The sequence below is a fragment of the Vulpes vulpes genome, chromosome 10, assembly GCF_048418805.1.
Source record: "Vulpes vulpes isolate BD-2025 chromosome 10, VulVul3, whole genome shotgun sequence".
Taxonomy (NCBI): Eukaryota; Metazoa; Chordata; class Mammalia; order Carnivora; family Canidae; genus Vulpes; species Vulpes vulpes.
Window position 1 is genome coordinate 55961350 of NC_132789.1, and position 110209 is coordinate 56071558.

The following is a 110209-nucleotide window of genomic DNA, read 5'->3' on the forward strand; positions in this document are numbered from 1 at the left end:
TCACAACCCTGAGATCGAGACTTGAGTTGAAACCATGAGTCGGACACCTAACCAAACCACCCAGGCGCCACAAAGTATGCAGTATTTTTAAAGAACAGATATTCCTATTTTATTTAAACAATTCCACACTACAGGCAAAGAAGAAAGAACTTCGATACATTTTACAAGCCGAGTTTACACTTAATACTAAGACATAATAAAGACAATATAAAAAGACAAAGACCAACTTTATCTTTGAATCCCAAGAGTCTAAATAAAACCCTTGCAAATCAAACTCAACCATCTATTAAAAGAAAATCATTTCACCACCAGGTGGAATTTTAGGAAAATAAAACAGTTTCACGCCAGGAGATATGTGTCTCCGGTTCAGCACAGGAAGGAAACGAAGGAGGAAGATCACACGGTTTCATCCAGAGTCACCGAAAAGCATTTGCAGAACCCAGACGTCACGGCCACTTTCAGTAGCAGGAGCCCGTGTGTGAGCGCTCGCCCGGTGTGGGCGCTGGGCTAGGTGCTTGCCGTTAACCCACTGAATTCTAGCAACAGTTGAATCGCTTCAATTATTATGTTTCCTCCTTCACAAAAGAGAAAACGGAAACTCAGAGAGGTGACGTGATGTCACACATCCCGGAAATGCTGACGCTGGGGTGTGAGCCCATGTGAGCACGTCCTCGGCTGTGCTGCGCCACTCCCGACACCCCTATGGGTGCCACTGAAAGGAAGTCACTGGACTCCAGTGTGATCCACGATGATTATCATGAAAGACCAACAGTAAGCTTCGCAGATCCAAGGCAAAGCTGCCCCTGAAATTTGGGACCAAGTTCAGCATCAGGATCTTTGTGAGGATGTGTCTAACAGGGCACCACCCTCCCCCCTAATTCTGAACCATTTAGATGATGTAGGAAAAGGATGAAGTGTAAGCTAGGCGACTGCCCAGGCTGGATCAGGGCTGGGGGCTGCAGCCGTGGGAAATGACCTTCGAGAAGCTCAGCGCCGGAGTCGGGCGGACTTCAGGGCCCAGTCGGCACTAGACGGATGCGCGGGGTCCAGGATGCACCAGGCCGGGCAGGTGTCCCAGGTGAGGGGACTAGCCGAGCATGCCTGTTGTGTTTTTTTCAAATTTATCAATGAGTACAGACAGCCCAGGAACGTCGTGCTCCATTGAGCTCCCGCCAAGTGGTTCTTCTTATTTTAAAAGGTTTAATTTGGGGGCGCCTGGGTGGCCAGGTCAGTTCAGTGGCTGACTCCCTTTCGGCTCAGGTCATGACCTCAGGGTCTGGGGGTCGGGCCCAGGGTCAGGCTCTGCACTCCGCTAGGTGCCTGCTTTTCCCTCCACCATCCCCACCCCCCACCCCCCACTCCTGCCCCTGGTCCCCTCTCCCCTCTCTTTCAAGTAACTAATGAAAAAGAAAGAAAGCAAGCAGCTTAGTTTAATTCAGTCACGACTTACAAGTCACCATGAGTGGAAAGCCAGCGGAGAGGCAGAGGCAAGCCTGTGAGAACTGCGGCCCGCGCCCCTTAGTCGGCTAGGGCCTGGGGCCTGCTGGGGGGGGGAAGGGCAGGAAGCATCCAGATGCCCCCTCTCCCCCCGGGGGCTGACCAGCCACCTGCAATAGCTCACTGAATCCTTAATTCAAAGCTCGCACCAGGTAAAGGGGAAAGGCCTGTGACTCAGGAAAGTTAAGTAAGTGGCCCAAGTTTATCCCGCCTGGAAGTGACTGGAGTGGCAGTTTGGGGGGGGGGGGTGGACAGAAACAATAAGGCATCATGTGAACTTCTGAAGCAGTCTGGGTCTCACTCCCATGGTCAGACGGGGGGCGGGGGGGGGGCGGTTTCTACAAGAGAAGACTGTATAGAGGAGTGGGGGGAGGGTTCCCACAGCAAAGTCCTCGACCCATAACCAGAGAACCTCCAAGGAGGGTTAAATGCGGCCTCCCCGCGAGTGAAGTGCGCACAAGGCGGAGGCGGGGTGGGGGGGCCACTGACACAGGTCACCCTGCCCCCCAATGGTCGGCCCACAGGGCCTCGGGGCAGGTGGGGGCGGCAGCAGGTGAGAAAAACATTTGGCTCTCCCCCGCCCAGGCCCTTCCCACAGCTTCCTTCACACCCTTACTGCTGAAGGAGGGACGGGGCGTGACACCGGGTGACCGGTGACCGCTCACGGCAGGTGGGCGCAGGGCGGGAGAAGCCTGGTGCCCAGGAAGGGGACACGCGGGGGGGGGGGGGGGGGGGGGGGGCGGTGCAGCGATGGAGCAGGATGCTCAGCCAGGGGTTCCCGCAGGCCGGTGGGCGCCACGGGACTGAGGGGGAGTGTGAGCTCCACAGGCCCTCAGGCCGGACTCAGCAGGGTTGAGGCGACAGGGACATCCCGCACCGCAGGGCCTGGGGACCAGACACGGGGACATCCCACACCACAGGATCCACAGGGACCAGACACGGGGACATCCCACACCTCAGGGCCTGGGGACCAGACATGGGGACATCCCACACTGCAGGGCCTGGGGGACCAGACACGGGGAGACCCCACACGCAGGGCCTGCGGCCCCAGGAAGACACATCCTCTGCCGGGGATGGAGATGTACCGTGTGGGTAGTGCAGGGGCTTGGGGGAGAGCGAGGGGAGAAGAGAGAGAAGAGAGAGAGGGGGAGAAGGGAGGGAGAGCGAGGAGAGAGCGAGGGGAGAGTGCGCGTGGCAGTCCCAGGCCTGGGCGCTCTCTGCGGGCACTGACGGAGCTCTCTGCGGGCAAACCTGCCTAGGAGGACATCTGGGCCACTCAGCCCAAGTAGGCGGTCACCTGCTCTCGGCCCAGAAGGTCGCCACGGTGTGCGGGGCAACTGCGGAGCGGACGCCGAGGTCCAGGCAGGACAGGCTCCTCGGGAGGGAGGCCGGGCTGTGCGCAGAGCGGCGCCCCCGCTGGGTCAGGTGAGTGTGACCTGGTTCCACGGACTGAGGATGCGCGTGCCTGTGCCCGGCAGCACAGGGAGCCCCAAGAACACCAAGAGCACTGCGAGCACCGGGGCATGTGGAGTATCAGGAGCATCGGGAGCACCAGGAGCACCAGGAAGCGCAGCTCAAGACCTGGGGCTCAAGCCGCTGGTTTGGTTGGTGTAGGCATCGCAGCGCTGCAGTGAACACTGGGGAAGGAGGTCGATGTGGTGTGTCCGCAACTTAGGAAGCCAGCGGGATGGAAGAGCCACGGGGAAACACCTGTTGCGCCTCCGAGGGCTGAGCTCCCCTGCGGCGATGCCCGGGGCAGCCTTAGGGCGCGGGCTCCCCGGGGTCCTAGTCGGTGTGAAGCCGCAGGCTGGCGGGCTGCCCAGCTCCCAGCGGGGACCTGGCCCTGACTCGCCCTGCGCCCTCGGGCGCTGCCTCCCCTCCCAGTTCAGCGGTGTCAGAAGCCTGCCCTGCCTGCCGACGTGCTCAGCAGGTTCAGAGCGCCGCTGAGGACCCTCGCCGGGGATAGAGACCTAGAGCAGAACCGAGTATGACAAAGTGAAACCATGACAGACGTTGGCAGGCAACCCCGACAACACAGACAGAGGCCTGGATCCTGAGCCGGGGCGTGTGAACAGCGCTGGGGGATCCTGGTGTTCCAGGGGTGCAGGCTGCTCCACGGGCTCCACGGCAAAGCTCCCCGTGGGCCAGGCCGCGGCTAAGAGCTTGGGTGCTCAGGTCCGGGCTGTGGCCAGATGGCCACCTGTAGGGCCGAGAGGAGCCGGGGAGCCCCTGTTCTTGGGAGCATCCCTCACGAAGCCTCGAGGCCTCCCCAGGGAGCAGGACCACCCCGGACTCGAGGTCCACAGGGCCAGGGCCAGGCAGGGCTCCGCTGCGGGGCCCGGCGTGTCCCCAGCGGGAGGGAACGAGGCTGGGGGCCGCCGCCGAGCAGCACCCTCCTTTCCACTCCGCTGGCTGCTCTGCGCCGGGGCTCCCGGGTCACCCCGGGCTCTGGGGTCATGGAACCCCCAGGCCTCCTCCCCGGGGTGGGGGCCGCCGAGGGAGACGGCAGCCGAAGGAAGCAGCCGGCACGTCTCTTTGAGTAACTGTGACCCCAGCGATGGTCCTCAAGCATGAAGGTGCCCCCCCAAGGTGGGCCCCAGAGCTTCTCATCTGCGCCGCCCCAGGTCCCAACCTCAGGGAGTCCAGCCCAGCGGGCCTGGCCTCGGGCCCCCACATCGGTGACTCTGGAACAAGGGGGCCGCCCTTGGAGAACCAGCGAGCCGGGCTCCCTGCAGCGGCACCCGGGCCTCCCCCGCCACATACCAATACCGGTTTCTAACCTGGTACAACTCCCCGCTCCCTGGAGAGCAGCCAGGGAGCAGGCGGTGCTCCCAGCCCGGCTCTTCTTCCCCGAGTGTCTACCCGAGTGTCTCCCGCGAGCCGACGATTTCCAGAGATCTGGACCCTATGTGATGGCAGTCGAACCGGAGAGCCTCCTCCTTCAAAGGCTGCCAGGCCTGCGCTTGGGCACGTCATCAGGCCCCAGGGTCGCCTGCGACTGGCGGCAAAGCTCCTGCTCCAGGCGCCGGCCGGGCCCCCAGCAGGACAACACTAGTGACCAAGCCGCCGCGTGGGGCCCAAGGACCAGAGACCGCACTGACCTTGACCTCTGTGTGGGTCACGGTGTGTCCTGGGGCGGAGGGAGCACCCCTGCACGGCCGCGGCCCGAGGGCCACATGTTCACCGCTCAGGGCTGAGCGGCCGAGGAAGGAGAATAATCGGCCCCAGGGAGACCCCTTAACGTGCTGCGAGCCGAGCATCTCCAAGGGCCTCTATCCCAAGGACCAATAAGGTGACCGGCAACCTGGGAATGGGGAGAACGGGTCCACATGAGGTCCCAGTCAACATGCTCATCATTGGCCCCAAAGAACTGCCCCCCTTCACCCGAAACTTAACTCTTACATAATGACTATCTGTATTTCTGCTCCGCTGAAAAGCCAGGTTCTCCTAGCTCTTCTTCCCTGTGTGCGTTAGCCCACGTGCACCTAGGACCTCCTGCCCCAGACCAGAGCAAGATTAAAGCCATATACTTGGTTTCCAAATACTTGGGGATTTTCTAGGAATCTTTCTGTTGTTGATTTCTAATTTAATAGCTTGTGGTCTAAGAACATACTTCATATGACTTGAATGCTTGTGAATTTATCGAGACTTGTTTTATGACCCAGATATGTTCCATCTTGGTGAACGCTCCATGTTCACTTAAAAAGAATATTTTTTTTATATTCTGCTCTGGGGTATATTCTGCTCTGGAGTATATTCTGCTCTCCTTGGGTAGAGTGTTCCAGAATCACCAGTTAGGTCACGTTGCTTGAGAGTGTTGTTCCCGTCTACTGTATCTTTTCTGATTTTCCACCTACTTGTCCCATCAAGCATTGAAGGGGGAGTATAGCGAGTCTCTAACTGTAATTGTGAGTTTGTTTGTTTCTCCTTACAGACGTTTACTTTTTGCTTCAGGTATTTTGAACCTTGATTAGGCAAATAAACTTGGGAGATTATGTTCTCTTGATAAATGTACCTACTTCTCATTATAAAATTACTTTCTTTTTAAAAAAAATTTTTACTTATTTATTTGACAGAGAGAGCGGGTGCACAAGTAGAGGGAAAGGCAGTGGAAGAGGGAGAAGCAGGCTCCATGTGGGGATCCCGATGGGGTCTTGATCCCAAGACCCTGGGATCATGACCCGAGCAGAAGGCAGAAGCTTAACCAACTGAGCCAGCCAGGTGCGCCTAGAATTATTTTCCTTATGCCTGCTGATACCTTTTGCTCTGAAATCTACTTTTTCTGATAGCAATACTGTCGCCCTGGTTTTATTGATTACCACTAGCATGCTAGAGCCTTTTCCACTCCTTTACTCTTAACCTTTTATTTTCAACTTTTCTGTGCCATTATGTGTACAGAATTTCCCCAAAGAGACATGAAACCTGGGTTTTTCTAGGATGATGATATGGCCGGAAAACTGATTTCAGATGTACCTTGTCACACACACTGTAACACAATGTAAGCATTCAGGGATGCTCTGAGGCTTTATTAGAAAGACTGGTTTGGACTAGGCAAAAATCAAACAAACCCCATGAAAGGCAACTTTGTGAAGAGTGGGACAAGAGCCTCACCCCCATCAGATGCTATCAGAGGCAGCCAAATACCTTAGTGGAGACCTGAAGGCCGGGGATAATTGTCCCATTGATAGCGTGCTGCTGTGTCTTCTCTATGCAGGTTTCATTATTCAGGTAATTTCTCATCTCCTTTATTGATGGTGAAGGAATCTGCGTCCTTATTTGTGTCTGTTAGCTTGTAACTCACTAAAATCTCAAACACTTTTGAGGACAAACACTACAATTGTTAGGTGTGGCTTTTTGTAAACATCATATATTTGGAATTTTCTCTTTTAGCCAATCAGAGTATCTCCATTTTTATGTTGGAGAGATTTTGGTTTTGGGGTGGCTTGGGTGGCTCAGCAGTTGGGCGTCTGCCTTCAGCTCAGGTCGTGATCCTGGAGGTCCAGGATCAAGCCCCACATCAGGCTTCCTGCGTGGAGCCTGCTTCTCCCTCTGCCTATGTCTCTGCTTCTCTCTGTGTCTCTCATGAATAAATAAATAAAACTTTTAAAAAAAATATTTTGGCTTTTGGTGTTTTTTTTTTCAATTTGGGGAGCTTTTTTGATACATACTGAATTTATTTTTACATCTCACTTTCATTTTTTCCATTTATCATACTTTTCCCGATTATTTTTACATCTCACTTTCATTTTTTCCATTTATCATACTTTTCCCGATTTGCTTCCATCTCCCATTCTCTGACCTTATTTCTATTTCCCTTTGGATCATATTTCCTTTGTTTTTCAATGTGCATTTTTTCCCCTTCTACTGATTCTTGCATTTCTATTAGTAGCTATCTTTAAATATTTAACAATGATATTTAAGTCTTTCAGATGTGCTTAAACCCATGAGTTCATAATGATATATATATATTTTTAAGATTTTATTTATTTATTCATGAGAGACACAGAGAGAGAGAGAGGCAAAGACCCATGCAGAGGGAGAAGCACGCTCCACCCAGGGAGCCTGATGTGGGATTTGATCCCGGGACCCCAGAATCACACCCTGGGCTGAAGGCAGGTGCTTAAATGTTGAGCCACCCAGGGATCCTCGTAATGATGTATTTTTTTAAAAGACTTGTTAATTATTTGAGAGAGAGAGAGAGAGAGAGAGTGTGTGTGTGTGAGAGAGCACAAGCAGGGGGCAGAGGGAGAAGGAGAGAGAGAGTCTCAAGCAGACTCCAAGCTCAGTGTGGAATCCGACACAGGGCTCGATTTCATAGCCCTGAGATCATGACCTGAGTGGAAACCAAGAGTCAGACGCTTAACCTACTGAGCCACCCAGGGGCCCCACGTTCATAAGGATATTTAAGTAATTAATTAGTCACTGGATTAGTTCTCTATTGCCATACAATAAATCCTCCTACAAGTTAGTAGTTTTGGTTTTTTTTTTTAAGATTTTATTTATTTTTTTCATGAGAGATACAGAGAGAGAGGCAGAGACACAGGCAGAGGAAGAAATAGGCTCCCTGCAAGGAGCCTGATGTGGGACTCGATCCTAGATCCTGGGATCACACCCTGAGCTAAAGGCAGACACTCAACCACTGAACCACCCAGGCATCCCCAATTTAGTAATTTAAATCAATAAACATTTATTATCTTATACTCTTTTGAAGTGACATACTATAATTTCCACAATATCCTATTGGTTACACAAGTCGGCCCTATTCACTGTGGGAGTGGACTACAATAATTGTATAAATACCAGGAGGCGAAAATCTTGGGCGCCATCTTGAAGACTGGCTATCACAGCCTGCCCTCTGGCCCTCAGTGATTCATGTCTACCTTACATGCAAAATATGCTCACAGCCTGCCAACGCCCTCCACAGTCACATCCTGTTAGTATCAGCTCAAGTCCATGATCACATCACCTAAATCAGGTACAGGTATGGATGAAATTCATTAGGGATAGTTACATAGCATTTCTCCAGTACAATTCCACTCAATTATTAGACTGATGAGCTAAACACACAAGTTGCATCTGGCTTCTGTGCTCACAACATACAATGGCAGGATAGGTATGGGATAACCACTATAGAATAAAAATGGGTGGATGGGGAAGGTAGGCACACAAAAGTCATGGAGCCATAGAAATTCTGAAACTAGTCAGGCACTTGTTGGCAATTCCTTGATTAGGATTCAAGTCCTGGAAATAATTCTCTGCGGCTCTTGGCCCCACCTCTGCGATCATGGTCCTGCCCACTGATCTCTTTATTTTATATGAAAGCTATGTTGTGTTTGTAGCTGAGTAGTTTTCCCAGTTTGCTTCCTGTCTAGAGAAGTCTGGGGATCAAAACTCTTCCTTTTATTTCCTACTGGCTAATCGTTAAAGCTGGTAGTGGTTCTGCCACTATAATTCTCTTAGAAACTTGAGAGTCTTCTCTGAATTTTCTAGGATTTGTCTGCTAGAAAAAAAATCACATTAATACATGTCTTTGAGATAACTCTGTATCTTGAGCCTCTGTTGGGCCTGCTGAGGAACAACAATACCCTTAAGCTTTCTAGAAGCCCTGTTGTTTGGCTGGACCACTCTCTGAGGTAGCACCTTGGATCTTTCTTTCTTTTTTTTTTTTTCACCTTGGATCTTTCTAAAGTCTTAACAAAATTTGCTGTCATCCTCAACTTCATCTTGAGATAATATTTTCCTGAGAATGCCTTAAGTTTTTTTTTTTCCCATTTGCCATTTGTAGTGTTAGCTCTAAGTTCTAAGTATGTATGCACCAAACAATAGAGGTTCAAATACATAAAGCAAAAACTGATAGAACTGAAAGAAGTAGGGATCCCTGGGTGGCTCAGCTGTTTAGCGCCTGCCTTTGGCCCAGGGCGTGATCCTGGAGTCCCGGGATCAAGTCCCACGTCAGGCTCCCTGTGTGGAGCCTGCTTCTCCCTCTGCCTGTGTCTCTGCCCCTCTCTCTCCCTGTGTCTCTCATGAATAAATAAATTTAAAAATCTTTAAAAAAAAAAACAAAGAACTGAAAGAAGTAGATAAATCCACGATCATAGTTGGAAACTTCAATATGCCTCTCTAAACAATGTATGTAACTACTAGATTATAAACAAAGATATTGAGGGGCACCTGGCTGGCTCAGCTGGTAGAGCATGTGACTCTTGATCTCAAGGTCATGAGTTTATTTTATTTTTTTTTAATTTATTTATTTATTCACTCAGAGAGAGCGAGAGAGAGGCAGAGAGAGAAGCAGGCTCCATGCAGAAAGCCCGATGTGGGACTTGACCCCGGGTCTCCAGGATCACATCCCAGGCTGCAGGCGGCGCTAAACCGCTGCACCACCGGGGCTGCCCAGGGTCATGAGTTTAAGACCCAAGTTGGGCTTGAGGCTACTTAAAAAAAAAGATATGGAATATCTGTACAACACTGTCAACTAACAGGATCTTTTGAAATTTATACAGGACTCCAGTAAACAACACAGCAGAATACAGATACTTTTTAAGCATCCAAGGAACACTCACCAAAATAGACCATATCCTATGTCATAAAACAACTTCAGCAACTTTAAAATAATCGAGGGGCACCTGGGTGGCTCACTCAGTTAAATGGCTGCCTTCGGCTCAGGTCATGATCTCAGGGTCCTGTGATTGAGCCTTGAGTTGGGCTCCCTGTTCAGTGAGTAGCCTAATTCTCCCTCTGCCCCTCCCTTCTGCTTGTATTCTCTTTCTCTCAAAAAATAAATAAAATTTTAAAAATATATATAATTGAGGGTGCCTGGGTGGCTCAGTGGTTGAGCGTCTGCCTTTGGCTCAGGGTGTGGTCCCAGGATCCAGGATCGAGTCCCACATCGGGCTCCCCGCAGAGAGCCTGCTTCTCCCTCTGCCTGTGTCTCTCTCTCTCTTTCGGTGTCTCTCATGAATAAATAAATACAAATCTTAAAAAAAAAAAAAAAAATATATATATATATATATATATATATATATATATATATATAATCGAAATAATACAGATTATGTCCTCTGATCATAATGGCAACAAACTAGAAATCAAAAACAGAATAGGAAGTAGGAAAATATGCAAACACTTGAATATTAAGCAATACAAATCTAAATAACTTATGGGAGAACAAGCAAGTTCCAAGGGGAATCTAAATTACATTGAACTGAATAAAAAATAAATAAAATTACAACATATCAAAATTTGTGAAATACAGCTGAAGCAGAGCAGAAAAATAAATTTATAGCTCTAAATGCTTATATATCAAGAAACCACAAGAGGAAAAAAAGAAAAAGAAAACTACAAAAAGAGCAAAGCAAACCCAAAGCAAGCAGAGAGAGAATAAAAAAGATAAGAGCAGGAAAAAAATGAAATTGAAATTATAAAAATAGAAAAAAACTGAACAAAATGTGGCTCTTTGAATGGATCAACAATCTTGATAAACCTCCAGCAAAACTGACAAAGAAAAAATAGAGAAGACAAGTTACTAATATCAGTGATATCAGTAGATATCACTACAGAGCCCACAGGCATTAAAAGGATAATAAGAACATAGAAAAAAGAAGGATAATAAGAGCATAGGTCAAACAATTCTACCCACATAAATTCAACAACTTTGATAAGATGGATTAATTCCTAAAAAATAAAAACTACTAAAATCATTCAATACAAAATAGATAATAGGAACCGAGGTCTTAGTCTTTTTTTTTTTTTTTTAAGATTTTATTTATTTATTCATAGAGATGCAGGGAGAGAAAGAGAGAGAGGCAGAGACACAAGCAGGCTCCATGCAGAGAGCCTGACATGGGACTCAATCCAGGGTCTCCAGATCATGCCCTGGGCTGCAGGCGGCGCTAAACCACTGCGCCACCAGGGCTGCCCTGAGGTTTTAGTCTTAAAAATAATCTCTAGGTATAGATGGTTTCAGTGGATAGTTGCACCAAATGTTTAAAAAAGAATTACACCACCAGTGGTTTAGCGCCGCCTTCGGCCCAGGGTGTGATCCTGGGGCCCCGGGGTCGAGTCCCACATCGGGCTCCCTGCATGGCGCCTGCTTCTCCCTCCGCCTGTGTCTCTGCCTCTCTCTCTCTCTCTGTGACTATCATAAATAAATAAAAAATTAAAAAAAAAAAAAAAACTACAAAAAAAAAAAAAAAAAAAAAAAAAAAAACAACCAGACCCTCACTTTCATCCCTATTAAAAAAGTGAAAATAAAAACTCGTCGCAATCCGGGTGCACGTGGCTGGCTCAGTCAGTGGAGCAGGACTCGAACTCAGGGCTACGGGTCTGAGCTCCGCATCGGGTGTAGAGATCACATTTAAGAAAACACACAACTAGGGACGATAGCAAAGCTTGCCAAGTACACAGAGAAGCTGGACCACTTGTTCGTGCTGATGGGAATGTACAGTAACACGGCATCTGGGAAATAGTGTGACAATTCCTCATAAAATCAAGCGTCTTCGCAGGCCCGTCCCTCGTGGCCGCACCTTCCCGGGCCCTTACCCCAGGGAAGCGACAGCGTCTGTCCTGCGGGTGCCCACGGTTCAGCTTTACAGTAACGGCCCCAAGGGAGAGACCTCCCTGGTGTCCTTCGACGAGCCACTGGGGACACCCACGGCGGGGGAAGGAGCACAGCACGGTCACCGTGACGGCCTGGCGGGCTCAGGGCGCCGGCTTCTCCCCCTGCAGAGGCCACGCACTGCGTGATGCCACTTGCAGGACCTCCTGACAGGGCCAGACCACGTGCCGACGAGGCCATCGGCGGTTTCCGCGCGTGGGCCCGGTGGCAGGCACGGGGGCGGGGACCGTGGCGGCCGAGGCCCTGGTGTGGGGCCGGTGCAGGGCTTCGCACGCGTGGCAAGATGGTGCAGAAACGCACGTGCACAGGCGTGAACGTGGAAAGTGACGAGGTCCCGGGAAGGCCTGCAGTTTTTTGTTTTTGATTTTTTCCCATTTTTCTTTCTCTCTTTGTCAGAGAGAGAGCGAGAGCGGGGCGGCGGGGGCGCGGGCGGCCGAGCGGGGCCACGACCCGGGCCACGACCTGGTCACGACCTGGGCGGGAGCAGCTGCCCAGGCGCCCTCTGGCCTTCGTGTCTGAGCGGGAGGGAGCCCGTGCCAGGGCGGCAGGCGGCAGGCGGCGAGGGGCGCAGGCCGGGCGGAAGGCCAAGCGGGGCGCTACTGTCAGGACCCGGGGGCGGGGCTCAGGGCCGGGGGCGGGGCTAAGGACCCCTGGAGGTCTGGACCGGAGGCGGGGCTCAGGACCCCCGGCGGGGGCCGCAGTCTCCAACCACGGCAGCCTCCTTAATCTCAACTAATGGGCCGCGGAAGCACGCAGAATGCAAGGACAAGCAGCTGTCCTTACGGTTTCTTTTTTTTTTTTTTAATGATGGGCTTTGTATTTTTATGTATTCATTTACCTAAATTCTAGTTAGTTCAGTGAAACATTGGTTTCAGGAGTAGAACTCGGTGATTCATCACTTACATACTTTCTGTGCTGTCTTTGCAGCTTTGTGAAAATCTCATGTTACTCCAACATTACAAGCTTACTTTTTAAAAAAGTTTTATTTATTTAGGTAATCTCTACATCCAACATGGGGATCGAACTCACAATCCTGAGATCAAGAGTCGCATGCTCTTCTGACTGAGCCAGCCAGGCTCCCCTAGAGGCTGATTTTTTAAAAAGGAAAGAAAAAACATTTTTAAAAAATTTATTTTATTTATTTGAGAGGCGGGGAGTGGAGAGAGAGAGCCTGAGCTGAGGAGGGGCAGACTCCGCGCTGGGCAGACAGCCCGATGCAGGGCTCCATCCTGGGACTCGGAGATCATGACCTGAGCCAAAGGCAGACGCGTTATTGACTGAGCCCCCCAGGCACTCGGGGGGGGGGGGGGAACTTTTTTAAGAAAAAAAAATTTCTTTTAAAGATTTATTCATGTCATGCAAGACACAGAGGGGGAGAGCAGTATAGACACAGGCAGAGGGAGAAGCAGGCTCCATCTAGGGAGCCCAATGCAGGGACTCAATCCTGGATCTCCAGGATCACACCCTGAGCCAAAGGCAGATGTTCAACCTCTGAGCCACCCAGACGTCCCATTAAGAAAATAATTCTCTAAAAAATTTTTTAAAAAGATCTATTGCTTTTAGGGGGTAGAGAAAGCACAAGTCGGGGGTGGTAGAGGGAGAGAATCTCAAGTAGATACCGCACTGAGCATGTTGCCCGTCATGGGGCGTGATCCCATGACCCTGAAATCATCACCTGAGCCAAAATCCAGAGTTGGACTCAACCAACTGAGCCACCCAGAGGCCGCCCCTTAAGAAATGTTTATATGATACCACTAAGATACCTACCAAAATGGCTAAAATTGGAAAATAGTACGTACACAAGGGCATGAGATAATATTCTTTATTCCAGTGATTTCATTCTTAGATTTATACCCAGGAGTGGACACATTTGCTAAAAAAAAAAAAAAGACATGCTCTAGAATGTTCATAGCAGCTTTATTCATAATAGCCAAAACTGAAAACAATCTAAATGCCTATTCACAGAATGAATAAATTGCAGTATATCTGTATAATGTAATACTCTACAACCATATGAATGACCAAACTACAACATGCAACAGTATCGATGAGCTGGAAAAGACATAATGTTGAATCAAAGAAGCTAGACATAAAAAACTACATATTATTTCACTTATTTGAAGTTCAAAACCAGGCAAAAAGAATTTATGGTGTCAGGATAATAGATGTCCTTGGGATGGTGGTGTAAGTGGCTGGAAAAGGGCATGCATGCATGGAACTGCTGCAGTGCTGGTGATTTTCCAATTCTTGATTTCTTGCTAATTTTTGTGAGCATGTTCAGTGTGCGAAAAGTAACAGCTGTACACTTGACTCATGCACTTTTCTGTATGCAAATCATACAATAAAAATTTAAGGAAGAGCAAAAAAAATGAGACACACTCAAACACTCAATAAAAAAAACTCAAATTATAAGAACTGACAATAACAAGGACAAGGATGTGGAGCAACTAAAAAGTTCATTTACAGCTACTGAAAATACAAATCAGTACAATCACTATGGAGAGGTGTTTGGCAATATCAAAGCCTAATATACACATATCCTATGCCCCAACAATTCCACTCGATTATATACACACTCAACAGAAATGTGCACATTTGTTGTCAGAAGACACGTACAAGACTGTTCATGGCAATATTATCTTAAATCAGAAACAATCCAGTGTCCTTCAGTGCTGCCAGAGCTGATTAAGATCAGTTAAAGCCCGAGGTTGCAGGGAAGTGGACCTCTCTGTGGCATCCCTCCACCAGTGGGGAGCAGGAGCCAGTGGGTAAATATTCCAGCCTCCTGTTCCCCTATCCTTCACAATCTCAATAGCACACCTTTATATCGGCTTTTTCTTAACTGCCTCACTCTTCCACTTCCTCAGGAGTATTGAATCCTGGAATCATTGCCCCAGTAAGCTACGTCCAAGTGTTCCTCCCAAGGGGAGCCCGAACACCAATAGTACTTACTATTCCATCTACGTACAGTTCACAAGCAGAGGACACCTATCTGTGATAGAAGTCAGAGTAGTGGTTACTCGGAGCCCATGTGGGGCTCGATCCCAGGACCCGAAGATCATGACCCGAGCTGAAGGCAGATGCTTAACCGACTGAGCCCCCCAAAGAGGTGAATTTCAATGAGCACATCCATCTTTTTTGGTTAATGCACCATCTCTGTCATCCCTGGCAGTCAGAAACGGATTATTAGGGATTTGTTGGAGGCACTGGGAATGGATCATGAAACATTACAGTGAAAGCAGGGGCACCGAAATTCCGGTGCACGAGTGCATCCGCTTGGGACAGGCTGAGGCATATCAGCCTGGCGTCAGTTGTGCTGTGCAGCGGTTCCGGCAGTTTCCAAGACTGCGTCCCCGGGGGCCAACCCTGCCCTACTCCTTCCTTTCCCTTCCGGCCAGTTCCTTTGACGCTTGGGATGTATGGGTGAACAGTAGCAGATGGGGCTGCTGCTCTCAGTTCACTCTGCTAAGGGACCTGGTGTCCTCAAGTGACCCTGCGAGCTGCTGAGTGTGGCTGCAAGCAGGGCTGCCAAGGAGCCCGCCGACCCCAGGAAGCGGGGAGCCTCGAGGAAGCCACAAGTGGGCTGAACTCTTACCGGTGGACCGAGGGTCCACGAGGGCACCGAGGGGGCCAGGGTGGAGGGGCGGCCGAGGGGAGAGAGAGGCACCAGAGAAAAGTGGGGAAAGGCCAGGGACGGGCCTCGTGGTAGCCACTGGACGGAGGGCAAGGACATGCGGGAGGCCCATGTGCTGCGGGGAGAGGTTTTCTTGGCCTTAAGGCGTTGCAGCCACAAGGGCTTCCAGGCGGGAAGGGCCAGCGTCTGTGTTCGGGAGGTGGCGAAGCTCCGCCCTGGAGAGGGGGCTGCGCGGGGTAGGCTGGCGCCCAGGAAAGCTGGCGGAGGGGGGAGTGAGAAAGATGGGGCGCCCAGGAGGCCTTGGGCCCCCACGGGCCGCTCTGGGTCCTGTGGAGCCACAGAACCGCGCAGTCGCAGCGCTAGGTGCGGGGGGCAAGGGCCGGCCTAGGCCTGGCTGCTTCAGGGCGCTGTGAGGAAACCTGCGCGGGGCCGGGCGCGGCTGAAGCACGCCCAGGACCCCCGGGAGAGGGTGCGGGACAGGCTGGTGGGCGGCGGCACGGACCCGGGGCCGCGGACCCCCAGGGCACCACCAGACGGGCATCCCCCGCGGCGGCCAAGCTCCAGCCAAGCTCCAGCTCCTCGGACAACCCCAGCCGGAGACCCCGCCCACCAGGGTCCGACAGGAGGGAAGGGCGGGCTGCACCCGCGTGAAGGCCGCGGACTCCTAGGCCAGGGCCGCGCCACAGGCCAGCGCACGGCCAGAGGAGCCCCGAGGGCGGGGCGATGCGGGCAGGAGAAGCCACCTGGGCGTGCCCGGGTGGGACGGGGCAAGTCGAGGTGCCGGAGCACTCCCGGGGGTGGGAGATGCCCGAAAGGCCGCTCCTCCTCGTGCGCTGGATAGGACACCTAGCGGGATGCCCGGGCGGTGGGTCCGGGTGAGGGGGCTCCGTGCACCCGGGAGCGTCCGGCAGCTGCTGCCGGGCAGCTTCGGTGAAGCCCACACACCGCCTGGGAAGGACAGGTTTTGGAGGACAAACCGGAGCACCAGGGGCTCCCATCAGGGGCTCCCCGGGAGGCTGGACAGGCACCTGGCAGCCCGAGAGGCCTTCCAGATCCCATTCACACCTCCCCCAAGTATCCTTTAGGGCAGGGACATAACAGGCAAAAAACAGATCAGCCCTCGACTTCATGGCCCATAGATTTCTAAGTCTGGATGGGAACTAGTAAAGCTGTTAACCAAGGAGGAAACAGTTCTCGTCACTGAACTTAACACAACTAGATTCTCAGGCTCAAACTTTTTTGGTCACTTCTGTCCCACATTCACACCAGAAACTCATTATTGCGGTTTGTGTAAGCCTACCAAGGTGACCTGTCACTGAACCCCTTTCCCATCAGGTGCTTCTAACAGACCATTATCCTGACAAATGATCTTTGTGAGGAATCTGGAAAGCTGATGTTGTCCGAGACAGAAGCAGTTTGTATAGTGGCCCTGGATTCCTCGAAAATAGGGAGAGGTTAGGTTCTGTATCCTTGCTTCACTTCCCAAGCCCAACTATGCATTTCTGGGGTTAGCCAGACGTTTTACAAGATGAGGTTTACAGCCATTAGGTTAATGAACCACTGTAATATGCAGTGTACAGAATCAAGAGAAAAATGGTAAAAAATAATTTCGTTCTTCTGTTAAAGACAGAAGATGCTGGGATCCCAGTCTTTTTGTGTGCTTTGGAAACAGTTGTGTCATTTTCTGGGATTTAGGATGTAAGCTCAAAGATACCATTTCCTCTCCTGAGGTCCAAAATCCAGGATGAATCCAGGCTGCAATGTTGGCTCTACCATTGAATAACTATAGGGCTTTCAACAAGGTACTCCGCCTGACTCTAAGACTTAGAATTCCTTCCATACGCATGTAATAGGACTGTGTGAAAATTAACTAGGAGTGCCTTAGTTACATGCTTGCCCAGCATCACTCCTGAATGCATATGTAAAGTCCTAGATAGGTAAAGACTCAGGTATGCCTATAGTTGTAGATGTCCTCCTCCTACTAAAGTCTTCAATGTTAGGGTCTATATTCTAAGGACCGTCCATGTCCTAAGAGTCTTCTATGCTGGAATCTAGGGCCCAGAATACATATTTTCAATGAACTCAGGACATGCAACACCTAGGGAAGTCACACTTGTTCATCTAAGTTACAGCTAATAGATCAGTATCTGTACTTTAGTAACTGCTCGGTATTTTGTAGCACTACACTAATCAGTAAGACAGCCACACTATCTGGTTCGGCAACCACAGGGCCAGCACAATTAGTCAACGCTTCCATCACAAAGTCCAACAGTTTAGTAAGAGTGGTGGGTGGATGGGGTGGGGCTTACTTTTAACAGGTCTTTAACCCTCAGAGAACAAACTTTGTTTCTCCTGCAACAGTAGCTTTTCTCCCCTTTTCTCTCTATCCGGGCACCTCCCCTTCAACAGATCTGTTCTTTGGCCAGATTTCAAGGCAGGTATTCTCGCCCTTTCAGTAGATGCTTTCATTTTAAATAAAGTGTCGCCACCATGCTTTTTCTCACTGTAAGGACAGGTCTTAACGCACTTAACATATGACACGAGCATTCTTTGACTAACTAACTTGCTTACTAGCCAGTCCTAGCCACAGACACGGCCTCTGAAAGCCTTAATACCCCCTTCCAAGGGTACTTTTTGCCTCTTGGTGCAGGGGCTCCTTGTGCTGCTAGCAAACTAAAAAACTATTGTGGCTTGAAAATTATGGATGCTAAAGTCCAAACAACAGAGATTTAATTGGTATAAAATGCACACACCTGGGTGTAAGGATTTTAAAAGCTTCCTCAGTAATTCTAATGCACAAAGTTGAGATCCACTGGACAACTAATTTAACATACGAATAATTATTTTTCATCATTACCTTAGGTTTTAAGAGTCATTTTGCAAAAGCCCGTTTTTGTCAAATCTGTAGAACATTTTATTTCTCTCAACTTCTCCTTTGTGTGACACCTAAAAATCTTGAGTTTCTACCCCTAGTTAGCTTTGTCTTTTTGGCATTCACCCCATTACACTACCCCTCTTCTATCGTACTCTGACAACTGGTGGAGGGAAGACCCCGGACCCAGCTCACACTAGGGACTGAATGAACTCCAACTCTCTACATAGGTTCTACTATTCGTAATTGGGAAACAAGATTTTGGATTTGAAAGTTACTAATGCAACTCCATAGTGTTTGGAGGCCTCATTTACTATATTAGGATTAATTTGATGAAAATCAAAACGTGGAATTTTCCAACATTCCTAATAGTCTCCCCTTTAACCTTCCGGAATTGTCATCCCAGTCAGGTATGTAACTAAATTCCAGCTTTTTCTGTACAGTTTAGCTGGTCCAATTACTACTTTATCCCACCATCTTTCCAAATGCTAAAAACTCTCCAATAGAGTGCTCCTTTTTCATCAAATAAACACCATAGGGTGTTTGAGTAGCTCAGTGGTTGAGCGTTTGCCTTCGGCTCAGGTCATGATCCTGGGGTCCTGGGATGAGTCCCATATTAGGCTCCCCACAGGGAGGAGTCTGCTTCTCTCTCTGCCTATGCCTCTGCCTCTCATAAACAAATAAAACCTTAAAAAAAAAAAAAAAAACACACACACACACAAACACCACAGTATAAATACGTGCTCTCTAGGAGCTGTAACACTGATAAAGCAAGTGAGGTTCTTTACAGTTACTTACCAGTCCGTTACATACATATATGTTGCTCATTTACTGGGCCCTCTCCTGTCATATCTTACTATTATTAACTGGCTTCAAGTTATCACAGTACTTTTTGTCTTTAATCCATGTAAAACTCAACTGAAATGCATCTCCTTGGTCAATCTGACCTGAACTAGGGACCAGAAGCTCAAACACCATTTGACAGTGGTGCAGGTGAATTTCCCTCACATTAAATAAAAAAGTCAACTTCTATGGCTAAATCCTTCATTTTCCCAGGCCACAATCAATGATGATGCCTTGTGGTTCTCCTAAAAATAAAACAGTCCATGAATGGTCAGTCAGTGCTGTCACAGGTCAGCCACATTCTCTCAGAACAGAATAGGGCTTTCAATTGATCTCATTAAATACATAGCTATTTCCTATGTCCCAATTACCTTCACAACACATCCTACCATTTCACATCTAGGTTACCTAAAACCACCACTATTTGTGAAATGCGCAGTCCCTATCAGTTCTGTTTCTTTACTTTGCGTATTTTATGTGAGCTTTGCTTCTCCTAGCTTATTCTTCTGAATCAACATACTGCTAAGTCATCAGTAGATGCCTTTACTGATATTTTAGTTACAGTATAGCTGGAATGAAGCTTATTTTTGTTTAGCCCTTCCTTCCATTACATACTCAATACTCAGGGCTTCCATTTATTCCCTTCCAATTTACCATAATCCTGTTGTTCTTTGTTTGCATTTTCCCATTCTGTTACAACTAGTTCCCTCTGCAAGAGGCTTTAAAAAATATGTACTATCACTACTCATCTTGCAGATTTTAGATGTTGGGAGTGACATCTGAACTGAAATCTATTGAGAACCTCTCTACACATTCTAAATTTGTCATCCATTCCAATCCAATAGCTTTAAGTTAGCTCCTTTCACTGGTGAAATAGCAAATTAGAAAAGTACTTTTGCCAGGGAACTCCATATACTTTTCCCCATTACAAATCATGTAGCATCAGAAATGCTCCAAAGGCCTTAAGCCATCTACTTTCTTCATCCAATCCTGGCTGGAAACTATATTCTTGAAAACTTCCAGGCTATTTTCTTACATTTCTTGGTGTATGGATAAACCATCATTCTAAATTTTAAAGTACCCAACAAAATACATCACTGTATTTTACGGTTTTAAGTCTTAGTTCCACTGAATAGCTTAAGACCTGGTCTTTGAGCTTGTTTAGAGGGAATTCTGGGTAACTTGACAATTAGCTGACTCAAACCATCAAGCTTTTCAACCTCACCCTTCACTGCCAACCAAACCCACTGCTTACTCTTCTCTATTTCTCTTGAACCTACTTCAATCTCCTTTCCTGGGGCTAATAATCTAAGAGTCACAAAAGGCCTTCATTAGATCAATGTTAAGACAATGGCTTTAAAAAAAAAAAAAGCTGGTAGTATCTGCATTTGATCAGATTGCAAAATACAGAACTATATGCTATTTCAATGCATGTTTACTTTTCTATAGTTTTGGCCTAGCAGCCTGAATTTCTAGGACTATACAAATCTATAGTATTCTTCTTAGTTTCATGAGGAAATTTAATTCCTAATAACTTGAGAGCTAGAGTGTGAAAGGACTCATCCCCATCAAGACAAACTACGATCTCTTGGCATTTTACCAATAACCTTATGTATATGTGTATGTACATGTTCTAAGACTATAGGACTATTTTTCTAAGCTTTCTAGTTTCTTTCAATACTTGGTTTCATAAGAAATCATAAAGGACACCTTCATACCTGGCCCACCTGGTCTAGTAGCTTTAAAGTACTAATGACTAACATAATAACCTTAAATGGCCTTCATTAACATCTCAGAACCTCAGACTCTTTCTAGGCATTCTTTTCTTTTTGGGATTAATGCTGAAAGTGAGTTTGTGTAACATGAAATCATGTAAGATCAGAAAATAAGGTGGATAGAAAAGTATTTTTGACCAAATTAACCCACAAAACCCACTTTCTATGGGAGGTCCAATGGGTAGGGTAGTCTATAGTTCAGCCTCTTCCTTCTATTCTGTTTTGTCACTTCTTACATAAAAATGATTTATGAGATCCTAATAAATAGGACAGTATTTCTGCTCATAATAGTTTGGGTATATATGCCTTTGCTGCATGTTATGAAACAGCAACTTTCTGGGGAATCCAAGCTTTGTGTGAATGATGATAGTCTATAAACTAACCAAGTTCCTGTGTTGCTCTGCTGGAAACAAATATAAAACAAACGAGACCTTTCAAAACTAGGCAAACATAACAATCTAGAAGCTTTTTAAATAAATCTATCCTTAGAAGTCTGGGTGCTGATTAGTATCATGGTTAAAAATCACTGCAATTTAAAAAAAAAAAATCACTGCAATTAATCACATGGAGAAAGGGAACAAAGATCATTTATATGGATTAAAGTAATTTAAAATAAGTGTTCTCAAGTCACATGGGAAAGGTAAAAACTATAGAAGAACAGGGAAGACAGGGCTTTCCCATTTTTAGAACATGGAGGTATACTCAGACTGCAGAAAGTAAATGAGACACTAAATTGTACTTAAAATGATAAAAGGAAGAAAACAGGTTTCATTCTCCGGTGGTTTCAATTTTCCTAAAATAGTGACATGTTTGAACATCTTCTATTTAAGGACAAAACAATTTAGCACACAACAAAAAAGTGTCAAGAAGAGTGCCAAATGGACCACAAAACATTTATGAAAAAGCTTAATGTAGTTGCCAAACCTTTTCATTAGGACAGAAAAGCCATTCTGCACAAGAATCTCCACTCTATATCCAAGTTACGATCTCCTCAATGCAACACCCACCCCAATGACACATCATTTGAGTAGTGTATGTTGGTATGAGTAATGACTATGATTCAAAGAAAAATACATCTAGTACATTCTAGGTTTTTGTGGAGGCCGCTGCGAAACAAAGAATTTGAAGTAAACAATTATAAAATACAAAAATAAAAAACCAGGGTTTTTTTTTTCTCCAAATTCCTGGTTTAATAAGGACTTGTTTATTTGAGAAAAAAGGGTCCCAAACATCAGGCTGTTCACAAAAATAACCCACAGTATCAACTTTAGAAAACAAATCTTAAGACTATTACACTAATTATTTTTCTAGAGGATGCATTTGACATGCCAACTCTCATTCACAAAAATACATTGTTACATTTGTGTTGAACAGCCCCACATAGCATTCTTATGTGGGGTATAACACACATACCTCTAACTCAAAGCTGCTCTCAGGTGCTACTCAACTAATGCGATTGCCTTTGCAGTTAGGGAAGCAACTACTGAGCTCATGTATGAATGGAAAGAACTGTACTCCCTGCATAACAAGAGATTATTTTGGAGACAGTTGGTAAAAACCACACATCCTTTTTATTGTTAAGTCATAAAGAGGTATCAAAATTAAAAGCAAAAATTACAGGGTAAGACTTAACATAACTACTAGGAGCGTCAAAGGAAGTGAAAATGGGACTAGGCGCAGGGCAATATGAATTAATGAACATGGGAAGGATAAGGATGGGGAGAACAGTGAGCATGTGCTGAAGAAGATACTAGGGGAGAGGATCTGGTGAAAATTTTGATCTTAGACAAGCGCCTAGGTAAAGAAATAATGGGACAAGATTTCTAAACCCCACTATGTGCTTAAGAGTCATCCTCGCCATTGGCGCTGTCTCTGTCATCCTCTCCTTCCTCAGCCTCTTTTTCATCATCCTTGATCAACTCCAGCTGTGAGAAACAGACACAAATAGGATGGAGTTAGAGGCACTCCATGTGTCCCTGTTCCCCCCTCCACCACCTCTTTCTTTCCTTTCCCGTGGTTTTCACCTGGTCATCCCCCCGATCTTCATTATCATCATCATCCAGTAGGTCCCCCTCCTCAGCAGAGTCATCTGCACCCCCCTCAGACTCCATCTTCACATTAGTCTCATCTTTCTTCAGGGAGCTGCTGCTCTGCTCCTCTTCTGACTTATCATTCTTCATCTCTACTGGGGATGAGAAGGACAAGTCTGTCTAGGGGCAAGTAATGTCCACAGGATGTAGACAATCCCCACTAATCACAGAACTGCAGCACAAATCTAAATCCTCCCGCACAAATGCCCTTCCCAATTCAAATTCCGCAAGTTTCTTTCATATTCAGTTGCTTTATATCCCACTATTCCAACATATACCTTCAACTGTCTTAGTAACTAACCCAACTTTACACCCAACAAGTGGCAAGACCATTTACCTCCTTGTTTGCTCTGTTCTTTCTCAATTTTTTCCAGGCTTTCCAGTAGAGAATCCACTTTTTGTTTTATCTGGGTCAATTCCTTCTTAATGGTTTGAAGGTCATCTCCTTTCACTTTAATACAAACAAACCTCTAGATTAGAATCAACTCTAGCAGAATCTACCAGAAGCCAAACACATTTCCAACTAAACCATATGTCAATAGCCAGTAGGAGACTGCTGGGGAGAAACGGAGCCAGGACCGTATTGTGCCAGTCATGGGGCTCCTCATTTTCTCACAGTTGGTAGCTAGAAATAAATCTAATGTGGCTACTCCCTTAGCAGCAGTATTCTTACTTTTTTCTGTAGGCCCACCACAGACCTCAATTATATTTGAAAGCATTTTTTGTACTGTTTCACTGACTTGTACATTTTATAAATCTACAAGTGCCTAGCTCCCTAAAGTCTAATACTATAACTGGCCCCTTAATCACTATCTTCTCCTCTTCCATTATTTGGATTACACTAGGCCATTTGTACAAAACCTGAAAGTTATTAACTAACTGCATTAATTTCCCTATTTCAACAAATAGCAGAATCACAAAGCTGCGATAATACATACACTTTCCAGACTTGGAAGAAGATCCTCGCTGTCCACTCTTAGAATTGAAGCCACTTTTGCCCCTTCGTGAGGTGTTTCCTGATACACGCTGACGTTTTGAGGGAACCACAGCGCGAGCAATTGGAGGAGGAGGGGGTACACGTGCTGGGTAACTGTACATCCTATTGGATAAAAGAAAAACAGAATTCCTTCACAACTAAAATTAAGTCAGCAAGATCCAAAAATGACCTTATAAAATAATAAATGTTCATTATCTCTCAATTTGTTATCTTTTTGCTAATGTCACTCAAAAGGCCAGGATAAATCTTACTTCTTTGCAGTTTTAAATACATCAGCTAGTTCAAGAAAATATCGCGTGCATGCACGCGCGCACACACACACACCCAATGATGGTTGGTTGGCCTTAAGGGATGGACATAAAAGGTTTCTCAGTACTTTGGCAGTACTAATAAAGTATTATACTTTTTACAATAAATAGCACACACACACACATTTTATCTTACTCTTTTAATATACATGCTACATTAATTCATAAATAAAAGAGAAAATATCCCAAATAAAGTACTCACAAAAAGGGATTGCAATTCAGAGTCTGCCAACAGTGGTATTTATTGTGAGCTAAGTTCCTGATCATCTCATCCACAGAAAAATACAATAAATCATTACTACCAGTGATGTTCAATGCCACGTAAAACTGCCAATATTAACCAGTTTTGGCCAATAAAACAAAGAGCCAGTGATGCCTGGGTGGCTCAGCGGCTGAGTGTCTGCCCTCAGCTCAAGGAGTGATCCCGGAGTCTTGGGATTGAGTCCCGTGTAAGGCTCCATGTGTGTAGCCTGCTTCTCCCTACACCGGTCTGCCCCGCCCCCGTCATGAATAAATAAAATCTTTTAAAAAAATAATAAAATAAAACAAAGAGCCATTCACACGTGTTAGCTGTACATAAAAAGCCATGATCAATTCTAAGTATATTCAAGCAGAGGATACACTTATAGTTCCAATTCTAACAAGATGGAGAATATTGTCTGTTAAGTTTGCTATTCACTAGTGCCTAAATCCACTGCCCAGCACACATTCAGCTCTCTGTCAAAACAAACAAAAAAACAAACAAACAAACAAACAAACAAACAAAACCACTGGTTACTCAATGCTGCTTCCACTGGAGAAGTATCCTAGTGAGTATCTTTAGTAAAACATACACTGGGTATCTTCACTGTGTGAAGACTTGGAGTTTACTCTCATGTTTGTAAAGAGAAAATTCAAAGAACAGAAACACTTCGACATACTACTAGGAAAAAAAGAACCTCATAATTCTGTTCTGTACTTTTTTTAGTAACTAATTTAATTCCAAGCCCCAGGTTATTGTTCTATAAAAACTACCCGTAAACTACTGCTCTGCATAGTAAGTTTTAAGGAGCAAAAGTAATGCATGAAAAAGCCTTAAAATTTTGTAAATCATATATATGACTAGTCTCCCTATAATACATCTCGTCAATGGCTAATCTATGAATTTCTAAGTCTCCAATCCTCCAGGTAGTTGTAATTATCTTCTTCTCAACCCCACTTTACTACTACTTTAACACAGTAGTATTTATTTTTAATACTATACCTAGGAGTAGCTATGACAGGAACATTTTCCTAGATTAAGAAAGAGCACACTTACACAGGCCAAACAAGAGGGAGGGTGAAGTCTTCACTTAAGCACTTTTTAGCCAAGATCATGCAGTATGTTTTCTCTTAAAGCACAGTCTTTGTCAAGTGCTAAAGAATCAACGATGTGGTAAAATTACTAAAACACTTGTGATTCTTGTTTTAAGCTCTATTAAGGAAAAAGGAACACTTAAATTTGAGCCCCAGGAAGTAGGAGACTGTAGGACTCAAAGTAGGAAGGTATTAGTATTAGTGCTTGTATAAAGGTTCCTTCACAGTAGACAAATTTTAAATAAACGAGTAATTAAATTATCAGTTTTGGTTGATTACGGAATTAATACAAACAAAAAAGATACGGAGTATAGTAACATTTTATTATCATCACCCCTTTAATACATAAAGCTTTTCTTCTTCTGGCCCAATAATTACCCACAGTATAATTCAACAACTGTAAAATAGAAAAACTCAGAAACCACTATCCTTTGTGCAAGATGATATTTGAAAAGCAATTTCTGGAGGTAAACGAAGGTGAATTATCTTTATCTCTGGACAAGAAACATCTCATTCCCCAATCTTGGCAGATTTAAAGATCTAAACTACCCCTTCCCAACCAAGCCACTCCCTGGCACCTCTCTGGAAACCAATGATCTTGTCATTCCAGATTTCATATACTTGATGGCACTAGAATTTCCTTTTGAACCATACAATTTTCACCGGAGGTAGGTAAAATTGCCACAATGAAAATGAGGCAAGAGATGCAGTTTGTTTTGAATATATGTAATGGTCTCACAAGTACAAATCAAATGCTCTAGTTTTCAGAAAAAAATTTTTCGAAGATTAACTGGTAATGCTCAAGGACTGTTAGTGCCATGAACTTAATTCCTGCTCAAGCAAAAAATGGACTCTTGAAAAACTCACAAAGATTCCTCTAAGGAAGTTTAAGTAGACATTCCTTGTAAAATGTCAAAGTGCATGATTATGGAAACATGAAGGGAAAACCATACCTACACTTCAATAACCCTCAAGGTCAAGGAGATAGAAAATACAAAGCTCAGTACCACAATTTCAGGCAGTAGCTACAAATTAACCATTTTCCACCACAAGAAAATCCTGCTAATCAAGACTAATACAATCCAAGTCATTAAAAAATCTTCATGAAAGTTTCACTATTATCAAAGGAATAAGAACGTAACTCTAATTTTAACTGCACTCTAATCAGAAATCTGGACATTATGTGTTGCCCAAATAAATAAGACCATTTTAAAGAAATTAAAGCACTTTTGGACACACATTAGCTAGCTAATTATCTGAACAGATAAGACAAACTCTCTTAATCTCTAAAGAAAACCATAAGCATTTCAGGTCATTTATTAAAAATTAAAGTTTACAGAGGTGTCAGGCTAGCTCACTTAGTAGAGCATGACTCGATCTTGGGATTTTAAGTTCAAGCCCTATGTTGGATGTAGAGATGAGAAAGGGAGGTTTAGAAAGGAAGCTTAAGTGACTAGCTTTGAATCTCAAAAACCCTGATTCATACTATTAAATTTTGATCGTTACCAAAATAGAAACAACTAGAAACAACTAGAAAACATTTTCAAAAATTTGTATTCTCCTGAATTTATTTAATGTACCATACCCTACTCTGGTCTTAAAAAATTTAGATTAAAAACTATAGGATTTGTCCTGATGTCTTCATTTGAGAAGCTATTTTAACACAAAATCAGGTTTCCAGGAAAGACAACCTGAAAATCCACCTGAAAATTTTCTGAACAAAAAATAATCTGGGCAGCCCCAGTGGCCCAGCAGTTTAGGGCCACCTTCAGCCCATGGTGTGATCCTGGAAACCAGGGATGGAGTCCTGAGTCGGGCTCCCTGCATGGAGCCTGCTTCTCCCTCTGCCTGTGTGTATCTGCCTCTCTGTGTCTCTCACGAATAAATAATTAAAAAAAAAAAAACTTTGAGATTTAAAAAAATACGGACTTAAAATTACGTAGAATGAACTTACAAAAATGTTGGGTTTTATTTAAGTATTTTCCGCATGTTAAAAGGAAGTTTATACCATAATCTTTAATTATACATTTAAGGTAGTATCATGCTACTTTTACCACATGAAAACAAATGACAGGAGTTTAAGGTCTTGAGAGGTTTGTACTATCTATAGTCTAGTAAAGAAAGTTTTAGTAGTTTTAAAAGATAGTGGAAAATAACCCAATGTGTGGCATAGAATTTACTTAAAATGAAAAAAATGGGGTGGAGGGGGTGCCTGACTGGCTCAATCTATTAAATTCATGATCCTGAGGTCCTGGGATTGAGCACCACCATTGGGCTCCCGGCTGATCATGGAGTTCGCATCTCCCTTTCTTTCCCTCTGCCTGCCACTCCCCTGCTTGCTCTCTCAAATAAAATCTTAAAAAAAAAATTTTTTTAAATCACAAGTAAGCACTCTGTCTAGATTTGGTTTTGTTCTTACATCAGTGATTTTTAACTTTATTGTGAATAGGTAGATTTATAGAATTTTAGCAGTTTCAAAGATTATCACTCACCGCTCACCCTAAAGTCCAAACATGGTATTCTATAAAATCAATCCTTATAGGAAAATCAGATAAGCAGGGAGAAACATCATCTTGAAATTCCATTATAGAATTTTAAATAATAAAAGATACTTCCTGATCCTTGAATAAAATTAGAATGGGGTTGGCATGTTTTATTTACTTATTAGAGAGAGAGAGAGAGAGAGAGAGAGAGAGAGATGAAATGAGATAGAACATAGGCAGAGAGGAGAGGGAGAAGCAGGCTCCTGATGAGCAGGGAACTGACCTGGGGGCTCCAACCCAGGACCCTGGGATCATCACCTGGGCCAAAGGCAGATGTTTAACTGAGCCACCTCTCAGCACCCTTGGGATTGCATTAAACTCAATTTGAAAAGTCAGTATTGTACAAGGAGGAGAAAGTAATCTTACTAGATTGCTCATACCTATAAATTGCGTCATGTAGCTTTTTTCATTTTATGATTTATTTTAGAGAATTAGGCCAGGAGCAGAGGGAGAGAAAAGTGCATTCTCCTTGCTTACTAGCACGGAGCTCACAAGCTGAGATCCGGACCTGAGTTGAAATGACGAGTCAGATGTTTAACTGACCAAGCCACTCACGTGGCCCTCGTGGCCTTTAAGATTTTGGGGGGCCTAGAATATCTGACAGTAGGCTTTCAGAATGATCTATTTGATAATTATTATACCTAAAATTAGCTCCATGGAGAAAGCCTGACGCGGGACTCGATCCCCAGTGCCAGGATCACACGATGGGCTGAAGGCAGGTGCTAAACTGCTAAGCCAACTGAGCTGCCCTAAATCTCAAAGACTTATGAGTAGGATACAGATACTGCTTTCTTTATAGAAGAATGGGGGGGGGGGGGGGGGGGCGGGCACGCTTTAAAACATCTATGTAATGTTTAACTCAGGTTTATATTTAAACGTAAATATGAAACTATGTCATTTAAAAAAGGAATCCCAAAAAAATCTACTTTCATGTTGCCAGAATGCTCGCTGTTGTGCTTAAAAATAAACTACCTAAATTTTTACAATTTCTGTGCTTATTTCTAAAATAAGAGACAATTTCTAAACCTTATTTGCAGGTATTTTTCGACAAACATGAGGCCTTGGTGAGCCTTCTTGGGAGAAGCCAAACTGAATATAACTGCAAACTTAAACTTGTTTTGCTAATGCAATTTATGGATACAGTGCCAATCACCAATGAAGTTTGCATAGTTCACTTTATGTTCCTTAAGTCCACATTTTTATCCAACGGTCCAAAGTATCTGTAGGACAATGAAAAACAGCAAGCCCTGTTCATCTTAAGGATAAAGGTACTAAAGAACAAACAACTATGCTGCACAGGATCATTCAAAACATAGTGGGATGCAAACTACTAAATTTTAAAGAAAAAAAATTTTGTAAGTAAAGACAAAAATTACCTAACCAACATTGTGGGTTTAAGAAAACCAGCCAAAGAACAATGATCAAAGCTAGGAACACCACATGCATCTCTGCTTACAAAAAGGAATTAACAACCCTTATACATGTAGAACCAATGCTGTCAATGAATAAATGGTTCTACAATCTTTTCTTTTTTTTTTTAATTTTTTATGATAGGCACACAGTGAGAGAGAGAGGCAGAGACACAGGCAGAGGGAGAAGCAGGCTCCATGCACCGGGAGCCCGACGTGGGATTCCATCCCAGTCTCCAGGATCACACCCTGGGCCAAAGGCAGGTGTTAAACCGCTGCGCCACCCAGGGATCCCTACAATCTTCTTTCAAAAGGAAACAACGGTTTATAGAATTTAGGGGTTATTTTTGCAAATTCAAAGATACATTTGAAATTTTAATACATACAATTGAAAACTGCCTCACTGATTTATTTACAACTCTGCAAGAGAGGGGATAAAAATGAACTGTACCTACTCATTTTAAAGTGCATCCAATTTTATGTATTTTTTTAAAGTTGCATCTAAAATTAAGAAAAAACAGGGTTTGACCTGATGTATTCATTTGGGAAGCTATTTGAACACAAAAATCAGATGTTTCCAAGAAAGACAACCTGAAAATTCATCTGAAATTTTTCTAACCAAAAATAATCTGAGTGATAATATGTGGGTTGCTTTTATCAATTCTTTCAGAAATAGTACGGGTTCCAAGACTATGTTTAGAAAAAAAACTTTTTTGAATCCCTCTCTTCACTTCTGCTTACCAAGCTTCACATTCAGGTGACAATCTAATACACAGAATTTCCTAAGAATTACAACTTTTCTCATTTGTCATAATGTTAAACCACATATACTCCCCAACGTCACTATGAATCTTTTCCAACGATAGTGTCTTAAAAACTGTCAAGTGTGGTCTAATCTTTCTTATAAAGCCAAAACTAGAAAACAGTATTTATTGTGAATATTGTTTACAGACCATATGTTACCACCATGTAAGCCCACTCATTCCTATATTCTCATTTTACCAAGCCAGGCCAGAAGAGTAAACTAATTCCTTACAATAAAATTTCTTTTGATTTGTCTGAGAACACACTTTTGTGGTTGCCAGGGGATAGGGTAGAGAAGATTAGAAAATCACATCATAGTGAATTTTTTGAGAAGTATGGAACTATCTCTATCTTGGTTACACTGTCAGATACACCTTGTTTTTATGATGTATGTTAAAACTGTACAAAAAGTAAATTCTGCTATATATAGGAAAGGATCCTATCTTCTATCTTTCCATTGTTTAATTTCCTTGTTAATTTCTGCCCCTACCATCATCAAAACCTACACTGTTCCGTCAAAGTTACAAATGATCCTCACTTCTAAATCTATTTTTTTTTTAAGATTTTTATTTACTTATTCTTGAGAGAGAGAAAGAGAGAGAGACGCAGAAGGAGAAGCAGACTCCATGCAGGGACTAGATCCCGGGTCTCCAGAACCACATCCTGGGCTGATGGCAGCGCTAAACTGCTGAGCCACCTGGGCTGCCCCCAAATCTTTCTTACTTAACATTTATAGTTTATCCCTCTACTCTTTTATTTTTTAAATATTTATTCATTAAATACAGAGAGAGAAGCAGAGACAGAGGCAGAGAGGCTCCTCGCAGAGAGCCTGATATGGGACTTGATCCCAGGACCCCGGGATCACGCTCTAAACCAAAGGCAGACACTCAACCTCCTGAGCCACCCAGGCATCCCTCTCCCTCTTTTTTTTTTTTTTTTTTTAAAGATTTTATTTACTTATTCATGAGAGACACAGAGAGAGGCAGACACAGGCAGAGGGAGAAGCAGGCTGCATGCAGGGACCCTGACATGGGACTTGATACCCGGCCTCCAGGATCAGGCCCTGGGCTGAAGGGGGCGCTAAACCACTGAGCCACCCAGGCTGCACCCCTCTACTCTTTTAACACATTCACACACCTGGGATATTTCATGCTTCTGGTTTTTCTCCAGCTTTTATCCTTTATGGCCTTCTCAATTACCCAAACTGATTCCCATCTCCTCAAGTCTTTCAAAGTTGCAGTGTACCAGTGATCTCTACTTTCTATCTCTATTCATCTAGTATTTTGGTTTTAAGACCTACAAGCAGACATTACTGTGTCTCCATATAAGCAATCGCATATTTAACATCTCTCAAAGGGTATGTATAATAAATGTGTCCAAAGGGCAATCTGTGACTATTCATTCCCCAAGCTAGTTCCCAAGTTGTTCTCCTCAAACAGATTTTGCAAATTCCAAGTTTCTAGTTGTCCAGGCCAAAATTTTGGTGACATTTGATTTTTCACTCTCAGCCTTCACAGTGATCTGTAAGCAAATGTGTCTGGATAAACTTTAAAATTCAACTACTCATCATTCCCACTACCACATCTCTGGATCCTTCCCCAAATGACTGCTAGTCAAGGTAATTTTATCAGCCACTAATTATCTGTTTTCAGAATAATTCTGTTAAAACACAAGTAAAATTCTCTCATGCCTCAGCTCAAAAGTCTCTAACAGCTTCCCATTATCATTTAGTAAAAGCTAAAGATACCTTAACTTCCTTTTATGTATTCAATCAAGACATCTTTTCTAAGATCGTTTATTTTCCACTAGTGTAGAACCCCTGGTGCCTTTCCTAAGGGCCTTTAGCAAAGAACTTGTCACAAGTCAAACTATCAACAAACCAAACCTATCTTTATAATTGGAAAGCTAGAGTACTGACTGGCTCTTTTCCCTAGCTTCATAAAGACTATGGGGGTTTCCCCCTAAGGAAACCAAACAAAAGTGAGTTGAATAACCTACCACAAACTTGCATCATTTTTGAAGCTATTACAAAATAAAAATCAGATCTTATTCCTATAGACGATGTGTCAAGACTATCATGTCATACTTACTTTAAAGAAATCACGGAAATTTCCACTGATTTCTCCTGCTATTATTTATTTTGTACCCTATTAATCTGCTTTCCTTGCTAAACTCCACTAATCTCACAGTGGTAACACATTTATTATTGTAAAGTAACAAAGGTTCTGGGAAAAAAGGTTATCTGCCTGAATTAGACTCTATTTAGTGGATTTTTTTAAAAAAGATTTTATTTATTTATTCATGAGAGAAGCAGAGACACAGGCAGAGCAGAAAGGAGGCAGCCCATAGGGAGCCTGATGTAGGACTCCATCCCAGGAGTCCTGCGTCCAGGACGCAGGACGCAGGACCACACCCTGAGCCAAGGGCAGATGCTCAACCACTTGGCCATGCAGACTTCCCTTGGTGGACTTTTTTATTTAGATTACAACTCTTACTCTTAAGAGGGTATAATCAAAGTATCACCTTACCAATTTATTAGAGTACCTTCTCAGGACACCTGGGTGGCTCAGCATGAAGGCTCAGGGCGAGACCCTGGGGACGGGGACCCGCATCAGGCTCCCTGCATGGAACCTGCTTCTCCGCCTGCCTGTGTCTCTGCCTCTCTCTTGGTCTCTCATGAATAAACAAAATCTTTAAAAAACCCCAAAACAAAGAATACATTATCTCTTTTTTCTTAAAGACGTTATTTATTTCAAAGAGAGGAGGAGCACAAGCTAAGGAAGCAGCAGGTAGAGGGAGAGAAGCAGGCTCCCCCACAGAGCAGGGAGTTTCACGTGGGGGCTTAACCTCAGCACCCTGAGATTATGACCTGATCTGAAGGCAGATGCTTAATTGGCTAAGCCACAGAGGTGCCTCCCTTCTCTTTCTTTCTAAATTATTTCCTTTTTTTAAAAAAAAGATTTATTTATTCATTCATTCATTCATTCATTCATTCATTCATTGAGACAGAGAGAGAGAGAGAGAGAGAGAGAGATGCAGAGACACAGGGAGAAGCAGGCTCCACACACGGAGCCGGACGTGGGACTCGATCCAGAATCTCCAGGATCACACCCTGGGCTGCAGGCAGCGCCAAACCACTGCACCACCGCCACTGGGGCTGCCCCCTTCTCTTTATTTCCCTGAAAAAGTAGTTTCTTTCATACTCCATCAATACTCTTTGTCAGCTTTGTGCTGAAACTGCAGTTTAAGTTCTCCAACGTCCTGCCTGGAGAGGACTCCAGTCATTACAAACCTCATACTAAAGGATACTCAAAGTTCATTTGACCCAGTGAGACTTAACAACTTTGTAGCATTATAGACCTGCACTGTCCAAATCAATAATAATTAGCCATATGTGGCTATTTAAATTAAAATCTCAGGACAGGGATCCCGGGGTGGCTCAACGGTTTAGCGCTTGCTTTCGGCCCAGGGCGTGATCCTGGAGTCCTGCGTCGGGCTCCCTGCATGAACCCTGCTTCTCTCTCTGCCTGTGTCTCTCTCTCGTGAATAAATAAATATATAAAAAAAAAAAATCTCGGGACGCCTGGATGGCTCAGTGGTTGAGCATCTGCCTTCAGCTCAGGGTGTGGATCCTGGGATCCAGGACAGAGTCTGGCATTGGGCTCCCTGCATGGAGCCTGCTTCTCCCTGTCTGTCTGTCTCTCTCTCTCTGTCTCTCTCATGAATAAATGAATCTTAAAAAAATATTGAAATCTCAGTTCCTCAGTCACATTAACCACATTTCAAGTGCAGAACAACCATATATGACTAATGTACACAACACTAACCACATAGATACAGAATATTTCTATCACCAGAGAAATTTCTAAGACTGTTCTAGCTTGTTGCCTCCACAGGTGTTTACTGCCTACATGTAATTTCCAGATAGCTTAGAATTCTGTAATTTTTCAGTCTGTAACAAAACCATAATCTTTATAAACTAGTAAATGTCCTTAATTATAAACTGATAGTTAACCACATGTCCTGTGATCACAAGGGACAACAGTAACACTATTAAAAAACTGGAAACAGAAATAAACCTCAGAAATATATCGCACGCAGAGACTTGTATCTACAATATACAAAGCATTACACTAAAAAAAAAAAACCCAATATAAAAAATGAGCAAAAGAGTTGAATACATTTCTCCAAAAATAAATATCCAACAAGCACATGCATACTCAACATCATTAGTTTTGGTTTTTTTTTAATTCTCCACCCAGTCATCTCTACATCCAACATGGGGCTTGAACTCACTCTGAGATGGTGCTCTTTGGCCTGAGCCAGCTAGGTGCCCACTCCACATCACTAGTTTTTAAGAAAATGCAAACCAAAACCACAATGGGATAACATTATTTATCTTGAATTAGCATATTAAATAACAAAGGCAGATAATAATAAAACCAGTATCACCAAGGATGTGGAGAAAGTAGAAAAGTCCTATGTGGCTGATAAGAATGTAAAATGCTACAAATGCTTTGAAAGACAGCATAGCATGGACACCTGAGTGGCTCAGTGGTTGGGCATCTGCCTTCCACTCAGGGCATGATCCTAAAGTTCCAGGATCAAGTCCCACATTGGGTTCCTTGCAGGGATCCTGCTTCTCCCTCTGCTTGTCTCTGTCTCTCTGTCTCTCATGAATAAATAAATAATATCTTAAAAAAAAAAATAAAGACAGTATAGCAGTTCTTCAGGTTAAACATGGAAATGTCAGAACCAAAAATTCTTTTTATGTATATATCTCTGAGATGAAAACATAGGATTATGCAAAAATGTGTAAACAAATGTGCATAGTTGGATCATTCAAAATGTGAATGACATCTGCAATATCTGACCAACTAATGGATAAACCAAATGCGGTATTTTTCATACAATAGAATATAATTAAGCAATAAAAAACGAAGCACAAGTGGTGCCTGGTTCCCTGCTCAGCAAGGAGTCTGCTGCTCTCTCTTCACCTCCTTCCTGGCTCATGCTCTCTCAAATAAATAAAATACTTAAAAAAGAAATGAACATGGCGCTAACACATGGTACAACATGTATGAACCACTAAGTATTTAGTGGAAGAAATCAGTTATAAAAGACATGATCCTGGAGGTGCAGGAATCCCTGCTCAGTGGGGAGCCTGCTTCTCCCTCTCTTCGCCTGCTGTTACCCCTCCTTGTGCTTTCTCCCAAATAAATAAAATCTTAAAGAAAAAAAGAGGTAAACTTTATCTTAATGATTTGAGAGAAAGTGCTTGCAAGGTAAGAGAACAAGCAGGGGGAAGGTACAAGGGAGAGGAAGATGACTTCTCACTGGGCAGGTACTGAATCCCAGGACTCTGAGATCAGGACCTGAGGTGAAGGCAGATATTTAATGACTGAACCATACAGACACCCAAGTAAAGCTAAATTTAAAAAAAAGAAAAAATTAAGCTCAAGGAGAATGACAAAATCTAGCTGAATTAAGAGTATCATGAAGCAGAATCCTTTTTTTTTCTTTAAGATTTTATTTATTTATTCATGAGAGAGGCAGAGACACAGGCAGAAGGAAAAGCAGGCTTCCTGCAGAGAGCCTTATGTGAGACTCGATTCTGGGACCAGGGGAACACAACCTGACTCAAGGACTGAGCTACCCAGGTGCCCCCATGAAGTAGAATCCTAAAACAGAAGAAGCCATCTCTGGATTAGAGTTCATAACAAGAATGCCTCTTTAATTCAGAGCCATATAGCAGATTCTCTGATGGAGGGTCAAATGCTTCACCAACAAAGAAGTATTTCCCACCTACTTAACAGCTCAGTACACAACAAAAATAAGCAAACAACCGAAAATGAAAGCTAAGTGAAATGAATATATTGTCAAAATTTAAGTTAATAATCCAAGTATATTTATACTAAACTATGCCTTCAACTAAAATCCTCTCGGCAGCTATCAGTTGCCATGCAAAAGATAAAACCAACAGAAGGCTTCGAAGCAAATATAAAATTTCACCTTATGCTTAAAATGACAGCTAGTGGGATGCCTGAGTAGCTCAGTGGTTTAATGTCTGCCTTCAGCCCAGGGTGTGATCCTGGAGTCCCAGGATCCAGTCCTGCATCAGGGTCCCTGCATCAGGATCCCTGCATGCAGCCTGCTTCTCCCTCTGCCTCTGCCACTTTCTGTGTCTCTCATGAATAAATAAATAAAATCTTAAAAAAAAAAAAAAAAAAAAAGACATCTAGTGAGATTCCCTAAGCTTTTCCAAGTAGTTAAAAAAAACTTTCTTGGACTCTGAATCACATGCCTTTTGAAATAGACGATCTCACCCAATTCTTCAAAACCTCTTCCTCCAGATCCAGTGCTACTCAAGAATGTCAGAAAAACAGAAGAAAAGGAGGCAGGGAAGATGACAGCACCACTAATCCCAGGAACATATAGGGCGGGGGGGGGGGGGGGGGGGGGGGCAGCTTCAATCTATAGCCACTATTTCTCTAATTTATTAATCCAAAACCTAAAGCTTTGTGTGCTTAGAACAAAATAAGCACTTAACTATTAGTTTAATGTGATGGTTAGCGTCTTTCAATTGGCTTGCATTTCAAATGGAGAGTCCTCCTCCACCACTGTACTTCACCTCAACTCCTCACGTGTCTACAAGGACACCTTCCTAGAACAAAGCTTTTATTTATTCTTTTTAAAGATTATTTATTTATTTATTCATGATAGTCACGGAGGAGAGAGAGGCAGATACACAGGCAGAGAGGAGAAGCAGGCTCCATGCAGGAAGCCTGACTCGGGACCTGATACCAGGACTCTGGGATGGCACCCTCGGCCAAAGGCAGGCGCTAAACCGCTGAGCCACCCAGGGATCCCCAGAACAGAGCTTTTAGAGAATTATCAACAATAGTTTCCCAAAATTCAAAAACTCAAATCCTCTAAACCTCCCTTTCACATAACCTTTAAAAAGTATAATCTTACTCATAAAACAATAAATTATGGTCAGACCAGTCCTCCTCAGAAATTCCTATACCTCGTCTCTCCTACATTTACAATGTTAACTACTTAGTACATCTTTTTTCCTTTCAATTTCTTTTAGCCATGAAGCTGTTTCTAAATTATCTCTGCCTACAAGACACATGCCTAATATGCCCTACAAAGCTCTCTACAACCAACATTCTAATACAACTGGCTGTTTGCCCAAATACAACCAAGACTATTTACAACTCTGTACCTTACCTAGCTGTGGCAAAACCTCCTAATAGGTATGAAAAATAAGTTGAAATATAGCACATTGTGAAACTTTCCAGGGCTCTTTAAGCATTAGGATAACTTGGAGCTCCACAGAAGTTAGCACACTCACTTCCTATGACACAATCCTGTATAATGCAGGGCATATAGCTGAGGGTATTATTTCCAATCACTTTATCTACTGTATCATACTAGTGCTTCCTACAATAGTTTCTTCTTTTGATAAATATGGCTTGTCATACATATGCTGTATTTGTTATGTGACTTGATATATTCCATTCTTTCTATTCATGGTATACTGGTATATTTACTTAACATGCTTAGATATGGAATAATAATAGCACTTTGTAACAGCTCTAATGGAAGAACTTTTACAGTCCAGTCACCTATACAATTGTTTATTGATGTACCCTATGCAATGTGTGATATTTACTGTAAAGTCCTCAAAGGATCACTGAACTAAAAATCAGGGTCTTTTTGAACCATCATTTGCATATAATGTGTCTACTGTATCTCAGCTTTCATACTATAGCCTACTGTCAAACCTAATACCTACACACTTATTGTTTCCTGTGCTCCCAAGTTCTCTACAGAAGTATGACTGAGAATTACTTGGCTGTCCATAACTGAGTAACGTATTTTTTTTAACTTAAATTGATATGAATCATATAGTACACAGTAAACTTTTTAAATGTGTACCACCTTGGGCAATCGTTACCACTATGGAATCCCAGAACAATTGCATGGGTTATTTTGTAAGGGCAAGAAAAGTGCCATTACATCTGATAAAAATCTATAGATTTTCAGTATTTTTCTAAAAATGGATGGTTTCATACTTAAGAAAACACTAAGTATTTGTGGCATAAATAGTAAACCTTATAAAACTGATTACAATAATGCCAGTTAAACTATGACAAATCAATTCCAGGAGAATGTCAGCCTAAGAATTTTCAGATCTACTTAAAGTCCTACAGTAACAGTTTTCTTAGAAGCAACTAGATTCTCAATAGGACACAACTGAAATTGAATCTCTGGCAGAAGCTTACAAGTTTTACAACTTTCAACATCAAAAAACCACATTTTGCACACAGGGGTGACTCACACAACTCCCATAGTTTTATATATAGATGCCCATGACTATTCATCCTTAAACAGAAAACTACTTTTGAGGCTGTATCCTACCAAAGAAAATATTTTGGTTAGTGAATCTTAGGGTAATTCAAAATATGTATGACAGAATTTATATCATATCTGAAAAAGAGTTGACAGTGTGTCTTTGATTGTGAGATAAATACGTCTATCTAAAATGGTAATTCCAAAAAAATAAATAAATAAAAAATAAAAAAAATAAATAAAATGGTAATTCCACATGTATCAACAATTTATGCTAACTTCATCCCAAAACTTTGAACACCTATAAAATTAAGAATGGCCTTAAGAACAGAAAGAAAAGACAAGCTTAATTCAGGTAATCGATGAAAAAGATAATTTATGGAAAAAAACCTAGTAATAATCACTTCAATATTTCATCATTAAAATGTTAAAATCTAATTATAATAATGCTAAAATATTAAACACATTTAGTTAACTTTGGAAAAAAGGCATAGAAAATATGTTATGCCATAGTACATATCAACAGCAAAAAAATGTATTAAGAATCCTTTAAGGGCAGCCTTGGTAGCTCAGCGGTTTACCGAGGACTTCAGCCCATGGCGGGGTCCTGGAGACCCGGGATTGAGTACCATGTCAGGCTCCCTGCATTATAGCCTGCTTTTCCCTTGGCCTGTGTCTCTGCCTCTCTGTCTCCCTGTGTCTCTCATGAAAAAATAAATTTAAAAATCTAAAGAAAAAAAAGAATCCTTTCAAAACTACAGTAATCTTGGGCAGCTCGGGTGGCTCAGCAGTTTAGCGCTGCTTTCAGCCCAGGGCCTGATCCTGGAGATCCAGTCCCATGTCAAGCTCCCTACATGGAGCCTGCTTCTCCCTCTGCCTGTGTCTCTCATGAATAAATAAATAAAATATTAAAAAAAAAAACTACAGTAATCTTTAATGACAGCAGGTAACAGTTCTAACTTTCCTATCCACACCCCAAATTAGAATCAAGGCAGGATTATAGCATAAAACTACAGAACCTGATCCGCTATCTCTTCAGGAGACAGTATACTAAAATATAAGTAACTTGGTTAAGTCTTAATATTTCATTACCCTCCAGTTTTATTTTACTTTTTTTATAATTTTTGGTTTTTTTATTTTTTATTTATGATAGTCACACAGAGAGAGAGAGAGAGAGGCAGAGACATAGGCAGAGGGAGAAGCAGGCTCCATGCACCAGGAGCCCGATGTGGGATTCGATCCCGGGTCTCCAGGATCACGCCCTGGGCCAAAGGCAGGCTCTAAACCGCTGAGCCACCCAGGGATCCCTACCCTCCAGTTTTAAAGGTAAAGTATTTATAACCCTTGGGACTTGATCACAAATACCCACTCATCTCCAAACAAAAATACAAGTTATTCTAATTCTCCTAAGAAAACATCGTTAATTACCTACTTCCTAATAACTGTTTCTCCTTATGAAACACCCAATACAGGCAAGCCCAGGTGGCTCAGCAGTTTACCGCCACCTTCAACCAAGGGCCTGATCCTGGAGTCACGGGATCAAGTTCCACATCGGGCTCCCTGCATGAAGCCTGCTTCTCCCTCTGACTGTGTCTCTGCCTCTCTCTCTCTCTGATGAATAATAAATAAAATCTTTAAAACAAACACCCAATGCATCTTAAAACTCCAGTGCAAACTCAAGCTACTGATGATTAAAGTACATAATGACTTTATGAAGTATTCTGGTCTACTTTCTCACATATCCTCATACTCCCTCATCCCTAAAGGGGGGGGGGGGGGGGGGGAAGAACCTGAAATCTAATCAAGCTACAAACCTATCCGCAGGTCAAAGAAACACAGGTGGCAGACAAACGTACTATAAATATATAAAAATAGGGATTCCCTGGGTGGCACAGCGGTTTGGCGCCTGCCTTTGGCCTAGGGCGCGATCCTGGAGACCCGGGATCGAATCCCACGATGGTCTCCAGTTACATGGAGCCTGATTCTCCCTCTGCCTATGTCTCTGTCTCTCTCTGTGTGACTATCATAAATAAATAAAAATTTAAAAAAATATGTAAAAATAAAACCCACAAAACCAAATCTGTGTGAAAAGGATGAGATTAAGAAATATTATTAAGCATAAATGGATAAATGGTACTGGGATTATGTCTATAAAAAAAATTCTTTCTCTTTTACTGTACACTCCTAGTCTCTTTTTTGTATTTAAAGAAAACAAGAAAAAAGAAAACAAGAGAGGAAGAGCAGAGGGAAAGAGAAAATCATAAGGAAGCTACAAGCCCAGTGTGAAACCCCAATGCAGGCCTTGATGTCACAACCCTGATATCATGACCTAAGCCAAAATCAGGAGTCAGATGCTTACCTGACTGAGCCACCCACGTGCCCCCACACTGTTCTCTTTTACATATATTTAAATTGACATGTTCCAGAAGACAGAAAAAGTAAAACAAAAACATTAAAAAGGATGTCCAAAAAACAAATACTAACCACTGTTCATATCACTATGCAGTAGTTGGTAAGACTGTTGTCACACAGAAGAATGAGTTATGCTACAGGTACTAGATTTTTTGGGAAAAGAATTGGTGGGATATCCACAATTCCCTTCATTTTGGTATGTACCAACATAATATATGCCACTGTTAACAGGATTAATAAAATACTAATTCAGAAGCCTAATTTTTAGCAGATTTAGTACATAAAAAATCTCAAGATCTTAATAAACAGGAATGATTCCTCATGCTCTAAAGACTGGGAATTCTTCAATTGATTAGTTGTAAATAGATACAATATTTGGGGGTCACTACATTTATAATACAATTTCTTATGTTTCAGGTTTCCTTTATTTTTCAAAGCCACTCCTATTAGTAAGCATCAGCTGCCTCTCTACCATAAGAATAGTAGAACTCATAATCTCATAATAGTATAAACTCATAATCTCAGGATACTTCCTCAGGAAATGACCTAGGGGTGTCTGAGCAGCTCAGGCAGTTAAGTGTCTCGCTTTGGCTCAGGTAATCTTGGGGCTCTGCTATCAAGCACCATGCCAGGTTCCATGCTCAGCAGGGAGTTTGTTTCTCCCCCTTTGGTCCACCCCTGCTTGTGCAAGCTCTCTAAAAAATAAAATCTTAAAAAAAAAGAAAATGAAAAAGAAAAAGAAAAAAATCTAAGGGAATGCCAAATTTCGGTCTTGAAATATTTAAGTGAATTTTCTATTCTTAAGGATATCTGAAGGAATTGGATACAGATTTACCCCATAAGACTTGGAGCTTTCTTTTCCTCTCAGAACCAACTTTCCATTTCGAAAATGAACCCAACATAGTTGATTGAGGATTGCCATGTTAGTAACTAAGACAGTAACAAAAAAAGTCTTTTGTTACCTTCAGAATGACTTCTGAGTCAAAACAAATGCATTTTTCCTCACTATTTTTATTTTTAACTAAACAATGTTCATTTTCCCATCAAAGACCTCAATACTATACTTGAATCTGCTCTTTACCCGCTATTGCCTGGTTGGTCCATTAGTCATCAGAAGTCTTTTTCTATTGGCTGAGATTAGAATAGAAAGAAAGACATTTTTCAGGGACCCTCTATAAATACATCAGACTTAAATAGGCTCTTGCCTCTTGAAAAACTGAAGAGAAACGCCAATAGTGGTATTGCCACCAATTTTCAGGATAAAATAGCAGTGGCAAAAAATTTGAAAGTATTTCTGAAAACATCGACTTTTCTTTTTATTTTTTAATTTATTTATTTATGAGAGAGAGAGAGACAGAGAGACAGAGAGAGAGAGAGAGAGAGAAAAGCAAAATCACAGGCAGAGGGAGAAGCAGGCTCCACGCACCGGGAGCCCAATTCGGGATTCGATCCCAGGTCTCCAGGATCGCGCCCTGGGCCTTTGCCAAAGGCAGGCACCAAACCGCTGAGCCACCTCAGAGATCCCCTACACCTCTTTTTCAATTAACCCTTTGTAAGTCCTCACGAAACTTATATTTATAGTGGGATGATGATAGGGATGGTCAAAAGTTTTGCTGCCTCTCTTCCTCTGCCTGTGTCTCTGCCTCTCTCTCTCTCTCTCTGTGACTATCATAAATAAATAAAAATTAAAAAAAAAAAAAACAAAAAACTAGGGATCCCTGGGTGGCGCAGCGGTTTGGCGCCTGCCTTTGGCCCAGGGCGCGATCCTGGAGACCTGGGATCGAATCCCACATCAGGCTCCTGGTGCATGGAGCCTGCTTCTTCCTCTGCCTGTGTCTCTGCCTCTCTCTCTCTCTCTGTGACTATCATAAATAAATAAAAAATTAAAAAAAAAAAAAAGTTTTGCTGCCTCAACAAGACAACTAAAACGTTAAATGGCTATTCTCATGAGAAAGTGAGTATTGTACATGTTAAATTCTCTATATGCTCAATTTAAAACAGGAGTTTCAAAAAAAATAAAAATAAATAAAAAAAAAAACAGGAGTTTCTAGTGTGACAGTCCATGATACATCCCAAATTGTTTATATTACATACACATAATACAAATATATGAATATTTTTCTCATTAGGGAGTTATGGACAAAGAAATAAGGTTAAGAATCAGAAATAAAACTATTTCCTCATCCTTTCTCATCAAGGATTTGACTCTCTGACATAAGAATTTCAGAAGCTTTAAAAACATCTATCAAACCTAAAAATCTACCTAGACCATCTATACAAAAATCTCTATAGGTATAATGGGCAGGTTTTTTTTAGCATAGAATGCAGCTATTTCAAACAAACAAGAGTAGAGGTTTCAAATCATGCAAGTCACTCCCCCAATGATCACATTTTCAGTAACAAAGAGATGTTCAGATCTGTGCTTTCAATGTTTTGTATTTTAATATTTTTAAAGTATGAAAATCATCATAGTTTTCAAAATATGTGCTCATGAACATTATATGTTCTCATTCATTTGGGGAATATAAATAATAGTGAAAGGGAATATAAGGGAAGGGAGAAGAAATTTGTGGGAAAAAAAAAAAAGAAATTTGTGGGAAATATCAGAAAGGGAGGCAGAACATAAAGACTCCTAACTCTGGGAAACGAACTAGGGGTGGTAGAAGGGGAGGAGGGCGGGGGGTGGGAGTGAATGGGTGACGGGCACTGGGGATTATTCTGTATGATGGTAAATTGAACACCAATAAAAAATTAAAAAAAAAGAAAAGAAAACAAAAACAAAATATGTGCTCACACAAAAAAATAGTCTGAAGAAATCTCTAAGGACAAATGAAGTAACTATTTGGAAGCATGAATAATTACTCAAATCACACAACCTTCAAATGGCAAAGACCTTAACAATGTAGGCCCAAACTATTTTTCTAGCCCTTTTTTTTTGGCCTATTAATGACTATCTTGCTGTAGTCCAAATACAAAAAATTTACATGTTCAGATCTTTATTCAGTGTTTACTGTCTGACTTGATTCTATTACCCAACTCCCTTGGCATGACTCATCAACTCAGTTCAAGTTTTCCCTTTTTTTTCAAAAGTTTTTCTATTGAGAAACATTCCCAAATCAAGAAAGCTATTACTTTTATTTCCAAAGCAGAAATTGATCTAATTGAAATTCTTATATTAAAAACATACTAATGAAAAAAAAAAAAAAACATACTAATGATAGAAAACTAAAAATCTAAGATGAAAAACAGCAAAAGAAAAATTCATACAAGATCAAGTCCAATGTAGAGGAGAATGCTCCATATATAATTTCATATAATTTAAAAAAGCAGGAAACCAAATAAACCTAGTATTTCCTTAACATTCATAAAAACTACCGGTTTAAAAATGTCACTAGAATACTAACATCTTTTGTGTATTATGTCATTGCCTAATAACTAATTCCTGTATCATCAGGCCTCAATCTATCATTCTTAACCATCCATAAACGATCCCCCCATTCACACATCAAGTCTCTCCAACAAATACTAATGCTCTTCAAAAGGTACCTACACAAAAATCAACCACTGTGTCATCACCATTTAGAATTGGGTCATAACCACTATCCCTAATCTATAAGTCTTCAACTCTTCTTATCTCCTACTGAAATTTATATTGTTAACTCATTTATGTATGCTTACACTATCCTATTTTCTATTAGATGGTTTGCTAAACAGAGAGTTAGGGATCGTTTTTAAAGTAGTTTTGCTCTAATGCCCTCCAATGCAATGTTAAGTATCAAGTAGGCGACAGTGAAATAATGAAGAGAATCTGGAAATGGTAACTAAGTCCTACTTATTCATCTGTTAAATCAATTAGTCCTTACTTTTTGTTGTCATACAAATTCAAACAAAATTTTGGACACATTCCCAATTGCCTTGATACATAAACTCATTCTTTGAAATTAACAGAAACGTCACCCTAGTCTACCTCTGACAATTTGTAGGAAGACATTTTTCGTTTTGTTTATGAAGGTGGGACTTTGACAACTTCTTTGTTGCTCGTTACTATAAGAACATTCATCAAAAAAAATAAATAAATAAATGGTTCTTACTAAATGGCTATTTACCAGAAGAGACAAACAAAACACCTTTAACATACCTGTCATAATAATCTCGTTGAAAGTCATAGTCCAAATCAAAAGAGGAGCTGAAAAATAAATAGCGAAGAAGATTAATTTGGAGCTGTTGATGTAAATTCACAACAGCAGATGGGAAAAACAAAAACAAAAAACCATGCAAAATCAACCATAACAAATAGATCAAGAGATTAGCATGGAATAATCCCCAATCATTCAAACAATAAATCACTAAAATTCCAATCATCTTAGAAGCCACTGGACATGCAGCAGCTAATTTGCAAATTTAGGCATAAAACTGCTATAATTTCAATATACAACGTAATAGCTAATATAAGAATATTGAAAAATACAACAGTAAACCGAACATTCTTATGCTACCCTCCTTCCTTTTCATATTTCCCAGCTTCTTACAAACAGAACAATTTCTCTCAAAAGATTTCATTTTAAGTTACAAATACCAAACTGCTCTTTAGAGTGAGTAAAAAATCTCAGGGAATTCTAATAATTCTCTGGGAAATGGGCGAAAAGGAGGCATATTAATATAAAGTTAATAAAGCATCATTTTTACACAGATAAAATATATTACAATTAACCCTCCCCACATCCAGAAAACAGATAGAGAAGATGCCCACTGATGGACACAATGCAGTTATAAATAATAAAGTTCCGGACCTGAGTAGAGGGGACGGAGAAGGGTGTTCTGGTACTGACCCGTACATCTCCGCTGCAGATCGTTTCACACCTGCTTTTCCTCGGTTCACTTTTGGCTCTGCAGCCAGATTAATATCTGAAAAAACAAAAACAAATACAAACACTTTAATGATAACTCTGTTGAGGCAGCGGTACGGTAGAATCTTAAATCACAGTTTTTATTTTTTATTTTTTATTTTTTTAAATTTTATTTATTTATGATAGGCACACAGTGAGAGAGAGAGAAGCAGAGACATAGGCAGAGGGAGAAGCAGGCTCCATGCACCGGGAGCCCGACGTGGGATTCGATCCCGGGTCTCCAGGATCCCGCCCCGGGCCAAAGGCAGGCGCCAAACCGCTGCGCCACCCAGGGATCCCCCAAATCACAGTTTTTAAATGTGTACGTAGTATTATATAGATCAACAAAGGCGTAACGTTGTATCTCCTCTTACATAAGAAGGGCTCACAATTTTTACAAGGCTAGGACTCAGTCTTTTAATCATTTGTCCTCTTTTCTGTTAATAAAAGTATTCATTATATATATATTACATTTGTCTTTGGTACCTTCTACCCTCAGGCTCCTACTAAAATGAAACGGACTATTCAGAGCACATTAGGAAGGAATGATCTCAGGGAAATAAAACCTGTATCAACTCATGAATTAATGATTGGATTATGATACCTTCAAATTATCCTCAAAAGTGAATTTTCATTCTCTTTACAAATAGGATGAGCTGTAAAGTTGAAGAAAAATAGTTAGGAAGGAGCAGCCTGGGTGGCTCAGCAGCTTAAGCGCCTGCCTTCATCCCAGGGCATGATCCTGGAATTCTGGGATCAAGTCCCATGTCGGGCTCCCTACATGGGGCCTACTTCTCCCTCTGCCTGTCTCTGCCTCTTTCTGTGTATCTATCATGAATAAATAAATAAATAAAATCTTTAAAAAAAAGTTAGGAAATACTATGCAGGGGATCCCGGGGTGGCTCAGTTATTTAGCGTCTGCCTTCGGCCGAGGGCGAAATCATGTGGTCCCGTGATCGAGTTCAGCATCGGGATCCCTGCATGGAGCCTGCTTCTCCCTCTGCCTTGTATCTCATAAATAAATAAAATCTTAAAAAAAAATGGTCAGCTATAAACGTGACACCCACCGATACTCAACAAAATAATCCATGCCCTCTCTAATTCTAACATTTATCAAAATCTAGCTCTCCAAAACATAGTTAATCAAATGACTAACTGAAAAATTTAGTATACTATTTGCTGAACATTTAGGAATAATGTTCAGTTCTTATTCACAAACTCAATTCCAATTATTAACATCTAATCTTAAGAATAAGCTGGCCGGGATCCCTGGGTGGCGCAGCGGTTTAGCGCCTGCCTTTGGCCCACGGCGCGATCCTGGAGACCCGGAATCGAATCCCACGTCGGGCTCCCGGTGCATGGAGCCTGCTTCTCCCTCTGCCTATGTCTCTGCCTCTCTCTCTTTGTGTGTGACTATCATAAATAAATAAAAATTTAAAAAAAAAAAAAAGAACAACCTTACCTTTACAGTTGAGTTTTTATTTTTTAATTTGAATTTATTTTTTTATTTGAGTTTTTATTTGTTTTATTTTTTTAGGTTCCAGGCACAGTGTGGAGCCTGCTTGGTTTTCTTTTTTTTTTTTTTTTTTTTAAGATTTTTATTTATTTATTCATGAGAGACAGAGAGAGAGAGAGAGGCAGAGACACAGGCAGAGGGAGAAGCAGGGTCCATGCAGGGAGCCCGATGTGGGACTTGATCCCGGGTCTCCAGGATCACACCCCGGGCTGAAGGCGGCACCAAACCGCTGGGCCACCAGGGCTGCCCTTGGTTTTCTCTCTAACCTCTCCTGCCCCCACTTCCACCTCACCGTCTCCCCCTTTTGAAAGCAGATCTAAAAGAAAAATAATAGAGCTAAACTATATATAAAGTAGATCACACAACTTTTTAAAAAAACTTATCAGCTGCCCCTTTTTTGAAAAAAAAAAAAAAAAGATTTTACTTATTTATTCATGACACAGAGCGAGAGAGGTAGGCAGAGACACAGGCAGAGGAAGAAGCGGGCTCCACGAAGGGAGCCTGACGTGGGACTCAATCCTGTGTCTCCACGATTACACACCAGGCATAAGGCTGCCCTAAACTGTTTGCCAGCGGGGCTGCCCTGCACAACTTTCTTAAAAAAAGATTCCACTTATTTTTCAAGAGAGTGCAGGAGAGAGAATCAGGCAGGGGGTGGGGGACATGGACAGGACAGAGGGAGGCAGGCAGACTCCTTGCTCAGCAGGGAGCTGGATGCAGGGCTAGATCCCAAGACCCTGGGAATCAAGATCTGAGCCACTCAAACACCCCTGATTACACAATCTTATAAATGAATTATTTCATGTGATTCTAAACTATCAGTACTACATTAATGTCCAGAATAAGAATTATATAATTAAAAGAACCTGAAATTTAAAATGCATTTAATAATGTTAATTTTAGTAAAAAAAAACAAAAAGATATGCTTATTTTGAAACTGTGATACAAATTGTAGCACACATAAAATTGTTTTCTTAGAATTAAAATGCTCCATATTCTGCCTAATGAAACTAGACAGAAACTATTAAAATTCAACAAGCACTCCTGGTGTACAGACAGTGACTTTGATATAATTCTCATTTAAAGAAGCCAAGGCTCTAAGAAAAAGTGGCAAATCAAGATTTAGGTCAAGAAACACATCAGATAGGGGGACACCTGGGGGGCTCAGCGGTTGAGCATCTGCCTTTGGCCCAGGGCGTGACCCCCGGGTCCTGGGATCAAGTCTTGCATCAGGCTCCCCACAGGGAGCCTGCTTCTCCCTCTGCCTGTTTCTCTGCCTCTGTCTCTCATGAACAGATAAAATCTTAAAAAAAAAAAAAAAATACATCAGATAGGAAGGCAAGTGGGATGAAGTGACCTGGTGACAGGCACTTGACAGGAAGAGCACTGTGTGTTATATACTGCATGTTGGCAAATCGAACTTCAATTAAAAGCAATTATACAGATAAAGAAATACATCAGATGACCTGGAAGACCTTGTGCCAGAAAGCAAAGATGCAATGAAATTATTACAAGAGTACAGTCTCAAGGACCCAGAATACACTGGCCACAAATGAAATATTCCAATCTCTGAAGAATGACGTGCGATGAATTAAAACACGTCAATTTAAAATATTACAGTCTATGGGAGCACTTGGCCGGGTCACTCGGTACAGCATGCAATTCTTGATCTTCGGGTTTTGAGTTCAAGCCCCATGTTGGGTGGTGAGCTTGTAGAACTTACCTTAAAAAAGCTAGAATTAAGGTTTTGAAAAATATTTACCTGGTTTTTCCAACATGAACGGTATTTCAGAAAAAGCAAGTATTATTGTTATTTTTTTAAAGATTTTATTTATCTATTCATGAGAGAGAGAGAAAGGCAGAGACACAGGCAGAGGGAGAAATCGACTCCACACAGGGAACCTGATGCAGGACTCGATCCCGGTTCTCCAGGATCATGCCCTGGGCCAAAGACTGGCACTAAACCGCTGAGCCACCGAGGGGTCCAGAAAAAGCAATTATTAATGAGGAATTATTCATTTCAGGAAAGTTATGCAGAAGAAATTAGAAAACCTACCTCTGCAAACTGCTAATGAAGTATCTAAGCAATGATCATCAACAGATGATCAAAAACTGATGGGCAGTTTTATCACAGATGTGTGATATTGGATTTCTATTTCTATTGGATAGCATTGCTCTAGATTTAATAGCATTAACAAAAATAAAGGTAAAGAATAACAAATTAAATGACATAAAATGAAGGAATCAGTACACAGGTTGCAAAACTATGTCTGCCTAATGTCTGCCTTCACTTCAGGTCACAATCCCAATGTTCTAGGATCCAGTCCCTGCTGAGCAGGGAGCCTGTTGTCTCCTTCTCCCTGCCACTTACCCCTGCTTGTGCTGTCAAATTAAAAAAAAAATTTTAAAACAAAGACATCTAAGATGCAGTTAATGAAATGCATATATATGGATATGGACTGGATCTTGATTTGAATGAATCAAGTTATTAAAGTCTTGAGACAATATAAAAAAACCTAAATATGGATCAAATATATAATGGAATTACAAATATGTAAAGGAATTACTACTGAGTTATTTTTTATAGGTGTTAAGGGCAGTGCGGCCTGCATTTTTTTTAAAAGCTTTTATCTGCTGGATATATGCTGGATCTTAAAAATCCTTAAAATTTAAGAGGAAAAAAAAACCAAAACAATAGATGAAAACAATATTGGTCAAATATCAGTTATCTGTTAAACTAGGTAAGCTGTACTTAACTTGTGTGTTCATTAAATTCTTCTACTTTTGTATTAGTAAATTTCCATGACAGTTAAAAAAAAATGCCAAGTATCATAAGGACTGACCTCATTTATGATGCAAAACTCCTTGTTCATTTCTGCCACATCCATTTTACAGACACCAAAGTCTTATACATGTGTTTTCCTATGTTTTGCTATAGGAAAAATGGCTATGAAAATTCCCTATGTATTCTCAATTATAACTGTTCTATATATCTTCCTTGTCAAGGATCACAAGATTCTTTAACTTCAAATATTTTCCCTTCCCAATCCAGGATGGTGGCATTTTCTAAACAGCATTTGAGAAGACTTCATAATACAAATTACAAGGGACGTCTATTAGAATGAAAAGAGTTTTCAAGAAATAGCCACTAAGAAACCATAACCAAACATTCAAAATAGTCTAAAAAGTTGAGGGACACCTGGGTGGTTTAGTTGGTTAAGCATCGGACTGTTGGTTTTGCCTTATGTAGTGATCTCAGGGTGTTGAGATCAATCCCTGCAGGGCATTGTGCTCTGCACTCAAAGAGGAAATCAACTCTGGATTCGCCACAATCCCCGCCCCCACCAGCATGTTCACTCTAAAATAAAATGTTAAAAAAAACAGCTGCTCTTGCTATTAAGCATAAATGCTCTTTGCTCCAAGAACGGAGCTGTCAGTTGTTTAAAAACAAAAAGTGTTGAAACTTTACAATAAATCATGTTATGTATGAAGTATTTATTAAATATTACAAACATTTTGAAATGCTAAAGTTTTGTGTAGTATTTACTATAGGTAAACACCAACATGGAAACACTTATGGTGAAAAAAATTCACTCCAAACTGAAGAGAAAATGCCAAGTAGGAAATAAAACATTTAAGTTGTAATTAAGCTTGCTGAACTCATATTTTAAAAAATTGAATACAAACTCCAGAAAATAAAATGAAAATCTAAATAAGCCACCACTTTTTAGAAAACTAAAGTTTCAATTATGAACTGCTATTAAGTTTATAAATCTTGGGATCACTGGGTGGCTCAAAGGTTTGGCGCCTGCCTTTGGCCCAGGGCGCGATCCTGGAGTCCCAGGATCGAGTCCCACATCCGGCTCCTGGCATGGAGCCTGCTTCTCCCTTCTCCTGTGTTTCTGCCTCTCTATCATGAATAAATAAATAAATCTTTAAAAAAAAAGTTTATAAATCTTAAATAATTTGGCTAAATTGCTGAACAATATATTACCAACAATGAAACTAACCATTCTGTGGCACTGAAAATGTCTGTGTGCTTATTCCCTTTTATTTAGAATAAGCAAAAAGACTTGTGTCTTATAAACCCTTCATCTTCCCTAATATTCATGCCCAAGAAAATATAAACTATATCAAAATTAGGGATCCCTGGGTGGCGCAGCGGTTTGGTGCCTGCCTTTGGCCCAGGGCGCGATCCTGGAGACCCGGGATCGAATCCCACATCAGGCTCCCGGTGCATGGAGCCTGCTTCTCCCTCCGCCTGTGTCTCTGGCTCTCTCTGTGACTATCATAAATAAATAAATAAATAAATAAATAAACAAACAAACAAACTATATCAAATTAACTATGATTCTGACAGTAAATCTAGGCAACTGGTAGTAGTTAGCAAAGTATTCGTGGAGGTGAAATTTTACAATCATCAGGAACGTATTTATGTGCTCTAAATGAGATCTTCTCAATTTTAAAATATATTGAGCAGAGCTCAGATTCATTTCTCCAAACTATTACCAGTGCTTGTAACAGGTAAGAGACTGAGGTACTTACTATACCTCCATTTTAACAGGTGAGAAGGTTCACAGCCATGTTATGTAGACTGCTCAACACACATAATTGTGCCAAGCAACCTGACTCCATAGCCCCTGAGTGACAAAGGTTTACGGTCTTTGCCCAATCTACTGTGAGTGGAAGGACACAGCTTTTTGGCAAGAACTGTACCTTTTTTTAATGTTATTCCCACTCTCCTGACCTTACTCAAAACCACCAAGTGAAAGTTATCCTGTCTTTGCTACACTAAATGGAATAAAAAATCCTTATTTAGCACATTGTATCTATAAACCTAATATATTTTAGATTTAGCTTAATGGAGAGGGAGTAAAAAAAACAAGCATGAATAGAAAAACTCATATCTAAATTAATCAATCAACAAATAAATTAATTCAACCCAGGTCTTACCTAAAACCTGGCCGGCAATCATTCTGCCATCCTCTCCTGCCACAGCAGCCCGGGCATTTCTCTCATTAACATACTGAACGAAGGCAAAGCCTTTATGAACAGAGCAACCCACAATTTTGCCGTATTTTGAGAAGATTGCCTCCACATCAGATTTCTTGACCACAAGAGTATTGAGATTCCCAATGAATACACGGGAGTTCATGGAGCGAGGATCTGTCTTGTTGGTAACATTGCTGGCCATTGTCTTTGATGGTAAGGTTCCTCACAAGCCGAAAACTGGAAGGGAAAAAACAAATGCATTCAGGTGGAGGAAAAAAAGGTAAAACCAAAAAACTCCTCGATAAAACTTTGTTTACTTTGAACCTCTTTGACTAACTAGAATACCACTCTACTTAAAAGGATCTCACAGCACCAAGTATATTACTACTTTAAAGAGAGCTCCTGAATAGATGTATCCTGACAGAAATTTAGGCTCCCTCTTACCTAGTCCACTCCTGCAGTGCTAGACTATTATTTCCAAGATGGTGGGGGTGGGCCTCTAGACTACTAGCAACCCAATTAAGGGTCAAGTGAGCTCTCTCTGTTCTAACATCCTCAAGCAAACTAACCCCTTAAGCTCTCTACTACCAACTTCTCATTATATTTTACCTCTCTCTGTCATACTAACCTAACCATTCCTCACCACCTATCAAGACTTCCACCCTCCTTTTGCACATTGCTATTATTCTGCCCACAAGCCATTCTTTAGCTATCCAAATGTGGACAACACTCTCCCCCCCTTCAAGCATAATTAACCTTATTAAACTAAGGCAGTATATAGACACAATTCATCTAGTCTGGAAATCTTTATTTCCAGGTACTTTCGTTGATTTATAATATGCCAGAGATCTCTTAAATAACAATACAAACATTTTATAAAATGCAATGACTCTTGACCTACTTTTTATGTGATAACCTACAAAATACAGCTGGAATATTTTAATACTAGATGGTGATGATGATAGAACTAGCAAGTAGAACACTGCAGGAATCAGAGGAGGAGAACTAAGAAGACAATACAACTTCCCTCAGGCTGTTTCAAAGAAAAATTATCTTTATGTATATGAAAGTCCAATCATACCGAAATTATTTGGAGATTGATACTATCATCTTAAGTCTTTCTCAAATGAAAATGTTTTGACATTCTTTTAGTTTTTGTATCTGCTGCCCCTTCCCCCTCCGACTACCAAACTCAAACAGGATTTAAGATGGATCCATCCGCATTAGATTTTGAGTACCATTATTAAGATTTATTTCCAATCGTCCTTTTGAAACTCCAGATAACCGTGTCTAGTATATCTTTCCTTTTTTTTTTTTTAATTTTTATTTATTTATGATAGTCACAGAGAGAGAGAGAGGCAGAGACACAGGCAGAGGGAGAAGCAGGCTCCATGCACCGGGAGCCCGACGTGGGATTCGATCCCGGGTCTCCAGGATCGCGCCCTGAGCCAAAGGCAGGCGCTAAGCCGCTGCGCCACCCAGGGATCCCATAGTATATCTTTCCAATCCAAGAGAATGACAAACTAGTTCTCATAGATTATGTAAAAACATCTTCCATATACATATATTAACAAATCAGCATAACATTGCTTATTCAGACCACTAATATTCTGATCCTTTAAATACCTACTTATTTCACAAATAGTACTGATTTTAAAGCTGTAACAACCGCTTATCCCTCCTAGTCTTTAAAAACCAAGAAAATAAATAAGTAAATATGTAAATAAATAAAATTCAAGAAACTGCCTTTACTTGATTTTGATGCCTAAATTAAAGTTTTACAAACAGTAGTTTCTTAATTTTACCTAAGTAATAAATTTTACCAAATGGCACCAAGTCATCAACACTCTTTCAATTTAAAGTAGGACTTCCAGAAAGCCTTAAAACACTGAAAACAACTCCCACTGAAAGGTATAAATGGTTTGAAATGTTACTGTTGGTTTTTAATGTTTGCCATTATTTTAAGTGGAAAGAATTCAAGCCAGCTTTCTGCATAGGTTTGCACACATATTCTCCATATTGTAGTAAATACAGGAAAAATCTTCTGGGGCTTAATTAACAATTACCTGTGAGGGGAAAAAGGATGGTCCTACATGCCACTGGCACGCTGAACAAGACGGAAAAACACCAAATAAAACCTTAATGTTCCCTTAAAATATATTCCTTGGAACCATAGAACAGAAATGGACTTAAATGACAATTTTCTCAATTTTCAAAGAGGGTGCACAGCTAGTACCAATCTAGAAATAGAGAACCCATTAAGGATTCATCCTCTCAAGGATCTCCATTTGAAAAAGACTAATAAAGAAACATCCATATACACAAATAAAAAGGTGCTAACTATGGTTGCCACCTTTGAATTTAATTTTATCTATTTTCCCCAATTATACATGGTTTCTAAATTTGCTACAAGAATCATGAACTGGGGGATCCCTGGGTGGCTCAGCAGTTTAACGCCTGTCTTTGGCCCAGGGTGCAATCCTGGTGTCCCAGGATTCAGTCCCACCCATGTCAGGATCCCTGAATGGAGCGTGCCTCTCTCTCATGAATAAATAAAATCTTTAAAAAAATAAAATAAAAAATTTAAAAAAAAAAAACAGAACCCTCAACTGTTGGGCAGCCCAGGTGGCTCAGCAGTTTGGCGCCTCCCTTCAGCCCAGGGCCTGATCCTGGAGACTGGGGATTGAGTCCCACCTCTGGCTCCCTGCATGGAGCCTGCTTCTCCCTCTGCCTGTGTCTTTGCCTCTCTCTGTGGGTCTCTCATTAATAAATAAAATCTTTTAAAAAATTAAAAAAATTATGAACTGTTCATGGAAAAATGACTTCAAGCTCAATGACACTGGCTAATGTCACTGGAATAGATTTCAATGCCCATACTTACTCTAAGGAGTTAAAACAGAAACAACAGTAAAGACAAGTGAACCCACAAAGGCCCGTTAATCCTGCTCCAAAGAACACTTCTTAAAGAATAAAAGTTAATACAAATTAACACATGTTTTCACTGAACCTTTTTTGAGTATCTAAGAAGTATTAGGTACCAAGGCTGCTTCAGAGGAAAAAAAAAACAGAACAGATAAGATTACTCAGACAATAATGTTCTTTAAAATAGTATTTTAGAGGAAACATATTTCTAAAATTTTACAAATAACCAAATGAGCTCAGGTCACATTTGACCCAAACTCTTATTATTAAGGTAACTCACCAATGAAAATGATAAGAAGGGGAGAAATGGTCAATATCCTACATGCAAAGAACTACTGGGGGAAAAAAAAACCAAAACCCCTGGGTTTCCAAGAAGAAAAACAAGAGCAGAGCATTTTTTTTTAACATTTCTGAATCCCCATATAAAAGCAACTAGATAGACCAAAAAGAAGCTTAGGTACCCAAGGGTTGCATCAAAACTTAATGCAAGCTGTTAAGGGGAAGCCAACAAGTCCTTGTATGCATGGTCATCACTGTGGAAGAAACAAAAGACTGAAAAATAGAATCCGGGCATCCCCGCTGGCCCAGTGGTTTCATGCTGCCTTCGGCCGGGGTGTGATCCTGGAGACCCGGGATCGGGTCCCGCGTTGGGCTCCCTCTATGGAGCCTGCTACTCCCTCTGACTGTTTCTCTCTGCCTCTCTCTCTCTCTCTGTTTCTGTCATGAATAAATAAAATCTTAAAAAAAAAAAAAATTGAAGAATCCCAAAATATCCATTTAGTGGAAAACCAATGGAACTATTTTAAGAAAAGCAGTTCAAACAGGAAGGGTTGGGATCCCTGGGTGGCGAAGCGGTTTGGCGCCTGCCTTTGGCCCAGGGCGTGATCCTGGAGATCGGGGATCGAATCCCACATTGGGCTCCCCGCATGGAGCCTACTTCTCCCTCTGCCTGTGTCTCTGCCTTTCTCGCTCTCTCTGTGACTATCATAAATAAATAAAAATTAAAAAAAAAAAAAAAAACAGGAAGGGTTTTCCCTGCTCCAAGTTTGGGGTAAGTACAAGGTACTGTTATAAAAATGTCAACGTGCCAGACAGCCTTAAAGTCTATAAAAATCTCAAAACTCACTCATAATGCACCATTAAAGTCTTATCCCTTTCCACCCCCGAAAGTAGTTATTATTCTAACTTTAATCATTTTGTTGGAAGAAATATATTTTTTAAAGATTTTTATTTATTTATTCATGAGAGAAACAGAGAGAGGCGCAGAGGCAAAGGAAGAGGGAGAAGCAGGCTCTATGCAGGGATCTGGCTGTGGGAATCCATCCCAGGACTTGGGGATTACACCCTGAGCCAAAGGCAGCTTGAGGCTGTGCCATCCAGGGGTCCTCTTTGAAAAAAATACTTTGTGTGTGTGAGAGAGCTCTTGAGTAGGGAAACAGCAGCAACACACTCCATCTCTGCTGAGCAGGACTTGAGATTATGACCTGAGCCAAAGGAAGACGCTTAACAGACTGAGCTACCCAGGTGCCCCTATAGTAATCACTTTTTATTTTTTTAAAGATTTTATTTATTCATGAAAGAAACAGAGAGAGGCAGACACAAGCAGAGGGAGAAGCAGGCTCCATTCAGGAAGGCTGACGTGGGACTCAATTCCGGGTCTCCAGGATCACACCTTGGGCTGAAGGCGGCGCTAAACCACTGAGCCACCTGCGCTACCCAGTAATCACTTTTTTAAAAACAATTCTATCATCTCATCATATATCCCTAAACAATAGTCTTACCATTAAAGCAAATTTCATCTTTTATGGCTCTTTGAAGATAAGTTCCCCTTCATCTTTACTTAAAACTTATTCTTTGAAGAATACAGACAGGATATTTGACCAGTAAGTTTCCCAGTCTGGATTTTCCACAATTTCATACTCCTATGACAATTCCACATATTCTTGTTTTTCTTAAAATTGGAAGCTGGGGGATCCCTGGGTGGCGCAGTTTAGCGTCTGCCTTTGGCCCAGGGCACGATCCTGGAGACCCGGGATGGAGTCCCACGTCGGGTTCCCGGTGCATGGAGCCTGCTTCTCCCTCTGCCTGTGTCCCTGTGTCTCTGCCTCTCTCTCTCTCTCTCTCTGTGACTATCATAAATAAATAAAAATTGAAAAAAAAATTGAAAAAAAAAAAAAAGAAAAAAGGAAGTTTTATATTTAAAAAAAAAATTGGAAGCTGGGATCAAAGGCTTGATCCAACACATGTGTAAATCCTTGGAAGACTATATATATATCAATAAATATATATATACATATATATGACATTGTCTTTTTCTGGTTATTTATGCTTAAATTCTACTATGTCTTAAGTAATACAGTATTCTCCAGTTTACCTCTGTTACTTAGAACTTAGGATAATTATTTCCCTTGCATGTTAGTAAGTTTCCCTGTGCCCTCTATAGATGTCAGTTTTGCTGGGTATAAAATCTTAGCATTGCATTTTCTTTCTTTGAATGTGTTATTCTTATTTATTTTCGAACTATCACAAAATCATTCCAAAGTTTGAATCTTGCTGGCAAAGTTGTTTTTATTGACTTTAGTAGTTACAGGGTTTTTGCTTCCTTATATGTAATTAAGTTTTTAAAAATAAATCAAAGTCTAGTATAAGCAGATTTTTTTTAAAAGATTTACTTATTCATGAGACACACAGAGTGTGGCAGAGAGACACAGGCAGAGGGAGAAGTAGGCTCCATGCAGGGAGCCCGAAGTGGGACCTGATCCCAGGCCTGCAGGATCAGGCCCTGGGCTGAAGGGAGGTGCTAAACCACGAAGCCAGGACCCAGGGATCCCCGAAACAGAACACATCGAAACAAATGTATTTAAGGCTGCATCATGGGTAATAAATTACCTCAATTTACCTTATATGACAGATCAATTTCTCCTAGGTTTTTAAAACTAAGTACTACGCAGGTAACTTAAGTAGAACTTCTCTAACTAGTTTAAAAATTGGACCCAAATGGTATAGTCTTAAAGACACACACCTCAGATTTCAAGTACAAAAGCAAGCTGCAGAAGAAATGATTTAACTTTTGTTTTTAACAATAGATACATATTACATTCTACATGCACTTTTGTACAACAGATTTTTAGTTAACACTTGGTATTCTGAGTCCCTGGGTGGCTCAGTGGGTTAAATATCAGCCTTTGGCTCGGGTTCTGATTCCAAAGTCCTGAAACAGAATTCTGCATCAGGTCCCTGCTTAGTCGGGAGTCTGCTTCTCCCTCTTCGCTCCACCTGCCCTTGAGTGTGTGTCCAAACTCTCTCAATACATCTTAAAAAAAAGGGGGGGGGGATCCCTGGGTGGCGCAGCGGTTTAGCGCCTGCCTTTGGCCCAGGGCGCGATCCTGGAGACCTGGGATCGAGTTCCACGTCGGGCTCCCGGTGCATGGAGCCTGCTTCTCCCTCTGCCTGTGTCTCTGCCTCTCTCTCTCTCTGTGACTATCATAAGTAAAAAAAAAAAAAAAAAAACAGAAAGCAAACACAACTAGGTATTTTAATTACCAACAACTGCAGTCTTTAGAATAATCTACAAATCACTTTAAGGACACCTGGCTGGCTCAGTCAAAATGTGACTCCTGATTTCAGGGTTTTAAGTCTGAACCCCATGTTGGGTATAGAGACCACTAAAACAAAAAAATCCTTGCAAATCACTTTAAATTGGGAATTATGTCTAAATGTTTAAGTCAAAGGGTGCCTGTGTGGTTGAGCATCGGACTCTTGGGTTTTGGCTTAGGATAAAATCTTGGGGTTATGGGATCAAACCTCTTGGGCTCTGCACTTGGCAGGGAGTCTGCTTGGGATTCCCCCCCCCCCAGCCCCCTGGTCATACACATGCACTAATAAAAGAGATGAATCTTTTAAAACATAAATCTTTTAAATAAATAAAAGCTTAAGTTAAAAAACAGTATTACAGTTACACTGTGACGGGAGGCATATATAAACTATCCATCTACAGGGACGCCAGGGTGGCTCAGCAGTTAAATGTCTGCCTTCAGCCCAAGGTGTGATCCCAGAGACCCAGGATCGAGTCCCACATCAGGCTCCCTGCATGGAGCCTGCTTCTCCCTCTGCCTCTCTCTTATGAATAATAAAATTATAAAAAAATAAAAATAAACTGTCTACATAAAATTTAGACACTTAGGAAAAAAAGAGCATAAAGTTTAAAATATTCTGTGGGAAAAAAATAAAATATTCTGTGGGTACTCTGCTTTTGGTTAATCGTGATGTCCCTCATTGTCCAGTTCCTCAAACTGTAGTTTATAAATCCACAACTTCTTTCATTTTTTGATGACCAGAAGTATCTGGCACAGTTTGTTAATTCTAGTTAACATATAGTGTTTTAGGTCTTATTGGAAAAAAAATTTTTTTAAGTTTATATATGTATATATGTAAGTAATCTCTAAACCCAATGTTAGGTCCAAACTCAAGAGACCCAGATATCAAGAATTATCTTTTTTTTTTTTTTTATATCAAGAATTATCTATTCTTTCAACTGAGCCACTCTACAAAAATAAATAAAATGAATAAATTTTAAGTCAAAATCATTCCACATAAACATGCAAGTAAAGAGAAGTAGACAGAAATAATAAAAATTTTTTTTTACTAAAATTGGTTTCAAAGAGTAAAACCGGGACCCTTAGGTGGCTCAGCGGTTTAGTGTCTGCCTCTGGCTCAAGAAATTTTCCTGGAGTCCCAGGATCAAGTCCTACATCGGGCTCCCTACACAGAGCCTACTTCAACCTCTGCCTCATGAATAAATATAAAAAAAAAAAAAAAAAAAAAAAGAAAAGAAAAGAAAAAGTAAAATGAAGAGGGTAGATTTCTAGGGCACCTGGATGGCTCAGCTGGTTAATAAGCATTTGACTCTGGATTTCAGCTCAGGTTATGATCTCACAGTCCTGGGATCCAGCCCCAGGTCTGGCTCCACGCTGTATATTGGGCCCGCTTCTTTCTCTCTTTTTCCTCCGCTGCCCTTCCCCCACTTGTTTTCGGTCTCTCCAAAAACCAAAACCAAACATTAAAAATCTTATTAAAAAAATAGAGGGTAGACTTCTTAAATGACTGTGTTCCATGGATGCTCTGCATCCCGTTTAGTTCACTGCTGACGATTAAGCGGATCTGCTTTCCAGAAAAGCAGAATTTGAACACAGTAAAATACAACAGTAGGAAACGAACATCTTCCTAAAGGTTATTTGGTTGGTAGCACTCAAAACTCTAGTCCACGGGTTTGTGTGGACACTACACGTTTGTGTGCTATATTATATTCATATAGGCACATATTTTCTATGCTTGGGGCTTGAACTCTTGACTGATCCACCCAGTAGCCTCTCATCTATTTTTGTCATCAAAGGATCACTAAGTTGGGTCTTAGCAGCTCAGTAAATAAAAACTGGGGATACTCCGTTATCTTTATTGCCTTATTACACTAAAGGATCTATGTGTCTAATCACAGGATTTATGTTGAAGCAATAAAATCAAGAGATTCTACGGACAGTGTCAATGCTTAAGATTTGTGTATATAGAAATGTTTCTCTTTTTAAGATTTATTTATTTATTCATGAGAAACACACAGAGAGGCAGAGACACAGGCAGAGGGAGAAGTAGGCTCTGTGCAGAGAGCCTGATGTGGGACTCCATCCTGGGTCGAAGGCAGGCCCTAAGCCGCTGAGCTACCCAGGCATCCGTCTAGAAATGTTTCTATTTCCACTCCTGGCATTCTATCTTAAAACTAATCAATCAAAAAATCTACATCTGGCTGGAATGCAAGTAAGATGTCAAAATTTTATTTTAAACTGTTCACTCTCAAACTCATGCTACTCTGATTCTTTGCCTTCTTGAAACAAACCTATCTTGGATTGTCAGTCTTCCTAAATGTTTGGGATATGTTCGTACCAACTACTTCATTTCTCTTAACTTAGCATTAAATCTTAAGTAAATTCTGCTGGGAAGTGGTACAGCAAGGTGGGAAAGGCACCGGATTATGAGAGGTACAGAGTTCAAATGGTCCAAAAACAATTTATAACTGGAATCAAGTCTTTAGTTTCCTTGCCTTTATGTCTGGGGCAGAACTCCACCTTTATTCAAAAGGGACTGGAAAGACAACTTGACAAAACAGTCTAACTCAGTGTTCCATATCATATATCATATTTAGGCATATTAACTACAAACAAAAAACCTATCGGAGGAAATGAGCCACAAAATATGTTTCTACTGAAATTTGATCCAATCCTCTACCTATTAACCCTGTTCACTAAGCTAATCACATTTATACTTACTCATATCACATGATCTGTTAGTCCAGGAAAAAAAGAAATCAAAGTATCTATATGGCTTGAGATGTCAAAACATACTAACTAGAGAACAGGAGAAATAACTTGCCTCAGACAAGAAAATTCAGAACCTTGCCATACAATTTGTTTTACTACCCCCCCCCCAACTAGCCTAGCTTGTAATTCAATTCACATCAGATACAACTACCATAGGACTACTATTTCCCATCTTTCTTTGAAGAAAATAAAAAGCAAAGCACTAGATGGCAGCAGCGAGTTGGCAATTTTTTTAAAAAGATGACTAAATCTTGAGTCCAAAGATTTTCTAGGTCACACTGGCTTTACAACTGGTCAAAGTTTCTCAATACCTTTTCAATACTATAAATTTCCTTGCCTACGTATAGATCATCATCTGCACTAAATTATTTTCCTTTAACTAACTGAAGTTCTATTTTGCCCATTTAGGCACTCTCACATAACTATCTGGCCCTGCCTCTTTGTTCTCTATGTATCTTTATTGCATTCATCAATTATTTCCCTCTTGCCAACAATAAACTGTCATTTGTCTGCAAAAAGAATAGTGTATTTTAATTTGCTCCATCCCCAAAACTTTTTTATTCATCAAAACACAGGTATGATCAAGATAAAGACTACTAGCATGAGAAAATAGCATATGGTGATATTTTGAGGACACTTTCAGGACACAAAAATCTAAGATGGCCATTTTTACTCATTTACTTATTTTTCTAAGTAAGATCAAGAGTCAGACACTTATAGCCTCCTAAGCCACTCAGAAGCTCTAAAGCTGGCCATTTTTTGATAAGCTATTCAACTGCTAGGTCTAAGAATTAAAAAGAAAGACAATACTCAAGACACAAATTAGGGGGAAGTAGATAACTCAATAAATGGCTGCACACAGCAATAAAAAACCCACCAAAACACTTTCAAAAAAACATTAACTCAGTACACCCAAAACAGATTATAAATGGATCAGCAAAAAATTACATATGCAATGGTCAAAACCTAAACACAAAACATGCAGGTCCCATAAAGTATGAAGAGAAAAAAAAAAAGAAACGTAAAACAAATCATAAATGTGAAAAAAAATTAAAGAAAAACATACTGAAATTAAAATTCTAAGATACTACTTTTTAAAATTTAGATTGAAGAGAGATTCAGTATAAAACTTGATTCAGACAACTGTCGATATATCCTAAAATCCCTGGAGAAAAGCTTGGTGGGCAGAAACAGGATTTACATGATCTCAGAATACTCCCGAAAATACTGATTGTAAGGGCAAAAAAAAACGCACCTTTACAGTGGAAACGTGTCACCACTTAAACTGATTTGACATTACATGCCTCCTGATGTGACAAAATAAGAAACACACATACCCTATGCAAAATTCTTGGTAACATACTTGAACTTATACATAAGGAAACTATTTCAAGTTTGCAGACATACAATATAGGAAAGCCCCGCATGGTGGTTTACTGGTTTAGCACCACCTTTAGAACCACCTTCCGCCCAGGTGTGATCCTGGGGTCCTGAGATAAGAGTCCCACACATCAGGCTCCCTGCAGGGAGCCTGCTTCTCCCTCTGCCTTTGTCTCTGCCTCTGTGTCTCTCATGAATAAATAAAATCTTTAAAAAGTAAAAATAAAAACTGAGACTCCTCAAAAATACATACAAAGTAGGAGCTTTCTCTAGATTAAGAGAGCAATGTGTGAATCTTGATTGGATACCAGATTCTGCCCTCTGCTATGGCCCGGGAGGCCTGACCTGCCCCTTTTTCCATCAGTGCCTGGAGACAGAACCTGGATATTTTTGTATTTACCTGGTGGTGCCCAGTCTCTGCCTCAGACACCTTGGAGCTGGAGGGAGTGACCGGAAGAATTTTCCCTTGGGGCATTGTACATAATGCTTATTTAAATCCTATTTTTTCCTCTCTCCATCTCTAAAGGTGTATATTTTGCATCCAAAAAAAAGGGGGGGGGGGGGAAGCAATGTGTGAATCTTGATCAGATACTAGATTCTGCCCTCTAAGATTGGGATCCCAAGTCTTGGGATCAAGCCCCGCACTGGGCTCCCTGCTCAGTGAGGAGCCTTCTGCTGCTTCTCCCTCTCCTACTCTCCCTGCTCCTGCTCTCTGTCAAATAAATAAAGCATTTAAAAATCATTCTGAAAGGGAAAAACAAAAGAAAAAATTACATATAAGAGCAAACCTAACAATCTACCCAGTAGCTACCAAAACAAGAAGGCTGGAACATAGATGGTATATTTCACATATGTACTGTCACCTGTTCCAAAGTTGTTTTTTCTATTCCAAATGTTTTTCCTCCATCTATTATATATAGTAAATGGCAAAATGATGATTTACCAGGTCACGTGCTTTAACAAGTTCCGAAAAATCGTAAAATTACATTTGTCAGATTTCCTAATATAAGAATGGGGTGAAAGAGACGTGGCATTCCCATGGCTATAACTAAGTAAATCAATACATGTTTTTGTAGGTTCCTTTGAAAATTTTAAGCAGTGCCAAGCAACGGGCAGGCCTATATACTTGCATCAAAACAACTGGCACCCCATCAAAAACAAAACAAAACAAAAAACCACTGGCAAACATTAACTAAATTTCAGGTCATCCTATGTTTGGAATTCAAAAAGAAAACTTTGACCATCTATAAATCCTATGATTCCCCGTAAGAAAGAAACATTACAGAACCACTTAAAAACATGTTGTATAAGACTAAGTGAAAAATGTTTAGAATATAGGGGCTCTAAAACTACATATGGTAATGATTACATATTGCTAAAATCGTATTACAAATATATAAAATGCATAGGTACACCTACATCTAGGAGACAGAGATGAAGCCAAATATTAACAGCAATTTAAAAATATACAAATACTGGCTATCTTTGAGTGTTTATGCTCCAAGTATTTTCTTTTACGTACCTATTTCAAGTTTTCCTTATTAATAGAAGACTGTTCCTGTCAAAGCATAAATGGGTAATGTACTAGGACAAAAAACTTTAAAATAAAGATCTTTAAGAATATATTCCCAGAAAAAAAAAAAAAAGAATATATTCCCAGAATCCCAAGATGGAAAAAACTAAATCATAGACAATTCTTTCTTCAGAAGACGTTAAAATCCTCTTAGGACACCTTGCTCAATAGCTATAATAATGTAACTTCTTGAGAATTGCCACAAAAGTCAAGGAAATCACATGATACTGTTCTAAAACTTTAACTTCTTCCTTTAATGTCTACTCATTAGCATTAAAATTAATTTTTTAACGTAATAATCTTATTCAAACTGTTCCTTATCCTTACCATCTTCAATGAAAATATAAAATGGGGGGCACCTGGATGGCTCAGTAGTTGAGCATCAGCCTTGGCTCAGGTCATGATCCCAGAGTCCTGGGATTGATTTCCACATCAAGCTTCCCATGGGGAGGAGCCTGCTTTTCCTTCTGCCTATGTCTCTGCCTGTGTCTTTCATGAATCAATCAATAAAATCTTAAAAAAATAAAATGGGGAATCCCTGGATGGCTCAGCCGTTCAGTGCCTGCCTTTGGCCCAGGGCGTTATCCTGGAGTTCCAGGACCCAGTCCCACATCGGGCTCCATGTATTAAGCCTGCTTCTCCCTCTGCCTAGGTCTCTTGTGAATGAATGATGAATGAATGAATGAACGAATGAACAAATAAATTGTGCCTTGTAAAAAATACAATTTAATCTGCCAATGTCTCTTTGAACACAATAACAGTGAACACATTCCGGATGCTATCCAGATGGTATTGTTTCTGGTAAGTTTTCCATTGTCACCACAGGCAGAATCCACAAAATAAACCCCTAATTATTATTCATTTATTAATACAATGCTAACTTCCTGTATTGGGACAACTACTTTGTTCTTTACGTCTAGCAGAGCTTTACATTTCAAATACCATCTCATCCTCTTATATCTAGTTCACTGTCCCTAGTTTCAGCCTTTAGAAAAGTTTCAAAGTCTGATTCTGTTAATGAAGTATTAACAATCTCTTACAATTCTGTATATCCTTCATGAACTTGTTCACCATACCCCGTGGAAATCTTGCCCTTATCAATTTAAGAAGTTAATTAGTTGGGCGCCTGGGTGGCTCAGTGGTTGAGCATCTGCCATTGGCTCGGGTAGAGCCCCACATCCCTCTATGTTTCTGCCTCTCTGGTGTGTCTCTCATGAATATGTTTAAAGAAACAAAACTCAATAGTGAAAAATTTTTTTGTCATGTTAAATACTAGTTTTAAAATACAACCAGCAAAGTCAACTCCAAATGTAAAGTCCTTTTGCTTATTTCCTTTATACTGAAAAGCCGTAACCTCGTTTAGTTTTTGAGCAGGATCTGGGTCAATAACTTAAAAAAAAATTGCAACAAAAGTTTAGGTAAAGCCTATTGCAAAAAAAAAAAAAATTCTTTTAAAATTTTATTTACTCACAAGAGACACACAAAGAGAGAGAGAGAGTCAGAGACACAGGCAGAGGGAGAAGCAGGCTCCATGCAGGGAGCCCAATGTGGGACTTGATCCCAGGACAACAGGATCACACCCTGGGCCGAAGGCAGGCGCCAAACCCACTTAGCCATCCAGGCATCCCATAAAAAAATAAATAAATAGATAATTTAAACTAAAAAGGAATATAGAAAAATATCTATCCCCACAAATTCAAACTGTAACTACCATGATCAAAAGTCCCCTAAAGAAAAGAGAACCTCCTAAATAGGCATAAAAATTCAACACCTCTCCACACTAAAATACAAAAAAAAAAAACAAAAACAGAAATAGGTCTGCAATATACCTTTGTTCACTGTTCAAGTTATCAGGACCATATACAAAAATGCATGAAAATAATAATATAAACTTACGATTAACAATTCTGAGACTCAAAGTTTCATTTTTAAGCTCAACTGTGAGCAGCGTACACTACACTTTGGGAAGCCAATCCTTTCAAAATCCTGATTCTTCAACTGCAAAATACCAATGGCAATATTGGCTGAGGCAAGCATGTTATTAGCAAATAATAATAAAGGTCCATGGAGAGACTTTTAAAAGAATTCAACATCACTATAACACAAACTAAAACAATTATCATACTTCACTTACCAAACATGCAAAAATATTTTTAAAATAGTCTTTTTTTTTTTTTTTAAGATTCTATCTATTCATGAGAGACATAGAGAGAGAGAGGCAGAGACACAGGCAGAGGGAAAAGCAGGCTCCATGCAGGGAGCCTGATGTGCGACTGGATCCTGGGTCTCCAGGATCACACTCTGGGCTGAAGGCGGCGCTAAACTGCTGAGCCACCGGGGCTGCCCCTAAAATAGTCATTTTCATATATATTATTTCTGACTATGAATTGGTACCATATTTTCACAGGACAATTGGAATTTTATCAAAAGCCTTAAACCTATGAATATTCTTGGACTCAATTATCTGACTTTTGACAGTTCATTTTAGGAAAACAAGGATGTGGACTTATGAAAAGTGAAAAATTAGAAAAGTGCATGACAATATGGGCTAAATGAACTTCAGTACATCATTCCAACTGAGTAGAAACAGCAACACCTATTTAAAAATGACCATGTATTGCTTCTCAGCCTTTTGGCTAAGATCAAGTGTAACAATGACCATGTATTGTCAGTGAGAAATGTTCAAGATATTAAGTATACACACTACAGAGCTGACCCTTGAACAGCACAGGGGTGCAGGAGCACCAAATTCCCCACTGTGGAGTCAAAAATAAATCCACATGTAACCTGACTTTCCAGAAACTTGACTGAAAGCCTTACCAACAGTTGATTAACACATATTTTGTAAATTTATTTATGTACTACTCTCTCACAATAAAGTTATTAAAATAAACATATGGTAGTCATATTTTTTTAAACTCACAGAAGTGGACTCATGCAGTTCTAACTCGTACTGTTAAAGGGTCAACTGGACAAGTTATCTAAATTAATTTCTGTTAGACATCTCAGGATGGTAGTACTATTAAGTTTTTAAGTACCTTTTCCTCAATTTTTCTTTAACAACCATACTGCTTTCATATTTTTTTAATTTTGCAAAGATAGCTTAATGCTACCTTGGAATTTAAGGATTAGGATACACAGCTCGGCCTAAAATCAGGAAAGATTTCTATAACCCTGTAAACTGAAGTTGGAAAGGTTAAGTGCTCCCCTTCCACAAGAGTTCAAAACTAGTATCAAGAAAATGGGCACCTCCAGGCCAAATTTTTCATTGGACACCATTTCATAAATTTGGGGTCTCTCACTGGCAGTCTCAACAAATTCAGATACTTCTCTCTACAGCCTCAACCTTCATAATCAACTGTGCCATTGTTAAACGATTATTTGTCTGTTTCAGAGTGTCCTATCAGATTTAAAAAGGGTGATGGGAGGGAGGGCCTGGCTGGTTGGGTTGGTAGAACATGACTCTTGGTTTCAAGATTGTAGGATCAAGCCCCATATTCAGTGTAGTGATTACTAATTAAAATAAAATAAAATAAAATAAAATAAAATAAAATAAAATAAAATAAAATAAATAAATAAAATAAAATAAATAAAATAAATAAAATAAAATAAATAAAATAAAATAAAATAAAATATAAAATAAAATTAAAATAAAATAAAATAAATAAAATAAATAAAATAAATAAAAAAAAAATAAAATAAAATAAAATAAATAAAAATAAATAAAAATAAATAAAAAAAATAAAATAAAATAAAATAAAAATAAAATAAAATAAAATAAATAAAATAGGAAAGGAAAGGAAAGGAAAGGAACCCTCCCCCCCCCAACATTTTAGAATCCTATCATATTCTTAATTGGAGCAGCTTCTACATAGCAAAACTCCTCTTCAACAAACATCTATTTACCTTGGGGACATTAAGCCATTTGAAAACAAGGTTCCCCAATCTACAAGTATCAAGCAAGCATTAGAAACATGTAAAATAAAATAAATACAATAAATTAAAAAAATGTAAAATAACACTTTTCAAAAAAAAAAACACTTCACAGGAAAAGAATGAAGATCAACATTTCAGAATTACTTCAGTAGGGTCAACAAATCACTAGGAACTAAAACATCAAAAGCATATGCAATATATAAAAATAAGTTAAAAAATACAGTAAGTACTTATATTTCTAGTATAACTAAAAACCTATATGAATGAGAATTCGGAGCTAAATGTGTATAAACCCCTGGTCATAAACAGTATTCTTATACTTGAGATTCATGCTTTAAATTTTAGGGGTCTGTCTTAAATTAGATATTTCCTTTAAATGGCTTAGCAAATAACATTAAAAAAAAATGGAACCATGTCTATCTATCTAGGTGGAAGGTATACAGAAATTCATTATATTGTTATTTGTATGTTGGAATATTTTCTCTAAAAAGTTGAAGAAAAATTGTTCGCAAATATTATAATCACGGATCTACGGTGACCTGCAAAATTATGGTTTTTAAAATATTATTCTCTTTAGCTATCACTAAGAAATAATTATAGAATGTTCACATTATATCAGATATATGACTTGCCTAAAACCTCCAATAATTCAAAAAACATCTATTTCAGGATGGCATTTATTCCTGATTACTAGCTAACGTGGTATCAACATTTTCCCAGTCTGCCTATTTGAAATTACTGGCTCCTTAATCCTTTGTGGTTTGGGAAGAGTCATTAGAGTTCCAATTTTACACATAAAATGGTTATTTTTTACATTCTATTATTTCAGATTTACATAAAATGGGGCCACATCACAATGAAGTTTCCCACTAAACACCAAAACTCTTGCAAGAAAACCCACCACAAATTTCTAAATCACAAGCAAGCAATAAAAAGGAGTGCAAGTGGTCTAAAACACTGCTTCTCACTAATGTACCGATCACAGTTCTAGAATAAGGCATGAAATTTTGTATTTTATAGAGCTTCCAGATGATGATGATGATGATGATGAGGATGCTGCTGCTGGAGCACAGATCATATTCTGAATAGCAAGGGTCAACAATACTAATTTACAAAAAATTTTATTTCCTTATTATCTTGCATTGAGTTCCAACTAAATATGCTTTTTAAAGTCTATCGTGAAGACATGTGTTGGGAAAATCAGGGATTTCCTTAATTTACCAAGATAATGCTGTGCTTTACTGCTGTGTTATACCCCAGTGGGATCTGGGGAAGCACTCAACTGTCAAGTCAAATATATTAAAATATATTAGTATTTCTGCAGTTATACATAATCATACTCAATGTAACAGATTATCATCTCAAGTCAATTGAAGTCAGGCTTTTGTCACCAATAAGTATCAAGCCAGAGAAAAAAATATGTCATACATTTTTAAATTTCTGAATTGTAAACAAAAGATCTCTACCAGCATAGGAAAATATTTTTTTATAAGGAGATTTGACTTAAAGTTACAACACTCAGACCTAAACAGCTGGAACATAGGAGGATTATACCTAGATTTGAGTATTAACAGTAAAACGTATATATAGAGGAATCTCCTCTTTTGTTATCCTGAACTCAATCTTATCACCAATGAGAACATGCCAAGATTCTCTCAAAACAAAACATATCTCTAACAAAAGAGCTTCTCCAAGTCCAGAAAGGACTAAGCAAAAAACATGTAAGCAAAAATCAGTCATCCTTACACCCCACAGAAGTATTTTAAAGTCTTAACTGTTTTTATTCTTTAAAAGATTTTATTTATATTAGATACAGAGAGAGAAAGGTACAGAGACACAGGCAGAGGGATTAGCAGGCTCCATGCAGGGAGCCCTATGTGGGACTCCTGGGGTCATGCCCTGGGCCAAAGCTGCCGCTAAACCACTGAGCCACCCAGGCTGCCCTGCCTGTCTTCACTGTTTTTTGTGCGACAATGATTGCAGTATTTTTTTTTAAGTCCTTATCCTCCAAAAACACATACTGAAATATCTACAGATGAAATATATAAAGGATTTACTTCAAAATAACATGAAGCAAAGAGGGTAGATGTAGGTATAGTTGAAACAAGATTAGCCAAGGACGGTTAAAGCTGAACAAATTCATGGAGATTGATTATACTCCTCTCTCGTATGTTTGGGAATTTTTCAGAATAAAATGAAAACAAGCACCAAATATATGCATACACAGATGTAAAAATAAAGTAAGGGTACTTGCAAAATTTTGTCCTGCTGTTCAATTATGTATAAAAGGGAAAAATGAGAAGAACCTAAAGGCTCAAGAATTCTATTTAAGTGAAATATTGTACAAGTATGTTCACGTGAAGTAAAATTTTTTTCTACTTGAATATGCTTTTTGAAGCGTATATGCATTCTCACCAGAGAATAACTTATAAAGAAAAAAAGTTCTTTCAAATTTTGTCTACAGACCTGTCACAGGAAACCCAACAGCCTATGCCATCAAATGTCAACTTGATTCATTCCACCACAGCCAAAGTTATTTTAAAGCTATTTTTTTAACTTATCAAACTCCTTACTTACCCCCTACACCACATAGACTGTAGCCATTTACACCCAATCACAAGACTGGAAGCATATCTACATAATGAGTTTCAAGCTTTAAAAAATTTGAAATAATGTGTTAGTCTTCAAGGACAGTTCCCTTCCAACCCTAAAATGCTGTTTTACATCTTTCGATACTTCCCTATACCTTTACAAAGATGATAAAGTTCTATAATACTTGGTGTTCGCAAAATGTGCTAGTATCTAGTGGGGAAGAAGCTTGAAAGGCTAAGGAAGAGAAAACATCAGTGAGGCAACGACTTCTGAGTTAGCAATCAAAATGAAGTGAAGAACCTCATCTTAGGTGGAAAAAAAATTCCAAGGAAAGGCTCTGAGAGACGGACTGACTAGTGTTCAGGACCCAGTAAGGGCATAATGTGGCTAGAGCAGAGTATACTCTAAATATACTATTAGTGAGGAGGAGCCAAAACATCAGGTAGGCTATTTGGTTAGATCACCGTGAATATTTAATCTTAACGTTGAAAATAGGGAGAATTCAGTTTTAAGCAGGAACCTCTCAAAGCAATACAATTTTCAAAAGATCACAATCGAGTAAAACAATCTAGCTACTACACGGTGGTGAAGAATAGCAAAAGAAACCTAAATCTATTCCAATAATGCACAAGAGTCCATTTCAGCTTGAAACTGGAGCAAGCTATGGTAGTGTGGTCAATTCTATTTTAAAGGAAGAGCTGACGCACTCCACAAAACCAAAGGTGAGGTCTAAGAAAAAAAGACAAGGATGGCTCACCAATGTCTGACCTAAATGACATAAAAACTGGAGTTTCATTTATTAACTGAAACAGGTAGCACTGGTTTTGAGAGATCAGTTTTTGACTTTTAAGTTGATGTAGTTAACATCCCAGAGAGTAGTCAGCTAGGTAACTAGAGGGATTGGCATGATATTCAAAATAAATCCACACTGGTGATGCAAGTGTAGGAATCATTAGCTTATCAATGGCATAAAAAAATGAGTGAACGAAAGGACCCAGGGAGTGAGGAAAAAAAGAGAAGTAGAAGGAATGAACACAGAAGCATTCCAACAGAATGGAAGAAAAGCCAGGAACAGAACAAAAACTTAGAAGCTTTATAAAAAATGTTTCAAAGAGAAAAGTGGCTCGATCGGTTAAATCATACCAACCAAACAAGTGTGAGATAAGGATCAGAAAGACTGCTAGATCTGACAATACATCACTCTGGGACTTTTTTTTTAAACCATAAATACTATTATTTATTTCTTTTTTTTTTTTTCTTAAACTAAAACTCACTTTTAAAATGTTTACTTCCTTCAGAAAAAAAATAAATAAATAAAATAAAATAAAATGTTTACTTCCCTAGAATATGTTCACATCCAAAGATTTTATAAAATTATACCACAAAGCTACATCTACTTAATTCATTACCTTGGACTCTATCAATGTCATTTAAAGTGATAGAATTAAAATATATAATGATGATATTTAGCTGGAAATTCTTTAAAAAATAGAAGCCCAAAGCAATTTCTTTTGGGGGGGAGATATGATGGGGGTAACTAACACAATTAAGGATTTGTTTTTCAGAAATACTTCATTATGTCAAGTAAGGAAACCTAGTGTAATCAAGTTAAAATCCGTAGGTTCAACTACCTGGGTTGAATCCCCATGTTACCATTTATTAGATATGTCAAACTTTGGGCAAGTCTTTACTGTTTCAATAGTCTCATCACAAAAGATAATTACACAAAGGTTATGATGAGTAAGAAAGTTACAAGAACTTTAACACTGACACACAGTCGGTAACATGTCCAAATTATTACTTCCAAAAGAAAAAATTCTGGAATTCAAAAATGAATCTGAATTCCCTTCATTTTTCCTTTCAAATAGGGGAGTGATCATATCACGTCTGACTCGATGGGGTTGTTAGATAAGTAATCAGGAGATTCCTAGAGTCCAAACAACAAACTACTGTCCTCTTCAAACTACTTACATCTGCTCATTAATACGAAGAAAACTCTTGAAAAACATGGGCAAGAATCCCCAGGCCTAAAATTACTTTTTTTCTAGAGTAAAAGATAGTGCCCTACTATGATAGGTCTTCTAATTTATTGTCCTCCTTGAACTTTGTCCTCATTACTAACATTCCCCAGACAATAGCCAGAAGGAAATTCCAAAGTAGGATCTCAGCATTCTCCAAGGTCCTTCAAAAGATTCCTTTTGTTCCAAGATAACCTAGATATTAAAATAAGGACTCTGTAAGGACCTGGATACCATGCCTGGTACCTGCTTATCTTCCCAATTTTATCTTATTCCATGCATTCCTATTGATTTTCTCCAGCAATAGTTCTTGCCAAGGATTCCCCCTCATTATCTGTGCTTTCAGGTAAAATAATCCACTTCCAGATCTTAATTTCAACATCAATTAAAGGTCTCTTCACTGGCAGCAGCATCCCACCCCAAACTCTAAACTTTGTTCCCCTTATCATCTCTCTTCCTTCTAAAGTGCTGTCACTCTATTTCTCCCCTTAATGATTTATAATACCCAAGAGGACAAGGGACAATATGTTTTGTTCATCTCTGTATGTCCCAGCCTAACGGTGATTTTCAGAGAAAGAAAAACGTCTAACGCATAAACGTCTCTACTGTCAATGTTCCACAAGCACCTCAAAAACCAATGTTTAAATTGCCTTCTCCTCTTAACCCTAATCTGCTCCCTTTGTTTACCCATCTATCCTAGGAGTTATGCCAAATCCCTTGCTCCTCACAGCAGCCATCAAATCCTCCTAAATTTACCAGCTCCTCTCTAATCCCAATACCAGTGCTTTAAACTGGGCCAGTTAATTATTTTTATGTATATTTTAACTACCTTCCTCATTACCTACTTCCAATCTCATTCTTCTCTAAGTCATTTCCACACGATCAGAATGACATTTATAAAATGAAAATCTGATCTCCCTGCATTAGAACCTTTCAATAGCTCACCAATGGTTTCTCGATACAAAACCATGGCATTAAAATTGTTATCACCTAGGGTGCAGCTGGGTGGCTAAGCAGCTGAGCATCTGTCATTGACTCAGGGCATGATCCCGGGGTCCTGGGATAGTCCCACATCGGGTTCCCTGCAGGAAGCCTGCTTCTCCCACTGCCTGTTTGCCTCACTGTCGTGAATAAATAAAATCTTAAGAAAAAATTTTTTAGAATCTGGCCTTAATTCTAAGGTCCAGTTCCTTTTCCCTTAGAAGCATTTTCTTAGAAGACCTTTTACATGCTTCTCCAGGTTCTATGTTTACCTGTAATCACAGTGACATCTCACTCATCTGCCTCCCTCGCAAGGTTTTAAGTCCCTGAAGAACTACCATACCTTTTTTATCTCCCCAAACCAGAATACGACCCACAATAATTTGTAGAATTAAAGGACCTCTAGTGAACAGTACCCACACAATGACAGAGTAACAAATAAAAATGGCTTTCATATAACAGAGGGCATCATCAATATTTGGACCTAAAGAAAAATTTCCACTCCTCTTCCATATAACCCCAGACATTTAATTTTCTCCCATTCTGTTTCCCTTTGAGGATGTCTTTAGTGTTCACTTTAACTGGACTTTATTCTTTTAGTACAAATAAGGAAGCAGTATATGATTTACCCTATTATCAGACAGTATTGCACATGCCTTTAAAAATCATTTTACTTTCCCCCTCAGCTCAAAATCTACTACAGCAACTCCAAATTGAGTTATCACGATATTCTATGGTTGTCAGTAAAATACTACAGATTGAGGTGCACCTGAGTGGCACAGTTGGTTGGGCACGGTTTGGTTTCAGCTCACGGCACGGGACAGAGCTCTGCACTCAGTGCAGAGTCTGCTTAGGACTCTCCCTCTGCCTCATCCCCTCTAAAATGCATGAATAAATCTTTAAGTAAAATACTACAGGTTGTCAAAAGCTAATTCTTTAGGTTAACTCATTCCATCCTATTACTCCTGGGAACACGTATTACCCAACATTTAACTAGGCCACAAGTCATCACTCAGAGATCAACCCTACATCTTTCATCATTTGGGTACATGTTAAAGAGATTTCATGCTTTTTGGGATTAAAAAGCCTACCTATCCTTTGAAAAACAAAAACCTCCCAGGGAGACAGCATTTTAGTATTGTTTGTTGCGGTTTGATTCATGTTAAATTTTAGTAATAGTCCAAATAAAATACAATCAAAAACTGCCACAAACACAAGGAAGATAAATTCAAACAGGAAGTGTTTAATTTGGAATAATCTAAAAAAAAAATCTAATAGGTCCTTGTCTCTTGCTAATTGCAAGTCAATTTCATTCTGAAGTTTACATAAACTTCAGCTGCTTTTTCCAGTTATCAAAAATTCTCAGTCAGCCCAAGTTAATTACAACCTCGTAATTCCATTAGTTTACAAAAAAAATGAGCTGGCATCACTTGGGAAACATCTGGAGATACACAAAAATCTTAACCCAAACATTTCCAGAAGCTATCCCCTACACTGTATCAACTAGACTTAAGTGGGTGTATTTCCTAGTGCTTGCAATGAAACCAAGTGGACCTCACACCTCTTACCATCACCCAGGAAGGGTGTGCATCTGTTCCGAAGGCCCCCCTGGCTCCAGGTCATCCTGGCTGCTGCTGTTCCAGGCTGGGCATCCGTGTTGCTGCAGCTTGTGGTTTGTGAGGGGGAGTAGTGTACAGGAAAAGCAGGATGGGATTTCAAGGGAAACAGGAGGAAAATGGCTTTCTGGGAAAATGCCATCACCATCATAGGTGTTAAGTAGTACCACACACATTTTATTGCAGCACAGCTTAAAAATTTAACAAATGAAAGATTAAAAATAAAAAAAACAAAAATAAAAAATTAAAAATACAGACGTCCAGAGATGCTCTAATAAAACAGTTAAGTTAAAGATCAGGAAAAATAAGGTCACAGACTTAACAGCCAGTAAAATTCTTTCGAGCGTGGGGAAGGGGATGAGGGCAAGGGTGGGGTTGGGAGAGAAAAGGTTTATGTGATCAATCCACTTAAAAATGCTAATGCCTTCACTTTCTCTCCCAAGATGCAAAACTCCAAAGTCAATCAGGAGGCCGGGAGAAATTCTTATGAACATTCAGAAAAACTCGATTTTAATCCGGTTAAAAATTATCAGTGTCATTATCATCATCATCATCACCATCATAAGTATAATAATAATAAATAATAATAGTAACTAGTAACAACAATAAAAAGGAAATCAGCGGAAAGTCAGGAAAAATGTAAAAAAAAAATTGGAATAACTTACTGTAGCTGAAGATCAAAAAAATCTCACTGTAAAAAAACAAAAATAAAAATAGCCCAGATTAGAAAAACGGGAGGTGCAAAAATGTCAAGTCAGTAAAGTTAATTTCTTTTCTTTTTCCAAAAGCAGTTTCCACAAAAACCGCAAGGGTAAAGTTCTCAGTAGCAGACAAGCAAAGCCCTTTCCACATCATCAATCAATCTTAAAAATACACGAGGAAGTAGAGAGGTCAGTTTATGAGAGGCTAAAAGGCTCCTCCTCCTCTAACCCAACTGCTGCAGAAAAAATAGAAATAGAAATTTTAAAAATTACATCTTAAATCCAAGTCTCGTTTTTGGAAACAATTAAAAAAAAAACACCTGTAAATTTGCCGTAGTGCACACCAAGTTGCATCATTATGTTTAAAATGTCTTTATAAAATCAGTTTTGGAATGGGAATGTGTGTGTTCTGGAAGGGTGGGGAAGGGAGGTTAAAAATCAAAGCTGAGCTCCAGTGAGTAGGGATGGGGTTCGCCTTGCTGCCCTGTGAAAGGAGAAGGGACAGATTGAGTCAGAGTTCCTCAGAAATGTTGTGCCCTAAACCCCCAAGACAGAAACATCTGTCCATTGCATCTAACACATTCTGGTAAAGCATAACATTACACTGGGATGGGAGAGCCTCTATAGAATCATCACTTCTACCAGTGACTGTCTTCACAATTCTTCAATTATCAGTGGCAAAAATTTACTAATGCGTATGTTCCCACAAGGGTCTTAAAAACAAAAATCTGCAAACATGTATCTTGATCATCAGCAGTTTGGACGAAGAAATTATAGAAAAACCAGGCCAACAGAGATGAAGAAGTGAACAAATGTCAAATATCAAGATTATGAAGGAGAATGTTCCATCATGAAGATACATACTAGAGAGAGGACATCTATTCTCAAAACCTGTAAGTGCTCAAACTACAAGACTCGATGGGTTCTGCAGTAAAGGGGGAAGAAGTTTAAGGAGCTCATCATTCCACTCACCGACAGAATGAAAAACCACAAAGGAGAAAAGATTACTAGTTACTGAATATTTAATGTCAAAATAAGTGAAAATTACGGTCCTTAAGGAATTTGATTCTGTGGTCCCACTTTGTAAGTTAGCATACTTAACTGATTTCAAGATAGGAATTCTAAGAATTTGATAAACAAAACCACTAAAAAATAACAACATGCATGACAGATCAGCTTTCACCAGCTAAAAGATTTGTAATCAGATTGTAGGTCTTTTGAGGAAAAAAAGGAAATCACTGCCCTCACATTTCAACATTCAGCCAAAATGTTTTACTCTCCTTTACAAATGTCAGTAAACTAGGGGCACCTGGCCAGCTCAGTTGGGAGAGTACATGACTCTTGATCTCAGGGTCAGGAGTTCAAGCCAGTTGGGTGTAGAGCTTACTTCAAAAAGCAGGAGGAAAACAAGTCAGGGGTGCCTGGGTGGCTCAAACGGTAAAGCATCTGACTCGATATCTGCTCAGATCATAGACTTGAGAGTTTGAGCTCTGCCTTAGCCATGGAGCCTGCTTAAGATTCTCCATCTGCCTCTCCCCCTCTTAAAAAAAAAAAAAAAAGCACATGAGAACTGAGAACTTAATAAAAAGTGCTCCTGGGATCCCTGGGTGGCACAGCAGTTTGGCACCTGCCTTTGGCCCAGGGCGCGATCCTGGAGACCCGGGATCGAGCCCCACGTCGGGCTCCCAGTGCATGGAGCCTGCTTCTCCCTCTGCCTGTGTCTCTGCCTCTCTCTCTCTCTGTGTGACTATCATAAATAATTTTAAAAAATTAAAAAAAAAAGTGCTCCTTAAAAAAAAAAAAGTGCTCCTTGAGTCAACTATGTGTGAATGAATACAGCAATAGAATAGGTACTAAACCTCTAAAATCTCACGGTAAATTTTTTCCAAGTAGCAGATCAGTTTAGGTATGACCTGTAAGTTACTTTTATATTTGGACTGATGGTGTTAAACTGTACAAACTACAGGGGCACCTGCCTAACTCGGTGGAGCATACAACTCTTAATCTAAGGTTTTGTGGGTTCAAACCCCACATTAGGTGTAGGGATTACTTAAAATCTTAAAAAAAAAATGTACGAACTATATATATATTTAAAAAAAAAAAAAAAAAAAGATAGAAAACATACACTCATTTCAATGTTCTATGCCAGTGTTTCTGATGTCCAGTTATGGTTAAACTTTCAATTTTCTTAACCAACAGCTTAAACCTGGATATTTGTCAATTTCTAGGCTATGTTAAGTACCTTTGTAGCTCATCTACAAATAAATCCTTTGCACACTTGTCAGAACACAATGAATATTAAAAGCATTTACATTTCTCAAAGTCATAAAGCCAAAACATTATGTTAAACTGATGAGCTATCAACTCATAAAAAAGACCGAACAACTTTTAGTGCCTAATTATAATTCTTTGCAATTAACAGTATACCCAGATTATAATTTGTCTAACCTCTTTAGAGGTTTGGATCCCTTCTTCTACAGGGTTATTCTTTTTTTTTTCTACAGGGTTATTCTCAAAGGGAGTGTTGCCAACTGGTACCAAGTGGCATTTATTAGAAATGCAAATTTCCAAGGCCTGCACCAGACTTAATTAGAAAGGCTGGTTTTCTGGTGGAGCCCAGCAATCTCTTTGTAACTATTCCCCTTACCAATTCTAATGTCGGTTCACATTTAAGAACCACTATGAGAGTTTAAACGGGGAACCTCTATCTCGTAGTTAACAGTAGTATAAAATAAATCCAAGATCATGACCTATCATGGTAAATGCACCGAGAATTTAAAAACCCTATTGTAGTCCCTCTTCCCCTTACCCCCAAATTTCTAATTATCTAACACGTGTCCTTATACTACACCTATCAGTCCTCAGTCCTTGCTCTCACCAATTCTCTAATATGTATAAAACCATGGTCTTTTCTGACCCAATGAGAATGAATATACGTATGAATATACCTATTAAATATACATATGAATATACATATTAAATATGAGCAAATAATGCCCTTCAAAGACAATTATAAAGTTACTTCAAGATTAAATGTGTTAACATATTTGTTATGTAACTATAAAAACTGCTTTTAATAAAACTTTCCATATACTTTTCAGCCTTCTGATAATACTGGAGTAGAAAACAGAAATTAAAATAGGTTAAGATGTCTAGGCCCCCTTATAAAACTGTTATCGATAACACTTATTTGCCTGACACAACTAATAACGGGGGTGAGGGAAATGGGGATACAGTTCTCAACTCTTCAGCAAGATTCTTTCTTTTTTTTTTTTTTTTTAGCAAGATTCTTTCAACTGCTACTCTCCAGGTAACATCTGGGATAATGATGACTTAACTATAATTTTTAATATTAGGGTATTTTGGATTTATTCCTTGCTTGTTCTTATAGCAATTCCACCTTAAAGTTGCATGCTAAATGAAACCCACTAAAACCCTAACCACAAATAGAAGAAATGTTTAATTTCTCTACAGAAGGAATGGCAACCACCACCAAGCATTCATTCCAGTATAACGAGCATGGGAAACACAAAAGGTCACAGATTACAACTTAGTCATCCTAAAATCCATCCTCTTCAGCCAGATGAAAATGCTACTAAAGCCTACCTACCTAAAAACATCTCTAAAATTGTTTAATTCTGCGGTCAAATCTTTCCAATGGATATTAACCCAAAGGAATGGCTTCCTTGGTACATGGTGATCTCAAGAAACCCATGATTTCTAACAAGTCAAGGCAAGAGAAGTTCCCTTCATTACAATTTTTGTCAATTGTTGTAATTCCTTACGTTTCTCATTTACCAACATTATTAGGTTTCTGACCTAATCACTGCCCTTACCTCATTCCTAGCAGCTTTGCAATGATAAACTTTGGTGCTAAGCTCACGTAATGTGTTTACATTCTTTTCTAAAAAGCAATGCTTTTAATCCCTATTATAGAATCTACATGGTGAGGGAATTGACAGGTGCCTCAACTATTCCGAATATAAGACCTTTTACCTTCTATCAGTTTCCCAAGGGATGAATTTATCCTGCAGTATCGGTTTAAACTTTGCTTAACGTTTTCTGTGAGAACACATTAAAATTAAATCTCCATCTTCCACCAAATATTAAAAAAAAAGGCGATTTCTTAAGTGAATGGGATATTACTTTGAATATGTAATTCATGTAAACTCAGCCAACGTTTTTAATAAGTTTCAGGGCTTCGCCAACAGGTACAAGACTTTAATAATAAAAAATAAAAAAAAATACGTAGCCCAGAAAAGGTAGACCTACGTACTTTTTATATATTTTGGAGAAAAAAAAAATCCATGGCAGAATATCCCGAAAATCGAATTTTAAGGTCAAATCCGAATGCCAAATTAATAACTGTCAATTCTCATAATTAAATATTTTTCCCAAAGGGCAATTTGGAAAAATTTCCAGTTCCCGCTAGTGACTACGGTTTAATTCGGTTCTCGACAAGACTCAAATTCGGTACCGTCGGTACCTCCTATTCCAACAGCTATCGGTAAAAAAAAAAGAAAGAAAGAAAGAAAAAAAATCGCTCGGCGAACGACCCAGTGGTCAAACTGCCCTAGCAGCCCCGCTACCCATAGGATATGTGAGGAGCCTGGCAACCGACACCCTGGGGCCAATCGGTTTCTGTCTGAGGAAAATCCGAGTACCTACCTCAAAGGAAAGCTCCACTAACTTATATTATCTCAAGAGATTTGTAACCTGCAGATAAAAAGCCAGCTTTAATTATCACGGTTAATATGTAAATGAGATCGCAATTATTAAAAGAAAGCAAGCGAAGCAGAAGAGCGTGGGAAAGGGCCGCCGCGAGGCCCGCCGCCGCTCGGAGAGGCGCCCAGGAGGAAGTCCTCGGGAGACGTCAGGCCTATTGTTGTAACGCTCCCCGCTCACGCCCCACGGGGCGCCCCGGAACCCCGGCGCTCGCGGGGCCGTCTCCCCGGGGGGGGGGCCCTTACCCTCCCCCCCCGCCCAATTTTTAAATTTCTCAGGCGGCGTCAGCGCTACGGGAACTTCGACTGTACTCGCGAGCGTCTCGATCTTCCCTTTCTCATCTCGGAGGCCTCGTGGTCGGAGAAAATGAAAGGAAAGCAGCCGTTAACATACCAAAAAAAAAAAAAAAAAAAGCGAAAAACGAGAAATACGTTTCCTGAGGCGATCGCGGGCCCTGAGGACAGCGGGGGGGAACCTGCGCCAGAGCCGAGGCCCCCGAGACGCTCGCCCTCAGGAAACCCAAACCCGGCGCAAGCAGAATAAATGGAGGCCTGCTCGCCCCGAGGGCAGTTCCCCTCGTCTCCGCTCCCACACCCCCTCGCGCTCGCCGAGGAGCCCACGCCTGCCCTGCTTCTGCCCCCTCCACTTACCAGGAGGGGGGAGGGAGAAGGGATTCGATTCTGAATCTCCCACTCCCGGGTTCTACGTGGAGAAGCCAAGTGCTGCTCGAGGGCGACGACGCGGCCGCGACCGCTCTGCCTTCGTCTCTTCACAAAATGGCCCCCGAGTCTCCTCGGCCGCCGAGGCGAAGGCCTAGCCCCGCCCCCCGCTCCCTAGAGCCCTGCTATTGGCTGCGACTTTTCTCGCTCCCGCTGCTGACTCGACAGCGCTACCGCTCTTCACGGCTCTGCCCAATCACCACGCGGAGTGGGCTAGACTACGCAGGAGAATTTCCACATGCGTGAGAGGGGCTGGCTTGTGAATGGCTACGTTTCCTGTCACTTATCACCCGAGACCTGCTCATTGGCCACTGTCCCTGACGGAGCGGGGGTGGAAACGCGCCTTTGTATCGCGCACCGCTTCACATCCGGGTCTCCGGGAGGCCTGATTGGCGGCCGTAGCGTCCTATCGCGGCTCCCGAACGCGCCCGGTGGAAGGCCCGCCCCTATCTCGGAATTCCCGCGGCGCGGGGGCGGGGATGGCCGCCCGGGTTCCCGTTAGGTAGCGGCCTGGAAGGGCGGATACAGCCCGGGCCGCGGGAAGGCGGGCGCGCCCGCAGAGTCTTGCCCCAGCGAGGGTGAAGGAGGGCCTTTCCTTTGGAAGGAGAGGGAGCCGCGAAGGCCGGGCCGCCGCTTCCCTGCCCCCGCATCCCTCTCGGGTGTAGACGGCTTGCGCGGCCAGCCCGCCAAGCCCGTCGCCCCCGCCGTCCCGGGAGGCCGCGGAAGCACGCGGCGGGCCCCGCGGCCGCACCGCCCTGTGTGCCCCCCCCCCCCCGCCCCGCCGGCTCTGCGGCGGCCGCTAGGTGCAAGCGCGCCCGCCTCCGCCTCCGCAGGCACCCGGACGTCGGGGCTGCACGTGTGCGTTGCAGGGGCGAACGTGGAGGTGGACGCGGGAGGAGCCACCGCACAGCCCTCCGTCCCCCGTGAAACGGCAGGACCCGGTGGTAGCTGGCCTGACGCCCGTCCTCGGGGCCTGGAGCTGCGCTCTGCAACCACACGCGGCCCCGGGCGGCTGGGCTGGGCGCCGGGCCGGGCCTGACCCAGGAGGGTCAAGGACTAAAGCTGAGCTGGGGCGGGATCCGCTGTGGGCCCCGGGCGTGACCCCGAGGGCGGGCTCCCTGCGTGGAGCCTGCTTCCCCCTCTGCCTGGGTCTCTGCCTCCGTCTCTCTCTGTTTCTCATGAATAAATAAATGAAATCTTTTTTTTAAAATGGACAAAGGGGAAGGCCTGGGTGGCTCAGCAGTTGAGCATCTTCCCTAGGCCCAGGGTGTGACCCTGGAGACCCCAGATGGAGCCCCACATCCAGCTCCCTGCATGGAAGACCCTGCTTCTCCCTCTGCCTGTGTCTCTGCCTCTCTCTCTGTGTGTCTCTCTCATGAATAAATAAATAAAATCTGAAAAAAAAAAAACGTTGGGAGCCCAGCACCGACTAGGCTTTCAGGCCTTGGCTGACAGCATATACAGCCTTTCTGGTGAAGCAGAGTCTACAGGCCGGGACTCTGGGGCGGGGGACCCCGTCCTGTACCTGGACACTTGTTTCAACAGATCTCTGGGGAGCTCGACCTTTTACCTTTTTCAGTGGTATGCTTTTTTTATACTGCTTGAATTTTTTTTTTTCCCGTATGAATGTATTGCTTTGAAGCTAACCTGTAAAGCAAAAACAAAAGCATGTAAAAAAAGAAAAAAAAAAAGATATATACCAAAATAGAAATAGCGGTTCCCTCTTTGTGAAATGATCACAGGTGCTTTGAGGGATTTTATTTTTATTTTTTATTTTTTGTTGTTTTCTTGTGATTCTCTGTATTTTCCAAATTGTCACCTTTGAACAAGTCCTCAGAGGCAAAACATCCTCCCAGAGCTTAGAGCTTAATGCCTCAGCTCAATAGCCACACTACATTGGAAACTCACAGCTCTGTGGTTAATTTTACACTCACCTCTCCTCCTGGGTGGTAAGGCTTTAAAAAAATAAAATTATTATTGAAGTGTAGTTAACAGCGTTATATTAGTTTCAAATGCACAACCTAGTGATTCAATAGCTCAGTACATTAGACTATGCTCGCCACCCACAATAAGTGTAGTTACTGTACAACGTTATTATAATTATAGGCTGTATTCACTGTTATGCTTTTCAAATCTGTACCTTATTTCTTTTATAACTGGAAGTTTGTACCTCTTAATCCCTTTCACCATTTCCCCTATTCGTCCCACACCTCCCTCTCCAGCAACCACTGGTTCTCTGTCTTTATGTGTCTGTTTATTGTTTTATTTTTTAGATTCCACATATAAGTGAAATCATATGGTATTTGCCTTCTCTGATATATTTCACTTAGCATTATACTGTCTAGGCCCATCAGTGTTCTCATAAATGGCAAGATCTCATCATTTTTAATGGTTTAGAAATATTTCATTGTGTGTATATATACATACATATCATCTTTATTTATTAACGCTTAGGTTGCTTCCATTTCTTAGCCATTATAAATAATGCTGCAATAAACATAGGTGTGCATACATCTTTTCCAGTTACCGTTCTCCTTTTCTCTGCTTAAATACCTAGTCATTCAATCACTGGATCACACTGTTTTTCTATTTTTAATTTTTTAAGCTTCACACATACTGTTTTCAACAGTGATTGCCCAAAAAATTTACATTCCCCGCACCCCCAACTTACATTCCTCCCCCATCAGTGCACAAGGTTTCCTTTCACTTCACATTCCTACCAGTATTTCCTGTTTTCTTGTATTTTTTCATTTTAGCCATTCTGACAGAAGTCAGGTGATACTCATTGTGATTTTGATTTGCATGTCCCTGATGATTAGTGATGTTGGGCATCTTTTCATGTCTGTTGGCCATCTGTATGTCTTCGGAAAAATGTCTATTTAGGCCCTCTGCCCATTTCTGATTGGATTATTTGGTTTTTTGGTGTTGAGCAATATTAAGTGTGTTCTTTTTTAAAGATTTGTGTTTGTTTATTTGACGGAGAGAGCGAGAGGAAAAAGAGCCCAAGTAGGCGGAGAGGCAGGCAGAGGAGAGGGAGGAACAGAATCCCTGCTGGGCCAGCTCCATGCACGGATCCTGGGTTCACACCCAGCCGGAAGGTAGCCACTTAACCAACTGAGCCGCCCAGGCGCCCAGGTTGCTGTGTCCTTTTGTTTATGGTTTCCTTTGCTGTGCAAAAGGTTTGTTTTTTTGTTTTTTTGTTTTGTTTTTTTTGGTGTAGTTCCAATAGTTTATTTTTGCTTTTATTTCCCTTGTCTGAGGAGACATTATCCATAACTATGTTGCTCAGGCTGATGTCCAAGAGATTACTGCCTGTATTTTCTTTTAGGAGTTTTATGGTTTAGGTCTCACATTTAGGTCATTAATCCAGTTTAATTTATTTTTGTTTAAGTAGAGCATACATAAGTGGTCCAGTTTCATTCTTTTGCATGTAGCTGTCCAGTTTCTCCAATACCATTTACTGAAGAGACCCTCTTTTCTCCATTGTATATTCTTGCCTCCTTTGTCATAAATCAATCGACCATGTAAGTGTGACATTATTGCTGGATTTTCTATTCTGTTCCATTTATCTATGCGTCTGTACCATATTTTTTCAATTGCTATAGCTTTGTAGTGTATCTTGAAATCTGAGATAATGATACCTCTAGTTTTGTTCTTCCTTTTTTTTTTAAGATTTTATTTATTTATTCATGAGAGACAGAGAGAGAGAGAGAGGCAGAGACACAGGCAGAGGGAAAAGCAGGCTCCATGCAGGGAGCCCGACGTGGGACTCAATCCCTGGTCTCCAGGATCACGCCCTGGGCCGAAGGCACGTGCTAAACTGCTGAGCCACCCAGGGATCCCCTAGTTTTGTTCTTCTTTCTCAAGATTGCTTTGACTGCTTTGGGTCTTTTGTGGATTATTTGTTCTATTACTATTAATATTTTGACAGAGATTGCATTAAATCTGTAGATTGTTTTGGCCAGTATGGACATTTACAACAATTTAGTAATTCTTCCAATCCACAATCATAGTATATTTTTCCATTTGTTTATGTCTTCAATTTCTTTCATCAGTCTCTTGCAGTTTTTATTATTTTTTATTTTTTTTTAATTTTTATTTATTTATGATAGTCACAGAGAGAGAGAGAGGGGGGCAAAGACACAGGCAGAGGGAGAAGCAGGCTCCATGCACCAGGAGCCCGATGCGGGATTCGATCCCGGGTCTCCAGGATCGCGCCCTGGGCCAAAGGCAGGTGCCAAACCACTGCGCCACCCAGGGATCCCCTCTTGCAGTTTTTAGAGTATAAGTCTTTCACCTCCTTGGTAAGTTTATTCCTAGGTATTTTATTCTTTTTGAAGTAATTGTAAGTAGGATTGTTTTCTTTTTTTTTTTTGGATTGTTTTCTTAATTTCCCTTTCTGCTAGTTCATTATTAGTGTATACAAATGCAACGGATTTCTGTATATTTAGAATCCTGAAGTTTCATTGAATTTATTTATTCTAACAGTTTTTGTTTTTGTTTTTTTTTTTGGTGGAGTCTTAGAGGTTTTCTCTATGTAATATCATGTTATCTGCAAATAGTGACAGCTTTATTTCTTCCTTACAAATGTGGATGCCTTTTATTTCTCTGATTATTGCAGCTAGGATTTCCAGTACAATGTTTCATTAAAGTGGCAAGAGTTGACATTCTTTTTTTTTTTTTAAGATTTTATTTATTTATTCATGAGAGACACGGAGAGAGAGAGGCAGAGACACAGGCAGAGGAAGAAGCAGGCTCCATGCAGGGAGCCCGACGTGGGACCCGATCCCGGGACCCCAGGATCACGCCCTGGGCCAAAGGCAGGCACCAAACCGTCAAGCCACCCAGGGATCCCCAAGAGTTGACATTCTTATCTTGTTCCTAATCTTAGAGAAAAAACTTTTTCAGCATCGTTGATGTTAACTGCAGTTTTGTCAGTTAAATAGTATTATTTTCAGGTGTGCTCCCTCTAAATCGACATTGTTGAGAGATTTATCATGAATGGATGTTGAATTTTCCAAATACTTTTTGGGCATTTTTTGAGATGACATACTGTTTTTGTTCTTCACTTTGTTATTGTGATGTATCATCACATTGATTGATTTGTGGATTTTTTTTAAAAGATGTATTTATTTATTTTAGAGAATGAAAGGGAGCACATTCACACACATGTACATAGTGGGGAAGGGACAGAGGCAGAGGGAGAGAGAAACTTAAGCACATTCTAGATCTCATCACCCTGAAATCCAAAGTCAGACACTTAACTAAGTGTGCCACACAGGGACCCTCGATTTGTGGATATTGAACTTCCTTGTGTCCTGGAGTAAATCCTACTTGATTGTGGTGAATGGTTTTTTAAAATGTATTGTTGAATTTGGTTTGCTAATATTTTGTGGATAACTTTGCATCTGTGCTCATCAGGGATATTGACTTGTAGTTTTTTTCTTTTGTGGAGTCTTTCTCTGGTTTTGGTTTCAGGCTAATGCTGACCTCATAGAACGAATTTGGATGTTTTCCTTTTCTTTTCTTTTCTTTTCTTTTCTTTTCTTACTTTCTTTCTTTCTTTTTTTTTTTTTTGAAAAGTTTGAGAAGAATAGTCATTAACTCTTCTTTAAATGTTTGGTAGAGGGCAGCCCGGGTGACTCAGCAGTTTGGCGCTGCCTGAGGCCTGAGGCCTGATCCTGGAGACCCCACTGTAGGCTCCCTGCATGGTGCCTGCTTCTCCCTCTACCTGTGTCTCTGCCTCTCTCTCTGTCTGTGTGTCTCTCATGAATAAATAAATAAAATCTTTTCAAAAAATTAAAAATAAATGTTTGGAAGGGTTTACCTGTTGACACCATCTGGTCCTGGACTTTTGTTTTGGGGGAGGGTTTTGACTACTGATTCAGTTTCATTACTTGATAATCAGTGTGTTCAGATTTTCTATTTTTTCCTGATTTAGTTTTGCAAAATTATATGTTTCAAGAAATTTATCCATTTCTTCTAGGTTGTGTAGTTTTTCACATACTAGTTTTTGTAGGAGTTGCTTGTAATCCTTTGTAGTTCTGTGGTGTCAGTTGTTGCTTCTATTTCATTTCTGATTTTATTTATTTGAGTGCTCCTTTTTTTTCTTGATGAGTCTGGCTAAGTGTTCATCAATTTTGCTTATCTTTTCAAAGAACCAACTATTGGTTTCATGGATTTTTTTTTTCCAATCTCTAGTTTATTTCCACCTTGATCTTACTATTTCCTTCCTTTTACTAACTCTGGGCTTTATTTGGTTTTGAATGGTAAGTTTTTTGATGGCAGAGTTTAATTCTTATTGCTCTCCATATTCCCTTTGCTTAGGGATATCCCAGGGCCTTACACAGAAAGTATTTGAAATCTGTACTAATCAGTAACTTTTATTTATCAGGAGAAATTGGTATTTTTCTCAGGACACATAAGTAGACTGTCCTTACTTTCTTGTATATTTTATACAGCACTTAGTAAGAGGGACCAGAGGCTGTGAAGCTTGGTTGACCTGTAATTCATGTAACTATTGATTTAAGTAAACAGAAATAATCACTATTTAAAAAGAGTCAACAGGACTCAAATGGAATCATCTGTGTGGAGCCCACACTGAACTGAAACTTAATACTTAACCTAATTGCAGTTTCATTCTCCCCCAGGAGTGTAATCTTAACCAGTCAGTCTGAAATTTCCTGATGAGCACCAGTGAGGTAATCCGCCTAATAGACCCTTTTGTCCTCTATAGGAAGGCGACCTTGCCTGAAATAATCCTCCCCCCTCCCATGTATGTCTTCTTTATCTCCTCTGCCTTTAAAAATCTTTCCTTCCTATAACTCTTTGGAGTTCCTTTCTATTTGCTAGACAGGATGTTGCCTGATTCATGAATCACTGAATGAAGGCAATTACATCTTGAAATTTACTCAATTGAATTTTGTTTTTTAACAACACTAACATGTTTTATTACTCATTGTTCTCATAGAATAAAAAAAATCTATAAACTGATAATGAAACCTACTTCTTTTCTTTTTTTTTTTTTTTAAAGATTTTATTTATTTATTCATGAGAGAGAGACCCAGGCAGAGGGAGAAGCAGGCTCCCTGTGGGGAGCCCCATGTGGGACTCGATCCTGGGATCCCAGGGTTGTCCTCAGGCGATCCCCTGCTGAGCCACCCGGGCATCCCCTACTTATTTTCATTTTACCAGAAATCTGTTTCGCTGCATGATCTTTGTCATGACCTACTTATTAACCAGTGCTGTATTCGATGCAGGAGAAGTACTTAGGAGACCATTTATGTTTTCAGGGAGTTCATCCCTTAGCTGGGTGGGGTGGAAGTGAAAGACACAGGAAGAATTAACAAGTCCCTCTGTCAAATAATTTAGAATTTACTAAGAATGGGAAAACAAGTGAAAAAAAAATAGCATACTTCAAGGCAGAATGCTAAGCACCATATTGGTGACAAATATTTGAGATTCTGGTTTTAAGGCTTTGTAAACCTCGGTGGGGGAGATGGAAAGTAGGAAGTGCCCTTGATCTCTTCTGCTTACTCTAAACACCTTACAGTTCTAAAGTTGAACGCTTCTCCTGAGTGCCTGTATAGGATAGAAGGTGGCTGAGCACCTGCCTTTGGCTCAGGGCCAGATCCCAGGTTCAGGAGGGAGACCTGCATGGGGTCCCCGCAGGGAGCCTGCTTCTCCCTCTGCCTGTGTCCCTGCCTCTCTCTGTGTGTCTCTCATGAATAAATAAATAAATAAATAAATAAAGTCTTTTTTTAAAAGAGAGAGAAACAGAACAAAACTGAACTTTTGTTTTTAATTCAAGAAGTAATTCTCAAAAAAAATAAATAAATAAAAAAGAAGTAATTCTCTAGGGGTGCCAGGGTGGCTCAATCAGTTAAGCATCTGCCTTCTGCTCAGGTCATTGTCCAGGATTCTGGGATTGAGCCCCATCCTGGGCTTCCTGCTCTGCGGGAAGCCTGCTTTTTCCTCTCTCTGACCCTCCCCTCTGCTCATGGTCTCTCTCTCTCTCTTTCTCAAATAAATAAATAAATCTCTTCTTTTTAATGGGATTATACTAGTCAATTGTCATAGCCTCTCTTCCTCTGTATCATCCCATTGTCCAGGGATGTCCTACTGGAGAGTGAAGAGGTGGTCTCTGATGAATCCAGACAAAGCACTTAATTTAATCTTCACAGAGCTCTCTGATTTACCCAACAGTACTTTATAATTCTTTTTTTTCAAAGATTTTGTTTATTTATTCACGAGACACACACACACACACACACACACACACACACACACACACAGGCAGAGAGAGAAGCAGGCTCCTTGCAGGGTGCCGGACATGGGACTCCATCCCAGGACCCCGGGATCACGCCCTCAGCCCAAGGCAGACGCTCAACCACTGAGCCACGCAGGCATCCCTTTATGATTTTTTACAGTAATTTTCCAAATGTTTGCAATCTATCTTCCTTTTTTTTTTTTTTTAAGATTATTTATTTGAGAGAGAGTAGAGAGTGAGAGCTCAAATGCCCACAAGCCAGGGGAGGGGCAGAGGGAGACAGAGAAGCAGACTCCTTGCTGAGCGGGGAGCCCAGCTGAGCCCTGGCTCAATCCCAGGCCTCCAGGACCCTGACCTGAGCCCGAGGCTGACGCCTAACTGGTGGAGCCATCCCCGCACCCCACAGTCTTTCACAGGCAATTTTATTCTGTCTGAAAAACAACATGACAAAGATATTGCACATCATTTTCAAGACCCTTCCTCTTTACTGCATTCTGTTTCTCCCAAACTGAGTCTGTCCCCCAAACTGATTCTGCAAATTACTGCCATGGTAATCATCTGAAAGTATTCACTTTTTTTGCATAACTCCCACACCAGCCCAGCATTTTCATTGTTTCATTCACAGATTGTCAGTGACTTGCCTGCCTTACCTATCAATATTGTCCCCTCCACAAAACCCTGCCTAGGCAACACTTGCCATCCTTGGGCTGCAACAGGCCACATTGCCATTCTCTTTCCCCACAGTCCAACTATTCTTTAAAACCCAACTCAAGTCCCAGTTAATGCTTCTAAAGAATATAGATGATTCATTCAACTGCTTATTCAATCAACCAATACTCCATATGTTTTTTTAACTTTAACTTTAAGTGTTTTCTAGGGGATCCCTGGGTGGCTCAGTGGTTTAGTGCTTGCCTTTGGCCCAGGGTGTGATCCTGGAGGCCCGGATCGAGCCCTGCATCGGGCTCCCTGCATGGAGCCTGCTTCTCCCTCCCTCTCTCTCTCTCTCTCTCTCTCTCTCTCTGTGTCTCATGAATAAATAAATTTTTTTAAAAAGTGTTTTCTATATTCAAGGTATTGGCCTAAGCACTACAAAACTAGATAAAATGTAGTTCCAGTCCGCAAGTGTTGTACCTCTTCTCACTCTCATTTCATAGTTATTATTTACCCTATGATATTATTTACCCTATCACGAGGTAACACTGTTTTGTTCTATAATCCTTTTATTTACAGACCTGTTTTGTACTTGATGTATGTGTGTGAAACACAGAATTTAATAGGTTGATAGTTTGACTCACTACCTGACATGGCATTTCGTTATACCTATTTGTGTTTTCATTCCAAATGCCTCTGGCAATGGGTAAAATCATACTAGGGAAATTCGGAATATAGACTTCAGTAAATAGATTATTGATGATCTGACTTCTAGAGTACAGATTCTACAAAAAAGACTTTATACACTGCTAGTAAAATTATTGGTCCCTTTGGTTGGATACATACCTTCTTAAGCTTCCAGTGTTTTCCCCCCTCATTATTTTAAAGCTTTCGATATGGAAATAAGCTGACTTCCTTTTTCTAATAATATGTGATTTTTGTAAAAATTTTAAATACAGAGAAAGTGGAAGTTTCTAGGTGATTCATCCTCCAAAAGCATCCATTCTTAACTACTTGGTGTACATCCTTACAGATTTTTTAAATGTATATATGGATATATTTTCCCTAAATATTATCATAATTGTAGGCCTTTTTAAAAATCTTTTTTTAAATCTTTTTAAAAAATATTTTGCTTATTTATTTATGACACACACACACACACACACACACACACAGAGGCAGAGACACAGGAAGAAGGAGAAGCAGGCTCCATGCAGGGAGCTCCATGTGGGTCTCAATCCTGGGTCTCCAGGATCACACCCTGAGCTGAAGGCAGACACCCAACCGCTGAGCCACCCAGGCGTCCTTTAAATCTTTTTTAAAAATATTTTATTATTTGAGCCACCTGGGTGGCTCAGCGGTTTAGTGCCGCCTTCAGCCCAGTGCCTGATCCTGGAGACCCGGGATCAAGTCCCACGTGGGGCTTCCTGCATGGAGCCTGCTTCTCCCTCTGCCTGTGTCTGCTCCTCCCCCTGCCTGTGTCTCTGCCTCTCTCTCTCTGTGTCTCTCATGAATAAATAAATAAAATCTTTTAAAAAAATTACTATTTGAGAAAGAGAGAGAGAGAGCCCACATGAGCCGGTAGAGGAACAAAGGGAGAAGCAGACTCCCCACTGAAGAGAAGCTCCCAGGACCCAGGATCATGACCTGAGCCAAAGGCAGATGCCTAACCACCCCAGCCACCCAGATGCCCCTCATCTCTTTTTCTTGATAATCAAAACCCCGAGCTTAAAATTTTAAAAATAATCACAATATGTTTATCCATAAAGCTTGAAAAAGTTAGAGATTAAAGAAATTATGACATCTACTTAGTGGTTTTGAAATTGAGTAGTATTTTACTTTTTAATATTACTGGCCACTTTCAGATTAAAAAAATAAAAATAATAGATAATTTTTATTGAGCAGTTACCTTGTGCCAAGCACTTTTCTAAGTGTTTTACACAAATTAGTTCATTTGGTGATTTTTATTATCCCCATTTTATTTTTTTTTATTTTTATTTATTTATGATAGTCACAGAGAGAGAGAGAGAGGCAGAGACATAGGCAGAGGGAGAAGCAGGCTCCATGCACCGGGAGCCCGATGTGGGATTCGATCCCGGGTCTCCAGGATTGCACCCTGGGCCAAAGGCAGGCGCCAAACCGCTGCGCCACCCAGGGATCCCTATTATCCCCATTTTAAAGATGAGGAAACTAAGCCACAGAGAGCTTAGGTAATTTGCCTAAAGTGACACAGGTTTTCTTGTTTTGTTTTGTTTTTTAGATTTTGTTTATTTATTCATGAGAGATATGGAGAGAGGCAGAGACACAGGCAGAGGGAGAAGCAGGCTCCATGCAGGGAGCCCGGCGTCGGACTCAATCCCGTGACTCCAGGATCACACCCTGGGCTGAAAGTAGCCACTTAACCACTGAGCCACCCAGGCGTCCCATTGATGGAGCTAAGATTCTTTTTTATTTTTTTAAGATTGTATTTATTTATTTATTTATTTGAGCGGGAGAGAGAGAGAGAAAGGACACACAGTGGGAGAGTCAGGGGGAAAAACAGACTCCCTGCTGAGCAGAGAGCCCTATGTGGGGGCACGACCCCAGGGCCCTTAGATCATGACATGAGCCTAAGGCAGATGCTCAAACAGCAGCCACCCAGGCGCCCTCATGGAGCTAAGATTCTGATGCTAGAAAGTGTGATTCTAGAGCATGTGCATATAACCATTGCAGTTATTAATAGTTTGCCGAGATGGAAGATCTGATCCATTTATTCAACACGTTTATGAATTACATGCTACGTAATAAACACTGTGCCAAGTATTATGTCAGGTCGTAAACACAGGAGTAAACAAATAGTTGTGGTCCCTGACGGTCAGAATAGTCAAGTATTAAATGAATAATTAAGTTGAGTAAATTATATTAAGTGCTACTAAAGATAAGTATGGGATGCTACAGAACCTATATAATATACACCCTTAAGCCCATTCAAGTATATTGTGAAAATAAATGACTTAATTTTTAAGAATTCAGGAAAAAAAGCTTTCTGTTTCTTATTTCTTCAGTTTCTTTTCCCCCTTTCCTACTAAATGTTTCTCCATCTTTTCCTTTGTCTTCTTTGCTCCTCTTCCAATTTTCATCCCATCAGTGACCTAAATCTGGTGTCTTCTAGGTTAAGCCTTCTTTAACACACTTGCCATCTGTTCTCCTTCTGGCTCTGAAGCACAAGATTTTATCCTCTGGTAATTTTTCATTAGGCTAATCTTTATACAGCTTACAGAGTGCTTTCAGTTGACAAGGCTTACATTTCATCATTAGTATTTATTTTACTATTAGGGTAGAAATTGCCCTTTTAAGCACACATCTAAATGTTATGAAAATACTATGTGAACTGGCCCAGATCATTTCAAATATGAAATTATATTTTACGTAGTAATTATCTTTCACATGACTGACCACTATAAAGTTTATCCAGGGATTTTTTTTTAAGATTTTATTTATTTATTCATGAGAGACACAGAGAGAGGTAGAGACACAGGCAGAGGGAGAAGCAGGCTCCATGTAGGGAGCCGGATGCGGGACTTGATCCCAGGACCCTGGGGTCACACCCTGGGCTGAAGGCAGGTGCTAAACCACTGAGCCACTCAAGCGTCCTTGAGGATTTTTATTTTTATTTTTTTTTAAAGATTTTTATTTATTTATTCATGAGAGACACAGAGAGAGAGAGGCAGAGACACAGGCAGAGGGAGAAGCAGGCTCCATGCAGGGAGCCAGACGTGGGACTCGATCCCCATACTCCCGGGATCACACTCTGAGTCAAGGCAGACACTCAACCGCTGGGCCACCCAGGCGTCCCGAGGATTTATTTTTATTATTTTTATTTTTTTTAAATATATTTTTTTAATTTTTCTTTATTTATGATAGTCACACAGAGAGAGAGGGAGAGAGGCAGAGACACAGGCAGAGGGAGAAGCAGGCTCCATGCACCGGGAACCCGACGTGGGATTCGATCCCGGGTCTCCAGGATCGCGCCCTGGGCCAAAGGCAGGCGCCAAACCGCTGCGCCACCCAGGGATCCCCCGAGGACTTTTTTTTTAAAACACAATTTGAGAGACCTCTCTTCACGTCTGAGGAACATTTCCGATAGAATGACTTTTATCTTTTCTTACCACCTATTCTACAACCCCACTCCCAGAATACTGCCTTTTTGTCATTTCAATTTATATCCAGATACTGAAAATTCAGAGCATACTCCCCTGCTCACTTCATTGCCAAAGAACCCTGACTACTGTTCCCTTCTTCTTCTTTTTTTTTTTTTTTAATTTTTATTTATGATAGTCACAGAGAGAGAGAGAGAGAGGCAGAGACACAGGCAGAGGGAGAAGCAGGCTCCATGCACTGGGAGCCTGATGTGGGATTCGATCCCGGGTCTCCAGGATCGCGCCCTGGGCCAAAGGCAGGCGCCAAACCGCTGCGCCACCCAGGGATCCCCCCTTCTTTTTTTTTTTAAGATTTTTTAAAATTTTTATTTATTTATTTATTTGACACAGAGAGCACGTGCAAAAGTAGGGGAAGCAGTCTTCTTGCTGAGCAGGGCGCCTAATGTTGGGGCTCAGTCCTAGGACCCTGGGATCGCGACCTGAGCAGAAGGCAGACACTTAACCAACTGAGCTACACAGGCACCCCACTACTGTTCCCTTTTAAGTAGTGGTGAAAGTAGAATAGGAGGAATTTAAAAATGGTAGATTTGGGGACTGAAAAGAAATGCTGAATTGGAGATAATATTACAAAGAAAGGTAGCATGCATTTGAATTGGCCAATTTTGAGCAATGGAGGACAGATCATTTTAATTCCTTTCCTTTTTTATTTTTTGTTTTTTTTTTTTTTAATTTTTATTTATTTTTGATAGTCACACACAGAGAGAGAAAGAGAGAGAGAGGCAGAGACATAGGCAGAGGGAGAAGCAGGCTCCATGCACTGGGAGCCCGATGTGGGATTCGATCCCGGGTCTCCAGGATCGTGCCCTGGGCCAAAGGCAGGCGCTGAACTGCCATGCCACCCAGGGATCCCCCTTTCCTTTTTTAAAAGAATTTTATTTATTTTAATTCTAGTGTAGCTAACATACAGTGTTATATTAGTTTCAGATGTGCAAATAGTGATTCAACTGTTCCACATATTAGTGCTCATCAAGATAAATATACACTTAATCCCCATCACCTATTTCATCCATCCCCTCATCCATCTCCCCTCTGGTAACCATCCATTTGTTCTCTATAGTTAAGAGTCTGTTTTTTGGTTTGTCTTTTTTCCCCCCTTTGTTTGCTGTTTGTTTCTTAAATCCCACATATGAGAGAAATCATATGGTATTTGTCTTTCTAAAATACTTTTTTAGCTAGAGAGAGAGGCAGAGACACAGGCTCCATGCAGGGAGCCTGACGTGGGACTCAATCCTGGGTCTCCAGGATCACACCCTGGGCTGAATGCGGCGCTAAACCGTTAAGCCACCAAGGCTGCCCCATCTTTCTAAAATACTTAAGAATAAACTTAACCAAAGAGGTGAAAGAACCTGTACTCTGAAAGCTATAAAACACTGACGAAATAAATTGAAGACAACACAAAGAAATGGAAAGACATTCCATGCTCATGGATTAGAAGAACAATATTGTTAAAATGTATACAACTCAAAGCAATGTACAGATTTAATGCAACCTCTATTAAAATACCACCAGAATTATTCACAGAACTAGATTTTAGATCCTAAAATTTGTATGGAACCACAAAAGACCCCAAATAGGAATAATGATCTTGAAAAAAAACAACAAATCTGGTGGTATCACAATTTCAGACTTCAAGTTTATTACAAAGCTGTAGTATTCAAAACAGTATGGTACTGGCACAAAATTAGACACACAGAACAATGGAACAGAACAGCCCAGAATTAAACCCACAATTATATGGCCAATCAATTTTTGACAAAGGAGGCAAGAATATACAATAGGAAAAGACAGTCTCGTCAACATGTGTTGGGAAAACTGAACAGCTACATGCAAAAGAATGAAACTGGACCGCTTTCTTACACTATACACAAAAATAAACTCAAAATGGGTGAAAGACCTAAATGTGACACCTAAAATCATAAAAATCCTAGAGGAAAACACAGGCAGTAATCTCTTTGATATTGGCCCTAGCAACTTCTTTCTAGATATGTCTCGTGGGACAAGGGAAACAAAAGCAAAAATAAACCATTGAGACTACATTAGAATATAACTGAAGGCCTAGATTTCTCTGATGACCAATGGCACAAAGTCGACCTTTTGGCCAGTCTTCTCTGTAGGAGACATCGAAAAGTCCACAGGATCCTTCCCAGTCTATGTTCCAAATTTCATCTCTCTTCTGGAAAGAAGGACATCATTGCAAGAGGAGGAAACCAGACAATGCCTATACCTGGCATTCTGTGTCACCCATGTGGCCAGAGCTTACACACGCAAGAAGAAGGCAATCAAGACATGGAACAAGGGGGCAGCCCGGGTGGCTCAGCGGTTTAGTGCCGCCTTCAGCCCAGGGCATGATCCTGGAGACCGGGATCGAGTCCCACCTGGGGCTCCCTGCATGGAGCCTGCTTCTCCCTCTGCCTGTGTCTCTGCCTCTCTCTCTAGAATAAATAAATAAAATATATTTTTAAAAAAAGACACGGAATAAGGGAATCCGAGAGAGAAGCATGTGTCGAAATCCAAGGCCTGAAAAATCATTTTATAATTAAAAAAAAATAACACTGTGAAAAAAAAAACACAAGCAAAGGAAACAAGCAACAACCCTAAAAGGCAACTGACAGAATGGGAGAAAATATTTGCAAATGACATATCCAGGACAGGGTTAGTATCCAAAATGTAAAAACAACACATACAACTCCATACCAAAAAAAACAATCTGATTTATTTATTTATTTAAATTTATTTATTTATGAGCAATATAGAAAGAGAGAGGCAGAGGGAGAAGCAGGCTCCATGTAGGGTGCCTGATGTGAGACCTGATGCTCTTGGCCAATGACACTCAACTGCTGAGCCATCCAGGCCTCTAAGTTTCCAAATTTAAATTTAACGTTCACTTGTTTGTTAAAGTAATCTCTATACCTAATGTGGGGCTTGAATTCAGGATCCCAAGATCAAGAGTCGCACGCTCTTCTGACTGAGCCAGAAATTTAGATTTAAAGTAAATGAACCTAAAACGGATTTATGGTGATGTCTGCATTAGCTAGTGAAGTTACTTAAAAAGAAAAAATTATTTTACACCTGAAATGGCCATGTGTAAAATATACTCAATAAAATTGTTTTTTGAAACTGAAAGGAAAAAAAGGGAATAACATTAAAAATTTAGTCTCATTATGGGCAGCCTGGGTGGCTCAGTGGTTTAGCGCCACCTTCAGCCCGGGGCATGATCCTGGAGACCTGGGATCGAGTCCCACGTCAGGCTCCCGCATGGAGCCTGCTTCTCCCTCTGCCTGTGTCTCTGCCTCTGTGTGTGTGTGTGTGTGTGTGTGTGTCTCATGAATAAATAAATAAATACAATCTTAAAAAAAAATTTAGTCACATTATCTGCATTTCAGGTACCATAAACACCTGTGGCTAGTGAGTACCATTTTGAACAGCATAGGTCTGGTTCATAAATTTTTTCCATGCTGTTATAAAATAATTTCTTAAATCTGTTTCAAAATACTTACAGCAGGGATCCCTGGGTGGCGCAGCGGTTTAGCGCCTGTCTTTGGCCCAGGGCGCGATCCTGGAGACCCGGGATGCATGGAGCCTGCTTCTCCCTCTGCCTGTGTCTCTGCCTCTCTCTCTCACTGTGTGCCTATCATAAATAAATAAAAAATTAAAAAAAAAACAAAGTACTTACAGCAGATATATATATAACATATATAATATATATAATATATATATATATAATAGCCAAAGTAGAAAGCACGCAAAAATTTAGTATCTTAACATATCATAGACTCTTAAAAGAAATATATAATGGGGGAATGGGAGAAATAGGCTTCCAGTTATGGAATGAATAAGTCACAGGAATAGAAGGTACAGTGTAGGGAATGTAGTCAATGGTAGTGTAATAACCTTGCACGATGACAGATGAGAGCTATAATTGTGAACATAGCATAAGGTATAGAGATGTTAAATCACTATTGTACACATGAAACTAATGTAATATTGTATGTCTCTAGACTCAAAAATATGTTTGAAAAGGAAATATACAGTGATAATATTTTTTAAAGTTCAAGTCAAAGAGCAGAGAAATGCAAATTTAAAACAGTGAATTCATATTTTCACTTATGAAGCAGATATTTTTTTAAAAAAGATGTTTCTAGGGATCCCTGGGTGGCGCAGCTGTTTAGCGCTTGCCTTTAGCCCAGGGCGCGATCCTGGAGACCCGGGATCGAATCCCACGTCGGGCTCCTGGTGCATGGAGCCTGCTTCTCCCTCTGCCTCTCTCTCTCTCTGTGACTATCATAAATAAATTTTAAAAAATTAAAAAAAATAAAATAAATAAAAAATAAAAAAGATGTTTCTAATATTAAGAGAAGAAATGGGGCGGCCCAGGTGGCTCAGCGGTTTAGTGCCGCCTTCAGCCCAGGGCCTGATCCTGGAGACCCGGGATCAAGTCCCACATCGGGCTCCCTGCCTGGAGCCTGCTCCTCCCTCTGCCTGTGTCTCTGCCTCTCTCTGTGTCTCTCATGAATAAATAAATAAAATCTTTAAAAAAAAAAAAAAGAGAGAGAGAGAAGAAATGGATCCTACTGATAAACATGTAAACTGGTATGATCTTTCTGAAAGTTGGCTGGACAATTTGAAAATAAGTACCAAATACATTAAAAGGGATGCCTGGGTGGCTCAGCGGTTGAGCACCTGCCTTTGGCTCAGGGCGTGATTCTGGGGTCCTGGGATCGAGTCCCACATCGCGCTCCCTGTGGAGAGCCTACTTTTCCCTCTGCCTCTCTCTCTGTGTCTCTGATGAATAAATAAATAAAATCTTTTTTAAGACCTTAAAAATAGGCATTCTCTTTAACTTAATTCTAATTTTATCAGTTCATCATAGAAAAATAACTATGGATTGTGCAAGGTTTTATCTGTGGGAATTTTTTTAAATTAATTTTTATTGGTGTTCAATTTACCAACATACAGAAAAACACCCAGTGCTCATCCCGTCAAGTGTCCACCTCAGTGCCCGTCACCCATTCCCCTCCAACACCCGCCCTCTTCCCCTTCCACCACCCCTAGTTCGTTTCCCCGAGTTAGGAGTCTTTATGTTCTGTCTCCCTTCCTGATATTTCCCAACATTTCTTTTCCCTTCCTTTATATTCCTTTTCACTATTATTTATATTCCCCAAATGAATGAGAACATACACTGTTTGTCCTTCTCCGATTGACTTATTTCACTCAGCTAAGCAGCCTTTTACAATTATGTAGTAGAATACTTAATACTTATAAAGGTCTATTACTCTTTACATATTGGTATGGAGAAATAATGACTTTTTAAAAATAAAAGATGATAAATTATCTAGAATAGTCAAACCTAAAGAAACAAAGTAGAGGCGTGGTTGCCAAGGTCTGGGGGGAGAGGGAAATGGGGAGTTGTTTAATGGGTAATGAGCTTCAGTTTTGCAAGATGGAAAAGTTCTGGAGATTGGGTTACAACAGTGTTAATATACTGTTAAAGCAGGCCCATAATGGAGCCACTTATGATTAGCACCATGTCACTAAACTTGAGATTTGACTTAATTACAGTTTTGGCTTTCCCAGAAATGGAATCTTTTTTTTTTTTTTTTAATTCATGAGAAACACACAAAGAGAAGCAGAGACACAAGCAGAGGGAGAAGCAGGTTCCATGCAGGGAGCCCAATGTAGGACTCGATCCCAGGATCCTGGGATCACACCCTGAGCCAAAGGCAGACACTCAACCACTGAGCCACCCAGGTGCTCCTCAGAAATGGAATCGTAAACCAATCAGGAATCCTCTAATTAGCACTAGTTAGTTAATTGGCCTAGTAGATCCCTGCCATCCCTGGTAGGAAAGTGACCTTAAAATAACCAACCACCTTTTTTTGTCTAGAATAACTTCCTTGTTCCTGCTTTCTCCTGCCTATAAGTCTTTTGTACAGTTTCTTGGAACTCCTTTCGGTCCTTGAGATAGGATGCAGCTTTGGGTGCCTGGGTGGTTCAGTCAGTTACGTGTCTGACTCTGGATCTCAGCTCAGGTCTTGAACTCAGGGTCATGAATTCAAGCCCCACCTTGGGCTCTATGCTGGGCATGGATGCCACTTAAAACAACAACAACAACAACAACAAAAAAAAAACCAAGCAAAAAGATTGGATGTGGCCTGATTAGTGAGTTGTTGAAAAAAGCCAATAAGGTCTTGATAAGTTACTCAGTTGAGTTTTGTGTTTTAACAATACTTAATGTTACTGAACTGTATACCTAAAAATGGTTAAGATAATAAATTTTATGTTATGTGTATTTTACTACAATTATAATTTTTAATATTAAAAAATAAAATAAATGATCCTGTTTTTATTTTAAATTTTATATATACATCTATGCATACACAAACCAAAATGATAGCATTAGCTATCTCTGTGTGATAGGATTACTAGTATATTTCATTTTATTTTTCTATTCATGTCTACCATGAACATGTATTATTCTTGTAATCAGAAAAATGCATTTATATCTCCCAATTCCTTTGTGATCACTGAGATTCCTTTAACATGGAACAAGGCCTTACATTCCACATTTAAAAGTACATTAAGCCAGGGTGCTTGGGTGGCTCAGCCATTAAGCATCTAACTTTGGCTCAGGTCATGATCTCAGGGTCCTGGGATGGAGCCCAGGGTCAGGCTCCCCACTCAGCAGGGAGTCTGCTTGTCTCTCTGCCCCTCCTCTCTCACCCTCCTCCCAAATAAATAAAATCCTAAAAGAAAAAAAAAAAAAAACTACATTAAGCCTAGTGAAAAGAATATCAAATGGTTTAAATTCAACCTAAGATGTAATGAGGATATCAAGGAGAAAAGCGAGAGGTAACCGGGTTGCCTGAAAGGGGCAGGAGGAAATGTTTTAAAAATTAACAAAAATCAGAGATACAAAAAAGAGAGAGCAAGATCACCAAACACAAACTTGATCTACTTCAAAATTTTGCCCAGCACTATCTCTGGTTAGATCCATCCAAAAAAGGAGAAAAGACCTAAGATTTCTTGTGAAATAGCTTGAGCGGGATCCCTGGGTGGTGCAGCGGTTTGGCGCCTGCCTTTGGCCCAGGGTGCGATCCTGGAGACCCAGGATCAAATCCCACGTCGGGCTCCTGGTGCATGGAGCCTGCTTCTCCCTCTGCCTGTGTCTCTGCCTCTCTGTCTCTCTCTCTGTGACTATCATGAATAAATAAATAAAATCTTAAAAAAAAAAAAAGAAATAGCTTGAGCAAGAAGCAATCTTAGGTGCAGGAAAGACCTCTGTCACTTAAACCTGGGAAAACGTGTTGATTTTCTTATACTGGAAATTTTATGTGTTCTAGGTCATTTCTATACTTCCTATTTGTCTCCCTCATTTTAATTTAATTTAATTTTATTAATTATTTCATAGGATATAGGGGAAGTCACATGAAGCCTATTATTTTTTTTATTTTATTTTTTTACATGAAGCCTAATTAAACATGTGGTCACCCTCTTGGGAATCCCTGCACTTCATGACAGTAATCAGAATGGAGTTTCCCAATGCATACCCTGAGTATGCATTAAAGAGACAATTTCATATGACAGTTGAAACCATCTGCCACTTTATAGATGATGGCATGAATGCAGTGAACACCCATGCAGAATTTTTAAGAACATCTAATTTTCAAATATCAAGTTCTGCTGTTGCATTATTATAGCCCAGTATTTGGTTTGGAAACTGTGGTCACAGTGAATTGGGAGATAAACATTCTTTTACTTTCTGGCACGTGGATTGAGGAGGCACTTTGATTCTACCAGTGAAGCAGGGTCTGTGTCTTCAAAGAGATCTCCGGGCTCAAATCTCCCACTATTGCCCTCAAGAAGAGATTTAAGGATCATTCTCCCAATACCAACAAATTTCTATTAATCTCAAATCAAATAAATATTTTTCAGCTTTGATTTTAGTTGAGAAACTGGTATATTAAGGAATCTTTTGCTGCACTTTCTTCAACTGTAACATGCATGGAGGAAAAGCACAGCCTTCAGGGTCTGATCTAGGAAGAGTTAATATCTTAAGAGCTAAACGGAACTGTATTAATTCCTCTTTTAACGAGCCAGGAGGACAAGAGGATTCTACAGGACCAGAGGACACCAGAACAGTCAGGAAAGAATTAGAGTGAGCTCTCTGGAGGAAACAAGAACTGTAAGTTTATATGTGACACACATAGTCCCCCACTTCTTTCCCTGTTTTTGAGAAGAGTGAAATAAGTTTATTAATTTTGTATTGTGTTGCCTGTCTCCCTGGCATCCAGGCAACACATCCCTAGGTCATCTTTGATACTGTCACTCTCTTGACTCCATTCCATTTTTAACTAGTTGCCAAGGCTTTTCATTCTCCTTCCCCAGTGTCTTTGTGATCCATTCGGATCTTCCATCTTTCATCCTTCCTCATTCAAGGCCACTTGCCTGAACCACAGCAATATCCTTACATTCCTCCTGTCAGTCTCTCTCACTCACTAACGTCAGATAAATCTTCCTGAAGCTCTTCCTTAGCTCTAACTCTAATGCTCTTGTGCTCAAAATATGTCATCGCTGCCAATTATCTGCAGAATGAGTAAGACTCTTCTGACTTACATGCAAGGTCTTTAAAAATATGTCTCCTTTCACTTAAATTCCTACAACTCTCTTTCTCAAACTCAGCATGCCTACCTGCCAATGTCCAGGACCACCCTGCCCTTCTCACACCCTTGACTACATCCAACTGGGCCTCTCTGTGGAATACTCTGTCTCCACCTGCCAATATCCCTGCCACGGATAGTTGCCCCTCCATTAAGCTTTATCTGGTCTTTCAAGTGAATGTGAATCTCAGTCTTCCTTTACACTCTTATTTTGCTTTGTTCTTCTCTGACTTTTTGTATTTTACCTTACAGTTAAGAATGTGTTTTTCTCGTTTCCCTTCTTAATTATTCACCTCCTAAGAGCAATTTTTTTTCATCCTGTAGCAACTGCACAAAATGGGCACACAGTAATACTTGTTAAATTAGGTTCAATCCAAATTCCAGGATTTGGGATCCCTGGGTGGCACAGCGGTTTAGCACCTGCCTTTGGCCCAGGGCACGATCCTGGAGACCCGGGATCAAATCCCACATCGGGCTCCCGGTGCATGGAGCCTGCTTCTCCCTCTGCCTATGTCTCTGCCTCTCTCTCTCTCTCTGTGTGACTATCATAAATAAATAAAAATTAAAAAAAAAATCCAGGATTCCTGTCAGCTTTTCTAAACGTTCATACAACTCATGCTACAATTACGGAGCCTCCACTCTTCTCCACAGCCTCTCCTTCTCTCTATTCCAAGTTTCTCAATACTTATGTCTCTCATTTGCTTCTATCCTCTTACATAAGATCAGCTCCTCCTGGTTCTCTTGCTTACTATAAGAATATTTTTTTAAAGGTCTTTTTATAATTTGTTCCTTCCTGCCCCCAGACCTTCAACTCAAAGTAGCCCAACTGTAGCTCCCCTCTCAGGGACTTGATCTTTTGGGGGCCTTCAAAAGTTAATTTCTTGTACAGTGGGAAGACTTAAATTCCCAATCCATATTCATTTTGAAATAGTTAAAACCCTATTTCTATATTTTGTCATGCAGGCCTACTTAATCCATTCATTTTTAATTGAGGGAAATATTTTTGCAGCATCATTTCCTGTGCACTACTGATATGCTACTGGCATTCCTTTGAACAGATTTTTCACCTGATCTTTGGATTTTTTTTATTCCTCCTCTCTCCTACTCAAATCAGTGACACCCCTATGGCTTTTGTGTTCTTGGATATAGAAGAAAATTTTTAAAAAAACTTTGTAAAATCATTAAAAGGAATTCCAAAAAAGGAAAATACTTTCTGCTACAATCCAATGTCATAATAATGCATCGGCTAAAAATTATTATACATTTGCAGGTACCAGGCACTGTGTTAAGCAGTCTATATACAAAGATATCCTCAAAAGAGCTTATGGACCAAAAAAAAAAAAAAAAAAAAAGAGCTTATGGACTAGTGAGGAGACACGTGATATGTAAGTACTATAGAGAACTGACTCATATATTTTTTCAAAGATTTATTTATTTGTTCATTAGAGACACACACACACACACACAGAGGCAGAGACACAGGCAGAGGGAGAAGCAGGCTCCTTGTTGGAGCCCAATGCAGGACTTAATCCCCGATCCAGGGATTTCAACCTGAGCCGAAGGCAGCTGCCCAACCACTGAGCCACCCAGGCATCCCGAGAACTGACTCATATTAACCAACACACAAGAAAATCATGTATGGCTCATGAATCATGTATGGCTCATAATTTAAATCAGTAACTTATACAGATAAATACAGTGTAAACTTATCAACCAGCCAGAGACTAGTTCGGTGGACACAACAAAAACAACTAGCATTTACCTAATTTGGAACCTGTACTAAATATCAACCATTATGTTGAACTTTTTGTAAGCATTATCTTAATTGATCCTCATCATAACCATATGAGGTTAGTATTTCATCCCTGTTTCATAGATTAAAAAGCTAAGAAAGTGGTTAAGTAACTTGTCTATGGTCACACATGACAGAAAGATGGGAATCCATGTCTTTCTTATTCTTAGGTTCTTGATTATAGTCACGATTTACAGTTCATTCTCTCTAAATTAAATCATAGGGGAGTATAAAATCAGAGATAGAGGAGCTGGCTGTATAATTATTATTACTGGGGTCATCAAGCTGGCTTTATGCATCCATCACTCTTAAAGGGTTATTCTTTGTTCTCCCTCACTCTACGTTTGCCCCAGTGCCCTACAATTCCAAAGATTACTTCAAGGGAATTCTTTTAGTTTTTCATTCCATTGAGTTCAAAATAATTGATAAACCCTCCTTACTTACATCTACTCTCCAATCCTTTTCCCCTGGGAGATTAAATCTGGCCACTCCATTGGATTTGGATGTTCCTTTAATCATGCCTTCACCGGGATCCCTGGGTGGCGCAGCAGTTTGGCGCCTGCCTTTGGCCCAGGGCGCGATCCTGGAGACTCGGGATCGAATCCCACGTCGGGCTCCTGGTGCATGGAGCCTGCTTCTTCCTCTGCCTGTGTCTCTGCCTCTCTCTCTCTCTGTGTGACTATAATAAAAAAGTAAAATTAAAGAAAAAAAATCATGCCTTCACTGACTTTCTTTCTGGGGTTTTCTTTTCTGGAATTCTGAGAACCTCCATGTCTTTACTGGAGCTCCTTTGACTTCAGTTTTAGTACTTTTCGGTCGCTCCATGGCGCTATACAGCTTTAGTGGTGTATTTTGGAATGGTCAGAAATGAGGACAATCTTCTGTGGCCTTAGATAGTAAAAGAACTACAGCATCGGGGATCCCTGGGTGGCTCAGCGGTTTGGCGCCTGCCCTTGGCCCAGGGCACGATCCTGGAGTCCCGGGATAGAGTCCCACGTCGGGCTCCTGGCATGGAGCCTGCTTCTCCTTCCTCCTGTGTCTCTGCCTCTCTCTCTCTGTGACTATCATAAATAAATAGAGAAAAATATATATATTTTTAAAAAAAAGAACTACAGCATCGCTTCTGCTATAGTTCTGTTTTTGCAGATGGCTTGAGGTCCAGAGAACAGGCTTGTAACACTGTCATCTCTCCTTTTCCTTCATGTTACTTCTCCACAATAGGAAGCTGGGAAGATGGGATAATTTAGCAAACTTGCAAAAGCTACCTTATATGTGAGATTTACTTTAAAACAAAATGGTGGGATCCCTGGGTGGCGCAGCGGTTTAGCGCCTGCCTTTGGCCCAGGGCGCGATCCTGGAGACCCGGAATCGAATCCCACGTCGGGCTCCCGGTGCATGGAGCCTGCTTCTCCCTCTGCCTGTGTCTCTGCCGCGTGCTCTCTTTCTCTCTCTCTCTCTCTCTCTGTGTGACTATCATAAAAAAAAAAAAATAAAATAAAACAAAATGGTCAGGGCACCTGAGTGGCTCAGTCAGTTAAGTGTATGTGTTGTGATCTCAGGGTCCTAGGATGAACCCCATGTCAGGCTTTCTGCTCCAGGGGGAACCTGCTTCTTCCTCTCTTCCCCACTCATGTTCTCTCTATCTCTGTTGTTATCTTTGTATCTCTAAATAAATAAAATCTTTTAAAAAATGATTTCCATGATTGCTTCCATTCTGTTCTAATCTTAGGACTATTGTCTAACATGAAAAGACATCCACTTTGGGGTGACTGTTTAGTTTCTTTAAAATAGGTATGTGATAGGGATCCCTGGGTGGCGCGGCGGTTTGGCGCCTGCCTTTGGCCCAGGGCGCGATCCTGGAGACCCGGGATCGAATCCCACGTCGGGCTCCCGGTGCATGGAGCCTGCTTCTCCCTCTGCCTGTGTCTCTGCCTCTCTCTCTCTCTCTCTCTCTGTGACTATCATAAATAAAATAAAATAAATTAAAAAAAATAGGTATGTGATAGGGACACCTGGTTGGCAGCGGTTGAGTGTCTGCCTTCCGCTCATCCTGGATTCTCAGGATCTAGTCCCACATCGGGCTCCCTGTGGGGAGCCTGCTTCTCCCTCTGCCTGTGTCTCTACCTCTCTGTGTCTCTCATGAATAAATAAATAAAATCTTAAAAAAAAATAGACATGCTATAAATTCTGTATAGATCCACTTAAAATTATATCATTAGAAAGATGTCCTCCACTTATTATGGTTTTAAAAAATGAAACATTACAGAAGGAAATATGAAGGATCTAATTCAAGTTAAATTATCTGAAATTATTCAAGTTAAATTATAATCAAGTTAACTTAATTAACCATCAAGTTAAATTAGTGCCGCCTGCAGCCCGGGGTGTTATCTGGAGACCTAGGATCGAGTCCCACATCGGGCTTCCTGCATGGAGCCTGCTTCTCCCTCTGCCTGTGTCTCTGCCTCTCTCTTGCTCTCTCTGAATGAATAAATAAATAAATATTTTAAAAAATTATCTGGAAAGTAGATCAACAGATATTAATATCCTCTCTCAGTGATAGAATGTCTATTATATTTCTCTATTTGTTCAAAGTAAGCTTGTAAACAAGCCTCTTCAGGAGCTGGCTTCTGCAGAAATGGGATATTTGTTATACAGGACATAGGATTCTCCTATAGAACCCGAGAGCAGGAACAGAGACAGTCCTTGGAAAAGACTAGAATCAAGAACAGAAAGCTTCCAGGACTTCTTAACTCATCTCAGCCATTCAGTGTCATTTCTCTCTCTTGATTTGTTTACTTGTTCATCTATTTATTTATTCAATGTATGTTTAGTAGAACCTTCTATGTTCTAAGATCTGGGAAATAGAAAATTAACCAATTTTCTGCCTTCAAAGCCCTTTTATTTTAGTGAGAGAAGACAATAAACAAATATAATAAAAAGTCTTGAGTATGTTAGTAGTGTTACAAGGGAAATAAACAGGGCAACATACAGAGTAAACTGAGGAAGTGCTCACTTTAGTTATGAAGGTCAGAAAAAGTCCTCTTGGCAAATGAAAAGATGCTGAGGGACTGAAGGATGAGATGGAAACTGCCATGTAAAGAGCAAGGGAAAGAGCATTCCCATAAAGTAATTAAGTATTAAGTAATTAAGTATTCCCGTAAAGTACCAAGGCCTTAGGGCAAGGAACTTGATGGTTGGGGGAGCAAAGAGGAGGCCAGTGTCTAGGAGTGTTGTTTGCTGGGGGAGAGGTGTTCAAGGTACGGATCTGAGAAATACGAAGAAGGTCAGATCATGGAGGGCTTTGTCAGCCATGGTAAGGCATTTAGATTTGATTTGATTTAACTGATTGATTGATTGATTGATTGAGGGAACACCTGAGCAGGGGGGTGGGCAGAGGGCAAGTGGGAGAGAGAATCTTAGGCAGGCTTCCTGCTGGGCATGGAACCTAACACAGGCCTTGATCTCATGACCCTGAGATCATGATCTGAGCCAAAATAGAGTCAGATGCTTTACTGCCTGAGCCACCCAGGGTCCCCAGATTTTATTTTATTTTTATTTTTATTTTTTAAAAGATTTTATTTATTCATGAGAGACAGAGAGAGAGAGAGGCAGAAACACAGGCAGAGGGAGAAGCAGGCTCCATGCAGGGAGCCCGATGTGGGACTCGATCCCAGGACCCTGGGGTCACACCCTGAGCTGAAGGCAGAGGTTCATCCGCTGAGCCACCCAGGTGCCCCATCATTACAAACTTTGGGTACTAATCCTTCACCAGGTATATCATTTACAAATCTCTTCTCCCATTCTATAGGCTGACTTTTAGTTTTGCTGATTATTTCCTTTGCTGCACGGAAGCTGTTTATCTTGATGAAGTCCCAGTAGTTCATTTTTGCTTTTGTTTTCCTTGCCCTGGGCAACTTGTCTAACAAGAAGTTGTTACCGCCAAGGTCAAAGAGGTTGCTGCCTGTGTTCTCTAGGATTTTGATGGTTTCCCGTCTCACGTTAAGGTCTTTCATTCATTTTGAGTTTATTTTTGTGTGTGGTGTAAGAAAGCGGTCCAGTTCCAGTCTTCTGCATGTTGCTGTTCAGTTTTCCCAACACATTTGTTGAGGAGACTGTCTTCCTATTGCATATTCTTTCCTGTTTTGTCAAAGATTAGTTGGCCATGAAGCAACAGTATTTCAAGCCAAAGACTGGATACTAAAATCCAGGAAAAGAGTGTTAAGCAAGGTGTGAGGCAACTCTACAGATAGAATTTCAGTCTACAGAGCAGATCATGGCCATACCAGAACTTCCAAGTTTATAGAATAGTTCTAGCTATCCAAAGAGGTTAATTTAACTCTCTCAGTCTCATTTCCAACCATCTGAAAAAGAGAATCTGATTGGCCCAGCTTGGGTCAGTTGTCTATTCCTGGTCTTTTTTTTTTTTTTTTTTTTTTTTTAAGATTTTACCCATTTATTCATGGGAGACACAGAGAGAGAAGCAGACAGGCGGAGTGAGAAGGAGGCTCCCTGCAGGGAGCCCTATGTGGGACTCAGTCCTGAAACTCTGGGACCACGCCCTGAGCCAAAGGCAGCGGCTCAACCACTGAGCCACCCAGGCATCTCCGTCTATTCCTGGTCCAATGAATAATGACTATGGGTCCTGGATCACAAACTATAAACTGGTTACTGGAGGGTCAGTCTCTGCAAATGGAGTGGGGTGTAGGGGTCAAAGGCTTTCTT

At 40.8% G+C, this 110209-nt stretch overlaps 1 protein-coding gene across 50 annotated transcripts; it reads right to left on the reverse strand.

Moving 5' to 3' along the window:
* Positions 1-13512: 13512 nt before the first annotated feature.
* On the reverse strand, positions 13513-82088 carry HNRNPC (heterogeneous nuclear ribonucleoprotein C). 50 transcript variants are annotated; one of them, XM_072724366.1, is made up of 12 exons: positions 81851-81978; positions 81144-81191; positions 76796-76959; positions 76440-76465; positions 75720-75824; positions 52350-52625; positions 45824-45899; positions 45133-45180; positions 23767-23927; positions 23166-23279; positions 22763-22923; positions 13513-22663 (listed from the first exon to the last, which is right to left on the reverse strand). In XM_072724366.1, the coding sequence occupies exons 6-12, from the start codon at positions 52588-52590 to the stop codon at positions 22580-22582; spliced, it is 885 nt and encodes a 294-aa protein (XP_072580467.1). In that variant the 5' UTR covers positions 52591-52625; positions 75720-75824; positions 76440-76465; positions 76796-76959; positions 81144-81191; positions 81851-81978; the 3' UTR covers positions 13513-22579. The 50 variants fall into 50 exon arrangements, with proteins under 50 accessions (XP_072580467.1, XP_072580471.1, XP_072580434.1 ...); XM_072724370.1 differs by lacking the exon at positions 76796-76959 and having other exon boundaries at positions 22763-22920; positions 75727-75824; positions 81851-81985; XM_072724333.1 differs by having other exon boundaries at positions 45785-45899; positions 75727-75901; positions 76440-76959; positions 81851-81985.
* Between the last annotated feature and the right edge of the window lie 28121 nt (positions 82089-110209).

Excerpts from the sequence above, each read along its gene's own strand:
- HNRNPC (XM_025992108.2), bottom strand. The coding sequence starts at position 52,590 with ATGGCCAGCAATGTTACCAACAAGACAGATCCTCGCTCCATGAACTCC. Across the intron at positions 23,280-23,766 it reads TTCTTCCAAGTCTGGAAAGT|TGAAAGGAGATGACCTTCAA; the intron begins GTATGTATTATC and ends TTTGTATTAAAG. Across the intron at positions 22,664-22,762 it reads AAGATCGGGGGGATGACCAG|CTGGAGTTGATCAAGGATGA; the intron begins GTGAAAACCACG and ends TGTTTCTCACAG.